This window comes from Oncorhynchus mykiss, unplaced genomic scaffold (assembly GCF_013265735.2).
Source record: "Oncorhynchus mykiss isolate Arlee unplaced genomic scaffold, USDA_OmykA_1.1 un_scaffold_396, whole genome shotgun sequence".
Lineage (NCBI taxonomy): Eukaryota > Metazoa > Chordata > Actinopteri > Salmoniformes > Salmonidae > Oncorhynchus > Oncorhynchus mykiss.
In genome coordinates this window covers 1-113,066 of record NW_023493843.1, presented here as the reverse complement: position 1 = coordinate 113,066, position 113,066 = coordinate 1, and the positions used below count along the sequence as shown (strand labels likewise).

The following is a 113,066-nucleotide window of genomic DNA, read 5'->3' as shown; positions in this document are numbered from 1 at the left end:
AAATTGCGCGATTCTTGCAATTCTCTTTCAGCCTCTCATCAACTAGCTGTTTTTGCAGAATATTAAAAATACGATAGTTATTCACTACTCATATTAACTAGGTGTCATTTACGTTACCTTAAGTCATTTATTTTTCAACTGGATTTTACAAAGGTGCATGACATGCAGGCGCTAAAAAATTGTCAGGAGGGGGTTTCAAACCATGCCTATAGGGGAGTCTGCGACCTGAATGACTTAATGGTTATTTTCAATGCAATCAAGTTTTTCTTTTTCTTTTAGGGTTTAACAAGGTTTCTCACCTGTTACCTGTGGCTTGACTTTAGATGTGGCCAGTTCGATTACCCTGCAGCCTAAGAGTGTCTTCAGAATATGGCCAATTTGACATGAATTTAAAAATGCCTCAGATAGGACCAAAAAAGTGTCTGGAGCTTCCCGTCAGGGTAAGAGTGACAACAGGTTTCCACATGTCAAAATGGGGGAAATCTTAGCAAATGGCTTCATGGTTATTCATGAGAATCGTGTTGTTGTATTGTTGAGTGTATCATGGGATCTCACCTGAAATCTGTGGCTTGACTACAAACCTGTAACCTATGCTACTGTGGCCTATAGAGCTAGAAGGCTGGATAACCAGGTGTGTAAAGGTGTGAAGTGGGACAGATGGCCTGCAGTCCTATCCCAAATGGACAACTAATCCCTATGTACTTGCGGAGATCTGAGAGGATGCGATTGGTATAAGAAACACGACTAAACTTCAACCTCCGGAGGGGTCAAAAAAATGCATTTTCGTTGTCGGCAGGATTTGAACCTGCGCAGGAAGATTCTAATGGATTTCTAGTCCATCGCCTTAACCACTCGGCCACGACAACGTTGACAGAAGACAACAGGCTTGTTAGGAGTGAATGGGCCAACAGGCATAGCCTACAGAAAGTGAAATTTAACAACTGAAAGATAATGCAGTAACTCATTATAATGCAATAACACAAAATGTTCCCCTCATTCATTTGTTATTAAGTCCAGCTGTTTTCTTATTTAACCTTGATCTTTGCTCAGCTCCAGAAGGTCTGCATTTGAGAGTGTTTATTATGAATTGTTATTTCACTGTGTGAAGTTGTTATTTCATCATTCTTATTATTACTGCTGAGCAGCATGACTCCTGAGAGGCACTAAAAAACTGTCAGAAGTGGGATTTGAACCCACGCCTCCATGGGAGACTGCGACCTGAACGCAGCGCCTTAGACCGCTCGGCCATCCTGACTACAGCACAGTAACTGGGTATCGGGTTAAAGTGTATGCGGTAAAAGTAGAAATATGAACAACGCTCTAAAATCACCACAGAGACCAGAACAACTATGCACGATACTGACTTGCACTTTCAATAGTCATTTGTTTTTATAAATTAAAAAGTCCAGTCATTGATTTAACCTCAATATGGCCTTCAATGGGAAAGAGTAGTAAATCGTCATTGAATGAGCGCTAAACTGGCATCAGAATATGGCCATTCTGATATAAATGATAAAATTCCTCAGATAAGACTGAAAAAGTGTCTGGAAATATCAGCAACCATCAGGGTAAGAGTGACAACAGGTCCACATGGGGGAAATCCTTACAAATGGCTTAATGAGTAATTTCAACGCAATCGTGTTATTATTTATTTTTAGGGTTTAACAAGGCAGCTCACCTGTGACTTGACATTAGATGCGGCGACTTTGATTACCCTGCAGACGATATTTTTGTTCTTCCCGCCAATACAATCCACTAACAACGACCGACGAGTTCTGCGTTCCGAGATTATTTTTGTTATTTGCCTGTTTGGGGCCCGCCTGTGAAATTGCGCGATTCTTGCAATTCTCTTTCAGCTTCTCATCAACTAGCTGTTTTTGCAGAATATTAAAAATACAATAGTTATTCACTACTCATATTAACTAGGTGTCATTTACGTTACCTTAAGTCATTTATTTTTCAACTGGATTTTACAAAGGTGCATGACATGCAGGCGCTAAAAAGTTGTCAGGAGGGGGTTTCAAACCATGCCTATAGGGGAGTCTTCGACCTGAATGACTTAATGGTTATTTTCAATGCAATCAAGTTTTTTCTTTTTCTTTTAGGGTTTAACAAGGTTTCTCACCTGTTACCTGTGGCTTGACTTTAGATGTGACCAGTTCGATTACCCTGCAGACTATAAGAGTGTCTTCAGAATATGGCCAATTTGACATGAATTTAAAAATGCCTCAGATAGGACCAAAAAAGTGTCTGGAGCTTCCCGTCAGGGTAAGAGTGACAACAGGTTTCCACATGTCAAAATGGGGGAAATCTTAGCAAATGGCTTCATGGTTATTCATGAGAATCGTGTTGTTGTATTGTTGAGTGTATCATGGGATCTCACCTGAAATCTGTGGCTTGACTACAAACCTGTAACCTATGCTACTGTGGCCTATAGAGCTAGAAGGCTGGATAACCAGGTGTGTAAAGGTGTGAAGTGGGACAGATGGCCTGCAGTCCTATCCCAAATGGACAACTAATCCCTATGTACTTGCGGAGATCTGAGAGGATGCGATTGGTATAAGAAACACGACTAAACTTCAACCTCCGGAGGGGTCAAAAAAATGCATTTTCGTTGTCGGCAGGATTTGAACCTGCGCAGGAAGATCCTAATGGATTTCTAGTCCATCGCCTTAACCAGTCGGCCACGACAACGTTGACAGAAGAAAACAAGCTTGTTAGGAGTGAATGGGCCAACAGGCATAGCCTACAGAAAGTGAAATTTAACAACTGAAAGATAATGCAGTAACTCATTATAATGCAATAACACAAAATGTTCCCCTCATTCATTTGTTATTAAGTCCAGCTGTTTTCTTATTTAACCTTGATCTTTGCTCAGCTCCAGAAGGTCTGCATTTGAGAGTGTTTATTATGAATTGTTATTTCACTGTGTGAAGTTGTTATTTCATCATTCTTATTATTACTGCTGAGCAGCATGCGGCACTAAAAAACTGTCAGAAGTGGGATTTGAACCCACGCCTCCATGGGAGACTGCGACCTGAACGCAGCGCCTTAGACCGCTCAGCCATCCTGACTACAGCACAGTAACTGGGTATCGGGTTAAAGTGTATGCGGTAAAAGTAGAAATATGAACAACGCTCTAAAATCACCACAGAGACCAGAACAACTATGCACGATACTGACTTGCACTTTCAATAGTCATTTGTTTTTATAAATTAAAAAGTCCAGTCATTGATTTAACCTCAATATGGCCTTCAATGGGAAAGAGTAGTAAATCGTCATTGAATGAGCGCTAAACTGGCATCAGAATATGGCCATTCTGATATAAATGATAAAATTCCTCAGATAAGACTGAAAAAGTGTCTGGAAATATCAGCAACCATCAGGGTAAGAGTGACAACAGGTCCACATGGGGGAAATCCTTACAAATGGCTTAATGAGTCATTTCAACGCAATCGTGTTATTATTTATTTTCAGGGTTTAACAAGGCAGCTCACCTGTGATTTGACATTAGATGCGGCGACTTTGATTACCCTGCAGACGATATTTTTGTTCTTCCCGCCAATACAATCCACTGACAACGACCGACGAGTTCTGCGTTCCTAGATTATTTTTGTTATTTGCCTGTTTGGGGCCCGCCTGTGAAATTGCGCGATTCTTGCAATTCTCTTTCAGCCTCTCATCAACTAGCTGTTTTTGCAGAATATTACAAATACGATAGTTATTCACTACTCATATTAACTAGGTGTCATTTACGTTACCTTAAGTCATTTATTTTTCAACTGGATTTTACAAAGGTGCATGACATGCAGGCGCTAAAAAGTTGTCAGCTGGGGGTTTCAAACCATGCCTATAGGGGAGTCTGCGACCTGAATGACTTAATGGTTATTTTCAATGCAATTGAGTTTTTCCTTTTTCTTTTAGGGTTTAACAAGGTTTCTCACCTGTTACCTGTGGCTTGACTTTAGATGTGGCCAGTTCGATTACCCTGCAGACTATAAGAGTGTCTTCAGAATATGGCCAATTTGACATGAATTTAAAAATGCCTCAGATAGGACCAAAAAAGTGTCTGGAGCTTCCCGTCAGGGTAAGAGTGACAACAGGTTTCCACATGTCAAAATGGGGGAAATCTTAGCAAATGGCTTCATGGTTATTCATGAGAATCGTGTTGTTGTATTGTTGAGTGTATCATGGGATCTCACCTGAAATCTGTGGCTTGACTACAAACCTGTAACCTATGCTACTGTGGCCTATAGAGCTAGAAGGCTGGATAACCAGGTGTGTAAAGGTGTGAAGTGGGACAGATGGCCTGCAGTCCTATCCCAAATGGACAACTAATCCCTATGTACTTGCGGAGATCTGAGAGGATGCGATTGGTATAAGAAACACGACTAAACTTCAACCTCCGGAGGGGTCAAAAAAATGCATTTTCGTTGTCGGCAGGATTTGAAACTGCGCAGGAAGATCCTAATGGATTTCTAGTCCATCGCCTTAACCACTCGGCCACGACAACGTTGACAGAAGAAAACAAGCTTGTTAGGAGTGAATGGGCCAACAGGCATAGCCTACAGAAAGTGAAATTTAACAACTGAAAGATAATGCAGTAACTCATTATAATGCAATAACACAAAATGTTCCCCTCATTCATTTGTTATTAAGTCCAGCTGTTTTCTTATTTAACCTTGATCTTTGCTCAGCTCCAGAAGGTCTGCATTTGAGAGTGTTTATTATGAATTGTTATTTCACTGTGTGAAGTTGTTATTTCATCATTCTTATTATTACTGCTGAGCAGCATGACTCCTGAGAGGCACTAAAATACTGTCAGAAGTGGGATTTGAACCCACGCCTCCATGGGAGACTGCGACCTGAACGCAGCGCCTTAGACCGCTCGGCCATCCTGACTACAGCACAGTAACTGGGTATCGGGTTAAAGTGTATGCGGTAAAAGTAGAAATATGAACAACGCTCTAAAATCACCACAGAGACCAGAACAACTATGCACGATACTGACTTGCACTTTCAATAGTCATTTGTTTTTATAAATTAAAAAGTCCAGTCATTGATTTAACGTCAATATGGCCTTCAATGGGAAAGAGTAGTAAATCGTCATTGAATGAGCGCTAAACTGGCATCAGAATATGGCCATTCTGATATAAATGATAAAATTCCTCAGATAAGACTGAAAAAGTGTCTGGAAATATCAGCAACCATCAGGGTAAGAGTGACAACAGGTCCACATGGGGGAAATCCTTACAAATGGCTTAATGAGTCATTTCAACGCAATCGTGTTATTATTTATTTTCAGGGTTTAACAAGGCAGCTCACCTGTGATTTGACATTAGATGCGGCGACTTTGATTACCCTGCAGACGATATTTTTGTTCTTCCCGCCAATACAATCCACTGACAACGACCGACGAGTTCTGCGTTCCGAGATAATTTTTGTTATTTGCCTGTTTGGGGCCCGCCTGTGAAATTGCGCGATTCTTGCAATTCTCTTTCAGCCTCTCATCAACTAGCTGTTTTTGCAGAATATTAAAAATACGATAGCTATTCACTACTCATATTAACTAGGTGTCATTTACTTTACCTTAAGTCATTTATTTTTCAACTGGATTTTACAAAGGTGCATGACATGCAGGCGCTAAAAAGTTGTCAGGAGGGGGTTTCAAACCATGCCTATAGGGGAGTCTGCGACCTGAATGACTTAATGGTTATATCCAATGCAATCAAGTTTTTTCTTTTTCTTTTAGGGTTTAACAAGGTTTCTCACCTGTTACCTGTGGCTTGACTTTAGATGTGGCCAGTTCGATTACCCTGCAGACTATAAGAGTGTCTTCAGAATATGGCCAATTTGACATGAATTTAAAAATGCCTCAGATAGGACCAAAAAAGTGTCTGGAGCTTCCCGTCAGGGTAAGAGTGACAACAGGTTTCCACATGTCAAAATGGGGGAAATTTTAGCAAATGGCTTAATGGTTATTCATGAGAATCGTGTTGTTGTATTGTTGAGTGTATCATGGGATCTCACCTGAAATCTGTGGCTTGACTACAAACCTGTAACCTATGCTACTGTGGCCTATAGAGCTAGAAGGCTGGATAACCAGGTGTGTAAAGGTGTGAAGTGGGATAGATGGCCTGCAGTTCTATCCCAAATGGACAACTAATCCCTATGTACTTGCGGAGATCTGAGAGGATGCGATTGGTATAAGAAACACGACTAAACTTCAACCTCCGGAGGGGTCAAAAAAATGCATTTTCATTGTCGGCAGGATTTGAACCTACGCAGGAAGATTCTAATGGATTCTAGTCCATCGCCTTAACCACTCGGCCACTACAACGTTGACAGAAGAAAACAGGCTTGTTAGGAGTGAATGGGCCAACAGGCATAGCCTACAGAAAGTGAAATTTAACAACTGAAAGATAATGCAGTAACTCATTATAATGCAATAACACAAAATGTTCCCCTCATTCATTTGTTATTAAGTCCAGCTGTTTTCTTATTTAACCTTGATCTTTGCTCAGCTCCAGAAGGTCTGCATTTGAGAGTGTTTATTATGAATTGTTATTTCACTGTGTGAAGTTGTTATTTCATCATTCTTATTATTACTGCTGAGCAGCATGACTCCTGAGAGGCACTAAAAAACTGTCAGAAGTGGGATTTGAACCCACGCCTCCATGGGAGACTGCGACCTGAACACAGCGCCTTAGACCGCTCGGCCATCCTGACTACAGCACAGTAACTGGGTATCCGGTTAAAGTGTATGCGGTAAAAGTAGAAATATGAACAACGCTCTAAAATCACCACAGAGACCAGAACAACTATGCACGATACTGACTTGTACTTTCAATAGTCATTTGTTTTTATAAATTAAAAAGTCCAGTCATTGATTTAACCTCAATATGGCCTTCAATGGGAAAGAGTAGTAAATCGCCATTGAATGAGCGCTAAAACTGGCATCAGAATATGGCCATTCTGATATAAATGATAAAATTCCTCAGATAAGACTGAAAAAGTGTCTGGAAATATCAGCAACCATCAGGGTAAGAGTGACAACAGGTCCACATGGGGGAAATCCTTACAAATGGCTTAATGGGTCATTTCAACGCAATCGTGTTATTATTTATTTTTAGGGTTTAACAAGGCAGCTCACCTGTGACTTGACATTAGATGCGGCGACTTCGATTACCCTGCAGACGATATTTTTGTTCTTCCCGCCAATACAATCCACTCACAACGACCGACGAGTTCTGCGTTCCGAGATTATTTTTGTTATTTGCCTGTTTGGGGCCCGCCTGTGAAATTGCGCGATTCTTGCAATTCTCTTTCAGCCTCTCATCAACTAGCTGTTTTTGCAGAATATTAAAAATAGGATAGTTATTCACTACTCATATTAACTAGGTGTCATTTATGTTACCTTAAGTCATTTATTTTTCAACTGGATTTTATAAAGGTGCATGACATGCAGGCGCTAAAAAGTTGTCAGGAGGGGGTTTCAAACCATGCCTATAGGGGAGTCTGCGACCTGAATGACCTAATGGTTATTTTCAATGCAATCAAGTTTTTTCTTTTTTTTTTAGGGTTTAACAAGGTTTCTCACCTGTTACCTGTGGCTTGACTTTAGATGTGGCCAGTTCGATTACCCTGCAGACTATAAGAGTGTCTTCAGAATATGGCCAATTTGACATGAATTTAAAAATGCCTCAGATAGGACCAAAAAAGTGTCTGGAGCTTCCCGTCAGGGTAAGAGTGACAACAGGTTTCCACATGTCAAAATGGGGGAAATTTTAGCAAATGGCTTAATGGTTATTCATGAGAATCGTGTTGTTGTATTGTTGAGTGTATCATGGGATCTCACCTGAAATCTGTGGCTTGACTACAAACCTGTAACCTATGCTACTGTGGCCTATAGAGCTAGAAGGCTGGATAACCAGGTGTGTAAAGGTGTGAAGTGGGATAGATGGCCTGCAGTTCTATCCCAAATGGACAACTAATCCCTATGTACTTGCGGAGATCTGAGAGGATGCGATTGGTATAAGAAACACGACTAAACTTCAACCTCCGGAGGGGTCAAAATAATGCATTTTCATTGTCGGCAGGATTTGAACCTACGCAGGAAGATTCTAATGGATTCTAGTCCATCGCCTTAACCACTCGGCCACTACAACGTTGACAGAAGAAAACAGGCTTGTTAGGAGTGAATGGGCCAACAGGCATAGCCTACAGAAAGTGAAATTTAACAACTGAAAGATAATGCAGTAACTCATTATAATGCAATAACACAAAATGTTCCCCTCATTCATTTGTTATTAAGTCCAGCTGTTTTCTTATTTAACCTTGATCTTTGCTCAGCTCCAGAAGGTCTGCATTTGAGAGTGTTTATTATGAATTGTTATTTCACTGTGTGAAGTTGTTATTTCATCATTCTTATTATTACTGCTGAGCAGCATGACTCCTGAGAGGCACTAAAAAACTGTCAGAAGTGGGATTTGAACCCACGCCTCCATGGGAGACTGCGACCTGAACACAGCGCCTTAGACCGCTCGGCCATCCTGACTACAGCACAGTAACTGGGTATCCGGTTAAAGTGTATGCGGTAAAAGTAGAAATATGAACAACGCTCTAAAATCACCACAGAGACCAGAACAACTATGCACGATACTGACTTGTACTTTCAATAGTCATTTGTTTTTATAAATTAAAAAGTCCAGTCATTGATTTAACCTCAATATGGCCTTCAATGGGAAAGAGTAGTAAATCGCCATTGAATGAGCGCTAAAACTGGCATCAGAATATGGCCATTCTGATATAAATGATAAAATTCCTCAGATAAGACTGAAAAAGTGTCTGGAAATATCAGCAACCATCAGGGTAAGAGTGACAACAGGTCCACATGGGGGAAATCCTTACAAATGGCTTAATGGGTCATTTCAACGCAATCGTGTTATTATTTATTTTTAGGGTTTAACAAGGCAGCTCACCTGTGACTTGACATTAGATGCGGCGACTTCGATTACCCTGCAGACGATATTTTTGTTCTTCCCGCCAATACAATCCACTCACAACGACCGACGAGTTCTGCGTTCCGAGATTATTTTTGTTATTTGCCTGTTTGGGGCCCGCCTGTGAAATTGCGCGATTCTTGCAATTCTCTTTCAGCCTCTCATCAACTAGCTGTTTTTGCAGAATATTAAAAATAGGATAGTTATTCACTACTCATATTAACTAGGTGTCATTTATGTTACCTTAAGTCATTTATTTTTCAACTGGATTTTATAAAGGTGCATGACATGCAGGCGCTAAAAAGTTGTCAGGAGGGGGTTTCAAACCATGCCTATAGGGGAGTCTGCGACCTGAATGACCTAATGGTTATTTTCAATGCAATCAAGTTTTTTCTTTTTTTTTTAGGGTTTAACAAGGTTTCTCACCTGTTACCTGTGGCTTGACTTTAGATGTGGCCAGTTCGATTACCCTGCAGACTATAAGAGTGTCTTCAGAATATGGCCAATTTGACATGAATTTAAAAATGCCTCAGATAGGACCAAAAAAGTGTCTGGAGCTTCCCGTCAGGGTAAGAGTGACAACAGGTTTCCACATGTCAAAATGGGGGAAATCTTAGCAAATGGATTAATGGTTATTCATGAGAATCGTGTTGTTGTATTGTTGAGTGTATCATGGGATCTCACCTGAAATCTGTGGCTTGACTACAAACCTGTAACCTATGCTACTGTGGCCTATAGAGCTAGAAGGCTGGATAACCAGGTGTGTAAAGGTGTGAAGTGGGATAGATGGCCTGCAGTCCTATCCCAAATGGACAACTAATCCCTATGTACTTGCTGAGATCTGAGAGGATGCGATTGGTATAAGAAACACGACTAAACTTCAACCTCCGGAGGGGTCAAAAAAATGCATTTTCATTGTCAGCAGGATTTGAACCTACGCAGGAAGATTCTAATGGATTTCTAGTCCATCGCCTTAACCACTCGGCCACGACAACGTTGACAGAAGAAAACAGGCTTGTTAGGAGTGAATGGGCCAACAGGCATAGCCTACAGAAAGTGAAATTTAACAACTGAAAGATAATGCAGTAACTCATTATAATGCAATAACACAAAATGTTCCCCTCATTCATTTGTTATTAAGTCCAGCTGTTTTCTTATTTAACCTTGATCTTTGCTCAGCTCCAGAAGGTCTGCATTTGAGAGTGTTTATTATGAATTGTTATTTCACTGTGTGAAGTTGTTATTTCATCATTCTTATTATTACTGCTGAGCAGCATGACTCCTGAGAGGCACTAAAAAACTGTCAGAAGTGGGATTTGAACCCACGCCTCCATGGGAGACTGCGACCTGAACGCAGCGCCTTAGACCGCTCGGCCATCCTGACTACAGCACAGTAACTGGGTATCGGGTTAAAGTGTATGCGGTAAAAGTAGAAATATGAACAACGCTCTAAAATCGCCACAGAGACCAGAACAACTATGCACGATACTGACTTGCACTTTCAATAGTCATTTGTTTTTACAAATTAAAAAGTCCAGTCATTGATTTAAAACCTGTTTAGGATATGGCAGACATATGCCCCCTTTGGAGAGATTGGGTACCCTTAGTAAACTGAAAAAAAAATCTGTCAACAATTGCTAATATATGCAAATACAAATTATTATTGGATAGAAAACACTCTAAAGATTCTAAAACCGTTGGAATTATGTCTGTAAGTATAGCAGAACTCACAGGGCAGGCATTCTTCCAAACTAGTTTTTGTGGCCATGAAAGTTGGAGCAACTTTGACGTCATGGCCCCCACCCTTCCCAACCAGTTATGATTCTGGGGAGACTTTCTATCTCTTCCGCTAGATGTCCTCTTTCAGTAGAGCTTTGAATCGTTCAAATCCCGCGAGAATTGACCCTATGGGAGTGAAATTAGTGCGTGCCACGAGAAAATAGGCTGTGCGTAGGGGCGCGAATTGGTCCCAGCCATTCCTTTGTTCCAGCACTCAAGAGAGGGGCAGACGATGGCCGATTGAATTGAAGTTTGTTTTGTGTGTCTAAAACATCATAAAGCTTGCTTCTGCACTTAGTTTGACCTGTTTAGTCAACATATAATATGTAATTTTGAAGTTTTGATGCGCAACTTTTCCGGACCAGAGGACGTTTTGGTTGCATTTCAGCTGATGTTATTAGCAGTAGCTAATACAAAGACGCAAGACTTGAAACCAAACGATGTATTTTGTAAGTCTGAAGCCTTCCAGAACATTCTGAACGAAGACCATCGAAGGTAAGGGAATATTTATGCTTAAATCTGTGTTTCTGTTGACTCCAACATTACGTAGAAATGTAGCTTGGAACTGAGCGCCGTCTCAGCATATTGAATAGTGTGCGATTTCTGTAACGTTAAAAATAAATCTAACAAAGCGGTTGCATAAAGAAGCAGTGTATCTTTCTAACTATATGTAGAACATGTATATTTAGTCAAAGTTTATGATGTCTATTTACGTTACCTTGCCGCGCTACCTAGATTTCCTGCGGGCATTTTTGAGTAATTTCTGAACGTGAACTCACTGTAAATGGACATTTATGGATATAAATGGCATATTATTGAAAAAAAAAAATGTACTGTGTAACATGTCATATTACTGTCATCTGATGAAGATTTTCAAAAGGTTAGTGAACGATTTATTTTTTAATCCTGCGTTTGTTGATTGCATGTTTTGGCTATTCAAATGAGCTGTGTCTGGTGGTGGTTTTACATATATATGTGCTATGTTTTCGCCGTAAAACATTTTAGAAATCTGACTTGCTGGCTAGATGAACAAGGTGTTTATCTTTCATTTGAGCTATGGACTTGGACTTGTTAATGTGTGGAGGTTAAATATTTTTAAGAATATTTTTGCGTTCCATGCGCCACCGTTTCAGCTGAACGTGGGAGGGTTGATTCCCAATTGGGAACCAATATCGTAGACAGGTTAACCTCAATATGGCCTTCAATGGGAAAGAGTAGTAAATCGCCATTGAATGAGCGCTAAACTGGCATCAGAATATGGCCATTCTGATATAAATGATAAAATTCCTCAGATAAGACTGAAAAAGTGTCTGGAAATATCAGCAACCATCAGGGTAAGAGTGACAACAGGTCCACATGGGGGTAATCCTTACAAATGGCTTAATGGGTCATTTCAACGCAATCGTGTTATTATTTATTTTTAGGGTTTAACAAGGCAGCTCACCTGCGACTTGACATTAGATGCGGCGACTTCGATTACCCAGCAGACGATATTTTTGTTCTTCCCGCCAATACAATCCACTGACAACGACCGACGAGTTCTGCGTTCCGAGATTATTTTTGTTATTTGCCTGTTTGGGGCCCGCCTGTGAAATTTGCTCGATTCTTGCAATTCTCTTTCAGCCTCTCATCAACTAGCTGTTTTTGCAGAATATTAAAAATACGATAGTTATTCACTACTCATATTAACTAGGTGTCATTTACGTTACCTTAAGTCATTTATTTTTCAACTGGATTTTACAAAGGTGCATGACATGCAGGCGCTAAAAAGTTGTCAGGAGGGGGTTTCAAACCATGCCTATAGGGGAGTCTGCGACCTGAATGACTTAATGGTTATTTTCAATGCAATCGAGTTTTTCTTTTTCTTTTAGGGTTTAACAAGGTTTCTCACCTGTGACCTGTGGCTTGACTTTAGATGTGGCCAGTTCGATTACCCTGCAGACTATAAGAGTGTCTTCAGAATATGGCCAATTTGACATGAATTTAAAAATGCCTCAGATAGGGTCTGCATTTGAGAGTGTTTATTATGAATTGTTATTTCACTGTGTGAACTAAAAAACTGTCAGAAGTGGGATTTGAACCCACGCCTCCATGGGAGACTGCGACCTGAACACAGCGCCTTAGACCGCTCGGCCATCCTGACTACAGCACAGTAACTGGGTATCGGGTTAAAGTGTATGCGTTAAAAGTAGAAATATGAACAACGCTCTAAAATCACCACAGAGACCAGAACAACTATGCACGATACTGACTTGCACTTTCAATAGTCATTTGTTTTTACAAATTAAAAAGTCCAGTCATTGATTTAAAACCTGTTTAGGATATGGCAGACATATGCCCCCTTTGGAGAGATTGGGTACCCTTAGTAAACTGAAAAAAAAATCTGTCAACAATTGCTAATATATGCAAATACAAATTATTATTGGATAGAAAACACTCTAAAGATTCTAAAACCGTTGGAATTATGTCTGTAAGTATAGCAGAACTCACAGGGCAGGCATTCTTCCAAACTAGTTTTTGTGGCCATGAAAGTTGGAGCAACTTTGACGTCATGGCCCCCACCCTTCCCAACCAGTTATGATTCTGGGGAGACTTTCTATCTCTTCCGCTAGATGTCCTCTTTCAGTAGAGCTTTGAATCGTTCAAATCCCGCGAGAATTGACCCTATGGGAGTGAAATTAGTGCGTGCCACGAGAAAATAGGCTGTGCGTAGGGGCGCGAATTGGTCCCAGCCATTCCTTTGTTCCAGCACTCAAGAGAGGGGCAGACGATGGCCGATTGAATTGAAGTTTGTTTTGTGTGTCTAAAACATCATAAAGCTTGCTTCTGCACTTAGTTTGACCTGTTTAGTCAACATATAATATGTAATTTTGAAGTTTTGATGCGCAACTTTTCCGGACCAGAGGACGTTTTGGTTGCATTTCAGCTGATGTTATTAGCAGTAGCTAATACAAAGACGCAAGACTTGAAACCAAACGATGTATTTTGTAAGTCTGAAGCCTTCCAGAACATTCTGAACGAAGACCATCGAAGGTAAGGGAATATTTATGCTTAAATCTGTGTTTCTGTTGACTCCAACATTACGTAGAAATGTAGCTTGGAACTGAGCGCCGTCTCAGCATATTGAATAGTGTGCGATTTCTGTAACGTTAAAAATAAATCTAACAAAGCGGTTGCATAAAGAAGCAGTGTATCTTTCTAACTATATGTAGAACATGTATATTTAGTCAAAGTTTATGATGTCTATTTACGTTACCTTGCCGCGCTACCTAGATTTCCTGCGGGCATTTTTGAGTAATTTCTGAACGTGAACTCACTGTAAATGGACATTTATGGATATAAATGGCATATTATTGAAAAAAAAAAATGTACTGTGTAACATGTCATATTACTGTCATCTGATGAAGATTTTCAAAAGGTTAGTGAACGATTTATTTTTTAATCCTGCGTTTGTTGATTGCATGTTTTGGCTATTCAAATGAGCTGTGTCTGGTGGTGGTTTTACATATATATGTGCTATGTTTTCGCCGTAAAACATTTTAGAAATCTGACTTGCTGGCTAGATGAACAAGGTGTTTATCTTTCATTTGAGCTATGGACTTGGACTTGTTAATGTGTGGAGGTTAAATATTTTTAAGAATATTTTTGCGTTCCATGCGCCACCGTTTCAGCTGAACGTGGGAGGGTTGATTCCCAATTGGGAACCAATATCGTAGACAGGTTAACCTCAATATGGCCTTCAATGGGAAAGAGTAGTAAATCGCCATTGAATGAGCGCTAAACTGGCATCAGAATATGGCCATTCTGATATAAATGATAAAATTCCTCAGATAAGACTGAAAAAGTGTCTGGAAATATCAGCAACCATCAGGGTAAGAGTGACAACAGGTCCACATGGGGGAAATCCTTACAAATGGCTTAATGAGTCATTTCAACGCAATCGTGTTATTATTTATTTTCAGGGTTTAACAAGGCAGCTCACCTGTGATTTGACATTAGATGCGGCGACTTTGATTACCCTGCAGACTATAAGAGTGTCTTCAGAATATGGCCAATTTGACATGAATTTAAAAATGCCTCAGTTAGGACCAAAAAAGTGTCTGGAGCTTCCCGTCAGGGTAAGAGTGACAACAGGTTTCCACATGTCAAAATGGGGGAAATCTTAGCAAATGGCTTCATGGTTATTCATGAGAATCGTGTTGTTGTATTGTTGAGTGTATCATGGGATCTCACCTGAAATCTGTGGCTTGACTACAAACCTGTAACCTATGCTACTGTGGCCTATAGAGCTAGAAGGCTGGATAACCAGGTGTGTAAAGGTGTGAAGTGGGACAGATGGCCTGCAGTCCTATCCCAAATGGACAACTAATCCCTATGTACTTGCGGAGATCTGAGAGGATGCGATTGGTATAAGAAACACGACTAAACTTCAACCTCCGGAGGGGTCAAAAAAATGCATTTTCGTTGTCGGCAGGATTTGAACCTGCGCAGGAAGATCCTAATGGATTTCTAGTCCATCGCCTTAACCACTCGGCCACGACAACGTTGACAGAAGAAAACAAGCTTGTTAGGAGTGAATGAGCCAACAGGCATAGCCTACAGAAAGAGAAATTTAACAACTGAAAGATAATGCAGTAACTCATTATAATGCAATAACACAAAATGTTCCCCTCATTCATTTGTTATTAAGTCCAGCTGTTTTCTTATTTAACCTTGATCTTTGCTCAGCTCCAGAAGGTCTGCATTTGAGAGTGTTTATTATGAATTGTTATTTCACTGTGTGAAGTTGTTATTTCATCATTCTTATTATTACTGCTGAGCAGCATGACTCCTGAGAGGCACTAAAAAACTGTCAGAAGTGGGATTTGAACCCACGCCTCCATGGGAGACTGCGACCTGAACGCAGCGCCTTAGACCGCTCGGCCATCCTGACTACAGCACAGTAACTGGGTATCGGGTTAAAGTGTATGCGGTAAAAGTAGAAATATGAACAACGCTCTAAAATCACCACAGAGACCAGAACAACTATGCACGATACTGACTTGCACTTTCAATAGTCATTTGTTTTTATAAATTAAAAAGTCCAGTCATTGATTTAACCTCAATATGGCCTTCAATGGGAAAGAGTAGTAAATCGTCATTGAATGAGCGCTAAACTGGCATCAGAATATGGCCATTCTGATATAAATGATAAAATTCCTCAGATAAGACTGAAAAAGTGTCTGGAAATATCAGCAACCATCAGGGTAAGAGTGACAACAGGTCCACATGGGGGAAATCCTTACAAATGGCTTAATGAGTCATTTCAACGCAATCGTGTTATTATTTATTTTCAGGGTTTAACAAGGCAGCTCACCTGTGATTTGACATTAGATGCGGCGACTTTGATTACCCTGCAGACGATATTTTTGTTCTTCCCGCCAATACAATCCACTGACAACGACCGACGAGTTCTGCGTTCCGAGATTATTTTTGTTATTTGCCTGTTTGGGGCCCGCCTGTGAAATTGCGCGATTCTTGCAATTCTCTTTCAGCCTCTCATCAACTAGCTGTTTTTGCAGAATATTAAAAATATGATAGTTATTCACTACTCATATTAACTAGGTGTCATTTACGTTACCTTAAGTCATTTATTTTTCAAACTGGATTTTACAAAGGTGCATGACATGCAGGCGCTAAAAAATTGTCAGGAGGGGGTTTCAAACCATGCCTATAGGGGAGTCTGCGACCTGAATGACTTAATGGTTATTTTCAATGCAATCGAGTTTTTTCTTTTTCTTTTAGGGTTTAACAAGGTTTTTCACCTGTTACCTGTGGCTTGACTTTAGATGTGGCCAGTTCGATTACCCTGCAGCCTAAGAGTGTCTTCAGAATATGGCCAATTTGACATGAATTTAAAAATGCCTCAGATAGGACCAAAAAAGTGTCCGGAGCTTCCCGTCAGGGTAAGATTGACAACAGGTTTCCACATGTCAAAATGGGGGAAATCTTAGCAAATGGCTTCATGGTTATTCATGAGAATCGTGTTGTTGTATTGTTGAGTGTATCATGGGATCTCACCTGAAATCTGTGGCTTGACTACAAACCTGTAACCTATGCTACTGTGGCCAAAGAGCTAGAAGGCTGGATAACCAGGTGTGTAAAGGTTTGAAGTGGGATAGATGGCCTGCAGTCCTATCCCAAATGGACAACTAATCCCTATGTACTTGCGGAGATCTGAGAGGATGCGATTGGTATAAGAAACACGACTAAACTTCAACCTCCGGAGGGGTCATAAAAAAGGATTTTCGTTGTCGGCAGGATTTGAACCTGCGCAGGAAGATCCTAATGGATTTCTAGTTCATCGCCTTAACCACTAGGCCACGACAACGTTGACAGAAGAAAACAGGCTTGTTAGGAGTGAATGGGCCAACAGGCATAGCCTACAGAAAGTGAAATTTAACAACTGAAAGATAATGCAGTAACTCATTATAATGCAATAACACAAAATGTTCCCCTCATTCATTTGTTATTAAGTCCAGCTGTTTTCTTATTTAACCTTGATCTTTGCTCAGCTCCAGAAGGTCTGCATTTGAGAGTGTTTATTATGAATTGTTATTTCACTGTGTGAAGTTGTTATTTCATCATTCTAATTATTACTGCTGAGCAGCATGACTCCTGAGAGGCACTAAGAAACTGTCAGAAGTGGGATTTGAACCCACGCCTCCATGGGAGACTGCGACCTGAACGCAGCGCCTTAGACCGCTCGGCCATCCTGACTACAGCACAGTAACCGGGTACCGGGTTAAAGTGTATGCGGTAAAAGTAGAAATATGAACAACGCTCTAAAATCACCACAGAGACCAGAACAACTATGCACGATACTGACTTGCACTTTCAATAGTCATTTGTTTTTATAAATTAAAAAGTCTAGTCATTGATTTAACCTCAATATGGCCTTCAATGGGAAAGAGTAGTAAATCGTCATTGAATGAGCGCTAAACTGGCATCAGAATATGGCCATTCTGATATAAATGATAAAATTCCTCAGATAAGACTGAAAAAGTGTCTGGAAATATCAGCAACCATCAGGGTAAGAGTGACAACAGGTCCACATGGGGGAAATCCTTACAAATGGCTTAATGAGTCATTTCAACGCAATCGTGTTATTATTTATTTTTAGGGTTTAACAAGGCAGCTCACCTGTGACTTGACATTAGATGCGGCGACTTTGATTACCCTGCAGACGATATTTTTGTTCTTCCCGCCAATACAATCCACTGACAACGACCGACGAGTTCTGCGTTCCGAGATTATTTTTGTTATTTGCCTGTTTGGGGCCTGCCTGTGAAATTGCGCGATTCTTGCAATTCTCTTTCAGCCTCTCATCAACTAGCTGTTTTTGCAGAATATTAAAAATATGATAGTTATTCACTACTCATATTAACTAGGTGTCATTTACGTTACCTTAAGTCATTTATTTTTCAAACTGGATTTTACAAAGGTGCATGACATGCAGGCGCTAAAAAAATGTCAGGAGGGGGTTTCAAACCATGCCTATAGGGGAGTCTGCGACCTGAATGACTTAATGGTTATTTTCAATGCAATCGAGTTTTTTCTTTTTCTTTTAGGGTTTAACAAGGTTTTTCACCTGTTACCTGTGGCTTGACTTTAGATGTGGCCAGTTCGATTACCCTGCAGCCTAAGAGTGTCTTCAGAATATGGCCAATTTGACATGAATTTAAAAATGCCTCAGATAGGACCAAAAAAGTGTCTGGAGCTTCCCGTCAGGGTAAGAGTGACAACAGGTTTCCACATGTCAAAATGGGGGAAATCTTAGCAAATGGCTTCATGGTTATTCATGAGAATCGTGTTGTTGTATTGTTGAGTGTATCATGGGATCTCACCTGAAATCTGTGGCTTGACTACAAACCTGTAACCTATGCTACTGTGGCCTATAGAGCTAGAAGGCTGGATAACCAGGTGTGTAAAGGTGTGAAGTGGGACAGATGGCCTGCAGTCCTATCCCAAATGGACAACTAATCCCTATGTACTTGCGGAGATCTGAGAGGATGCGATTGGTATAAGAAACACGACTAAACTTCAACCTCCGGAGGGGTCAAAAAAATGCATTTTCGTTGTCGGCAGGATTTGAACCTGCGCAGGAAGATCCTAATGGATTTCTAGTCCATCGCCTTAACCACTCGGCCACGACAACGTTGACAGAAGAAAACAAGCTTGTTAGGAGTGAATGGGCCAACAGGCATAGCCTACAGAAAGAGAAATTTAACAACTGAAAGATAATGCAGTAACTCATTATAATGCAATAACACAAAATGTTCCCCTCATTCATTTGTTATTAAGTCCAGCTGTTTTCTTATTTAACCTTGATCTTTGCTCAGCTCCAGAAGGTCTGCATTTGAGAGTGTTTATTATGAATTGTTATTTCACTGTGTGAAGTTGTTATTTCATCATTCTTATTATTACTGCTGAGCAGCATGACTCCTGAGAGGCACTAAAAAACTGTCAGAAGTGGGATTTGAACCCACGCCTCCATGGGAGACTGCGACCTGAACGCAGCGCCTTAGACCGCCCGGCCATCCTGACTACAGCACAGTAACTGGGTATCGGGTTAAAGTGTATGCGGTAAAAGTAGAAATATGAACAACGCTCTAAAATCACCACAGAGACCAGAACAACTATGCACGATACTGACTTGCACTTTCAATAGTCATTTGTTTTTATAAATTAAAAAGTCCAGTCATTGATTTAACCTCAATATGGCCTTCAATGGGAAAGAGTAGTAAATCGTCATTGAATGAGCGCTAAACTGGCATCAGAATATGGCCATTCTGATATAAATGATAAAATTCCTCAGATAAGACTGAAAAAGTGTCTGGAAATATCAGCAACCATCAGGGTAAGAGTGACAACAGGTCCACATGGGGGAAATCCTTACAAATGGCTTAATGAGTCATTTCAACGCAATCGTGTTATTATTTATTTTCAGGGTTTAACAAGGCAGCTCACCTGTGATTTGACATTAGATGCGGCGACTTTGATTACCCTGCAGACGATATTTTTGTTCTTCCCGCCAATACAATCCACTGACAACGACCGACGAGTTCTGCGTTCCGAGATTATTTTTGTTATTTGCCTGTTTGGGGCCCGCCTGTGAAATTGCGCGATTCTTGCAATTCTCTTTCAGCCTCTCATCAACTAGCTGTTTTTGCAGAATATTAAAAATATGATAGTTATTCACTACTCATATTAACTAGGTGTCATTTACGTTACCTTAAGTCATTTATTTTTCAAACTGGATTTTACAAAGGTGCATGACATGCAGGCGCTAAAAAATTGTCAGGAGGGGGTTTCAAACCATGCCTATAGGGGAGTCTGCGACCTGAATGACTTAATGGTTATTTTCAATGCAATCGAGTTTTTTCTTTTTCTTTTAGGGTTTAACAAGGTTTTTCACCTGTTACCTGTGGCTTGACTTTAGATGTGGCCAGTTCGATTACCCTGCAGCCTAAGAGTGTCTTCAGAATATGGCCAATTTGACATGAATTTAAAAATGCCTCAGATAGGACCAAAAAAGTGTCTGGAGCTTCCCGTCAGGGTAAGAGTGACAACAGGTTTCCACATGTCAAAATGGGGGAAATCTTAGCAAATGGCTTCATGGTTATTCATGAGAATCGTGTTGTTGTATTGTTGAGTGTATCATGGGATCTCACCTGAAATCTGTGGCTTGACTACAAACCTGTAACCTATGCTACTGTGGCCTATAGAGCTAGAAGGCTGGATAACCAGGTGTGTAAAGGTGTGAAGTGGGACAGATGGCCTGCAGTCCTATCCCAAATGGACAACTAATCCCTATGTACTTGCGGAGATCTGAGAGGATGCGATTGGTATAAGAAACACGACTAAACTTCAACCTCCGGAGGGGTCAAAAAAATGCATTTTCGTTGTCGGCAGGATTTGAACCTGCGCAGGAAGATCCTAATGGATTTCTAGTCCATCGCCTTAACCACTCGGCCACGACAACGTTGACAGAAGAAAACAAGCTTGTTAGGAGTGAATGGGCCAACAGGCATAGCCTACAGAAAGAGAAATTTAACAACTGAAAGATAATGCAGTAACTCATTATAATGCAATAACACAAAATGTTCCCCTCATTCATTTGTTATTAAGTCCAGCTGTTTTCTTATTTAACCTTGATCTTTGCTCAGCTCCAGAAGGTCTGCATTTGAGAGTGTTTATTATGAATTGTTATTTCACTGTGTGAAGTTGTTATTTCATCATTCTTATTATTACTGCTGAGCAGCATGACTCCTGAGAGGCACTAAAAAACTGTCAGAAGTGGGATTTGAACCCACGCCTCCATGGGAGACTGCGACCAGAACGCAGCACCTTAGACCGCCCGGCCATCCTGACTACAGCACAGTAACTGGGTATCGGGTTAAAGTGTATGCGGTAAAAGTAGAAATATGAACAACGCTCTAAAATCACCACAGAGACCAGAACAACTATGCACGATACTGACTTGCACTTTCAATAGTCATTTGTTTTTATAAATTAAAAAGTCCAGTCATTGATTTAACCTCAATATGGCCTTCAATGGGAAAGAGTAGTAAATCGTCATTGAATGAGCGCTAAACTGGCATCAGAATATGGCCATTCTGATATAAATGATAAAATTCCTCAGATAAGACTGAAAAAGTGTCTGGAAATATCAGCAACCATCAGGGTAAGAGTGACAACAGGTCCACATGGGGGAAATCCTTACAAATGGCTTAATGAGTCATTTCAACGCAATCGTGTTATTATTTATTTTCAGGGTTTAACAAGGCAGCTCACCTGTGATTTGACATTAGATGCGGCGACTTTGATTACCCTGCAGACGATATTTTTGTTCTTCCCGCCAATACAATCCACTGACAACGACCGACGAGTTCTGCGTTCCGAGATTATTTTTGTTATTTGCCTGTTTGGGGCCCGCCTGTGAAATTGCGCGATTCTTGCAATTCTCTTTCAGCCTCTCATCAACTAGCTGTTTTTGCAGAATATTAAAAATATGATAGTTATTCACTACTCATATTAACTAGGTGTCATTTACGTTACCTTAAGTCATTTATTTTTCAAACTGGATTTTACAAAGGTGCATGACATGCAGGCGCTAAAAAATTGTCAGGAGGGGGTTTCAAACCATGCCTATAGGGGAGTCTGCGACCTGAATGACTTAATGGTTATTTTCAATGCAATCGAGTTTTTTCTTTTTCTTTTAGGGTTTAACAAGGTTTTTCACCTGTTACCTGTGGCTTGACTTTAGATGTGGCCAGTTCGATTACCCTGCAGCCTAAGAGTGTCTTCAGAATATGGCCAATTTGACATGAATTTAAAAATGCCTCAGATAGGACCAAAAAAGTGTCCGGAGCTTCCCGTCAGGGTAAGAGTGACAACATGTTTCCACATGTCAAAATGGGGGAAATCTTAGCAAATGGCTTCATGGTTATTCATGAGAATCGTGTTGTTGTATTGTTGAGTGTATCATGGGATCTCACCTGAAATCTGTGGCTTGACTACAAACCTGTAACCTATGCTACTGTGGCCAAAGAGCTAGAAGGCTGGATAACCAGGTGTGTAAAGGTTTGAAGTGGGATAGATGGCCTGCAGTCCTATCCCAAATGGACAACTAATCCCTATGTACTTGCGGAGATCTGAGAGGATGCGATTGGTAGAAGAAACACGACTAAACTTCAACCTCCGGAGGGGTCAAAAAAAAGCATTTTCGTTGTCGGCAGGATTTGAACCTGCGCAGGAAGATCCTAATGGATTTCTAGTCCATCGCCTTAACCACTCGGCCACGACAACGTCAACAGAAGAAAACAAGCTTGTTAGGAGTGAATGGGCCAACAGGCATAGCCTACAGAAAGTGAAATTTAACAACTGAAAGATAATGCAGTAACTCATTATAATGCAATAACACAAAATGTTCCCCTCATTCATTTGTTATTAAGTCCAGCTGTTTTCTTATTTAACCTTGATCTTTGCTCAGCTCCAGAAGGTCTGCATTTGAGAGTGTTTATTATGAATTGTTATTTCACTGTGTGAAGTTGTTATTTCATCATTCTTATTATTACTGCTGAGCAGCATGACTCCTGAGAGGCACTAAGAAACTGTCAGAAGTGGGATTTGAACCCACGCCTCCATGGGAGACTGCGAACTGAACACAGCGCCTTAGACCGCTCGGCCATCCTGACTACAGCACAGTAACCGGGTACCGGGTTAAAGTGTATGCGGTAAAAGTAGAAATATGAACAACGCTCTAAAATCACCACAGAGACCAGAACAACTATGCACGATACTGACTTGCACTTTCAATAGTCATTTGTTTTTATAAATTAAAAAGTCCAGTCATTGATTTAACCTCAATATGGCCTTCAATGGGAAAGAGTAGTAAATCGCCATTGAATGAGCGCTAAACTGGCATCAGAATATGGCCATTCTGATATAAATGATAAAATTCCTCAGATAAGACTGAAAAAGTGTCTGGAAATATCAGCAACCATCAGGGTAAGAGTGACAACAGGTTCACATGGGGAAATCCTTACAAATGGCTTAATGGGTCATTTCAACGCAATCGTGTTATTATTTATTTTTAGGGTTTAACAAGGCAGCTCACCTGTGACTTGACATTAGATGCGGCGACTTCGATTACCCTGCAGACGATATTTTTGTTCTTCCCGCCAATACAATCCACTGACAACGACCGACGAGTTCTGCGTTCCAAGATTATTTTTGTTATTTGCCTGTTTGGGGCCACCTGTGAAATTGCGCGATTCTTGCAATTCTCTTTCAGCCTCTCATCAACTAGCTGTTTTTGCAGAATATTAAAAATACGATAGTTATTCACTACTCATATTAACTAGGTGTCATTTACGTTACCTTAAGTCATTTATTTTTCAACTGGATTTTACAAAGGTGCATGACATGCAGGCGCTAAAATGTTGTCAGGAGGGGGTTTCAAACCATGCCTATAGGGGAGTCTGCGACCTGAATGACTTAATGGTTATTTTCAATGCAATTGAGTTTTTTCTTTTTCTTTTAGGGTTTAACAAGGTTTCTCACCTGTTACCTGTGGCTTGACTTTAGATGTGGCCAGTTCAATTACCCTGCAGACTATAAGAGTGTCTTCAGAATATGGCCAATTTGACATGAATTTAAAAATGCCTCAGATAGGACCAAAAAAGTGTCTGGAGCTTCCCGTCAGGGTAAGAGTGACAACAGGTTTCCACATGTCAAAATGGGGGAAATCTTAGCAAACGGCTTCATGGTTATTCGTGAGAATCGTGTTGTTGTATTGTTGAGTGTATCATGGGATCTCACCTGAAATATGTGGCTTGACTACAAACCTGTAACCTATGCTACTGTGGCCTATAGAGCTAGAAGGCTGGATAACCAGGTGTGTAAAGGTGTGAAGTGGGATAGATGGCCTGCGGTCCTATCCCAAATGGACAACTAATCCCTATGTACTTGCGGAGATCTGAGAGGATGCGATTGGTATAAGAAACACGACTAAACTTCAACCTCCGGAGGGGTCAAAAAAATGCATTTTCATTGTCGGCAGGATTTGAACCTGCACAGGAAGATCCTATTGGATTTCTAGTCCATTGCCTTAACCACTCGGCCACGACAACATTGACAGATGAAACATTCTTGTTAGGAGTGAATGGGCCAACAGGCATAGCCTACAGAAAGTGAAATTTAACAACTGAAAGATAATGCAGTAACTCATTATAATGCAATAACATAAAATGTTCCCCTCATTCATTTGTTATTAAGTCCAGCTGTTTTCTTATTTAACCTTGATCTTTGCTCAGCTCCAGAAGGTCTGCATTTGAGAGTGTTTATTATGAATTGTTATTTCACTGTGTGAAGTTGTTATTTCATCATTCTTATTATTACTGCTGAGCAGCATGACTCCTGAGAGGCACTAAAAAACTGTCAGAAGTGGGATTTGAACCCACGCCTCCATGGGAGACTGCGACTGCGACCACAGCGCCTTAGACCGCTCAGCCATCCTGACTACAGCACAGTAACTGGGTATCGGGTTAAAGTGTATGCGGTAAAAGTAGAAATATGAACAAAGCTCTAAAATCACCACAGAGACCAGAACAACTATGCACGATACTGACTTGCACTTTCAATAGTCATTTGTTTTTATAAATTAAAAAGTCCAGTCATTGATTTAACCTCAATATGGCCTTCAATGGGAAAGAGTAGTAAATCGCCATTGAATGAGCGCTAAACTGGCATCAGAATATGGCCATTCTGATATAAATGATAAAATTCCTCAGATAAGACTGAAAAAGTGTCTGGAAATATCAGCAACCATCAGGGTAAGAGTGACAACAGGTCCACAATCCTTACAAATGGCTTAATGGGTCATTTCAACGCAATCGTGTTATTATTTATTTTTAGGGTTTAACAAGGCAGCTCACCTGTGACTTGACATTAGATGCGGCGACTTCGATTACCCTGCAGACGATATTTTTGTTCTTCTCGCCAATACAATCCACTGACAACGACCGACGAGTTCTGCGTTCCGAGATTATTTTTGTTATTTGCCTGTTTGGGGCCCGCCTGTGAAATTGCGCGATTCTTGCAATTCTCTTTCAGCCTCTCATCAACTAGCTGTTTTTGCAGAATATTAAAAATACGATAGTTATTCACTACTCAAATTAACTAGGTGTCATTTACTTTACCTTAAGTCATTTATTTTTCAACTGGATTTTACAAAGGTGCATGACATGCAGGCGCTAAAAAGTTGTCAGGAGGGGGTTTCAAACCATGCCTATAGGGGAGTCTGCGACCTGAATGACTTAATGGTTATATCCAATGCAATCAAGTTTTTTCTTTTTCTTTTAGGGTTTAACAAGGTTTCTCACCTGTTACCTGTGGCTTGACTTTAGATGTGGCCAGTTCGATTACCCTGCAGACTATAAGAGTGTCTTCAGAATATGGCCAATTTGACATGAATTTAAAAATGCCTCAGATAGGACCAAAAAAGTGTCTGGAGCTTCCCGTCAGGGTAAGAGTGACAACAGGTTTCCACATGTCAAAATGGGGGAAATCTTAGCAAATGGCTTAATGGTTATTCATGAGAATCGTGTTGTTGTATTGTTGAGTGTATCATGGGATCTCACCTGAAATCTGTGGCTTGACTACAAACCTGTAACCTATGCTACTGTGACTGCGACCTGAACGCAGCGCCTTAGAACGCTCGGCCATCCTGACTACAGCACAGTAACTGGGTATCGGGTTAAAGTGTATGCGGTAAAAGTAGAAATATGAACAACGCTCTAAAATCACCACAGAGACCAGAACAACTATGCACGATACTGACTTGCACTTTCAATAGTCATTTGTTTTTATAAATTAAAAAGTCCAGTCATTGATTTAACCTCAATATGGCCTTCAATGGGAAAGAGTAGTAAATCGTCATTGAATGAGCGCTAAACTGGCATCAGAATATGGCCATTCTGATATAAATGATAAAATTCCTCAGATAAGACTGAAAAAGTGTCTGGAAATATCAGCAACCATCAGGGTAAGAGTGACAACAGGTCCACATGGGGGAAATCCTTACAAATGGCTTAATGGGTCATTTCAACGCAATCGTGTTATTATTTATTTTTAGGGTTTAACAAGGCAGCTCACCTGTGACTTGACATTAGATGCGGCGACTTCGATTACCCTGCAGACGATATTTTTGTTCTTCCCGCCAATACAATCCACTGACAACGACCGACGAGTTCTGCGTTCCGAGATTATTTTTGTTATTTGCCTGTTTGGGGCCCGCCTGTGAAATTGCGCGATTCTTGCAATTCTCTTTCAGCCTCTCATCAACTAGCTGTTTTTGCAGAATATTAAAAATACGATAGTTATTCACTACTCATATTAACTAGGTGTCATTTACTTTACCTTAAGTCATTTATTTTTCAACTGGATTTTACAAAGGTGCATGACATGCAGGCGCTAAAAAGTTGTCAGGAGGGGGTTTCAAACCATGCCTATAGGGGAGCTGTGACCTGAATGACTTAATGGTTATTTTCAATGCAATCAAGTTTTTTCTTTTTCTTTTAGGGTTTAACAAGGTTTCTCACCTGTTACCTGTGGCTTGACTTTAGATGTGGCCAGTTCGATTACCCTGCAGACTATAAGAGTGTCTTCAGAATATGGCCAATTTGACATGAATTTAAAAATGCCTCAGATAGGACCAAAAAAGTGTCTGGAGCTTCCCGTCAGGGTAAGAGTGACAACAGGTTTCCACATGTCAAAATGGGGGAAATCTTAGCAAATGGCTTAATGGTTATTCATGAGAATCGTGTTGTTGTATTGTTGAGTGTATCATGGGATCTCACCTGAAATCTGTGGCTTGACTACAAACCTGTAACCTATGCTACTGTGGCCTAAAGAGCTAGAAGGCTGGATAACCAGGTGTGTAAAGGTGTGAAGTGGGATAGATGGCCTGCAGTCCTATCCCAAATGGACAACTAATCCCTATGTACTTGCGGAGATCTGAGAGGATGCGATTGGTATAAGAAACACGACTAAACTTCAACCTCCGGAGGGGTCAAAAAAATGCATTTTCATTGTCGGCAGGATTTGAACCTACACAGGAAGATCCTAATGGATTTCTAGTCCATCGCCTTAACCACTCGGCCACGACAACGTTGACAGAAGAAAACAGGCTTGTTAGGAGTGAATGGGCCAACAGGCATAGCCTACAGAAAGTGAAATTTAACAACTGAAAGATAATGCAGTAACTCATTATAATGCAATAACACAAAATGTTCCCCTCATTCATTTGTTATTAAGTCCAGCTGTTTTCTTATTTAACCTTGATCTTTGCTCAGCTCCAGTAGGTCTGCATTTGAGAGTGTTTATTATGAATTGTTATTTCACTGTGTGAAGTTGTTATTTCATCATTCTTATTATTACTGCTGAGCAGCATGACTCCTGAGAGGCACTAAAAAACTGTCAGAAGTGGGTTTTGAACCCACGCCTCCATGGGAGACTGCGACCTGAACGCAGCGCCTTAGACCGCTCGGCCATCCTGACTACAGCACAGTAACTGGGTATCGGGTTAAAGTGTATGCGGTAAAAGTAGAAATATGAACAACGCTCTAAAATCACCACAGAGACCAGAACAACTATGCACGATACTGACTTGCACTTTCAATAGTCATTTGTTTTTATAAATTAAAAAGTCCAGTCATTGATTTAACCTCAATATGGCCTTCAATGGGAAAGAGTAGTAAATCGCCATTGAATGAGCGCTAAACTGGCATCAGAATATGGCCATTCTGATATAAATGATAAAATTCCTCAGATAAGACTGAAAAAGTGTCTGGAAATATCAGCAACCATCAGGGTAAGAGTGACAACAGGTCCACATGGGGGAAATCCTTACAAATGGCTTAATGGGTCATTTCAACGCAATCGTGTTATTATTTATTTTTAGGGTTTAACAAGGCAGCTCACCTGTGACTTGACATTAGATGCGGCGACTTCGATTACCCTGCAGACGATATTTTTGTTCTTCCCGCCAATACAATCCACTGACAACGACCGACGAGTTCTGCGTTCCGAGATTATTTTTGTTATTTGCCTGTTTGGGGCCCGCCTGTGAAATTGCGCGATTCTTGCAATTCTCTTTCATCCTCTCATCAACTAGCTGTTTTTGCAGAATAGTAAAAATACGATAGTTATTCACTACTCATATTAACTAGGTGTCATTTACGTTACCTTAAGTCATTTATTTTTCAACTGGATTTTACAAAGGTGCATGACATGCAGGCGCTAAAAAGTTGTCAGGAGGGGGTTTCAAACCATGCCTATAGGGGAGTCTGCGACCTGAATGACTTAATGGTTATTTTCAATGCAATCAAGTTTTTTATTTTTCTTTTAGGGTTTAACAAGGTTTCTCACCTGTTACCTGTGGCTTGACTTTAGATGTGGCCAGTTCGATTACCCTGCAGACTATAAGAGTGTCTTCAGAATATGGCCAATTTGACATGAATTTAAAAATGCCTCAGATAGGACCAAAAAAGTGTCTGGATCTTCCCGTCAGGGTAAGAGTGACAACAGGTTTCCACATGTCAAAATGGGGGAAATCTTAGCAAATGGCTTCATGGTTATTCATGAGAATCGTGTTGTTGTATTGTTGAGTGTATCATGGGATCTCACCTGAAATCTGTGGCTTGACTACAAACCTGTAACCTATGCAACTGTGGCCTATAGAGCTAGAAGGCTGGATAACCAGGTGTGTAAAGGTGTGAAGTGGGATAGATGGCCTGCAGTCCTACCCCAAATGGACAACTAATCCCTATGTACTTGCGGAGATCTGAGAGGATGCGATTGGTATAAGAAACACGACTAAACCTCAACCTCCGGAGGGGTCAAAAAATGCATTTTCTTTGTAGGCAGGATTTGAACTTACACAGGAAGATCCTAATGGATTTCTAGTCCATCACCTTAACCACTCGGCCACGACAACATTGACTGAAGGAAACAGGCTTGTTAGGAGTGAATGGGCCAACAGGCATAGCCTACAGAAAGTGAAATTTAACAACTGAAAGATAATGCAGTAACTCATTATAATGCAATAACACAAAATGTTCCCCTCATTCATTTGTTATTAAGTCCAGCTGTTTTCTTATTTAACCTTGATCTTTGCTCAGCTCCAGTAGGTCTGCATTTGAGAGTGTTTATTATGAATTGTTATTTCACTGTGTGAAGTTGTTATTTCATCATTCTTATTATTACTGCTGAGCAGCATGACTCCTGAGAGGCACTAAAAAACTGTCAGAAGTGGGATTTGAACCCACGCCTCCATGGGAGACTGCGACCTGAACGCAGCGCCTAGACCGCTCGGCCATCCTGACTACAGCACAGTAACTGGGTATCGGTTTAAAGTGTATGCGGTAAAAGTAGAAATATGAACAACGCTCTAAAATCACCACAGAGACCAGAACAACTATGCACGATACTGACTTGCACTTTCAATAGTCATTTGTTTTTATAAATTAAAAAGTCCAGTCATTGATTTAACCTCAATATGGATTCAATGGGAAAGAGTAGTAAATCGCCATTGAATGAGCGCTAAACTGGCATCAGAATATGGCCATTCTGATATAAATGATAAAATTCCTCAGATAAGACTGAAAAAGTGTCTGGAAATATCAGCAACCATCAGGGTAAGAGTGACAACAGGTACACATGGGGGAAATCCTTACAAATGGCTTAATGGGTCATTTCAACACAATCGTGTTATTATTTATTTTTAGGGTTTAACAAGGCAGCTCACCTGTGACTTGACATTAGATGCGGCGACTTCGATTACCCTGCAGACGATATTTATGTTCTTCCCGCCAATACAATCCACTGACAACGACCGACGAGTTCTGCGTTCCGAGATTATTTTTGTTATTTGCCTGTTTGGGGCCCGCCTGTGAAATTGCGCGATTCTTGCAATTCTCTTTCATCCTCTCATCAACTAGCTGTTTTTGCAGAATAGTAAAAATACGATAGTTATTCACTACTCATATTAACTAGGTGTCATTTACGTTACCTTAAGTCATTTATTTTTCAACTGGATTTTACAAAGGTGCATGACATGCAGGCGCTAAAAAGTTGTCAGGAGGGGGTTTCAAACCATGCCTATAGGGGAGTCTGCGACCTGAATGACTTAATGGTTATTTTCAATGCAATCAAGTTTTTTATTTTTCTTTTAGGGTTTAACAAGGTTTCTCACCTGTTACCTGTGGCTTGACTTTAGATGTGGCCAGTTCGATTACCCTGCAGACTATAAGAGTGTCTTCAGAATATGGCCAATTTGACATGAATTTAAAAATGCCTCAGATAGGACCAAAAAAGTGTCTGGATCTTCCCGTCAGGGTAAGAGTGACAACAGGTTTCCACATGTCAAAATGGGGGAAATCTTAGCAAATGGCTTCATGGTTATTCATGAGAATCGTGTTGTTGTATTGTTGAGTGTATCATGGGATCTCACCTGAAATCTGTGGCTTGACTACAAACCTGTAACCTATGCTACTGTGGCCTATAGAGCTAGAAGGCTGGATAACCAGGTGTGTAAAGGTGTGAAGTGGGATAGATGGCCTGCAGTCCTATCCCAAATGGACAACTAATCCCTATGTACTTGCGGAGATCTGAGAGGATGCGATTGGTATAAGAAACACGACTAAACTTCAACCTCCGGAGGGGTCAAAAAAATGCATTTTCATTGTCGGCAGGATTTGAACCTACGCAGGAAGATCCTAATGGATTTCTAGTCCATCGCCTTAACCACTCGACCACGACAACGTTGACAGAAGAAAACAGGCTTGTTAGGAGTGAATGGGCCAACAGGCATAGCCTACAGAAAGTGAAATTTAACAACTGAAAGATAATGCAGTAACTCATTATAATGCAATAACACAAAATGTTCCCCTCATTCATTTGTTATTAAGTCCAGCTGTTTTCTTATTTAACCTTGATCTTTGCTCAGCTCCAGAAGTTCTGCATTTGAGAGTGTTTATTATGAATTGCTATTTCACTGTGTGAAGTTGTTATTTCATCATTCATATTATTACTGCTGAGCAGCATGACTCCTGAGAGGCACTAAAAAACTGTCAGAAGTGGGATTTGAACCCACGTCTCCATGGGAGACTGCGACCTGAACGCAGCGCCTTAGACCGCTCGGCCATCCTGACTACAGCACAGTAACTGGGTATCGGGTTAAAGTGTATGCGGTAAAAGTAGAAATATGAACAACGCTCTAAAATCACCACAGAGACCAGAACAACTATGCACGATACTGACTTGCACTTTCAATAGTCATTTGTTTTTATAAATTAAAAAGTCCAGTCATTGATTTAACCTCAATATGGCCTTCAATGGGAAAGAGTAGTAAATCGTCATTGAATGAGCGCTAAACTGGCATCAGAATATGGCCATTCTGATATAAATGATACAATTCCTCAGATAAGACTGAAAAAGTGTCTGGAAATATCAGCAACCATCAGGGTAAAAGTGACAACAGGTCCAAATGGGGGAAATCCTTACAAATGGCTTAATGGGTCATTTCAACGCAATCGTGTTATTATTTATTTTTAGGGTTTAACAAGGCAGCTCACCTGTGACTTGACATTAGATGCGGCGACTTCGATTACCCTGCAGACAATATTTATGTTCTTCCTGCCAATACAATCCACTGACAACGACCGACGAGTTCTGCGTTCCGAGATTATTTTTGTTATTTGCCTGTTTGGGGCCCGCCTGTGAAATTGCGCGATTCTTGCAATTCTCTTTCATCCTCTCATCAACTAGCTGTTTTTGCAGAATATTAAAAATATGATAGTTATTCACTACTCATATTAACTAGGTGTCATTTACGTTACCTTAAGTCATTTATTTTTCAACTGGATTTTACAAAGGTGCATGACATGCAGGCGCTAAAAAGTTGTCAGGAGGGGGTTTCAAACCATGCCTATAGGGTAGTCTGCGACCTGAATGACTTAATGGTTATTTTCAATGCAATCAAGTTTTTTCTTTTTCTTTTAGGGTTTAACAAGGTTTCTCACCTGTTACCTGTGGCTTGACTTTAGATGTGGCCAGTTTGATTACCCTGCAGACTATAAGAGTGTCTTCAGAATATGGCCAATTTGACATGAATTTAAAAATGCCTCAGATAGGACCAAAAAAGTGTCTGGAGCTTCCCGTCAGGGTAAGAGTGACAACAGGTTTCCACATGTCAAAATGGGGGAAATCTTAGCAAATGGCTTAATGGTTATTCATGAGAATCGTGTTGTTGTATTGTTGAGTGTATCATGGGATCTCACCTGAAATCTGTGGCTTGACTACAAACCTGTAACCTATGCTACTGTGGCCTATAGAGCTAGAAGGCTGGATAACCAGGTGTGTAAAGGTGTGAAGTGGGATAGATGGCCTGCAGTCCTATCCCAAATGGACAACTAATCCCTATGTACTTGCGGAGATCTGAGAGGATGCGATTGGTATAAGAAACACGACTAAACTTCAACCTCCGGAGGGGTCAAAAAAATGCATTTTCATTGTCGGCAGGATTTGAACCTACGCAGGAAGATCCTAATGGATTTCTAGTCCATCGCCTTAACCACTCGGCCACGACAACATTGACAGAAGAAAACAGGCTTGTTAGGAGTGAATGGGCCAACAGGCATAGCCTACAGAAAGTGAAATTTAACAACTGAAAGATAATGCAGTAACTCATTATAATGCAATAACACAAAATGTTCCCCTCATTCATTTGTTATTAAGTCCAGCTGTTTTCTTATTTAACCTTGATCTTTGCTCAGCTCCAGTAGGTCTGCATTTGAGAGTGTTTATTATGAATTGTTATTTCACTGTGTGAAGTTGTTATTTCATCATTCTTATTATTACTGCTGAGCAGCATGACTCCTGAGAGGCACTAAAAAACTGTCAGAAGTGGGTTTTGAACCCACGCCTCCATGGGAGACTGCGACCTGAACGCAGCGCCTTAGACCGCTCGGCCATCCTGACTACAGCACAGTAACTGGGTATCGGGTTAAAGTGTATGCAGTAAAAGTAGAAATATGAACAACGCTCTAAAATCACCACAGAGACCAGAACAACTATGCACGATACTGACTTGCACTTTCAATAGTCATTTGTTTTTATAAATTAAAAAGTCCAGTCATTGATTTAACCTCAATATGGCCTTCAATGGGAAAGAGTAGTAAATCGCCATTGAATGAGCGCTAAACTGGCATCAGAATATAGCCATTCTGATATAAATGATAAAATTCCTCAGATAAGACTGAAAAAGTGTCTGGAAATATCAGCAACCATCAGGGTAAGAGTGACAACAGGTCCACATGGGGGAAATCCTTACAAATGGCTTAATGGGTCATTTCAACGCAATCGTGTTATTATTTATTTTTAGGGTTTAACAAGGCAGCTCACCTGTGACTTGACATTAGATGCGGCGACTTCGATTACCCTGCAGACGATATTTTTGTTCTTCCCGCCAATACAATCCACTGACAACGACCGACGAGTTCTGCGTTCCGAGATTATTTTTGTTATTTGCCTGTTTGGGGCCCGCCTGTGAAATTGCGCGATTCTTGCAATTCTCTTTCAGCCTCTCATCAACTAGCTGTTTTTGCAGAATATTAAAAATACGATAGTTATTCACTACTCAAATTAACTAGGTGTCATTTACTTTACCTTAAGTCATTTATTTTTCAACTGGATTTTACAAAGGTGCATGACATGCAGGCGCTAAAAAGTTGTCAGGAGGGGGTTTCAAACCATGCCTATAGGGGAGCTGCGACCTGAATGACTTAATGGTTATTTTCAATGCAATCAAGTTTTTTCTTTTTCTTTTAGGGTTTAACAAGGTTTCTCACCTGTTACCTGTGGCTTGACTTTAGATGTGGCCAGTTCGATTACCCTGCAGCCTAAGAGTGTCTTCAGAATATGGCCAATTTGACATGATTTTAAAAATGCCTCAGTTAGGACCAAAAAAGTGTCTGGAGCTTCCCGTCAAGGTAAGAGTGACAACAGGTTTCCACATGTCAAAATGGGGGAAATCTTAGCAAATGGCTTCATGGTTATTCATGAGAATCGTGTTGTTGTATTGTTGAGTGTATCATGGGATCTCACCTGAAATCTGTGGCTTGACTACAAACCTGTAACCTATGCTACTGTGGCCTATAGAGCTAGAAGGCTGGATAACCAGGTGTGTAAAGGTGTGAAGTGGGACAGATGGCCTGCAGTCCTATCCCAAATGGACAACTAATCCCTATGTACTTGCGGAGATCTGAGAGGATGCGATTGGTATAAGAAACACGACTAAACTTCAACCTCCGGAGGGGTCAAAAAAATGCATTTTTGTTGTCGGCAGGATTTGAACCTGCGCAGGAAGATCCTAATGGATTTCTAGTCCATCACCTTAACCACTCGGCCACGACAACGTTGACAGAAGAAAACAAGCTTGTTAGGAGTGAATGGGCCAACAGGCATAGCCTACAGAAAGTGAAATTTAACAACTGAAAGATAATGCAGTAACTCATTATAATGCAATAACACAAAATGTTCCCCTCATTCATTTGTTATTAAGTCCAGCTGTTTTCTTATTTAACCTTGATCTTTGATCAGCTCCAGAAGGTCTGCATTTGAGAGTGTTTATTATGAATTGTTATTTCACTGTGTGAAGTTGTTATTTCATCATTCTTATTATTACTGCTGAGCAGCATGACTCCTGAGAGGCACTAAAAAACTGTCAGAAGTGGGATTTGAACCCACGCCTCCATGGGAGACTGCGAACTGAACGCAGCGCCTTAGACCGCTCGGCCATCCTGACTACAGCACAGTAACTGGGTATCGGGTTAAAGTGTATGCGGTAAAAGTAGAAATATGAACAACGCTCTAAAATCACCACAGAGACCAGAACAACTATGCACGATACTGACTTGCACTTTCAATAGTCATTTGTTTTTATAAATTAAAAAGTCCAGTCATTGATTTAACCTCAATATGGCCTTCAATGGGAAAGAGTAGTAAATCGTCATTGAATGAGCGCTAAACTGGCATCAGAATATGGCCATTCTGATATAAATGATACAATTGCTCAGATAAGACTGAAAAAGTGTCTGGAAATATCAGCAACCATCAGGGTAAGAGTGACAACAGGTCCACATTGGGGAAATCCTTACAAATGGCTTAATGAGTCATTTCAACGCAATCGTGTTATTATTTATTTTTAGGGTTTAACAAGGCAGCTCACCTGTGACTTGACATTAGATGCGGCGACTTTGATTACCCTGCAGACAATATATTTGTTCTTCCCGCCAATACAATCCACTGACAACGACCGATGAGTTCTGCGTTCCGAGATTATTTTTGTTATTTGCCTGTTTGGGGCCCGCCTGTGAAATTGCGCGATTCTTGCAATTCTCTTTCAGCCTCTCATCAACTAGCTGTTTTTGCAGAATATTAAAAATACGATAGTTATTCACTACTCATATTAACTAGGTGTCATTTACGTTACCTTAAGTCATTTATTTTTCAACTGGATTTTACAAAGGTGCATGACATGCAGGCGCTAAAAAATTGTCAGGAGGGGGTTTCAAACCATGCCTATAGGGGAGTCTGCGACCTGAATGACTTAATGGTTATTTTCAATGCAATCAAGTTTTTTCTTTTTCTTTTAGGGTTTAACAAGGTTTCTCACCTGTTACCTGTAGCTTGACTTTAGATGTGGCCAGTTCGATTACCCTGCAGACTATAAGAGTGTCTTCAGAATATGGCCAATTTGACATGAATTTAAAAATGCCTCAGATAGGACCAAAAAAGTGTCTGGAGCTTCCCGTCAGGGTAAGAGTGACAACAGGTTTCCACATGTCAAAATGGGGGAAATCTTAGCAAATGGCTTCATGGTTATTCATGAGAATCGTGTTGTTGTATTGTTGAGTGTATCATGGGATCTCACCTGAAATCTGTGGCTTGACTACAAACCTGTAACCTATGCTACTGTGGCCTATAGAGCTAGAAGGCTGGATAACCAGGTGTGTAAAGGTGTGAAGTGGGACAGATGGCCTGCAGTCCTATCCCAAATGGACAACTAATCCCTATGTACTTGCGGAGATCTGAGAGGATGCGATTGGTATAAGAAACACGACTAAACTTCAACCTCCGGAGGGGTCAAAAAAATGGATTTTCGTTGTCGGCAGGATTTGAACCTGCGCTGGAAGATCCTAATGGATTTCTAGTCCATCGCCTTAACCACTCGGCCACGACAACGTTGACAGAGGAAAACAAGCTTGTTAGGAGTGAATGGGCCAACAGGCATAGCCTACAGAAAGTGAAATTTAACAACTGAAAGATAATGCAGTAACTCATTATAATGCAATAACACAAAATGTTCCCCTCATTCATTTGTTATTAAGTCCAGCTGTTTTCTTATTTAACCTTGATCTTTGCTGAGCTCCAGAAGGTCTGCATTTGAGAGTGTTTATTATGAATTGTTATTTCACTGTGTGAAGTTGTTATTTCATCATTCTTATTATTACTGCTGAGCAGCATGACTCCTGAGAGGCACTAAAAAACTGTCAGAAGTGGGATTTGAACCCACGCCTCCATGGGAGACTGCGAACTGAACACAGCGCCTTAGACCGCTCGGCCATCCTGACTACAGCACAGTAACTGGGTATCGGGTTAAAGTGTATGCGGTAAAAGTAGAAATATGAACAACGCTCTAAAATCACCACAGAGACCAGAACAACTATGCACGATACTGACTTGCACTTTCAATAGTCATTTGTTTTTATAAATTAAAAAGTCCAGTCATTGATTTAACCTCAATATGGCCTTCAATGGGAAAGAGTAGTAAATCGTCATTGAATGAGCGCTAAACTGGCATCAGAATATGGCCATTCTGATATAAATGATACAATTGCTCAGATAAGACTGAAAAAGTGTCTGGAAATATCAGCACCATCAGGGTAAGAGTGACAACAGGTCCACATTGGGGAAATCCTTACAAATGGCTTAATGAGTCATTTCAACGCAATCGTGTTATTATTTATTTTTAGGGTTTAACAAGGCAGCTCACCTGTGACTTGACATTAGATGCGGCGACTTTGATTACCCTGCAGACAATATTTTTGTTCTTCCCGCCAATACAATCCACTGACAACGACCGACGAGTTCTGCGTTCCGAGATTATTTTTGTTATTTGCCTGTTTGGGGCCCGCCTGTGAAATTGCGCGATTCTTGCAATTCTCTTTCAGCCTCTCATCAACTAGCTGTTTTTGCAGAATATTAAAAATACGATAGTTATTCACTACTCATATTAACTAGGTGTCATTTACGTTACCTTAAGTCATTTATTTTTCAACTGGATTTTACAAACGTGCATGACATGCAGGCGCTAAAAAATTGTCAGGAGGGGGTTTCAAACCATGCCTATAGGGGAGTCTGCGACCTGAATGACTTAATGGTTATTTTCAATGCAATCAAGTTTTTCTTTTTCTTTTAGGGTTTAACAAGGTTTCTCACCTGTTACCTGTGGCTTGACTTTAGATGTGGCCAGTTCGATTACCCTGCAGCCTAAGAGTGTCTTCAGAATATGGCCAATTTGACATGAATTTAAAAATGCCTCAGATAGGACCAAAAAAGTGTCTGGAGCTTCCCGTCAGGGTAAGAGTGACAACAGGTTTCCACATGTCAAAATGGGGGAAATCTTAGCAAATGGCTTCATGGTTATTCATGAGAATCGTGTTGTTGTATTGTTGAGTGTATCATGGAATCTCACCTGAAATCTGTGGCTTGACTACAAACCTGTAACCTATGCTACTGTGGCCTATAGAGCTAGAAGGCTGGATAACCAGGTGTGTAAAGGTGTGAAGTGGGAAAGATGGCCTGCAGTCCTATCCCAAATGGACAACTAATCCCTATGTACTTGCGGAGATCTGAGAGGATGCGATTGGTATAAGAAACACGACTAAACTTCAACCTCCGGAGGGGTAAAAAAAATGCATTTTCTTTGTCGGCAGGATTTGAACCTGCGCAGGAAGATCCTATTGGATTTCTAGTCCATCGCCTTAACCACTCGGCCACGACAACGTTGACAGAAGAAAACAGGCTTGTTAGGAGTGAATGGGCCAACAGGCATAGCCTACAGAAAGTGAAATTTAACAACTGAAAGATAATGCAGTAACTCATTATAATGCAATAACACAAAATGTTCTCCTCATTCATTTGTTATTAAGTCCAGCTGTTTTCTTATTTAACCTTGATCTTTGCTCAGCTCCAGAAGGTCTGCATTTGAGAGTGTTTATTATGAATTGTTATTTCACTGTGTGAAGTTGTTATTTCATCATTCTTATTATTACTGCTGAGCAGCATGACTCCTGAGAGGCACTAAAAAACTGTCAGAAGTGGGATTTGAACCCACGCCTCCAAGGGAAACTGCGACCTGAACGCAGCGCCTTAGGCCGCTCGGCCATCCTGACTACCCCACAGTAACTGGGTATCGGGTTAAAGTGTATGCGGTAAAAGTAGAAATATGAACAACGCTCTAAAATCACCACAGAGACCAGAACAACTATGCACGATACTGACTTGCACTTTCAATAGTCATTTGTTTTTATAAATTAAAAAGTCCAGTCATTGATTTAACCTCAATATGGCCTTCAATGGGAAAGAGTAGTAAATCGTCATTGAATGAGTGCTAAACTGGCATCAGAATATGGCCATTCTGATATAAATGATAAAATTCCTCAGATAAGACTGAAAAAGTGTCTGGAAATATCAGCAACCATCAGGGTAAGAGTGACAACAGGTCCACATGGGGGAAATCCTTACAAATGGCTTAATGGGTCATTTCAACGCAATCGTGTTATTATTTATTTTTAGGGTTTAACAAGGCAGCTCACCTGTGACTTGACATTAGATGCGGCGACTTCGATTACCCTGCAGACGATATTTTTGTTCTTCCCGCCAATAAAATCCACTGACAACGACCGACGAGTTCTGCGTTCCGAGGTTATTTTTGTTATTTGCCTGTTTGGGGCCCGCCTGTGAAATTGCGCGATTCTTGCAATTCTCTTTCAGCCTCTCATCAACTAGCTGTTTTTGCAGAATATTAAAAATACGATAGTTATTCACTACTCATATTAACTAGGTGTCATTTACGTTACCTTAAGTCATTTATTTTTCAACTGGATTTTACAAAGGTGCATGACATGCAGGCGCTAAAAAGTTGTCAGGAGGGGGTTTCAAACCATGCCTATAGGGGAGTCTGCGACCTGAATGACTTAATGGTTATTTTCAATGCAATCAAGTTTTTTATTTTTATTTTAGGGTTTAACAAGGTTTCTCACCTGTTACCTGTGGCTTGACTTTAGATGTGGCCAGTTCGATTACCCTGCAGCCTAAGAGTGTCTTCAGAATATGGCCAATTTGACATGAATTTAAAAATGCCTCAGTTAGGACCAAAAAAGTGTCTGGAGCTTCCCGTCAGGGTAAGAGTGACAACAGGTTTCCACATGTCAAAATGGGGGAAATCTTAGCAAATGGCTTCATGGTTATTCATGAGCATCGTGTTGTTGTATTGTTGAGTGTATCATGGGATCTCATCTGAAATCTGTGGCTTGACTACAAACCTGTAACCTATGCTACTGTGGCCTATAGAGCTAGAAGGCTGGATAACCAGGTGTGTAAAGGTGTGAAGTGGGACAGATGGCCTACAGTCCTATCCCAAATGGACAACTAATCCCTATGTACTTGCGGAGATCTGAGAGGATGAGATTGGTATAAGAAACACGACTAAACTTCAACCTCCGGAGGGGTCAAAAAAAAGCATTTTCGTTGTCGGCAGGATTTGAACCTGCGCAGGAACATCCTAATGGATTTCTAGTCCGTTGCCTTAACCACTCGGCCACGACAACGTTGACAGAAGAAAACAGGCTTGTTAGGAGTGAATGGGCCAACAGGCATAGCCTACAGAAAGTGAAATTTAACAACTGAAAGATAATGCAGTAACTCATTATAATGCAATAACACAAAATGTTCCCCTCATTCATTTGTTATTAAGTCCAGCTGTTTTCTTATTTAACCTTGATCTTTGCTCAGCTCCAGAAGGTCTGCATTTGAGAGTGTTTATTATGAATTGTTATTTCACTGTGTGAAGTTGTTATTTCATCATTCTTATTATTACTGATGAGCAGCATGACTCCTGAGAGGCACTAAAAAACTGTCAGAAGTGGGATTTGAACCCACGCCTCCATGGGAGACTGCGACCTGAACGCAGCGCCTTAGACAGCTCAGCCATCCTGACTACAGCACAGTAACTGGGTATCGGGTTAAAGTGTATGCGGTAAAAGTAGAAATATGAACAACGCTCTAAAATCACCACAGAGACCAGAACAACTATGCACGATACTGACTTGCACTTTCAATAGTCATTTGTTTTTATAAATTAAAAAGTCCAGTCATTGATTTAACCTCAATATGGCCTTCAATGGGAAAGAGTAGTAAATCGTCATTGAATGAGCGCTAAACTGGCATCAGAATATGGCCATTCTGATATAAATGATAAAATTCCTCAGATAAGACTGAAAAAGTGTCTGGAAATATCAGCAACCATCAGGGTAAGAGTGACAACAGGTCCACATGGGGGAAATCCTTACAAATGGCTTAATGAGTCATTTCAACGCAATCGTGTTATTATTTATTTTCAGGGTTTAACAAGGCAGCTCACCTGTGATTTGACATTAGATGCGGCGACTTTGATTACCCTGCAGACGATATTTTTGTTCTTCCCGCCAATACAATCCACTGACAACGACCGACGAGTTCTGCGTTCCGAGATTATTTTTGTTATTTGCCTGTTTGGGGCCCGCCTGTGAAATTGCGCGATTCTTGCAATTCTCTTTCAGCCTCTCATCAACTAGCTGTTTTTGCAGAATATTAAAAATACGATAGTTATTCACTACTCATATTAACTAGGTGTCATTTACGTTACCTTAAGTCATTTATTTTTCAACTGGATTTTACAAAGGTGCATGACATGCAGGCGCTAAAAAGTTGTCAGGAGGGGGTTTCAAACCATGCCTATAGGGGAGTCTGCGACCTGAATGACTTAATGGTTATTTTCAATGCAATCAAGTTTTTTCTTTTTCTTTTAGGGTTTAACAAGGTTTCTCACCTGTTACCTGTGGCTTGACTTTAGATGTGGCCAGTTCGATTACCCTGCAGACTATAAGAGTGTCTTCAGAATATGGCCAATTTGACATGAATTTAAAAATGCCTCAGATAGGACCAAAAAAGTGTCTGGAGCTTCCCGTCAGGGTAAGAGTGACAACAGGTTTCCACATGTCAAAATGGGGGAAATCTTAGCAAATGGCTTCATGGTTATTCATGAGAATCGTGTTGTTGTATTGTTGAGTGTATCATGGGATCTCACCTGAAATCTGTGGCTTGACTACAAACCTGTAACCTATGCTACTGTGGCCTATAGAGCTAGAAGGCTGGATAACCAGGTGTGTAAAGGTGTGAAGTGGGACAGATGGCCTGCAGTCCTATCCCAAATGGACAACTAATCCCTATGTACTTGCGGAGATCTGAGAGGATGCGATTGGTATAAGAAACACGACTAAACTTCAACCTCCGGAGGGGTCAAAAAAATACATTTTCGTGGTCAGCAGGATTTGAAACTGCGCAGGAAGATCCTAATGGATTTCTAGTCCATCGCCTTAACCACTCGGCCACGATAACGTTGACAGAAGAAAACAAGCTTGTTAGGAGTGAATGGGCCAACAGGCATAGCCTACAGAAAGTGAAATTTAACAACTGAAAGATAATGCAGTAACTCATTATAATGCAATAACACAAAATGTTCCCCTCATTCATTTATTATTAAGTCCAGCTGTTTTCTTATTTAACATTGATCTTTGCTCAGCTCCAGAAGGTCTGCATTTGAGAGTGTTTATTATGAATTGTTATTTCACTGTGTGAAGTTGTTATTTCATCATTCTTATTATTACTGCTGAGCAGCATGACTCCTGAGAGGCACTAAAACACTGTCAGAAGTGGGATTTGAACCCACGCCTCCATGGGAGACTGCGACCTGAACGCAGCGCCTTAGACCGCTCGGCCATCCTGACTACAGCACAGTAACCGGGTACCGGGTTAAAGTGTATGCGGTAAAAGTAGAAATATGAACAACGCTCTAAAATCACCACAGAGACCAGAACAACTATGCACGATACTGACTTGCACTTTCAATAGTCATTTGTTTTTATAAATGAAAAAGTCCAGTCATTGATTTAACCTCAATATGGCCTTCAATGGGAAAGAGTAGTAAATCGTCATTGAATGAGCGCTAAACTGGCATCAGAATATGGCCATTCTGATATAAATGATAAAATTCCTCAGATAAGACTGAAAAAGTGTCTGGAAATATCAGCAACCATCAGGGTAAGAGTGACAACAGGTCCAGATGGGGGAAATCCTTACAAATGGCTTAATGAGTCATTTCAACACAATCGTGTTATTATTTATTTTTAGGGTTTAACAAGGCAGCTCACCTGTGACTTGACATTAGATGCGGCGACTTTGATTACCCTGCAGACGATATTTTTGTTCTTCCCGCCAATACAATCCACTGACAACGACCGACGAGTTCTGCGTTCCGAGATTATTTTTGTTATTTGCCTGTTTGGGGCCTGCCTGTGAAATTGCGCGATTCTTGCAATTCTCTTTCAGCCTCTCATCAACTAGCTGTTTTTGCAGAATATAAAAAATATGATAGTTATTCACTACTCATATTAACTAGGTGTCATTTACGTTACCTTAAGTCATTTATTTTTCAAACTGGATTTTACAAAGGTGCATGACATGCAGGCGCTAAAAAATTGTCAGGAGGGGGTTTCAAACCATGCCTATAGGGGAGTCTGCGACCTGAATGACTTAATGGTTATTTTCAATGCAATCAAGTTTTTTCTTTTTCTTTTAGGGTTTAACAAGGTTTTTCACCTGTTACCTGTGGCTTGACTTTAGATGTGGCCAGTTCGATTACCCTGCAGCCTAAGAGCGTCTTCAGAATATGGCCAATTTGACATGAATTTAAAAATGCCTCAGATAGGACCAAAAAAGTGTCCGGAGCTTCCCGTCAGGGTAAGAGTGACAACAGGTTTCCACATGTCAAAATGGGGGAAATCTTAGCAAATGGCTTCATGGTTATTCATGAGAATCGTGTTGTTGTATTGTTGAGTGTATCATGGGATCTCACCTGAAATCTGTGGCTTGACTACAAACCTGTAACCTATGCTACTGTGGCATATAGAGCTAGAAGGCTGGATAACCAGGTGTGTAAAGGTTTGAAGTGGGATAGATGGCCTGCAGTCCTATCCCAAATGGACAACTAATCCCTATGTACTTGCGGAGATCTGAGAGGATGCGATTGGTATAAGAAACACGACTAAACTTCAACCTCCGGAGGGGTCAAAAAAAAGCATTTTCGTTGTCGGCAGGATTTGAACATGCGCAGGAAGATCCTAATGAATTTCTAGTCCATCGCCTTAACCTCTCGGCCACGACAACGTTGACAGAAGAAAACAGGCTTGTTAGGAGTGAATGGGCCAACAGGCATAGCCTACAGAAAGTGAAATTTAACAACAAGATAATGCAGTAACTCATTATAATTTGAACCCACGCCTCCATGGGAGACTGCGACCTGAACGCAGCGCCTTAGACCGCTCGGCCATCCTGACTACAGCACAGTAACTGGGTATAGGTTTAAAGTGTATGCGGTAAAAGTAGAAGTATGAACAAAGCTCTAAAATCACCACAGAGACCAGAACAACTATGCACGATACTGACTTGCACTTTCAATAGTCATTTGTTTTTATAAATTAAAAAGTCCAGTCATTGATTTAACCTCAATATGGCCTTCAATGGGAAAGAGTAGTAAATCGCCATTGAATGAGCGCTAAACTGGCATCAGAATATGGCCATTCTGATATAAATGATAAAATTCCTCAGATAAGACTGAAAAAGTGTCTGGAAATATCAGCAACCATCAGGGTAAGAGTGACAACAGGTCCACATGGGGGAAATCCTTACAAATGGCTTAATGGGTCATTTCAACGCAATCGTGTTATTATTTATTTTTAGGGTTTAACAAGGCAGCTCACCTGTGACTTGACATTAGATGCGGCGACTTCGATTACCCTGCAGACGATATTCTTGTTCTTCCCGCCAATACAATCCACTGACAACGACCGACGAGTTCTGCGTTCCGAGATTATTTTTGTTATTTGCCTGTTTGGGGCCCGCCTGTGAAATTGCGCGATTCTTGCAATTCTCTTTCAGCCTCTCATCAACTAGCTGTTTTTGCAGAATATTAAAAATACGATAGTTATTCACTACTCATATTAACTAGGTGTCATTTACTTTACCTTAAGTCATTTATTTTTCAACTGGATTTTACAAAGGTGCATGACATGCAGGCGCTAAAAAGTTGTCAGGAGGGGGTTTCAAACCATGCCTATAGGGGAGTCTGCGACCTGAATGACTTAATGGTTATTTTCAATGCAATCGAGTTTTTTCTTTTTCTTTTAGGGTTTAACAAGGTTTTTCACCTGTTACCTGTGGCTTGACTTTAGATGTGGCCAGTTCGATTACCCTGCAGCCTAAGAGCGTCTTCAGAATATGGCCAATTTGACATGAATTTAAAAATGCCTCAGATAGGACCAAAAAAGTGTCCGGAGCTTCCCGTCAGGGTAAGAGTGACAACAGGTTTCCACATGTCAAAATGGGGGAAATCTTAGCAAATGGCTTCATGGTTATTCATGAGAATCGTGTTGTTGTATTGTTGAGTGTATCATTGGATCTCACCTGAAATCTGTGGCTTGACTACAAACCTGTAACCTATGCTACTGTGGCCAAAGAGCTAGAAGGCTGGATAACCAGGTGTGTAAAGGTTTGAAGTGGGATAGATGGCCTGCAGTCCTATCCCAAATGGACAACTAATCCCTATGTACTTGCGGAGATCTGAGAGGATGCGATTGGTATAAGAAACACGACTAAACTTCAACCTCCGGAGGGGTCAAAAAAAAGCATTTTTGTTGTCGGCAGGATTTGAACATGCGCAGGAAGATCCTAATGAATTTCTAGTCCATCGCCTTAACCTCTCGGCCACGACAACGTTGACAGAAGAAAACAGGCTTGTTAGGAGTGAATGGGCCAACAGGCATAGCCTACAGAAAGTGAAATTTAACAACAAGATAATGCAGTAACTCATTATAATTTGAACCCACGCCTCCATGGGAGACTGCGACCTGAACGCAGCGCCTTAGACCGCTCGGCCATCCTGACTACAGCACAGTAACTGGGTATAGGTTTAAAGTGTATGCGGTAAAAGTAGAAGTATGAACAAAGCTCTAAAATCACCACAGAGACCAGAACAACTATGCACGATACTGACTTGCACTTTCAATAGTCATTTGTTTTTATAAATTAAAAAGTCCAGTCATTGATTTAACCTCAATATGGCCTTCAATGGGAAAGAGTAGTAAATCGCCATTGAATGAGCGCTAAACTGGCATCAGAATATGGCCATTCTGATATAAATGATAAAATTCCTCAGATAAGACTGAAAAAGTGTCTGGAAATATCAGCAACCATCAGGGTAAGAGTGACAACAGGTCCACATGGGGGAAATCCTTACAAATGGCTTAATGGGTCATTTCAACGCAATCGTGTTATTATTTATTTTTAGGGTTTAACAAGGCAGCTCACCTGTGACTTGACATTAGATGCGGCGACTTCGATTACCCTGCAGACGATATTTTTGTTCTTCCCGCCAATACAATCCACTCACAACGACCGACGAGTTCTGCGTTCCGAGATTATTTTTGTTATTTGCCTGTTTGGAGCCCGCCTGTGAAATTGCGCGATTCTTGCAATTCTCTTTCAGCCTCTCATCAACTAGCTGTTTTTGCAGAATATTAAAAATACGATAGTTATTCACTACTCATATTAACTAGGTGTCATTTACGTTACCTTAAGTCATTAATTTTTCAACTGGATTTTACAAAGGTGCATGACATGCAGGCGCTAAAAAGTTGTCAGGAGGGGGTTTCAAACCATGCCTATAGGGGAGTCTGCGACCTGAATGACTTAATGGTTATTTTCAATGCAATCGAGTTTTTTCTTTTTCTTTTAGGGTTTAACAAGGTTTCTCACCTGTTACCTGTGGCTTGACTTTAGATGTGGCCAGTTCGATTACCCTGCAGACTATAAGAGTGTCTTCAGAATATGGCCAATTTGACATGAATTTAAAAATGCCTCAGATAGGACCAAAAAAGTGTCTGGAGCTTCCCGTCAGGGTAAGAGTGACAACAGGTTTCCACATGTCAAAATGGGGGAAATCTTAGCAAATGGCTTCATGGTTATTCATGAGAATCGTGTTGTTGTATTGTTGAGTGTATCATGGGATCTCTCCTGAAATCTGTGGCTTGACTACAAACCTGTAACCTATGCTACTGTGGCCTATAGAGCTAGAAGGCTGGATAACCAGGTGTGTAAAGGTGTGAAGTGGGACAGATGGCCTGCAGTCCTATCCCAAATGGACAACTAATCCCTATGTACTTGCGGAGATCTGAGAGGATGCGATTGGTATAAGAAACACGACTAAACTTCAACCTCCGGAGGGGTCAAAAAAATACATTTTCGTTGTCGGCAGGATTTGAACCTGCGCAGGAAGATCCTAATGGATTTTTAGTCCATTGCCTTAACCACTCGGCCACGATAACATTGACAGAAGAAAACAGGCTTGTTAGGAGTGAATGGGCCAACAGGCATAGCCTACAGAAAGTGAAATTTAACAACTGAAAGATAATGCAGTAACTCATTATAATGCAATAACACAAAATGTTCCCCTCATTCATTTGTTATTAAGTCCAGCTGTTTTCTTATTTAACATTGATCTTTGCTCAGCTCCAGAAGGTCTGCATTTGAGAGTGTTTATTATGAATTGTTATTTCACTGTGTGAAGTTGTTATTTCATCATTCTTATTATTACTGCTGAGCAGCATGACTCCTGAGAGGCACTAAAACACTGTCAGAAGTGGGATTTGAACCCACGCCTCCATGGGAGACTGCGACCTGAACGCAGCGCCTTAGACCGCTCGGCCATCCTGACTACAGCACAGTAACCGGGTACCGGGTTAAAGTGTATGCGGTAAAAGTAGAAATATGAACAACGCTCTAAAATCACCACAGCGACCAGAACAACAATGCACGATACTGACTTGCACTTTCAATAGTCATTTGTTTTTATAAATTAAAAAGTCCAGTCATTGATTTAACCTCAATATGGCCTTCAATGGGAAAGAGTAGTAAATCGTCATTGAATGAGCGCTAAACTGGCATCAGAATATGGCCATTCTGATATAAATGATAAAATTCCTCAGATAAGACTGAAAAAGTGTCTGGAAATATCAGCAACCATCAGGGTAAGAGTGACAACAGGTCCACATGGGGGAAATCCTTACAAATGGCTTAATGGGTCATTTCAACGCAATCGTGTTATTATTAATTTTTAGGGTTTAACAAGGCAGCTCACCTGTGACTTGACATTAGATGCGGCAACTTCGATTACCCTGCAGACGATATTTTTGTTCTTCCCGCCAATACAATCCACTGACAACGACCGACGAGTTCTGCGTTCCGAGATTATTTTTGTTATTTGCCTGTTTGGGGCCCGCCTGTGAAATTGCGCGATTCTTGCAATTCTCTTTCAGCCTCTCATCAACTAGCTGTTTTTGCAGAATATTAAAAATACGATAGTTATTCACTACTCATATTAACTAGGTGTCATTTACGTTTCCTCAAGTCATTTATTTTTCAACTGGATTTTACAAAGGTGCATGACATGCAGGCGCTAAAAAATTGTCAGGAGGGGGTTTCAAACCATGCCTATAGGGGAGTCTGCGACCTGAATGACTTAATGGTTATTTTCAATGCAATCAAGTTTTTTCTTTTTCTTTTAGGGTTTAACAAGGTTTCTCACCTGTTACCTGTGGCTTGACTTTAGATGTGGCCAGTTCGATTACCCTGCAGACTATAAGAGTGTCTTCAGAATATGGCCAATTTGACATGAATTTAAAAATGCCTCAGATAGGACCAAAAAAGTGTCTGGATCTTCCCGTCAGGGTAAGAGTGACAACAGGTTTCCACATGTCAAAATGGGGGAAATCTTAGCAAATGGCTTAATGGTTATTCATGAGAATCGTGTTGTTGTATTGTTGAGTGTATCATGGGATCTCACCTGAAATCTGTGGCTTGACTACAAACCTGTAACCTATGCTACTGTGGCCTATAGAGCTAGAAGGCTGGATAACCAGGTGTGTAAAGGTGTGAAGTGGGATAGATGGCCTGCAGTCCTATCCCAAATGGACAACTAATCCCTATGTACTTGCGGAGATCTGAGAGGATGCGATTGGTATAAGAAACACGACTAAACTTCAACCTCCGGAGGGGTCAAAAAAATGCATTTTCATTGTCGGCAGGATTTGAACCTACGCAGGAAGATCCTAATGGATTTCTAGTCCATCGCCTTAACCACTCGACCACGACAACGTTGACAGAAGAAAACAGGCTTGTTAGGAGTGAATGGGCCAACAGGCATAGCCTACAGAAAGTGAAATTTAACAACTGAAAGATAATGCAGTAACTCATTATAATGCAATAACACAAAATGTTCCCCTCATTCATTTGTTATTAAGTCCAGCTGTTTTCTTATTTAACCTTGATCTTTGCTCAGCTCCAGAAGTTCTGCATTTGAGAGTGTTTATTATGAATTGCTATTTCACTGTGTGAAGTTGTTATTTCATCATTCATATTATTACTGCTGAGCAGCATGACTCCTGAGAGGCACTAAAAAACTGTCAGAAGTGGGATTTGAACCCACGCCTCCATGGGAGACTGCGACCTGAACGCAGCGCCTTAGACCGCTCGGCCATCCTGACTACAGCACAGTAACTGGGTATCGGGTTAAAGTGTATGCGGTAAAAGTAGAAATATGAACAACGCTCTAAAATCACCACAGAGACCAGAACAACTATGCACGATACTGACTTGCACTTTCAATAGTCATTTGTTTTTATAAATTAAAAAGTCCAGTCATTGATTTAACCTCAATATGGCCTTCAATGGGAAAGAGTAGTAAATCGTCATTGAATGAGCGCTGGCATCAGAATATGGCCATTCTGATATAAATGATAAAATTCCTCAGATAAGACTGAAAAAGTGTCTGGAAATATCAGCAACCATCAGGGTAAGAGTGACAACAGGTCCACATGGGGGAAATCCTTACAAATGGCTTAATGGGTCATTTCAACGCAATCGTGTTATTATTTATTAACAAGGCAGCTCACCTGTAACTTCAAATCAAATCAAATCAAATGTTATTTGTCACATACACATGGTTAGCAGATGTTAATGCGAGTGTAGCGAAATGCTTGTGCTTCTAGTTCCGACAATGCAGTAATAACCAACAAGTAATCTAACTAACAATTCCAAAACTACTGTCTTGTACACAGTGTAAGGGGATACAGAATATGTACATAAGGATATATGAATGAGTGATGGTACAGAGCAGCATAGACAAGATACAGTAGATGGTTTCGAGTACAGTATATACATATGAGATGAGTATGTAAACAAAGTGGCATAGTTAATTAAAGTGGCTAGTGATACATGTATTACATAAGGATACAGTCGATGATATAGAGTACAGTATATACGTATGCATATGAGATGAATAATGTAGGGTATGTAACATTATATAAGGTAGCATTGTTTAAAGTGGCTAGTGATATATTTACATCATTTCCCATCAATTCCCATTATTAAAGTGGCTGGAGTTGAGTCAGTGTCAGTGTGTTGGCAGCAGCCACTCAATGTTAGTGGTGGCTGTTTAACAGTCTGATGGCCTTGAGATATAAGCTGTTTTTCAGTCTCTAAGGTCCCAGCTTTGATGCACCTGTACTGACCTCGCCTTCTGGATGATAGCGGGGTGAACAGGCAGTGGCTCGGGTGGTTGATGTCTTTGATGATCTTTATGGCCTTCCTGTGACATCGGGTGGTGTAGGTGTCCTTGAGGGCAGGTAGTTTGCCCCCGGTGATGCGTTGTGCAGACCTCACTACCCTCTGGAGAGCCTTACGGTTGAGGGCGGAGCAGTTGCCGTACCAGGCGGTGATACAGCCCGCCAGGATGCTCTCGATTGTGCATCTGTAGAAGTTTGTGAGTGCTTTTGGTGACAAGCCGAATTTCTTCAGCCTCCTGAGGTTGAAGAGGCGCTGCTGCGCCTTCTTCACAATGCTGTCTGTGTGAGTGGACCAATTCAGTTTGTCTGTGATGTGTATGCCGAGGAACTTAAAACTTGCTACCCTCTCCACTACTGTTCCATCGATGTGGATAGGGGGGTGTTCCCTCTGCTGTTTCCTGAAGTCCACAATCATCTCCTTAGTTTTGTTGACGTTGAGTGTGAGGTTATTTTCCTGACACCACACTCCGAGGGCCCTCACCTCCTCCCTGTAGGCCGTCTCGTCGTTGTTGGTAATCAAGCCTACCACTGTTGTGTCGTCCGCAAACTTGATGATTGAGTTGGAGGCGTGCGTGGCCACGCAGTCGTGGGTGAACAGGGAGTACAGGAGAGGGCTCAGAACGCACCCTTGTGGGGCCCCAGTGTTGAGGATCAGCGGGGAGGAGATGTTGTTGCCTACCCTCACCACCTGGGGGCGGCCCGTCAGGAAGTCCAGTACCCAGTTGCACAGGGCGGGGTCGAGACCCAGGGTCTCGAGCTTGATGACGAGCTTGGAGGGTACTATGGTGTTGAATGCCGAGCTGTAGTCAATGAACAGCATTCTCACATAGGTACAGTGCCTTGCGAAAGTATTCGGCCCCCTTGAACTTCGCGACCTATTGCCACATTTCAGGCTTCAAACATAAAGATATAAAACTGTATTTTTTTGTGACGAATCAACAACAAGTGGGACACAATCATGAAGTGGAACGACATTTATTGGATATTTCAAACTGTTTTAATAATTATCCTGTTACATCTACCCCCCCCTTTTTTGAAAATTCTGTTAAAAATCGCGCAACTTTTCAGCGTCCTGCTACTCATGCCAGGAATATAGTATATGCATATGATTAGTATGTGTGGATAGAAAACACTCTGAAGTTTATAAAACTGGTTAAATCACGGCTGTGACTATAACAGAGCGTGTGTTTCATTGAAAAACGCAAGAAAAACTGCTCTCTGAAAGCAAAAAATAATTTCCATAAGTCACTTCCACCAGTTGTTAAAGGAGAACAGAATTTAATGGGAATTTGCCTGCACCGTCTACAAATTCCGCACGATGGCGCCATTGTACTAATTTTCAATCGAATTAATTGTTGGAAAATCCATCTGTCTGACCCCAAGTTTTCCAGTCTTCACCCGGATGCAGTTCAGGGAGAGATCAGATTGCATTGTTTTTGAAGTGAGGACCTATTGAAGAGACATCGCCCTGTAATCGTTTTGATAGATTATAAACGTTTACTAATACCTAAAGTTGGATTACAAAAGGATTTCGAAGTGTTTTGTGAAAGTTTATCGTCGACTTTTTTAATTTAAAAAAATTACGCAGCGTTTAAAAACGATGAATTTTTCTGAATGACACTACTTCTATACAAAGCTATTTTGGGTATATATGGACCGATTTAAACGAAAAAAAGACCCAATAGTGATGTTTATGGGGCATATAGGAGTGCCAAGAAAGAAGCTCGTCTAAGGTAATGAATGTTTTATATTTTATTTCTGCGTTTTGGGTAGCGCCGTCTATCGCAAAATCTGTTGTTTACGTGTCGAGCTGGCATTTTGGGGGGTGCATGCTATCAGATAATAGCTTCTGATGCTTTCGCCGAAAAGCATTTTAAAAATCTGACTTGCTGGCTAGGTTCACAACGAGTGTAGCTTTAATTTAATACCCTGCTTGTGAATTTTGATCAAGGTTTGAGTTTTAACGAGTACATTTAGCATTTAGCGTAGTGCATTTGCATTTCCAGGTGCCTACTTGGGACATGTGCGTCTCAAGTAGATTCAAGATTAACAAATCAAAAACTGAAAAATTGGGCGTGCAAAATTATTCAGCCCCTTTACTTTCAGTGCAGCAAACTCTCTCCAGAAGTTCAGTGAGGATCTCTGAATGATCCAATGTTGACCTAAATGACTAATGATGATAAATACAATCCACCTGTGTGTAATCAAGTCTCCGTATAAATGCACCTGCACTGTGATAGTCTCAGAGGTCCGTTAAAAGCGCAGAGAGCATCACGAAGAACAAGGAACACACCAGGCAGGTCCGAGATACTGTTGTGAAGAAGTTTAAAGCCGGATTTGGATACAAAAAGATTTCCCAAGCTTTAAACATCCCAAGGAGCACTGTTCAAGCAATAATATTGAAATGGAAGGAGTATCAGACCACTGCAAATCTACCAAGACCTGGCCGTCCCTCTAAACTTTCAGCTCATACAAGGAGAAGACTGATCAGAGATGCAGCCAAGAGGCCCATGATCACTCTGGATGAACTGCAGAGATCTACAGCTGAGGTGGGAGACTCTGTCCATAGGACAACAATCAGTCGTATATTACACAAATCTGGCCTTTATGGAAGAGTGGCAAGAAGAAAGCCATTTCTTAAAGATATCCATAAAAAGTGTTGTATAAAGTTTGCCACAAGCCACCTGGGAGACACACCAAACATGTGGAAGAAGGTGCTCTGGTCAGATGAAACCAAAATTGAACTTTTTGGCATAAAAGCAACACAGCTGAACACACCATCCCCACTGTCAAACATGGTGGTGGCAGCATCATGGTTTGGGCCTGCTTTTCTTCAGCAGGGACAGGGAAGATGGTTAAAATTGATGGGAAGATGGATGGAGCCAAATACAGGACCATTCTGGAAGAAAACCTGATGGAGTCTGCAAAAGACCTGAGACTGGGACGGAGATTTGTCTTCCAACAAGACAATGATCCAAAACATAAAGCAAAATCTACAATGGAATGGTTCAAAAATAAACATTTCCAGGTGTTAGAATGGCCAAGTCAAAGTCCAGACCTGAATCCAATCGAGAATCTGTGGAAAGAACTGAAAACTGCTGTTCACAAATGCTCTCCATCCAACCTCACTGAGCTCGAGCTGTTTTGCAAGGAGGAATGGGAAAAGATTTCAGTCTCTCGATGTGCAAAACTGATAGAGACATACCCCAAGCGACTTACAGCTGTAATCGCAGCAAAAGGTGGCGCTACAAAGTATTAACTTAAGGGGGCTGAATAATTTTGCACGCCCAATTTTTCAGTTTTTGATTTGTTAAAAAGGTTTGAAATATCCAATAAATGTCGTTCCACTTCATGATTGTGTCCCACTTGTTGTTGATTCTTCACAAAAAAATACAGTTTTATATCTTTATGTTTGAAGCCTGAAATGTGGCAAAAGGCCGCAAAGTTCAAGGGGGCCGAATACTTTCGCAAGGCACTGTATTCCTCTTGTCCAGATGGGTTAGGGCAGTGTGCAGTGTGGTTGAGATTGCATCGTCTGTGGACCTATTTGGGCGGTAAGCAAATTGGAGTGGGTCTAGGGTGTCAGGTAGGGTGGAGGTGATATGGTCCTTGACTAGTCTCTCAAAGCACTTCATGATGACGGAAGTGAGTGCTACGGGGCGGTAGTCGTTTAGCTCAGTTACCTTAGCTTTCTTGGGAACAGGAACAATGGTGGCCCTCTTGAAGCATGTGGGAACAGCAGACTGGTATAGGGATTGATTGAATATGTCCGTAAACACACCGACCAGCTGGTCTGCGCATGCTCTGAGGGCGCGGCTGGGGATGCCGTCTGGGCCTGCAGCCTTGCGAGGGTTAACACGTTTAAATGTCTTACTCACCTCGGCTGCAGTGAAGGAGAGACCGCATGTTTTCGTTGCAGGCCGTGTCAGTGGCACTGTATTGTCCTCAAAGCGGGCAAAAAAGTTATTTAGTCTGCCTGGGAGCAGGACATCCTGGTCCGTGACTGGGCTGGATTTCTTCCTGTAGTCCGTGATTGACTGTAGACCCTGCCACATGCCTCTTGTGTCTGAGCCGTTGAATTGAGATTCTACTTTGTCTCTGTACTGACGCTTAGCTTGTTTGATAGCCTTGCGGAGGGAATAGCTGCGCTGTTTGTATTCGGTCATGTTACCAGACACCTTGCCCTGATTAAAAGCAGTGGTTCGCGCTTTCAGTTTCACGCGAATGCTGCCATCAATCCACGGTTTCTGGTTAGGGAATGTTTTAATCGTTGCTATGGGAACGACATCTTCAACGCACGTTCTAATGAACTCGCACACCGAATCAGCGTATTCGTCAATGTTGTTGTCTGACGCAATACGAAACATGTCCCAGTCCACGTGATGGAAGCAGTTGGTCGGACCAGCGTTGGACAGACATCAGTGTGGGAGCCTCTTGTTTTAGTTTCTGTCTGTAGGCAGGGATCAACAAAATGGAGTCGTGGTCAGCTTTTCCGAAAAGGGGGGCGGGGCAGGGCCTTATATGCGTCGCGGAAGTTAGAGTAACAATGATCCAAGGTCTTTCCACCCCTGGTTGCGCAATCGATATGCTGATAAAATTTAGGGAGTCTTGTTTTCAGATTAGCCTTGTTAAAATCCCCAGCTACAATGAATGCAGCCTCCGGATAAATGGTTTCCAGTTTGCAAAGAGTCAAATAAAGTTCATTCAGAGCCATCGATGTGTCTGCTTGGGGGGGGATATATACGGCTGTGATTATAATCGAAGAGAATTCTCTTGGTAGATAATGCGGTCTACATTTGATTGTGAGGAATTCTAAATCAGGTGAACAGAAGGATTTGAGTTCCTGTATGTTTCTTTCATCACACCATGTCACGTTAGCCATAAGGCATACGCCCCCGCCCCTCTTCTTACCAGAAAGATGTTTGTTTCTGTCTGCGCGATGCGTGGAGAAACCCGTTGGCTGCACCGCCTCGGATAGCGTCTCTCCAGTGAGCCACGTTTCCGTGAAGCAAAGAACGTTACAGTCTCTGATGTCCCTCTGGAATGCTACCCTTGCTCGGATTTCATCAACCTTGTTGTCAAGAGACTGGACATTGGCAAGAAGAATGCTAGGGAGTGGTGCACGGTGTGCCCGTCTCCGGAGTCTGACCAGAAGACCGCCTCGTTTCCCTCTTTTTCGGAGTCGTTTTTTTGGGTCGCTGCATGGGATCCGCTCCGTTGTCCTGTTTGTAAGGCAGAACACAGGATCCGCGTCACGAAAAACATATTCTTGGTCGTACTGATGGTGAGTTGACGCTGATCTTATATTCAGTAGTTCTTCTCGACTGTATGTAATGAAACCTAAAATGACCTGGGGTACTAATGTAAGAAATAACACGTAAAAAAACAAAAAACTGCATAGTTTCATAGGAACGCGAAGCGAGGCGGCCATCTCTGTCGGCGCCGGAAGTAATTGACATTAGATGCGGCGACTTCGATTACCCTGCAGACGATATTTTTGTTCTTCCCGCCAATACAATCCACTGACAACGACCGACGAGTTGTGCGTTCCGAGATTATTTTTGTTATTTGCCTGTTTGTGGCCCGCCTGTGAAATTGCGTGATTCTTGCAACTCTTTAAGCCTCTCATCAACTAGCCGTTTTTCCAGAATATTAAAAATACGACAGTTATTCACTACTCATATTAACTAGTTGTCATTTACATTACCTTAAGTCATTTATTTTTCAACTGGATTTTACAAAGGTACATGACATGCAGGCGCTAAAAAGTTGTCAGGAGTGGGTTTCAAACCATGCCTATAGGGGAGTCTGCGACCTGAATGACTTAATGGTTATTTTCAACACAATCGTGTTTTTTTCTTTTAGGGTTTATCAAGGTTTCTCACCTGTTACCTGTGGCTTGACTTTAGATGTGGCCAGTTCGATTACCCTGCAGACTATAAGAGTGTCTTCAGAATATGGCCAATTTGACATGAATTTAAAAATGCCTCAGATAGGACCAAAAAAGTGTCTGGAGCTTCCCGTCAGGGTAAGAGTGACAACAGGTTTCCACATGTCAAAATGGGGGAAATCTTAGCAAATGGCTTAATGGTTATTCATGAGAATCGTGTTGTTGTATTGTTGAGTGTATCATGGGATCTCACCTGAAATCTGCGGCTTGACTACAAACCTGTAACCTATGCTACTGTGGCCTATAGAGCTAGAAGGCTGGATAACCAGGTGTGTAAAGGTGTGAAGTGGGATAGATGGCCTGCAGTCCTATCCCAAATGGACAACTAATTCCTATGTACTTGCAGAGATCTGAGAGGATGCGATTGGTATAAGAAACACGACTAAACTTCAACCTCCGGAGGGGTCAAAAAAATGCATTTTTGTTGTCGGCAGGATTTGAACCTGCGCAGGAAGATCCTAATGGATTTCTAGTCCATCGCCTTAACCACTCGGCCACGACAACGTTGACAGAAGAAAACAGGCTTGTTAGGAGTGAATGGGCCAGTAGGCATAGCTTACAGCAACACATTTTTTATTATTTCGCCGAAAAGCATTTTTTAAATCTGACATGTTGGCTGGATTCACAACGAGTGTATCTTTAATTGAGTACCCTTCATGTGTGATTTAATGAAAGTTTGAGTTTTATCGCGTTTTATTTGCGCTCTGCATTTCCCCAGGCTATTGGCCACAAGAGACGCTAGCGTCTCTATATCCCTAAGAGGGTATTAAGGAAAAAATAAAAGTTTAGTATAAGATATGCAAGGAAAAAGGGAGGAAGGATGAAAAGAGAAGAAAATGAGTTGAGAGCTAGATTGGATGAAGAAATGGGGAAGTGTGACAGGGAACCTAATTATAATATAGAAACGGTTTTAGATTTAAAAGCAAAATTGAGTAAATATGAAATAGATAAGTGTACGGGTGCAATTATAAGAAGTAGGGCAAAGTATGTTTTGGAGGGGGAGAAATGTACTTCATTTTTCTTGGTTTAGAGAAGAATAAACAGAGGAGAACATATTAGAGAGATTGAAAATGTAAAAGGTGAAGTTGTCAATGATTATGTAGAGATATTAGAAACAGTGCAGAATTTTTATAAGGATTTATTTAAGAAAGGGGAGGTGGATGAGGGGTGTGTAAAGGAGATATTGGATAGTGTGGATGTGCAAATTGATGTAGAGGATAAACAAATGTGTGATGGGAAGATAACAGTGAATGAAGTTAAAGATGCGATTAAGGGGTTACAAGTAAATAAGAGTCCTGGTGTGGATGGAATAATTGCAGAATTTTATAAAATATGAAAGTTTATCAATATATGAAGGATAATAGTGTTTCAGAATCTATGGTGACAGGGCTGATAACGATTTTATATAAAAATAAGGGGAGCAACTTGAAACTGGAGAATTATAGGCCAATTAGTTTTTTACATTCGGATTATAAGATTTTAGCTAAGATACTGGCAAATAGAAAGAAGCAAGTTTTAAATGATATTATAGCACCTACACAGAATTATAGTGTGCCTGGTAGAGATATTGCTGATACAATTAGAGATGTAATAAATAAAATAGTTAAGCATAGATTTAAATAAAGCTTTTGATAGGGTGGAACATGATTTTATGTTTAGGGTAATGGATGAATATGGTTTTGGTAATAGAATAATAGGATGGATAAAATTATATAAGAAGGCAAAAAGTAGGGTAACGTGTAATGGGGTTTTAACTGATTCTTTTATTCTTGAGAAATCTGTGAGACAAGGGTGCCCTTTATCAGCTTTATTATTTGTTTAGTCGGTAGAACCTTTAGCAGCATTTCTTAAAAAAGATCATCTTATAAATTGTGTACAGACTCCAAGGTTTTAGTTTGATTCATCAAGACGCAGATGATACCACTATAACAGTTAGAGATGAGGGAAGTGTATAAAGGGTGATGGAGTGTTTTAAAGTATATGGACAAGCATCCGGTTAACATGGAGAAGTCAGTAGTAATGTGTAAGATTAATGAGGGGAATTTTACTTTTAAGGTGGTAAGATTATTTTAAGGTGTTATGAGTGTTTTTAGGGGTGAAGGAAATGGAAGCTAGGGATGTGACATGGAGTGGTGTAATAAATAAAGTTAGGAAGGTGGTAAATATGTAGAGGGGGAGGTCTTTGAAGTTAAAAGGGATTTTAGTTGATTTTTTAATGGGATGGGAAGGGGGTGAAAATAGCTTTAAAACTTTGACTGCAGGTTATGAGGAGGGGGGGAGGGGGGGGGGGTTAAAGTTGGTAGATTTAAGTGTAAGGAAAACAGCAATTAGAGTAAAAATGGTACGGAAATATTTATTTGGTGAATTGGATTATGGGAGGAAAATGTTTTTTTAAGAGTATTTGCAGGAGGTTGGGAGGTTTGGGGACAATGGTTTATTGAGGAGTATGAAGAAGGAAATGTTAGGTAATATACCTTTGTTTTATAGAGAAGTGTTTGAGGCTCGGGGGCAGTTTTTACCAAATATTTATTATGAATGTACCATTTTAGAAAATATTTTAAATCAGCCTATATATTTAAATCCAAAGATAAGTGTAATAATATATTGTTTTGTAAATATGGGATGAGGCAGATATGTTATGTCACCTGAGGTAATTCCTGGGTTCCTTCCATTTCAGGCAATATATGATAATGTGGTTGAAGTAGATGAAGAGATAGTGGGGCAAAAAAGTATTTAGTCATCCACTAATTGTGCAAGTTCTCCCACTTAGGTACACTTCAACTATGACAGACAAAATAAGAAAAAAAAAAAATCGTAGGATTTTTAATGAATTTATTTGCAAATTATGGTGGAAAATAAGTATTTGGTCACCTACAAACAAGCAAGATTTCTGGCTCTCACAGACCTGTAACTTCTTTAAGAGGCTCCTCTGTCCTCCACTCGTTACCTGTATTAAATGGCACCTGTTTGAACTTGTTATCAGTATAAAAGACACCTGTCCACAACCTCAAACAGTCACACTCCAAACTCCACTATGGCCAAGACCAAAGAGCTGTCAAAGGACACCAGAAACAAAATTGTAGACCTGCACCAGGCTGGGAAGACTGAATCTGCAATAGGTAAGCAGCTCGGTTTGAAGAAATCAACTGTGGGAGCAATTATTAGGAAATGGAAGACATACAAGACCACTGATGATCTCCCTCGATCTGGGGCTCCACGCAAGATCTCACCCCGTGGGGTCAAAATGATCACAAGATCGGTGAGCAAAAATCCCACGTGGGGGCCTAGTGAATGACCTGCAGAGAGCTGGGACCAAAGTAACAAAGCCTACCATCAGTAACACACTACGCCGCCAGGGACTCAAATCCTGCAAATGCTAGAGAGCATTTGGATGATCCAGAAGAAGATATGACATTCTCCCTATGGTCAGATGAAACCAAAATATAACTTTTTGGTAAAAACTCAACTCGTCGTGTTTGGAGGAAAAAGAATGCCGAGTTGCATCCAAAGAACACCATACCTACTGTGAAGCATGGGGGTGGAAACATCATGCTTTGGGGCTGATTTTCTGCAAAGGGACCAGGACGACTGATCCGTGTAAAGGAAAGAATGAATGGGGCCATGTATCGTGAGATTGAGTGAAAACCTCCATCAGCAAGGGTATTAAAGATGAAACGTGGCTGGGTCTTTCAGCATGACAATGATCCCAAACACCGCCCGGGCAACGAAAGAGTGGCTTCGTAAGAAGCATTTCAAGGTCCTGGAGTGGCCTAGCCAGTCTCCAGATCTCAACCCCATAGAAAATCTTGAAAGTCTGTGTTGCCCAGCAACAGCCACAAAACATCACTGCTCTAGAGGAGATCTGTATGGAGAAATGGGCCAAAATACCAGCAACTGTGTTTGAAAACCTTGTGAAGACTTACAGAAAACGTTTGACCTTTGTTATATACCCTTTGTTGGCAATGAGAAAGTATTGAGGTAAGTATTTGGTCAGTAACAAAAGTTTATTTTCCACCATAATTTGTAAATAAAATCATTAAAAATCCTACAATGTGATTTTCTGGATTTCTTTTCCTCATTTTGTCTGTCATAGTTGAAGTGTACCTATGATGCAAATTACAGAACTCAAATTTAAGTGGGAGAACTTGCACAATTGGTGGCTGACTAAATACTTTTTTGCCCCACTGTAAGTAAAACTACTGCGGAGAATATGTACAAGAAAATATGATGTATTCCTGGGGAGTGGGTGATTTTAATAAAAAGAGGTGGTCAAAAGAGCGAGGGGTTTACCGGTTTTATATTCTGAAAGTTATGGGGAGAAACATGATTTAAATCAGGTTTAAAACTTTAGATGGTTTATAAGTGGGTGTAGGGTGTTCGCAAACATGTGAAATCAATATGGAAGAATGTAAATGTAAAATAAATCTATAGAATGTGAAGACAATGATTTTAAAATAAAACAAGATTTTTACAAATGTGGTTTGCATCAAATTTATAGGGATATTAAAAAGAGAATGTGATTTGTGGTACGAGGGTGGAAAATTTGATGCACTTTTGTTGAATGTAGTAGGTAGTATTTTAGAGAAAGATAGAGATAATATATAGATACAGTGGAGGAAACTGTGGGTGAGTACTTTAATTGAAATTCTATCAAATGGAAAACTTGTAATTAATTGGTTTTAGTTTATAATCGTTTCACTTTTTTTTTTTCTTTCTGATTTTGTTAAAGGGTGAATTGTTAATCTTTTGTTGTAAATAGTGTTTTGTATATAATAAAAAAGATGTTAAAATGTGCCCGATCTCGGAAGCTAAGCAGGGTCGGTCGGGCCTGGTTAGTACTTGGATGGGAGACCGCCTGGGAATACCAGGTGCTGTAAGCGTTTTGCTCCAGCAGAGGGTTCTCTTGTGTCATGCGTTGAGCAACTGCCTTTTATTTATCACCCTAATGTTGTGTCTTTTTATTGGACTAAATGCAGTTTGTTAGTGCATTCAGCATTTGTTTTTAGGCTAGGAGACTGTCAATGTCTAGTCCATTAGGGTCCTGTAAAATCCCTTCAATGTTTTGCGTAATTTTTTCCTGTATATATGAATTACAAATCAATCATGTTTAGTCTGTTGTATAGTTACAATGTGTAATCATTGATATCCCAGGAGCAGTAAACACTGAAGTGTATAATTGTAATACATACATGCAGACACCGCATCGTTTGATATGACTGAAAGTGTCTGTCATACCTGGACCACACCTTTATTTGCCAAGGAAGAGTACATGGTCAGTGAATATATTCAATGTACGGGCTACAATATGGGAATCTCATACGTGGTAATAACTAAAATACATGTGTAGATAGGTCTTGCATCCTTGGCACAAACGGTATATTCTACTCTAGGCGTCATGAATGCCATTCAGACTTGAGGTTCATTGATTGGTATGAATATTAGTTCAGAACTACTTTTTAGGGTCCATACCCAGAGCGGCAACAGTTATTTTTAATCCGACTCCAGCAAGTAAATAGCTAGCCATGTTACTTCAGCTGCATTGCAAGGCAAGCTTACAATTGTGCAGTCAATGCTTTAGCCAGCTAGATTCTTTACATCCACTGTTTCACAAGACATCCTGGTTTGTTGGTTCTCAGGAGTCCCTGAAAGACAAATTCATTCTCCTAACACTTCTTAGTCTGAACTTGCTAAATAGAGATTTTCGTAATTTAACTTTGACAAAAAAATATATATAGCCGCATCTCTACATTATCACATTCCTCTCAAATTGTACATTTGCTTGACTCGTTAAGACAACTTCCATCTGTTTTGTCAGCAATCTTCGTTGAGCGCCACAAAGCAAGGGTGGCTGGTGTCAAAATTAGTATTTGGTCATCAAAGCCTTGGGACCCAAATGCATAATGATTGCGCCAACTCCCCCTTGTGGTGGTCTGGAGCAATGAAGCCGTCCCACGGTGCAAGCTCACAACTTTTAAAGGAGTGTCTTCAGTCCCCGCTGTTCCGTACGGTGTGTGTTGAAATCTTATCCTGATGCGGAATAGATTGCAGCGTATTCATGGCTCTACCTTCGTAGTTCGGGCTTGGAGATTGTGAAGAGATGTCTTATGGGGAATGCATGGGTGTCCGAGCTGTGCGCTAGTAGTTTTAGAAAACAGACACCTCGGTACATTCAGCTTGTCAACACTTCTTACACAAACAAGTAGCGATGAAGTCAAGCTCTTCCCATTTGAGCCATGAGAGATTGACATGCATATCATTAAAGAAGAAATGTCCATATTTGGATGTTAGGAGTGAATGGGCCAACAGGCATAGCCTACAGAAAGTGAAATTTAACAACTGAAAGATAATGCAGTAACTCATTATAATGCAATAACACAAAATGTTCCCCTCATTCATTTGTTATTAAGTCCAGCTGTTTTCTTATTTAACCTTGATCTTCTTTCAGCTCCAGAAGGTCTGCATTTGAGAGTGTTTATTATGAATTGTTATTTCACTGTGTGAAGTTGTTATTTCATCATTCTTATTATTACTGCTGAGCAGCATGACTCCTGAGAGGCACTAAAAAACTGTCAGAAGTGGGTTTTGAACCCACGCCTCCATGGGAGACTGCGACCTGAACATAGCGCCTTAGACCGCTCGGCCATCCTGACTACAGCACAGTAACTGGGTATCGGGTTAAAGTGTATGCGGTAAAAGTAGAAATATGAACAACGCTCTAAAATCACCACAGAGACCAGAACAACTATGCACGATACTGACTTGCACTTTCAATAGTCATTTGTTTTTATAAATTAAAAAGTCCAGTCATTGATTTAACCTCAATATGGCCTTCAATGGGAAAGAGTAGTAAATCGCCATTGAATGAGCGCTAAACTGGCATCAGAATATGGCCATTCTGATATAAATGATAAAATTCCTCAGATAAGACTGAAAAAGTGTCTGGAAATATCAGCAACCATCAGGGTAAGAGTGACAACAGGTCCACATGGGGGAAATCCTTACAAATGGCTTAATGGGTCATTTCAACGCAATCGTGTTATTATTTATTTTTAGGGTTTAACAAGGCAGCTCACCTGTGACTTGACATTAGATGCGGCGACTTCGATTACCCTGCAGACGATATTTTTGTTCTTCCCGCCAATACAATCCACTGACAACGACCGACGAGTTCTGCGTTTCGAGATTATTTTTGTTATTTGCCAGTTTGGGGCCCGCCTGTGAAATTGCGCAATTCTTGCAATTCTCTTTCAGCCTCTCATCAACTAGCTGTTTTTGCAGAATATTAAAAATACGATAGTTATTCACTACTCATATTAACTAGGTGTCATTTACGTTACCTTAAGTCATTTATTTTTCAACTGGATTTTACAAAGGTGCATGACATGCAGGCGCTAAAAAGTTGTCAGGAGGGGGTTTCAAACCATGCCTATAGGGGAGTCTGCGACCTGAATGACTTAATGGTTATTTTCAATGCAATCAAGTTTTTTCTTTTTCTTTTAGGGTTTAACAAGGTTTCTCACCTGTTACCTGTGGCTTGACTTTAGATGTGGCCAGTTCGATTACCCTGCAGACTATAAGAGTGTCTTCAGAATATGGCCAATTTGACATGAATTTAAAAATGCCTCAGATAGGACCAAAAAAGTGTCTGGAGCTTCCCGTCAGGGTAAGAGTGACAACAGGTTTCCACATGTCAAAATGGGGGAAATCTTAGCAAATGGCTTCATGGTTATTCATGAGAATCGTGTTGTTGTATTGTTGAGTGTATCATGGGATCTCTCCTGAAATCTGTGGCTTGACTACAAACCTGTAACCTATGCTACTGTGGCCTATAGAGCTAGAAGGCTGGATAACCAGGTGTGTAAAGGTGTGAAGTGGGATAGATGGCCTGCAGTCCTATCCCAAATGGACAACTAATCCCTATGTACTTGCGGAGATCTGAGAGGATGCGATTGGTATAAGAAACACGACTAAACTTCAACCTCCGGAGGGGTCAAAAAAATGCATTTTCGTTGTCAGCAGGATTTGAACCTGCGCAGGAAGATCCTAATGGATTTCTAGTCCATCGCCTTAACCACTCGGCCACGACAACGTTGACAGAAGAAAACAGGCTTGTTAGGAGTGAATGGGCCAACAGGCATAGCCTACAGAAAGTTAAATTTAACAACTGAAAGATAATGCAGTAACTCATTATAATGCAATAACACAAAATGTTCCCCTCATTCATTTGTTATTAAGTCCAGCTGTTTTCTTATTTAACCTTGATCTTTGCTCAGCTCCAGAAGGTCTGCATTTGAGAGTGTTTATTATGAATTGTTATTTCACTGTGTGAAGTTGTTATTTCATCATTCTTATTATTACTGCTGAGCAGCATGACTCCTGAGAGGCACTAAAAAACTGTCAGAAGTTGGATTTGAACCCACGCCTCCATGGGAGACTGCGAACTGAACGCAGCGCCTTAGACCGCTCGGCCAGCCTGACTACAGCACAGTAACTGGGTATCGGGTTAAAGTGTATGCGGTAAAAGTAGAAATATGAACAACGCTCTAAAATCACAACAGAGACCAGAACAACTATGCACGATACTGACTTGCACTTTCAATAGTCATTTGTTTTTATAAATTAAAAAGTCCAGTCATTGATTTAACCTCAATATGGCCTTCAATGGGAAAGAGTAGTAAATCGTCATTGAATGAGCGCTAAACTGGCATCAGAATATGGCCATTCTGATATAAATGATAAAATTCCTCAGATAAGACTGAAAAAGTGTCTGGAAATATCAGCAACCATCAGGGTAAGAGTGACAACAGGTCCACAATCCTTACAAATGGCTTAATGGGTCATTTCAACGCAATCGTGTTATTATTTATTTTTAGGGTTTAACAAGGCAGCTCACCTGTGACTTGACATTAGATGCGCAACTTCGATTACCCTGCAGACGATATTTTTGTTCTTCCCGCCAATACAATCCACTGACAACGACCGACGAGTTCTGCGTTCCGAGATTATTTTTGTTATTTGTCTGTTTGGGGGCCGCCTGTGAAATTGCGCGATTCTTGCAATTCTCTTTCAGCCTCTCATCAACTAGCTGTTTTTGTAGAATATTAAAAAAACGATAGTTATTCACTACTCATATTAACTAGGTGTCATTTACGTTACCTTAAGTCATTTATTTTTCAACTGGATTTTACAAAGGTGCATGACATGCAGGCGCTAAAAAGTTGTCAGGAGGGGGTTTCAAACCATGCCTATAGGGGAGTATGCGACCTGAATGACTTAATGGTTATTTTCAATGCAATCAAGTTTTTTCTTTTTCTTTTAGGGTTTAACAAGGTTTCTCACCTGTTACCTGTGGCTTGACTTTAGATGTGGCCAGTTCGATTACCCTGCAGACTATAAGAGTGTCTTCAGAATATGGCCAATTTGACATGAATTTAAAAATGCCTCAGATAGGACCAAAAAAGTGTCTGGAGCTTCCCGTCAGGGTAAGAGTGACAACAGGTTTCCACATGTCAAAATGGGGGAAATCTTAGCAAATGGCTTCATGGTTATTCATGAGAATCGTGTTGTTGTATTGTTGAGTGTATCATGGGATCTCTCCTGAAATCTGTGGCTTGACTACAAACCTGTAACCTATGCTACTGTGGCCTATAGAGCTAGAAGGCTGGATAACCAGGTGTGTAAAGGTGTGAAGTGGGATAGATGGCCTGCAGTCCTATCCCAAATGGACAACTAATCCCTATGTACTTGCGGAGATCTGAGAGGATGCGATTGGTATAAGAAACACGACTAAACTTCAACCTCCGGAGGGGTCAAAAAAATGCATTTTTGTTGTCGGCAGGATTTGAACCTGCGCAGGAAGATCCTAATGGATTTCTAGTCCATTGCCTTAACCACTCGGCCACGACAACATTGACAGACGAAAACATTCTTGTTAGGAGTGAATGGGCCAACAGGCATAGCCTACAGAAAGTGAAATTTAACAACTGAAAGATAATGCAGTAACTCATTATAATGCAATAACATAAAATGTTCCCCTCAATCATTTGTTATTAAGTCCAGCTGTTTTCTTATTTAACCTTGATCTTTGCTCAGCTCCAGAAGGTCTGCATTTGAGAGTGTTTATAATGAATTGTTATTTCACTGTGTGAAGTTGTTATTTCATCATTCTTATTATTACTGCTGAGCAGCATGACTCCTGAGAGGCACTAAAAAACTGTCAGAAGTGGGATTTGAACCCACGCCTCCATGGGAGACTGCGAACTGAACGCAGCGCCTTAGAAAGCTCAGCATTCCTGACTACAGCACAGTAACTGGGTATCGGGTTAAAGTGTATGCGGTAAAAGTAGAAATATGAACAACGCTCTAAAATCACCACAGAGACCAGAACAACTATGCACGATACTGACTTGCACTTTCAATAGTCATTTGTTTTTATAAATTAAAAAGTCCAGTCATTGATTTAACCTCAATATGGCCTTCAATGGGAAAGAGTAGTAAATCGTCATTGAATGAGCGCTAAACTGGCATCAGAATATGGCCATTCTGATATAAATGATAAAATTCCTCAGATAAGACTGAAAAAGTGTCTGGAAATATCAGCAACCATCAGGGTAAGAGTGACAACAGGTCCACAATCCTTACAAATGGCTTAATGGGTCATTTCAACGCAATCGTGTTATTATTTATTTTTAGGGTTTAACAAGGCAGCTCACCTGTGACTTGACATTAGATTCGCAACTTCGATTACCCTGCAGACGATATTTTTGTTCTTCCCGCCAATACAATCCACTGACAACGACCGACGAGTTCTGCGTTCCGAGATTATTTTTGTTATTTGTCTGTTTGGGGCCCGCCTGTGAAATTGCGCGATTCTTGCAATTCTCTTTCAGCCTCTCATCAACTAGCTGTTTTTGTAGAATATTAAAAATACGATAGTTATTCACTACTCATATTAACTAGGTGTCATTTACGTTACCTTAAGTCATTTATTTTTCAACTGGATTTTACAAAGGTGCATGACATGCAGGCGCTAAAAAGTTGTCAGGAGGGGGTTTCAAACCATGCCTATAGGGGAGTATGCGACCTGAATGACTTAATGGTTATTTTCAATGCAATCAAGTTTTTTCTTTTTCTTTTAGGGTTTAACAAGGTTTCTCACCTGTTACCTGTGGCTTGACTTTAGATGTGGCCAGTTCGATTACCCTGCAGACTATAAGAGTGTCTTCAGAATATGGCCAATTTGACATGAATTTAAAAATGCCTCAGATAGGACCAAAAAAGTGTCTGGAGCTTCCCGTCAGGGTAAGAGTGACAACAGGTTTCCACATGTCAAAATGGGGGAAATCTTAGCAAATGGCTTCATGGTTATTCATGAGAATCGTGTTGTTGTATTGTTGAGTGTATCATGGGATCTCTCCTGAAATCTTTGGCTTGACTACAAACCTGTAACCTATGCTACTGTGGCCTATAGAGCTAGAAGGCTGGATAACCAGGTGTGTAAAGGTGTGAAGTGGGATAGATGGCCTGCAGTCCTATCCCAAATGGACAACTAATCCCTATGTACTTGCGGAGATCTGAGAGGATGCGATTGGTATAAGAAACACGACTAAACTTCAACCTCCGGAGGGGTCAAAAAAATGCATTTTCGTTGTCGGCAGGATTTGAACCTGCGCAGGAAGATCCTAATGGATTTCTAGTCCATCGCCTTAACCACTCGGCCACGACAACGTTGACAGAAGAAAACAGGCTTGTTAGGAGTGAATGGGCCAACAGGCATAGCCTACAGAAAGTGAAATTTAACAACTGAAAGATAATGCAGTAACTCATTATAATGCAATAACACAAAATGTTCCCCTCATTCATTTGTTATTAAGTCCAGCTGTTTTCTTATTTAACCTTGATCTTTGCTCAGCTCCAGAAGGTCTGCATTTGAGAGTGTTTATTATGAATTGTTATTTCACTGTGTGAAGTTGTTATTTCATCATTCTTATTATTACTGCTGAGCAGCATGACTCCTGAGAGGCACTAAAAAACTGTCAGAAGTGGGATTTGAACCCACGCCTCCATGGGAGACTGCGAACTGAACGCAGCGCCTTAGACCGCTCGGCCATCCTGACTACAGCACAGTAACTGGGTATCGGGTTAAAGTGTATGCGGTAAAAGTAGAAATATGAACAACGCTCTAAAATCACAACAGAGACCAGAACAACTATGCACGATACTGACTTGCACTTTCAATAGTCATTTGTTTTTATAAATTAAAAAGTCCAGTCATTGATTTAACCTCAATATGGCCTTCAATGGGAAAGAGTAGTAAATCGTCATTGAATGAGCGCTAAACTGGCATCAGAATATGGCCATTCTGATATAAATGATACAATTCCTCAGATAAGACTGAAAAAGTGTCTGGAAATATCAGCAACCATCAGGGTAAGAGTGACAACAGGTCCACATGGGGGAAATCCTTACAAATGGCTTAATGAGTCATTTCAACGCAATCGTGTTATTATTTATTTTTAGGGTTTAACAAGGCAGCTCACCTGTGACTTGACATTAGATGCGGCGACTTTGATTACCCTGCAGACAATATTTTTGTTCTTCCCGCCAATACAATCCACTGACAACGACCGACGAGTTCTGCGTTCCGAGATTATTTTTGTTATTTGCCTGTTTGGGGCCCGCCTGTGAAATTGCGCGATTCTTGCAATTCTCTTTCAGCCTCTCATCAACTAGCTGTTTTTGCAGAATATTAAAAATACGATAGTTATTCACTACTCATATTAACTAGGTGTCATTTACGTTACCTTAAGTCATTTATTTTTCAACTGGATTTTACAAAGGTGCATGACATGCAGGCGCTAAAAAATTGTCAGGAGGGGGTTTCAAACCATGCCTATAGGGGAGTCTGCGACCTGAATGACTTAATGGTTATTTTCAATGCAATCGAGTTTTTTCTTTTCTTTTAGGGTTTAACAAGGTTTCTCACCTGTTACCTGTGGCTTGACTTTAGATGTGGCCAGTTCGATTACCCTGCAGCCTAAGAGTGTCTTCAGAATATGGCCAATTTGACATGAATTTAAAAATGCCTCAGTTAGGACCAAAAAAGTGTCTGGAGCTTCCCGTCAGGGTAAGAGTGACAACAGGTTTCCACATGTCAAAATGGGGGAAATCTTAGCAAATGGCTTCATGGTTATTCATGAGAATCGTGTTGTTGTATTGTTGAGTGTATCATGGGATCTCACCTGAAATCTGTGGCTTGACTACAAACCTGTAACCTATGCTACTGTGGCCTATAGAGCTAGAAGGCTGGATAACCAGGTGTGTAAAGGTGTGAAGTGGGACAGATGGCCTGCAGTCCTATCCCAAATGGACAACTAATCCCTATGTACTTGCGGAGATCTGAGAGGATGCGATTGGTATAAGAAACACGACTAAACTTCAACCTCCGGAGGGGTCAAAAAAATGCATTTTCGTTGTCGGCAGGATTTGAACCTGCGCAGGAAGATCCTAATGGATTTCTAGTCCATCGCCTTAACCACTCGGCCACGACAACGTTGACAGAAGAAAACAGGCTTGTTAGGAGTGAATGGGCCAACAGGCATAGCCTACAGAAAGTGAAATTTAACAACTGAAAGATAATGCAGTAACTCATTATAATGCAATAACACAAAATGTTCCCCTCATTCATTTGTTATTAAGTCCAGCTGTTTTCTTATTTAACCTTGATCTTTGCTCAGCTCCAGAAGGTCTGCATTTGAGAGTGTTTATTATGAATTGTTATTTCACTGTGTGAAGTTGTTATTTCATCATTCTTATTATTACTGCTGAGCAGCATGACTCCTGAGAGGCACTAAAAAACTGTCAGAAGTGGGATTTGAACCCACGCCTCCATGGGAGACTGCGAACTGAACGCAGCGCCTTAGACCGCTCGGCCATCCTGACTACAGCACAGTAACTGGGTATCGGGTTAAAGTGTATGCGGTAAAAGTAGAAATATGAACAACGCTCTACAATCACAACAGAGACCAGAACAACTATGCACGATACTGACTTGCACTTTCAATAGTCATTTGTTTTTATAAATTAAAAAGTCCAGTCATTGATTTAACCTCAATATGGCCTTCAATGGGAAAGAGTAGTAAATCGTCATTGAATGAGCGCTAAACTGGCATCAGAATATGGCCATTCTGATATAAATGATACAATTCCTCAGATAAGACTGAAAAAGTGTCTGGAAATATCAGCAACCATCAGGGTAAGAGTGACAACAGGTCCACATTGGGGAAATCCTTACAAATGGCTTAATGAGTCATTTCAACGCAATCGTGTTATTATTTATTTTTAGGGTTTAACAAGGCAGCTCACCTGTGACTTGACATTAGATGCGGCGACTTTGATTACCCTGCAGACAATATTTTTGTTCTTCCCGCCAATACAATCCACTGACAACGACCGACGAGTTCTGCGTTCCGAGATTATTTTTGTTATTTGCCTGTTTGGGGCCCGCCTGTGAAATTGCGCGATTCTTGCAATTCTCTTTCAGCCTCTCATCAACTAGCTGTTTTTGCAGAATATTAAAAATACGATAGTTATTCACTACTCATATTAACTAGGTGTCATTTACGTTACCTTAAGTCATTTATTTTTCAACTGGATTTTACAAAGGTGCATGACATGCAGTCGCTAAAAAATTGTCAGGAGGGGGTTTCAAACCATGCCTATAGGGGAGTCTGCGACCTGAATGACTTAATGGTTATTTTCAATGCAATCGAGTTTTTCTTTTTCTTTTAGGGTTTAACAAGGTTTCTCACCTGTTACCTGTGGCTTGACTTTAGATGTGGCCAGTTCGATTACCCTGCAGCCTAAGAGTGTCTTCAGAATATGGCAAATTTGACATGAATTTAAAAATGCCTCAGATAGGACCAAAAAAGTGTCTGGAGCTTCCCGTCAGGGTAAGAGTGACAACAGGTTTCCACATGTCAAAATGGGGGAAATCTTAGCAAATGGCTTCATGGTTATTCATGAGAATCGTGTTGTTGTATTGTTGAGTGTATCATGGGATCTCACCTGAAATCTGTGGCTTGACTACAAACCTGTAACCTATGCTACTGTGGCCTATAGAGCTAGAAGGCTGGATAACCAGGTGTGTAAAGGTGTGAAGTGGGACAGATGGCCTGCAGTCCTATCCCAAATGGACAACTAATCCCTATGTACTTGCGGAGATCTGAGAGGATGTGATTGGTATAAGAAACACGACTAAACTTCAACCTCCGGAGGGGTCAAAAAAATGCATTTTCGTTGTCGGCAGGATTTGAACCTGCGCAGTAAGATCCTAATGGATTTCTAGTCCATCGCCTTAACCACTCGGCCACGACAACGTTGACAGAAGAAAACAAGCTTGTTAGGAGTGAATGGGCCAACAGGCATAGCCTACAGAAAGTGAAATTTAACAACTGAAAGATAATGCAGTAACTCATTATAATGCAATAACACAAAATGTTCCCCTCATTCATTTGTTATTAAGTCCAGCTGTTTTCTTATTTAACCTTGATCTTTGCTCAGCTCCAGAAGGTCTGCATTTGAGAGTGTTTATTATGAATTGTTATTTCACTGTGTGAAGTTGTTATTTCATCATTCTTATTATTACTGCTGAGCAGCATGACTCCTGAGAGGCACTAAAAAACTGTCAGAAGTGGGATTTGAACCCACGCCTCCATGGGAGACTGCGAACTGAACGCAGCACCTTAGACCGCTCGGCCATCCTGACTACAGCACAGTAACTGGGTATCAGGTTAAAGTGTATGCGGTAAAAGTAGAAATATGAACAACGCTCTAAAATCACAACAGAGACCAGAACAACTATGCACGATACTGACTTGCACTTTCAATAGTCATTTGTTTTTATAAATTAAAAAGTCCAGTCATTGATTTAACCTCAATATGGCCTTCAATGGGAAAGAGTAGTAAATCGTCATTGAATGAGCGCTAAACTGGCATCAGAATATGGCCATTCTGATATAAATGATACAATTCCTCAGATAAGACTGAAAAAGTGTCTGGAAATATCAGCAACCATCAGGGTAAGAGTGACAACAGGTCCACATTGGGGAAATCCTTACAAATGGCTTAATGAGTCATTTCAACGCAATCGTGTTATTATTTATTTTTAGGGTTTAACAAGGCAGCTCACCTGTGACTTGACATTAGATGCGGCGACTTTGATTACCCTGCAGACAATATTTTTGTTCTTCCCGCCAATACAATCCACTGACAACGACCGACGAGTTCTGCGTTCCGAGATTATTTTTGTTATTTGCCTGTTTGGGGCCCGCCTGTGAAATTGCGCTATTCTTGCAATTCTCTTTCAGCCTCTCATCAACTAGCTGTTTTTGCAGAATATTAAAAATACGATAGTTATTCACTACTCATATTAACTAGGTGTCATTTACGTTACCTTAAGTCATTTATTTTTCAACTGGATTTTACAAAGGTGCATGACATGCAGTCGCTAAAAAATTGTCAGGAGGGGGTTTCAAACCATGCCTATAGGGGAGTCTGCGACCTGAATGACTTAATGGTTATTTTCAATGCAATCGAGTTTTTCTTTTTCTTTTAGGGTTTAACAAGGTTTCTCACCTGTTACCTGTGGCTTGACTTTAGATGTGGCCAGTTCGATTACCCTGCAGCCTAAGAGTGTCTTCAGAATATGGCCAATTTGACATGAATTTAAAAATGCCTCAGATAGGACCAAAAAAGTGTCTGGAGCTTCCCGTCAGGGTAAGAGTGACAACAGGTTTCCACATGTCAAAATGGGGGAAATCTTAGCAAATGGCTTCATGGTTATTCATGAGAATCGTGTTGTTGTATTGTTGAGTGTATCATGGGATCTCACCTGAAATCTGTGGCTTGACTACAAACCTGTAACCTATGCTACTGTGGCCTATAGAGCTAGAAGGCTGGATAACCAGGTGTGTAAAGGTGTGAAGTGGGACAGATGGCCTGCAGTCCTATCCCAAATGGACAACTAATCCCTGTGTACTTGCGGAGATCTGAGAGGATGCGATTGGTATAAGAAACACGACTAAACTTCAACCTCCGGAGGGGTCAAAAAAATGCATTTTCGTTGTCGGCAGGATTTGAACCTGCACAGGAAGATCCTAATGGATTTCTAGTCCATCGCCTTAACCACTCGGCCACGATAACGTTGACAGAAGAAAACAAGCTTGTTAGGAGTGAATGGGCCAACAGGCATAGCCTACAGAAAGTGAAATTTAACAACTGAAAGATAATGCAGTAACTCATTATAATGCAATAACACAAAATGTTCCCCTCATTCATTTGTTATTAAGTCCAGCTGTTTTCTTATTTAACCTTGATCTTTGCTCAGCTCCAGAAGGTCTGCATTTGAGAGTGTTTATTATGAATTGTTATTTCACTGTGTGAAGTTGTTATTTCATCATTCTTATTATTACTGCTGAGCAGCATGACTCCTGAGAGGCACTAAAAAACTGTCAGAAGTGGAATTTGAACCCACGCCTCCATGGGAGACTGCGAACTGAACGCAGCACCTTAGACCGCTCGGCCATCCTGACTACAGCACAGTAACTGGGTATCAGGTTAAAGTGTATGCGGTAAAAGTAGAAATATGAACAACGCTCTAAAATCACAACAGAGACCAGAACAACTATGCACGATACTGACTTGCACTTTCAATAGTCATTTGTTTTTATAAATTAAAAAGTCCAGTCATTGATTTAACCTCAATATGGCCTTCAATGGGAAAGAGTAGTAAATCGTCATTGAATGAGCGCTAAACTGGCATCAGAATATGGCCATTCTGATATAAATGATACAATTCCTCAGATAAGACTGAAAAAGTGTCTGGAAATATCAGCAACCATCAGGGTAAGAGTGACAACAGGTCCACATTGGGGAAATCCTTACAAATGGCTTAATGAGTCATTTCAACGCAATCGTGTTATTATTTATTTTTAGGGTTTAACAAGGCAGCTCACCTGTGACTTGACATTAGATGCGGCGACTTTGATTACCCTGCAGACGATATTTTTGTTCTTCCCGCCAATACAATCCACTAACAACAACAGACGAGTTCTGCGTTCCGAGATTATTTTTGTTATTTGCCTGTTTGGGGCCCGCCTGTGAAATTGCGCGATTCTTGCAATTCTCTTTCAGCCTCTCATCAACTAGCTGTTTTTGCAGAATATAAAAAATACGATAGTTATTCACTACTCATATTAACTAGGTGTCATTTACGTTACCTTAAGTCATTTATTTTTCAACTGGATTTTACAAAGGTGCATGACATGCAGGTGCTAAAAAGTTGTCAGGAGGGGGTTTCAAACCATGCCTATAGGGGAGTCTGCGACCTGAATGACTTAATGGTTATTTTCAATGCAATCGAGTTTTTTCTTTTTCTTTTAGGGTTTAACAAGGTTTCTCACCTGTTACCTGTGGCTTGACTTTAGATGTGGCCAGTTCGATTACCCTGCAGCCTAAGAGTGTCTTCAGAATATGGCCAATTTGACATGAATTTAAAAATGCCTCAGTTAGGACCAAAAAAGTGTCTGGAGCTTCCCGTCAGGGTAAGAGTGACAACAGGTTTCCACATGTCAAAATGGGGGAAATCTTAGCAAATGGCTTCATGGTTATTCATGAGAATCGTGTTGTTGTATTGTTGAGTGTATCATGGGATCTCACCTGAAATCTGTGGCTTGACTACAAACCTGTAACCTATGCTACTGTGGCCTATAGAGCTAGAAGGCTGGATAACCAGGTGTGTAAAGGTGTGAAGTGGGACAGATGGCCTGCAGTCCTATCCCAAATGGACAACTAATCCCTATGTACTTGCGGAGATCTGAGAGGATGCGATTGGTATAAGAAACACGACTAAACTTCAACCTCCGGAGGGGTCAAAAAAATGCATTTTCGTTGTCGGCAGGATTTGAACCTGCGCAGGAAGATCCTAATGGGTTTCTAGTCCATCGCCTTAACCACTCGGCCACGACAACGTTGACAGAAGAAAACAAGCTTGTTAGGAGTGAATGGGCCAACAGGCATAGCCTACAGAAAGTGAAATTTAACAACTGAAAGATAATGCAGTAACTCATTATAATGCAATAACACAAAATGTTCCCCTCATTCATTTGTTATTAAGTCCAGCTGTTTTCTTATTTAACCTTGATCTTTGCTCAGCTCCAGAAGGTCTGCATTTGAGAGTGTTTATTATGAATTGTTATTTCACTGTGTGAAGTTGTTATTTCATCATTCTTATTATTACTGCTGAGCAGCATGACTCCTGAGAGGCACTAAAAAACTGTCAGAAGTTGGATTTGAACCCACGCCTCCATGGGAGACTGGGACCTGAACGCAGCGCCTTAGACCGCTCGGCCATCCTGACTACAGCACAGTAACTGGGTATCGGGTTAAAGTGTATGCGGTAAAAGTAGAAATATGAACAACGCTCTAAAATCACCACAGAGACCAGAACAACTATGCACGATACTGACTTGCACTTTCAATAGTCATTTGTTTTTATAAATTAAAAAGTCCAGTCATTGATTTAACCTCAATATGGCCTTCAATGGGAAAGAGTAGTAAATCGTCAGTGAATGAGCGCTAAACTGGCATCAGAATATGGCCATTCTGATATAAATGATACAATTCCTCAGATAAGACTGAAAAAGTGTCTGGAAATATCAGCAACCATCAGGGTAAGAGTGACAACAGGTCCACATGGGGGAAATCCTTACAAATGGCTTAATGAGTCATTTCAACGCAATCGTGTTATTATTTATTTTTAGGGTTTAACAAGGCAGCTCACCTGTGACTTGACATTAGATGCGGCGACTTTGATTACCCTGCAGACAATATTTTTGTTCTTCCCGCCAATACAATCCACTAACAACGACCGACGAGTTCTGCGTTCCGAGATTATTTTTGTTATTTGCCTGTTTGGGGCCCGCCTGTGAAATTGCGCGATTCTTGCAATTCTCTTTCAGCCTCTCATCAACTAGCTGTTTTTGCAGAATATTAAAAATACGATAGTTATTCACTACTCATATTAACTAGGTGTCATTTACGTTACCTTAAGTCATTTATTTTTCAACTGGATTTTACAAAGGTGCATGACATGCAGGTGCTAAAAAGTTGTCAGGAGGGGGTTTCAAACCATGCCTATAGGGGAGTCTGCGACCTGAATGACTTAATGGTTATTTTCAATGCAATCGAGTTTTTTCTTTTTCTTTTAGGGTTTAACAAGGTTTCTCACCTGTTACCTGTGGCTTGACTTTAGATGTGGCCAGTTCGATTACCCTGCAGCCTAAGAGTGTCTTCAGAATATGGCCAATTTGACATGAATTTAAAAATGCCTCAGTTAGGACCAAAAAAGTGTCTGGAGCTTCCCGTCAGGGTAAGAGTGACAACAGGTTTCCACATGTCAAAATGGGGGAAATCTTAGCAAATGGCTTCATGGTTATTCATGAGAATCGTGTTGTTGTATTGTTGAGTGTATCATGGGATCTCACCTGAAATCTGTGGCTTGACTACAAACCTGTAACCTATGCTACTGTGGCCTATAGAGCTAGAAGGCTGGATAACCAGGTGTGTAAAGGTGTGAAGTGGGACAGATGGCCTGCAGTCCTATCCCAAATGGACAACTAATCCCTATGTACTTGCGGAGATCTGAGAGGATGCGATTGGTATAAGAAACACGACTAAACTTCAACCTCCGGAGGGGTCAAAAAAATGCATTTTCGTTGTCGGCAGGATTTGAACCTGCGCAGGAAGATCCTAATGGGTTTCTAGTCCATCGCCTTAACCACTCGGCCACGACAACGTTGACAGAAGAAAACAAGCTTGTTAGGAGTGAATGGGCCAACAGGCATAGCCTACAGAAAGTGAAATTTAACAACTGAAAGATAATGCAGTAACTCATTATAATGCAATAACACAAAATGTTCCCCTCATTCATTTGTTATTAAGTCCAGCTGTTTTCTTATTTAACCTTGATCTTTGCTCAGCTCCAGAAGGTCTGCATTTGAGAGTGTTTATTATGAATTGTTATTTCACTGTGTGAAGTTGTTATTTCATCATTCTTATTATTACTGCTGAGCAGCATGACTCCTGAGAGGCACTAAAAAACTGTCAGAAGTTGGATTTGAACCCACGCCTCCATGGGAGACTGGGACCTGAACGCAGCGCCTTAGACCGCTCGGCCATCCTGACTACAGCACAGTAACTGGGTATCGGGTTAAAGTGTATGCGGTAAAAGTAGAAATATGAACAACGCTCTAAAATCACCACAGAGACCAGAACAACTATGCACGATACTGACTTGCACTTTCAATAGTCATTTGTTTTTATAAATTAAAAAGTCCAGTCATTGATTTAACCTCAATATGGCCTTCAATGGGAAAGAGTAGTAAATCGTCAGTGAATGAGCGCTAAACTGGCATCAGAATATGGCCATTCTGATATAAATGATACAATTCCTCAGATAAGACTGAAAAAGTGTCTGGAAATATCAGCAACCATCAGGGTAAGAGTGACAACAGGTCCACATGGGGGAAATCCTTACAAATGGCTTAATGAGTCATTTCAACGCAATCGTGTTATTATTTATTTTTAGGGTTTAACAAGGCAGCTCACCTGTGACTTGACATTAGATGCGGCGACTTTGATTACCCTGCAGACAATATTTTTGTTCTTCCCGCCAATACAATCCACTAACAACGACCGACGAGTTCTGCGTTCCGAGATTATTTTTGTTATTTGCCTGTTTGGGGCCCGCCTGTGAAATTGCGCGATTCTTGCAATTCTCTTTCAGCCTCTCATCAACTAGCTGTTTTTGCAGAATATTAAAAATACGATAGTTATTCACTACTCATATTAACTAGGTGTCATTTACGTTACCTTAAGTCATTTATTTTTCAACTGGATTTTACAAAGGTGCATGACATGCAGGTGCTAAAAAGTTGTCAGGAGGGGGTTTCAAACCATGCCTATAGGGGAGTCTGCGACCTGAATGACTTAATGGTTATTTTCAATGCAATCGAGTTTTTTCTTTTTCTTTTAGGGTTTAACAAGGTTTCTCACCTGTTACCTGTGGCTTGACTTTAGATGTGGCCAGTTCGATTACCCTGCAGCCTAAGAGTGTCTTCAGAATATGGCCAATTTGACATGAATTTAAAAATGCCTCAGTTAGGACCAAAAAAGTGTCTGGAGCTTCCCGTCAGGGTAAGAGTGACAACAGGTTTCCACATGTCAAAATGGGGGAAATCTTAGCAAATGGCTTCATGGTTATTCATGAGAATCGTGTTGTTGTATTGTTGAGTGTATCATGGGATCTCACCTGAAATCTGTGGCTTGACTACAAACCTGTAACCTATGCTACTGTGGCCTATAGAGCTAGAAGGCTGGATAACCAGGTGTGTAAAGGTGTGAAGTGGGACAGATGGCCTGCAGTCCTATCCCAAATGGACAACTAATCCCTATGTACTTGCGGAGATCTGAGAGGATGCGATTGGTATAAGAAACACGACTAAACTTCAACCTCCGGAGGGGTCAAAAAAATGCATTTTCGTTGTCGGCAGGATTTGAACCTGCGCAGGAAGATCCTAATGGGTTTCTAGTCCATCGCCTTAACCACTCGGCCACGACAACGTTGACAGAAGAAAACAAGCTTGTTAGGAGTGAATGGGCCAACAGGCATAGCCTACAGAAAGTGAAATTTAACAACTGAAAGATAATGCAGTAACTCATTATAATGCAATAACACAAAATGTTCCCCTCATTCATTTGTTATTAAGTCCAGCTGTTTTCTTATTTAACCTTGATCTTTGCTCAGCTCCAGAAGGTCTGCATTTGAGAGTGTTTATTATGAATTGTTATTTCACTGTGTGAAGTTGTTATTTCATCATTCTTATTATTACTGCTGAGCAGCATGACTCCTGAGAGGCACTAAAAAACTGTCAGAAGTTGGATTTGAACCCACGCCTCCATGGGAGACTGGGACCTGAACGCAGCGCCTTAGACCGCTCGGCCATCCTGACTACAGCACAGTAACTGGGTATCGGGTTAAAGTGTATGCGGTAAAAGTAGAAATATGAACAACGCTCTAAAATCACCACAGAGACCAGAACAACTATGCACGATACTGACTTGCACTTTCAATAGTCATTTGTTTTTATAAATTAAAAAGTCCAGTCATTGATTTAACCTCAATATGGCCTTCAATGGGAAAGAGTAGTAAATCGTCAGTGAATGAGCGCTAAACTGGCATCAGAATATGGCCATTCTGATATAAATGATACAATTCCTCAGATAAGACTGAAAAAGTGTCTGGAAATATCAGCAACCATCAGGGTAAGAGTGACAACAGGTCCACATGGGGGAAATCCTTACAAATGGCTTAATGAGTCATTTCAACGCAATCGTGTTATTATTTATTTTTAGGGTTTAACAAGGCAGCTCACCTGTGACTTGACATTAGATGCGGCGACTTTGATTACCCTGCAGACGATATTTTTGTTCTTCCCGCCAATACAATCCACTAACAACGACCGACGAGTTCTGCGTTCCGAGATTATTTTTGTTATTTGCCTGTTTGGGGCCCGCCTGTGAAATTGCGCGATTCTTGCAATTCTCTTTCAGCCTCTCATCAACTAGCTGTTTTTGCAGAATATTAAAAATACGATAGTTATTCACTACTCATATTAACTAGGTGTCATTTACGTTACCTTAAGTCATTTATTTTTCAACTGGATTTTACAAAGGTGCATGACATGCAGGCGCTAAAAAGTTGTCAGGAGGGGTTTTCAAACCATGCCTATAGGGGAGTCTGCGACCTGAATGACTTAATGGTTATTTTCAATGCAATCAAGTTTTTTCTTTTTCTTTTAGGGTTTAACAAGGTTTCTCACCTGTTACCTGTGGCTTGACTTTAGATGTGGCCAGTTCGATTACCCTGCAGACTATAAGAGTGTCTTCAGAATATGGCCAATTTGACATGAATTTAAAAATGCCTCAGATAGGACCAAAAAAGTGTCTGGAGCTTCCCGTCAGGGTAAGAGTGACAACAGGTTTCCACATGTCAAAATGGGGGAAATCTTAGCAAATGGCTTCATGGTTATTCATGAGAATCGTGTTGTTGTATTGTTGAGTGTATCATGGGATCTCACCTGAAATCTGTGGCTTGACTACAAACCTGTAACCTATGCTACTGTGGCCTATAGAGCTAGAAGGCTGGATAACGAGGTGTGTAAAGGTGTGAAGTGGGACAGATGGCCTGCAGTCCTATCCCAAATGGACAACTAATCCCTATGTACTTGCGGAGATCTGAGAGGATGCGATTGGTATAAGAAACACGACTAAACTTCAACATCCGGAGGGGTCAAAAAAATGCATTTTCGTTGTCGGCAGGATTTGAACCTACGCAGGAAGATCCTAATGGATTTCAAGTCCATCGCCTTAACCACTCGGCCACGACAACGTTGACAGAAGAAAACAGGCTTGTTAGGAGTGAATGGGCCAACAGGCATAGCCTACAGAAAGTGAAATTTAACAACTGAAAGATAATGCAGTAACTCATTATAATGCAATAACACAAAATGTTCCCCTCATTCATTTGTTATTAAGTCCAGCTGTTTTCTTATTTAACCTTGATCTTTGCTCAGCTCCAGTAGGTCTGCATTTGAGAGTGTTTATTATGAATTGTTATTTCACTGTGTGAAGTTGTTATTTCATCATTCTTATTATTACTGCTGAGCAGCATGACTCCTGAGAGGCACTAAAAAACTGTCAGAAGTGGGATTTGAACCCACGCCTCCATGGGAGACTGCGACCTGAACGCAGCGCCTTAGACCGCTCGGCCATCCTGACTACAGCACAGTAACTGGGTATCGGGTTAAAGTGTATGCGGTAAAAGTAGAAATATGAACAACGCTCTAAAATCACCACAGAGACCAGAACAACTATGCACGATACTGACTTGCACGTTCAGTAGTCATTTGTTTTTATAAATTAAAAAGTCCAGTCATTGATTTAACCTCAATATGGCCTTCAATGGGAAAGAGTAGTAAATCGTCATTGAATGAACGCTAAACTGGCATCAGAATATGGCCATTCTGATATAAATGATAAAATTCCTCAGATAAGACTGAAAAAGTGTCTGGAAATATCAGCAACCATCAGGGTAAGAGTGACAACAGGTCCACATGGGGGAAATCCTTACAAATGGCTTAATGGGTCATTTCAACGCAATCGTGTTATTATTCATTTTTAGGGTTTAACAAGGCAGCTAACCTGTGACTTGACATTAGATGCGGCGACTTCGATTACCCTGCAGACGATATTTTTCTTCTTCCCGCCAATACAATCCACTGACAACGACCGACGAGTTCTGCGTTCCGAGATTATTTTTGTTATTTGCCTGTTTGGGGCCCGCCTGTGAAATTGCGCGATTCTTGCAATTCTCTTTCAGCCTCTCATCAACTAGCTGTTTTTGCAGAATATTAAAAATAGGATAGTTATTCACTACTCATATTAACTAGGTGTCATTTACGTTACCTTAAGTCATTTATTTTTCAACTGGATTTTACAAAGGTGCATGACATGCAGGCGCTAAAAAGTTGTCAGGAGGGGGTTTCAAACCATGCTTATACAGAAAGTGAAATTTAACAACTGAAAGATATTGCAGTAACTCATTATAATGCAATAACACAAAATGTTCCCCTCATTCATTTGTTATTAAGTCCAGCTGTTTTCTTATTTGACCTTGATCTTTGCTCAGCTCCAGAAGGTCTGCATTTGAGAGTGTTTATTATGAATTGTTATTTCACTGTGTGAAGTTGTTATTTCATCATTCTTATTATTACTGCTGAGCAGCATGACTCCTGAGAGGCACTAAAAAACTGTCAGAAGTGGGATTTGAACCCACGCCTCCATAGGAGACTGCGACCTGAACGCAGCGCCTTAGACCGCTCGGCCATCCTGACTACAGCACAGTAACTGGGTATCGGGTTAAAGTGTATGCGGTAAAAGTAGAAATATGAACAACGCTCTAAAATCACCACAGAGACCAGAACAACTATGCACGATACTGACTTGCACTTTCAATAGTCATTTGTTTTTATAAATTAAAAAGTCCAGTCATTGATTTAACCTCAATATGGCCTTCAATGGGAAAGAGTAGTAAATCGTCATTGAATGAGCGCTAAACTGGCATCAGAATATGGCCATTCTGATATAAATGATAAAATTCCTCAGATAAGACTGAAAAAGTGTCTGGAAATATCAGCAACCATCAGGGTAAGAGTGACAACAGGTCCACATGGGGGAAATCCTTACAAATGGCTTAATGAGTCATTTCAACGCAATCGTGTTATTATTTATTTTTAGGGTTTAACAAGGCAGCTCACCTGTGACTTGACATTAGATGTGGCGACTTTGATTACCCTGCAGACAATATTTTTGTTCTTCCCGCCAATACAATCCACTGACAACGACCGACGAGTTCTGCGTTCCGAGATTATTTTTGTTATTTGCCTGTTTGGGGCCCGCCTGTGAAATTGCGCGATTCTTGCAATTCTCTTTCAGCCTCTCATCAACTAGCTGTTTTTGCAGAATATTAAAAATACGATAGTTATTCACTACTCATATTAACTAGGTGTCATTTACGTTACCTTAAGTCATTTATTTTTCAACTGGATTTTACAAAGGTGCATGACATGCAGGCGCTAAAAAGTTGTCAGGAGGGGGTTTCAAACCATGCCTATAGGGGAGTCTGCGACCTGAATGACTTAATGGTTATTTTCAATGCAATCGAGTTTTTTCTTTTTCTTTTAGGGTTTAACAAGGTTTTTCACCTGTTACCTGTGGCTTGACTTTAGATGTGGCCAGTTCGATTACCCTGCAGCCTAAGAGTGTCTTCAGAATATGGCCAATTTGACATGAATTTAAAAATGCCTCAGATAGGACGAAAAAAGTGTCCGGAGCTTCCCGTCAGGGTAAGAGTGACAACAGGTTTCCACATGTCAAAATGGGGGAAATCTTAGCAAATGGCTTCATGGTTATTCATGAGAATCGTGTTGTTGTATTGTTGAGTGTATCATGGGATCTCACCTGAAATCTGTGGCTTGACTACAAACCTGTAACCTATGCTACTGTGGCCTATAGAGCTAGAAGGCTGGATAACCAGGTGTGTAAAGGTGTGAAGTGGGACAGATGGCCTGCAGTCCTATCCCAAATGGACAACTAATCCCTATGTACTTGCGGAGATCTGAGAGGATGCGATTGGTATAAGAAACACGACTAAACTTCAACCTCCGGAGGGGTCAAAAAAATGCATTTTCGTTGTCGGCAGGATTTGAACCTGCACAGGAAGATCCTAATGGATTTCTAGTCCATCGCCTTAACCACTCGGCCACGACAACATTGACAGAAGAAAACAAGCTTGTTAGGAGTGAATGGGCCAACAGGCATAGCCTACAGAAAGTGAAATTTAACAACTGAAAGATAATGCAGTAACTCATTATAATGCAATAACACAAAATGTTCCCCTCATTCATTTGTTATTAAGTCCAGCTGTTTTCTTATTTAACCTTGATCTTTGCTCAGCTCCAGAAGGTCTGCATTTGAGAGTGTTTATTATGAATTGTTATTTCACTGTGTGAAGTTGTTATTTCATCATTCTTATTATTACTGCTGAGCAGCATGACTCCTGAGAGGCACTAAAAAACTCTCAGAAGTGGGATTTGAACCCACGCCTCCATGGGAGACTGCGACCTGAACGCAGCGCCTTAGACCGCTCGGCCATCCTGACTACAGCACAGTAACTGGGTATCGGGTTAAAGTGTATGCGGTAAAAGTAGAAATATGAACAACGCTCTAAAATCACCACAGAGACCAGAACAACTATGCACGATACTGACTTGCACGTTCAGTAGTCATTTGTTTTTATAAATTAAAAAGTCCAGTCATTGATTTAACCTCAATATGGCCTTCAATGGGAAAGAGTAGTAAATCGTCATTGAATGAACGCTAAACTGGCATCAGAATATGGCCATTCTGATATAAATGATAAAATTCCTCAGATAAGACTGAAAAAGTGTCTGGAAATATCAGCAACCATCAGGGTAAGAGTGACAACAGGTCCACATGGGGGAAATCCTTACAAATGGCTTAATGGGTCATTTCAACGCAATCGTGTTATTATTCATTTTTAGGGTTTAACAAGGCAGCTAACCTGTGACTTGACATTAGATGCGGCGACTTCGATTACCCTGCAGACGATATTTTTCTTCTTCCCGCCAATACAATCCACTGACAACGACCGACGAGTTCTGCGTTCCGAGATTATTTTTGTTATTTGCCTGTTTGGGGCCCGCCTGTGAAATTGCGCGATTCTTGCAATTCTCTTTCAGCCTCTCATCAACTAGCTGTTTTTGCAGAATATTAAAAATACGATAGTTATTCACTACTCATATTAACTAGGTGTCATTTACGTTACCTTAAGTCATTTATTTTTCAACTGGATTTTACAAAGGTGCATGACATGCAGGCGCTAAAAAGTTGTCAGGAGGGGGTTTCAAACCATGCCTATAGGGGAGTCTGCGACCTGAATGACTTAATGGTTATTTTCAATGCAATCGAGTTTTTTCTTTTTCTTTTAGGGTTTAACAAGGTTTTTCACCTGTTACCTGTGGCTTGACTTTAGATGTGGCCAGTTCGATTACCCTGCAGCCTAAGAGTGTCTTCAGAATATGGCCAATTTGACATGAATTTAAAAATGCCTCAGATAGGACGAAAAAAGTGTCCGGAGCTTCCCGTCAGGGTAAGAGTGACAACAGGTTTCCACATGTCAAAATGGGGGAAATCTTAGCAAATGGCTTCATGGTTATTCATGAGAATCGTGTTGTTGTATTGTTGAGTGTATCATGGGATCTCACCTGAAATCTGTGGCTTGACTACAAACCTGTAACCTATGCTACTGTGGCCTATAGAGCTAGAAGGCTGGATAACCAGGTGTGTAAAGGTGTGAAGTGGGACAGATGGCCTGCAGTCCTATCCCAAATGGACAACTAATCCCTATGTACTTGCGGAGATCTGAGAGGATGCGATTGGTATAAGAAACACGACTAAACTTCAACCTCCGGAGGGGTCAAAAAAATGCATTTTCGTTGTCGGCAGGATTTGAACCTGCACAGGAAGATCCTAATGGATTTCTAGTCCATCGCCTTAACCACTCGGCCACGACAACATTGACAGAAGAAAACAAGCTTGTTAGGAGTGAATGGGCCAACAGGCATAGCCTACAGAAAGTGAAATTTAACAACTGAAAGATAATGCAGTAACTCATTATAATGCAATAACACAAAATGTTCCCCTCATTCATTTGTTATTAAGTCCAGCTGTTTTCTTATTTAACCTTGATCTTTGCTCAGCTCCAGAAGGTCTGCATTTGAGAGTGTTTATTATGAATTGTTATTTCACTGTGTGAAGTTGTTATTTCATCATTCTTATTATTACTGCTGAGCAGCATGACTCCTGAGAGGCACTAAAAAACTGTCAGAAGTGGGATTTGAACCCACGCCTCCATGGAAGACTGCGACATGAACGCAGCGCCTTAGACCGCTCGGCCATCCTGACTACAGCACAGTAACTGGGTATCAGGTTAAAGTGTATGCGGTAAAAGTAGAAATATGAACAACGCTCTAAAATCACCACAGAGACCAGAACAACTATGCACAATACTGACTTGCACTTTCAATAGTCATTTGTTTTTATAAATTAAAAAGTCCAGTCATTGATTTAACCTCAATATGGCCTTCAATGGGAAAGAGTAGTAAATCGCCATTGAATGAGCGCTAAACTGGCATCAGAATATGGCCATTCTGATATAAATGATAAAATTCCTCAGATAAGACTGAAAAAGTGTCTGGAAATATCAGCAACCATCAGGGTAAGAGTGACAACAGGTCCACAATCCTTACAAATGGCTTAATGGGTCATTTCAACGCAATCGTGTTATTATTTATTTTTAGGGTTTAACAAGGCAGCTCACCTGTGTCTTGACATTAGATGCGGCGACTTTGATTACCCTGCAGACGATATTTTTGTTCTTCCCGCCAATACAATCCACTGACAACGACCGACGAGTTCTGCGTTCCGAGATTATTTTTGTTATTTGCCTGTTTGGGGCCCGCCTGTGAAATTGCGCGATTCTTGCAATTCTCTTTCAGCCTCTCATCAACTAGCTGTTTTTGCAGAATATTAAAAATACGATAGTTATTCACTACTCATATTAACTAGGTGTCATTTACGTTACCTTAAGTCATTTATTTTTCAACTGGATTTTACAAAGGTGCATGACATGCAGGCGCTAAAAAATTGTCAGGAGGGGGTTTCAAACCATGCCTATAGGGGAGTCTGCGACCTGAATGACTTAATGGTTATTTTCAATGCAATCAAGTTTTTCTTTTTCTTTTAGGGTTTAACAAGGTTTCTCACCTGTTACCTGTGGCTTGACTTTAGATGTGGCCAGTTCGATTACCCTGCAGCCTAAGAGTGTCTTCAGAATATGGCCAATTTGACATGAATTTAAAAATGCCTCAGATAGGACCAAAAAAGTGTCTGGAGCTTCCCGTCAGGGTAAGAGTGACAACAGGTTTCCACATGTCAAAATGGGGGAAATCTTAGCAAATGGCTTCATGGTTATTCATGAGAATCGTGTTGTTGTATTGTTGAGTGTATCATGGGATCTCACCTGAAATCTGTGGCTTGACTACAAACCTGTAACCTATGCTACTGTGGCCTATAGAGCTAGAAGGCTGGATAACCAGGTGTGTAAAGGTGTGAAGTGGGACAGATGGCCTGCAGTCCTATCCCAAATGGACAACTAATCCCTATGTACTTGCGGAGATCTGAGAGGATGCGATTGGTATAAGAAACACGACTAAACTTCAACCTCCGGAGGGGTCAAAAAAATGCATTTTCGTTGTCGGCAGGATTTGAACCTGCGCAGGAAGATCCTAATGGATTTCTAGTCCATCGCCTTAACCACTCGGCCACGACAACGTTGACAGAAGAAAACAAGCTTGTTAGGAGTGAATGGGCCAACAGGCATAGCCTACAGAAAGTGAAATTTAACAACTGAAAGATAATGCAGTAACTCATTATAATGCAATAACACAAAATGTTCCCCTCATTCATTTGTTATTAAGTCCAGCTGTTTTCTTATTTAACCTTGATCTTTGCTCAGCTCCAGAAGGTCTGCATTTGAGAGTGTTTATTATGAATTGTTATTTCACTGTGTGAAGTTGTTATTTCATCATTCTTATTATTACTGCTGAGCAGCATGCGGCACTAAAAAACTGTCAGAAGTGGGATTTGAACCCACGCCTCCATGGGAGACTGCGACCTGAACGCAGCGCCTTAGACCGCTCGGCCATCCTGACTACAGCACAGTAACTGGGTATCGGGTTAAAGTGTATGCGGTAAAAGTAGAAATATGAACAACGCTCTAAAATCACCACAGAGACCAGAACAACTATGCACGATACTGACTTGCACTTTCAATAGTCATTTGTTTTTATAAATTAAAAAGTCCAGTCATTGATTTAACCTCAATATGGCCTTCAATGGGAAAGAGTAGTAAATCGTCATTGAATGAGCGCTAAACTGGCATCAGAATATGGCCATTCTGATATAAATGATAAAATTCCTCAGATAAGACTGAAAAAGTGTCTGGAAATATCAGCAACCATCAGGGTAAGAGTGACAACAGGTCCACATGGGGGAAATCCTTACAAATGGCTTAATGAGTCATTTCAACGCAATCGTGTTATTATTTATTTTCAGGGTTTAACAAGGCAGCTCACCTGTGATTTGACATTAGATGCGGCGACTTTGATTACCCTGCAGATGATATTTTTGTTCTTCCCGCCAATACAATCCACTGACAACGACCGACGAGTTCTGCGTTCCTAGATTATTTTTGTTATTTGCCTGTTTGGGGCCCGCCTGTGAAATTGCGCGATTCTTGCAATTCTCTTTCAGCCTCTCATCAACTAGCTGTTTTTGCAGAATATTACAAATACGATAGTTATTCACTACTCATATTAACTAGGTGTCATTTACGTTACCTTAAGTCATTTATTTTTCAACTGGATTTTACAAAGGTGCATGACATGCAGGCGCTAAAAAGTTGTCAGGAGGGGGTTTCAAACCATGCCTATAGGGGAGTCTGCGACCTGAATGACTTAATGGTTATTTTCAATGCAATTGAGTTTTTTCTTTTTCTTTTAGGGTTTAACAAGGTTTCTCACCTGTTACCTGTGGCTTGACTTTAGATGTGGCCAGTTCGATTACCCTGCAGACTATAAGAGTGTCTTCAGAATATGGCCAATTTGACATGAATTTAAAAATGCCTCAGATAGGACCAAAAAAGTGTCTGGAGCTTCCCGTCAGGGTAAGAGTGACAACAGGTTTCCACATGTCAAAATGGGGGAAATCTTAGCAAATGGCTTAATGGTTATTCATGAGAATCGTGTTGTTGTATTGTTGAGTGTATCATGGGATCTCACCTGAAATCTGTGGCTTGACTACAAACCTGTAACCTATGCTACTGTGGCCTATAGAGCTAGAAGGCTGGATAACCAGGTGTGTAAAGGTGTGAAGTGGGATAGATGGCCTGCAGTCCTATCCCAAATGGACAACTAATCCCTATGTACTTGCGGAGATCTGAGAGGATGCGATTGGTATAAGAAACACGACTAAACTTCAACCTCCGGAGGGGTCAAAAAAATGCATTTTCGTTGTCGGCAGGATTTGAACCTACGCAGGAAGATCCTAATGGATTTCTAGTCCATCGCCTTAACCACTCGGCCACGACAACGTTGACAGAAGAAAACAGGCTTTTTAGGAGTGAATGGGCCAACAGGCATAGCCTACAGAAAGTGAAATTTAACAACTGAAAGATAATGCAGTAACTCATTATAATGCAATAACACAAAATGTTCCCCTCATTCATTTGTTATTAAGTCCAGCTGTTTTCTTATTTAACCTTGATCTTTGCTCAGCTCCAGAAGGTCTGCATTTGAGAGTGTTTATTATGAATTGTTATTTCACTGTGTGAAGTTGTTATTTCATCATTCTTATTATTACTGCTGAGCAGCATGACTCCTGAGAGGCACTAAAAAACTTTCAGAAGTGGGATTTGAACCCACGCCTCCATGGGAGACTGCAAACTGAACGCAGCGCCTTAGTCCGCTCGGCCATTCTGTCTACAGCATAGTAACTGGGTATCGGGTTAAAGTGTATGCGGTAAAAGTAGAAATATGAACAACACTCTAAAATCACCACAGAGACCAGAACAACTATGCACGATACTGACTTGCACTTTCAATAGTCATTTGTTTTTATAAATTAAAAAGTCCAGTCATTGATTTAACCTCAATATGGCCTTCAATGGGAAAGAGTAGTAAATCGTCATTGAATGAGCGCTAAACTGGCATCAGAATATGGCCATTCTGATATAAATGATAAAATTCCTCAGATAAGACTGAAAAAGTGTCTGGAAATATCAGCAACCATCAGGGTAAGAGTGACAACAGGTCCACATGGGGGAAATCCTTACAAATGGCTTAATGAGTCATTTCAACGCAATCGTGTTATTATTTATTTTCAGGGTTTAACAAGGCAGCTCACCTGTGATTTGACATTAGATGCGGCGACTTTGATTACCCTGCAGACGATATTTTTGTTCTTCCCGCCAATAAAATCCACTGACAACGACCGACGAGTTCTGCGTTCCGAGATTATTTTTGTTATTTGCCTGTTTGGGGCCCGCCTGTGAAATTGCGCGATTCTTGCAATTCTCTTTCAGCCTCTCATCAACTAGCTGTTTTTGCAGAATATTACAAATACGATAGTTATTCACTACTCATATTAACTAGGTGTCATTTACGTTACCTTAAGTCATTTATTTTTCAACTGGATTTTACAAAGGTGCATGACATGCAGGCGCTAAAAAGTTGTCAGGAGGGGGTTTCAAACCATGCCTATAGGGGAGTCTGCGACCTGAATGACTTAATGGTTATTTTCAATGCAATTGAGTTTTTTCTTTTTCTTTTAGGGTTTAACAAGGTTTCTCACCTGTTACCTGTGGCTTGACTTTAGATGTGGCCAGTTCGATTACCCTGCAGACTATAAGAGTGTCTTCAGAATATGGCCAATTTGACATGAATTTAAAAATGCCTCAGATAGGACCAAAAAAGTGTCCGGAGCTTCCCGTCAGGGTAAGAGTGACAACAGGTTTCCACATGTCAAAATGGGGGAAATCTTAGCAAATGGCTTAATGGTTATTCATGAGAATCGTGTTGTTGTATTGTTGAGTGTATCATGGGATCTCACCTGAAATCTGTGGCTTGACTAAAAACCTGTAACCTATGCTACTGTGGCCTATAGAGCTAGAAGGCTGGATAACCAGGTGTGTAAAGGTGTGAAGTGGGATAGATGGCCTGCAGTCCTATCCCAAATGGACAACTAATCCCTATGTACTTGCGGAGATCTGAGAGGATGCGATTGGTATAAGAAACACGACTAAACTTCAACCTCCGGAGGGGTCAAAAAAATGCATTTTCGTTGTCGGCAGGATTTGAACCTGCGCAGGAAGATCCTAATGGATTTCTAGTCCATCGCCTTAACCACTCGGCCACGACAACGTTGACAGAAGAAAACAAGCTTGTTAGGAGTGAATGGGCCAACAGGCATAGCCTACAGAAAGTGAAATTTAACAACTGAAAGATAATGCAGTAACTCATTATAATGCAATAACACAAAATGTTCCCCTCATTCATTTGTTATTAAGTCCAGCTGTTTTCTTATTTAACCTTGATCTTTGCTCAGCTCCAGAAGGTCTGCATTTGAGAGTGTTTATTATGAATTGTTATTTCACTGTGTGAAGTTGTTATTTCATCATTCTTATTATTACTGCTGAGCAGCATGACTCCTGAGAGGCACTAAAAAACCATCAGAAGTGGGATTGAACCCACGCCTCCATGGGAGACTGCGACCTGAACGCAGTGCCTTAGACCGCTCGGCCATCCTGACTACAGCACAGTAACTGGGTATCGGGTTAAAGTGTATGCGGTAAAAGTAGAAATATGAACAACGCTCTAAAATCACCACAGAGACCAGAACAACTATGCACGATACTGACTTGCACTTTCAATAGTCATTTGTTTTTATAAATTAAAAAGTCCAGTCATTGATTTAACCTCAATATGGCCTTCAATGGGAAAGAGTAGTAAATCGTCATTGAATGAGCGCTAAACTGGCATCAGAATATGGCCATTCTGATATAAATGATACAATTCCTCAGATAAGACTGAAAAAGTGTCTGGAAATATCAGCAACCATCAGGGTAAGAGTGACAACAGGTCCACAATCCTTACAAATGGCTTAATGGGTCATTTCAACGCAATCGTGTTATTATTTATTTTTAGGGTTTAACAAGGCAGCTCACCTGTGTCTTGACATTAGATGCGGCGACTTTGATTACCCTGCAGACGATATTTTTGTTCTTCCCGCCAATACAATCCACTGACAACGACCGACGAGTTCTGCGTTCCGAGATTATTTTTGTTATTTGCCTGTTTGGGGCCCGCCTGTGAAATTGCGCGATTCTTGCAATTCTCTTTCAGCCTCTCATCAACTAGCTGTTTTTGCAGAATATTAAAAATACGATAGTTATTCACTACTCATATTAACTAGGTGTCATTTACGTTACCTTAAGTCATTTATTTTTCAACTGGATTTTACAAAGGTGCATGACATGCAGGCGCTAAAAAATTGTCAGGAGGGGGTTTCGAACCATGCCTATAGGGGAGTCTGCGACCTGAATGACTTAATGGTTATTTTCAATGCAATCAAGTTTTTCTTTTTCTTTTAGGGTTTAACAAGGTTTCTCACCTGTTACCTGTGGCTTGACTTTAGATGTGGCCAGTTCGATTACCCTGCAGCCTAAGAGTGTCTTCAGAATATGGCCAATTTGACATGAATTTAAAAATGCCTCAGATAGGACCAAAAAAGTGTCTGGAGCTTCCCGTCAGGGTAAGAGTGACAACAGGTTTCCACATGTCAAAATGGGGGAAATCTTAGCAAATGGCTTCATGGTTATTCATGAGAATCGTGTTGTTGTATTGTTGAGTGTATCATGGGATCTCACCTGAAATCTGTGGCTTGACTACAAACCTGTAACCTATGCTACTGTGGCCTATAGAGCTAGAAGGCTGGATAACCAGGTGTGTAAAGGTGTGAAGTGGGACAGATGGCCTGCAGTCCTATCCCAAATGGACAACTAATCCCTATGTACTTGCGGAGATCTGAGAGGATGCGATTGGTATAAGAAACACGACTAAACTTCAACCTCCGGAGGGGTCAAAAAAATGCATTTTCGTTGTCGGCAGGATTTGAACCTGCGCAGGAAGATCCTAATGGATTTCTAGTCCATCGCCTTAACCACTCGGCCACGACAACGTTGACAGAAGAAAACAAGCTTGTTAGGAGTGAATGGGCCAACAGGCATAGCCTACAGAAAGTGAAATTTAACAACTGAAAGATAATGCAGTAACTCATTATAATGCAATAACACAAAATGTTCCCCTCATTCATTTGTTATTAAGTCCAGCTGTTTTCTTATTTAACCTTGATCTTTGCTCAGCTCCAGAAGGTCTGCATTTGAGAGTGTTTATTATGAATTGTTATTTCACTGTGTGAAGTTGTTATTTCATCATTCTTATTATTACTGCTGAGCAGCATGCGGCACTAAAAAACTGTCAGAAGTGGGATTTGAACCCACGCCTCCATGGGAGACTGCGACCTGAACGCAGCGCCTTAGACCGCTCGGCCATCCTGACTACAGCACAGTAACTGGGTATCGGGTTAAAGTGTATGCGGTAAAAGTAGAAATATGAACAACGCTCTAAAATCACCACAGAGACCAGAACAACTATGCACGATACTGACTTGCACTTTCAATAGTCATTTGTTTTTATAAATTAAAAAGTCCAGTCATTGATTTAACCTCAATATGGCCTTCAATGGGAAAGAGTAGTAAATCGTCATTGAATGAGCGCTAAACTGGCATCAGAATATGGCCATTCTGATATAAATGATACAATTCCTCAGATAAGACTGAAAAAGTGTCTGGAAATATCAGCAACCATCAGGGTAAGAGTGACAACAGGTCCACATGGGGGAAATCCTTACAAATGGCTTAATGAGTCATTTCAACGCAATCGTGTTATTATTTATTTTCAGGGTTTAACAAGGCAGCTCACCTGTGATTTGACATTAGATGCGGCGACTTTGATTACCCTGCAGATGATATTTTTGTTCTTCCCGCCAATACAATCCACTGACAACGACCGACGAGTTCTGCGTTCCTAGATTATTTTTGTTATTTGCCTGTTTGGGGCCCGCCTGTGAAATTGCGCGATTCTTGCAATTCTCTTTCAGCCTCTCATCAACTAGCTGTTTTTGCAGAATATTACAAATACGATAGTTATTCACTACTCATATTAACTAGGTGTCATTTACGTTACCTTAAGTCATTTATTTTTCAACTGGATTTTACAAAGGTGCATGACATGCAGGCGCTAAAAAGTTGTCAGGAGGGGGTTTCAAACCATGCCTATAGGGGAGTCTGCGACCTGAATGACTTAATGGTTATTTTCAATGCAATTGAGTTTTTTCTTTTTCTTTTAGGGTTTAACAAGGTTTCTCACCTGTTACCTGTGGCTTGACTTTAGATGTGGCCAGTTCGATTACCCTGCAGACTATAAGAGTGTCTTCAGAATATGGCCAATTTGACATGAATTTAAAAATGCCTCAGATAGGACCAAAAAAGTGTCTGGAGCTTCCCGTCAGGGTAAGAGTGACAACAGGTTTCCACATGTCAAAATGGGGGAAATCTTAGCAAATGGCTTAATGGTTATTCATGAGAAACGTGTTGTTGTATTGTTGAGTGTATCATGGGATCTCACCTGAAATCTGTGGCTTGACTACAAACCTGTAACCTATGCTACTGTGGCCTATAGAGCTAGAAGGCTGGATAACCAGGTGTGTAAAGGTGTGAAGTGGGATAGATGGCCTGCAGTCCTATCCCAAATGGACAACTAATCCCTATGTACTTGCGGAGATCTGAGAGGATGCGATTGGTATAAGAAACACGACTAAACTTCAACCTCCGGAGGGGTCAAAAAAATGCATTTTCGTTGTCGGCAGGATTTGAACCTACGCAGGAAGATCCTAATGGATTTCTAGTCCATCGCCTTAACCACTCGGCCACGACAACGTTGACAGAAGAAAACAGGCTTGTTAGGAGTGAATGGGCCAACAGGCATAGCCTACAGAAAGTGAAATTTAACAACTGAAAGATAATGCAGTAACTCATTATAATGCAATAACACAAAATGTTCCCCTCATTCATTTGTTATTAAGTCCAGCTGTTTTCTTATTTAACCTTGATCTTTGCTCAGCTCCAGAAGGTCTGCATTTGAGAGTGTTTATTATGAATTGTTATTTCACTGTGTGAAGTTGTTATTTCATCATTCTTATTATTACTGCTGAGCAGCATGACTCCTGAGAGGCACTAAAAAACTTTCAGAAGTGGGATTTGAACCCACGCCTCCATGGGAGACTGCAAACTGAACGCAGCGCCTTAGACCGCTCGGCCATCCTGACTACAGCACAGTAACTGGGTATCGGGTTAAAGTGTATGCGGTAAAAGTAGAAATATGAACAACACTCTAAAATCACCACAGAGACCAGAACAACTATGCACGATACTGACTTGCACTTTCAATAGTCATTTGTTTTTATAAATTAAAAAGTCCAGTCATTGATTTAACCTCAATATGGCCTTCAATGGGAAAGAGTAGTAAATCGTCATTGAATGAGCGCTAAACTGGCATCAGAATATGGCCATTCTGATATAAATGATAAAATTCCTCAGATAAGACTGAAAAAGTGTCTGGAAATATCAGCAACCATCAGGGTAAGAGTGACAACAGGTCCACATGGGGGAAATCCTTACAAATGGCTTAATGAGTCATTTCAACGCAATCGTGTTATTATTTATTTTCAGGGTTTAACAAGGCAGCTCACCTGTGATTTGACATTAGATGCGGCGACTTTGATTACCCTGCAGACGATATTTTTGTTCTTCCCGCCAATAAAATCCACTGACAACGACCGACGAGTTCTGCGTTCCGAGATTATTTTTGTTATTTGCCTGTTTGGGGCCCGCCTGTGAAATTGCGCGATTCTTGCAATTCTCTTTCAGCCTCTCATCAACTAGCTGTTTTTGCAGAATATTACAAATACGATAGTTATTCACTACTCATATTAACTAGGTGTCATTTACGTTACCTTAAGTCATTTATTTTTCAACTGGATTTTACAAAGGTGCATGACATGCAGGCGCTAAAAAGTTGTCAGGAGGGGGTTTCAAACCATGCCTATAGGGGAGTCTGCGACCTGAATGACTTAATGGTTATTTTCAATGCAACTGAGTTTTTTCTTTTTCTTTTAGGGTTTAACAAGGTTTCTCACCTGTTACCTGTGGCTTGACTTTAGATGTGGCCAGTTCGATTACCCTGCAGACTATAAGAGTGTCTTCAGAATATGGCCAATTTGACATGAATTTAAAAATGCCTCAGATAGGACCAAAAAAGTGTCTGGAGCTTCCCGTCAGGGTAAGAGTGACAACAGGTTTCCACATGTCAAAATGGGGGAAATCTTAGCAAATGGCTTAATGGTTATTCATGAGAATCGTGTTGTTGTATTGTTGAGTGTATCATGGGATCTCACCTGAAATCTGTGGCTTGACTACAAACCTGTAACCTATGCTACTGTGGCCTATAGAGCTAGAAGGCTGGATAACCAGGTGTGTAAAGGTGTGAAGTGGGATAGATGGCCTGCAGTCCTATCCCAAATGGACAACTAATCCCTATGTACTTGCGGAGATCTGAGAGGATGCGATTGGTATAAGAAACACGACTAAACTTCAACCTCCGGAGGGGTCAAAAAAATGCATTTTCGTTGTCGGCAGGATTTGAACCTACGCAGGAAGATCCTAATGGATTTCTAGTCCATCGCCTTAACCACTCGGCCACGACAACGTTGACAGAAGAAAACAGGCTTGTTAGGAGTGAATGGGCCAACAGGCATAGCCTACAGAAAGTGAAATTTAACAACTGAAAGATAATGCAGTAACTCATTATAATGCAATAACACAAAATGTTCCCCTCATTCATTTGTTATTAAGTCCAGCTGTTTTCTTATTTAACCTTGATCTTTGCTCAGCTCCAGAAGGTCTGCATTTGAGAGTGTTTATTATGAATTGTTATTTCACTGTGTGAAGTTGTTATTTCATCATTCTTATTATTACTGCTGAGCAGCATGACTCCTGAGAGGCACTAAAAAACTTTCAGAAGTGGGATTTGAACCCACGCCTCCATGGGAGACTGTAAACTGAACGCAGCGCCTTAGACCGCTCGGCCATCCTGACTACAGCACAGTAACTGGGTATCGGGTTAAAGTGTATGCGGTAAAAGTAGAAATATGAACAACACTCTAAAATCACCACAGAGACCAGAACAACTATGCACGATACTGACTTGCACTTTCAATAGTCATTTGTTTTTATAAATTAAAAAGTCCAGTCATTGATTTAACCTCAATATGGCCTTCAATGGGAAAGAGTAGTAAATCGTCATTGAATGAGCGCTAAACTGGCATCAGAATATGGCCATTCTGATATAAATGATAAAATTCCTCAGATAAGACTGAAAAAGTGTCTGGAAATATCAGCAACCATCAGGGTAAGAGTGACAACAGGTCCACATGGGGGAAATCCTTACAAATGGCTTAATGAGTCATTTCAACGCAATCGTGTTATTATTTATTTTCAGGGTTTAACAAGGCAGCTCACCTGTGATTTGACATTAGATGCGGCGACTTTGATTACCCTGCAGACGATATTTTTGTTCTTCCCGCCAATAAAATCCACTGACAACGACCGACGAGTTCTGCGTTCCGAGATTATTTTTGTTATTTGCCTGTTTGGGGCCCGCCTGTGAAATTGCGCGATTCTTGCAATTCTCTTTCAGCCTCTCATCAACTAGCTGTTTTTGCAGAATATTACAAATACGATAGTTATTCACTACTCATATTAACTAGGTGTCATTTACGTTACCTTAAGTCATTTATTTTTCAACTGGATTTTACAAAGGTGCATGACATGCAGGCGCTAAAAAGTTGTCAGGAGGGGGTTTCAAACCATGCCTATAGGGGAGTCTGCGACCTGAATGACTTAATGGTTATTTTCAATGCAATCAAGTTTTTTCTTTTTCTTTTAGGGTTTAACAAGGTTTCTCACCTGTTACCTGTGGCTTGACTTTAGATGTGGCCAGTTCGATTACCCTGCAGCCTAAGAGTGTCTTCAGAATATGGCCAATTTGACATGAATTTAAAAATGCCTCAGTTAGGACCAAAAAAGTGTCTGGAGCTTCCCGTCAGGGTAAGAGTGACAACAGGTTTCCACATGTCAAAATGGGGGAAATCTTAGCAAATGGCTTAATGGTTATTCATGAGAATCGTGTTGTTGTATTGTTGAGTGTATCATGGGATCTCACCTGAAATCTGTGGCTTGACTACAAACCTGTAACCTATGCTACTGTGGCCTATAGAGCTAGAAGGCTGGATAACCAGGTGTGTAAAGGTGTGAAGTGGGATAGATGGCCTGCAGTCCTATCCCAAATGGACAACTAATCCCTATGTACTTGCGGAGATCTGAGAGGATGCGATTGGTATAAGAAACACGACTAAACTTCAACCTCCGGAGGGGTCAAAAAAATGCATTTTCGTTGTCGGCAGGATTTGAACCTACGCAGGAAGATCCTAATGGATTTCTAGTCCATCGCCTTAACCACTCGGCCACGACAACGTTGACAGAAGAAAACAGGCTTGTTAGGAGTGAATGGGCCAACAGGCATAGCCTACAGAAAGTGAAATTTAACAACTGAAAGATAATGCAGTAACTCATTATAATGCAATAACACAAAATGTTCCCCTCATTCATTTGTTATTAAGTCCAGCTGTTTTCTTATTTAACCTTGATCTTTGCTCAGCTCCAGAAGGTCTGCATTTGAGAGTGTTTATTATGAATTGTTATTTCACTGTGTGAAGTTGTTATTTCATCATTCTTATTATTACTGCTGAGCAGCATGACTCCTGAGAGGCACTAAAAAACTTTCAGAAGTGGGATTTGAACCCACGCCTCCATGGGAGACTGTAAACTGAACGCAGCGCCTTAGACCGCTCGGCCATCCTGACTACAGCACAGTAACTGGGTATCGGGTTAAAGTGTATGCGGTAAAAGTAGAAATATGAACAACACTCTAAAATCACCACAGAGACCAGAACAACTATGCACGATACTGACTTGCACTTTCAATAGTCATTTGTTTTTATAAATTAAAAAGTCCAGTCATTGATTTAACCTCAATATGGCCTTCAATGGGAAAGAGTAGTAAATCGTCATTGAATGAGCGCTAAACTGGCATCAGAATATGGCCATTCTGATATAAATGATAAAATTCCTCAGATAAGACTGAAAAAGTGTCTGGAAATATCAGCAACCATCAGGGTAAGAGTGACAACAGGTCCACATGGGGGAAATCCTTACAAATGGCTTAATGAGTCATTTCAACGCAATCGTGTTATTATTTATTTTCAGGGTTTAACAAGGCAGCTCACCTGTGATTTGACATTAGATGCGGCGACTTTGATTACCCTGCAGACGATATTTTTGTTCTTCCCGCCAATAAAATCCACTGACAACGACCGACGAGTTCTGCGTTCCGAGATTATTTTTGTTATTTGCCTGTTTGGGGCCCGCCTGTGAAATTGCGCGATTCTTGCAATTCTCTTTCAGCCTCTCATCAACTAGCTGTTTTTGCAGAATATTACAAATACGATAGTTATTCACTACTCATATTAACTAGGTGTCATTTACGTTACCTTAAGTCATTTATTTTTCAACTGGATTTTACAAAGGTGCATGACATGCAGGCGCTAAAAAGTTGTCAGGAGGGGGTTTCAAACCATGCCTATAGGGGAGTCTGCGACCTGAATGACTTAATGGTTATTTTCAATGCAATCAAGTTTTTTCTTTTTCTTTTAGGGTTTAACAAGGTTTCTCACCTGTTACCTGTGGCTTGACTTTAGATGTGGCCAGTTCGATTACCCTGCAGCCTAAGAGTGTCTTCAGAATATGGCCAATTTGACATGAATTTAAAAATGCCTCAGTTAGGACCAAAAAAGTGTCTGGAGCTTCCCGTCAGGGTAAGAGTGACAACAGGTTTCCACATGTCAAAATGGGGGAAATCTTAGCAAATGGCTTCATGGTTTTCATGAGAATCGTGTTGTTGTATTGTTGAGTGTATCATGGGATCTCACCTGAAATCTGTGGCTTGACTACAAACCTGTAACCTATGCTACTGTGGCCTATAGAGCTAGAAGGCTGGATAACCAGGTGTGTAAAGGTGTGAAGTGGGACAGATGGCCTGCAGTCCTATCCCAAATGGACAACTAATCCCTATGTACTTGCGGAGATCTGAGAGGATGCGATTGGTATAAGAAACACGACTAAACTTCAACCTCCGGAGGGGTCAAAAAAATGCATTTTCGTTGTCGGCAGGATTTGAACCTGCGCAGGAAGATCCTAATGGATTTCTAGTCCATCGCCTTAACCACTCGGCCACGACAACATTGACAGAAGAAAACAAGCTTGTTAGGAGTGAATGGGCCAACAGGCATAGCCTACAGAAAGTGAAATTTAACAACTGAAAGATAATGCAGTAACTCATTATAATGCAATAACACAAAATGTTCCCCTCATTCATTTGTTATTAAGTCCAGCTGTTTTCTTATTTAACCTTGATCTTTGCTCAGCTCCAGAAGGTCTGCATTTGAGAGTGTTTATTATGAATTGTTATTTCACTGTGTGAAGTTGTTATTTCATCATTCTTATTATTACTGCTGAGCAGCATGACTCCTGAGAGGCACTAAAAAACCGTCAGAAGTGGGATTGAACCCACGCCTCCATGGGAGACTGCGACCTGAACGCAGTGCCTTAGACCGCTCGGCCATCCTGACTACAGCACAGTAACTGGGTATCGGGTTAAAGTGTATGCGGTAAAAGTAGAAATATGAACAACGCTCTAAAATCACCGCAGAGACCAGAACAACTATGCACGATACTGACTTGCACTTTCAATAGTCATTTGTTTTTATAAATTAAAAAGTCCAGTCATTGATTTAACCTCAATATGGCCTTCAATGGGAAAGAGTAGTAAATCGTCATTGAATGAGCGCTAAACTGGCATCAGAATATGGCCATTCTGATATAAATGATAAAATTCCTCAGATAAGACTGAAAAAGTGTCTGGAAATATCAGCAACCATCAGGGTAAGAGTGACAACAGGTCCACATGGGGGAAATCCTTACAAATGGCTTAATGAGTCATTTCAACGCAATCGTGTTATTATTTATTTTCAGGGTTTAACGAGGCAGCTCACCTGTGATTTGACATTAGATGCGGCGACTTTGATTACCCTGCAGACGATATTTTTGTTCTTCCCGCCAATAAAATCCACTGACAACGACCGACGAGTTCTGCGTTCCGAGATTATTTTTGTTATTTGCCTGTTTGGGGCCCGCCTGTGAAATTGCGCGATTCTTGCAATTCTCTTTCAGCCTCTCATCAACTAGCTGTTTTTGCAGAATATTAAAAATACGATAGTTATTCACTAATCATATTAACTAGGTGTCATTTACGTTACCTTAAGTCATTTATTTTTCAACTGGATTTTACAAAGGTGCATGACATGCAGGCGCTAAAAAGTTGTCAGGAGGGGGTTTCAAACCATGCCTATAGGGGAGTCTGCGACCTGAATGACTTAATGGTTATTTTCAATGCAATTGAGTTTTTTCTTTTTCTTTTAGGGTTTAACAAGGTTTCTCACCTGTTACCTGTGGCTTGACTTTAGATGTGGCCAGTTCGATTACCCTGCAGACTATAAGAGTGTCTTCAGAATATGGCCAATTTGACATGAATTTAAAAATGCCTCAGATAGGACCAAAAAAGTGTCTGGAGCTTCCCGTCAGGGTAAGAGTGACAACAGGTTTCCACATGTCAAAATGGGGGAAATCTTAGCAAATGGCTTAATGGTTATTCATGAGAATCGTGTTGTTGTATTGTTGAGTGTATCATGGGATCTCACCTGAAATCTGTGGCTTGACTACAAACCTGTAACCTATGCTACTGTGGCCTATAGAGCTAGAAGGCTGGATAACCAGGTGTGTAAAGGTGTGAAGTGGGATAGATGGCCTGCAGTCCTATCCCAAATGGACAACTAATCCCTATGTACTTGCGGAGATCTGAGAGGATGCGATTGGTATAAGAAACACGACTAAACTTCAACCTCCGGAGGGGTCAAAAAAATGCATTTTCATTGTCGGCAGGATTTGAACCTACGCAGGAAGATCCTAATGGATTTCTAGTCCATCGCCTTAACCACTCGGCCACGACAACATTGACAGAAGAAAACAGGCTTGTTAGGAGTGAATGGGCCAACAGGCATAGCCTACAGAAAGTGAAATTTAACAACTGAAAGATAATGCAGTAACTCATTATAATGCAATAACACAAAATGTTCCCCTCATTCATTTGTTATTAAGTCCAGCTGTTTTCTTATTTAACCTTGATCTTTGCTCAGCTCCAGAAGGTCTGCATTTGAGAGTGTTTATTATGAATTGTTATTTCACTGTGTGAAGTTGTTATTTCATCATTCTTATTATTACTGCTGAGCAGCATGACTCCTGAGAGGCACTAAAAAACTGTCAGAAGTGGGATTTGAACCCACGCCTCCATGGGAGACTGCGACCTGAACGCAGCGCCTTAGACCGCTCGGCCATCCTGACTAGACCACAGTAACTGGGTATCGGGTTAAAGTGTATGCGGTAAAAATAGAAATATGAACAACGCTCTAAAATCACCACAGAGACCAGAACAACTATGCACGATACTGACTTGCACTTTCAATAGTCATTTGTTTTTATAAATTAAAAAGTCCAGTCATTGATTTAACCTCAATATGGCCTTCAATGGGAAAGAGTAGTAAATCGTCATTGAATGAGCGCTAAACGGGCATCAGAATATGGCCATTCTGATAGAAATGATAAAATTCCTCAGATAAGACTGAAAAAGTGTCTGGAAATATCAGCAACCATCAGGGTAAGAGTGACAACAGGTCCACATGGGGGAAATCCTTACAAATGGCTTAATGAGTCATTTCAACGCAATCGTGTTATTATTTATTTTCAGGGTTTAACAAGGCAGCTCACCTGTGATTTGACATTAGATGCGGCGACTTTGATTACCCTGCAGACGATATTTTTGTTCTTCCCGCCAATACAATCCACTGACAACGACCGACGAGTTCTGCGTTCCTAGATTATTTTTGTTATTTGCCTGTTTGGGGCCCGCCTGTGAAATTGCGCGATTCTTGCAATTCTCTTTCAGCCTCTCATCAACTAGCTGTTTTTGCAGAATATTACAAATACGATAGTTATTCACTACTCATATTAACTAGGTGTCATTTACGTTACCTTAAGTCATTTATTTTTCAACTGGATTTTACAAAGGTGCATGACATGCAGGCGCTAAAAAGTTGTCAGGAGGGGGTTTCAAACCATGCCTATAGGGGAGTCTGCGACCTGAATGACTTAATGGTTATTTTCAATGCAATCAAGTTTTTTCTTTTTCTTTTAGGGTTTAACAAGGTTTCTCACCTGTTACCTGTGGCTTGACTTTAGATGTGGCCAGTTCGATTACCCTGCAGCCTAAGAGTGTCTTCAGAATATGGCCAATTTGACATGAATTTAAAAATGCCTCAGTTAGGACCAAAAAAGTGTCTGGAGCTTCCCGTCAGGGTAAGAGTGACAACAGGTTTCCACATGTCAAAATGGGGGAAATCTTAGCAAATGGCTTCATGGTTTTCATGAGAATCGTGTTGTTGTATTGTTGAGTGTATCATGGGATCTCACCTGAAATCTGTGGCTTGACTACAAACCTGTAACCTATGCTACTGTGGCCTATAGAGCTAGAAGGCTGGATAACCAGGTGTGTAAAGGTGTGAAGTGGGACAGATGGCCTGCAGTCCTATCCCAAATGGACAACTAATCCCTATGTACTTGCGGAGATCTGAGAGGATGCGATTGGTATAAGAAACACGACTAAACTTCAACCTCCGGAGGGGTCAAAAAAATGCATTTTCGTTGTCGGCAGGATTTGAACCTGCGCAGGAAGATCCTAATGGATTTCTAGTCCATCGCCTTAACCACTCGGCCACGACAACAGTTGACAGAAGAAAACAAGCTTGTTAGGAGTGAATGGGCCAACAGGCATAGCCTACAGAAACGTGAAATTTAACAACTGAAAGATAATGCAGTAACTCATTATAATGCAATAACACAAAATGTTCCCCTCATTCATTTGTTATTAAGTTCAGCTGTTTTCTTATTTAACCTTGATCTTTGCTCAGCTCCAGAAGGTCTGCATTTGAGAGTGTTTATTATGAATTGTTATTTCACTGTGTGAAGTTGTTATTTCATCATTCTTATTATTACTGCTGAGCAGCATGACTCCTGAGAGGCACTAAAAAACTGTCAGAAGTGGGATTGAACCCACGCCTCCATGGGAGACTGCGACCTGAACGCAGTGCCTTAGACCGCTCGGCCATCCTGACTACAGCACAGTAACTGGGTATCGGGTTAAAGTGTATGCGGTAAAAGTAGAAATATGAACAACGCTCTAAAATCACCGCAGAGACCAGAACAACTATGCACGATACTGACTTGCACTTTCAATAGTCATTTGTTTTTATAAATTAAAAAGTCCAGTCATTGATTTAACCTCAATATGGCCTTCAATGGGAAAGAGTAGTAAATCGTCATTGAATGAGCGCTAAACTGGCATCAGAATATGGCCATTCTGATATAAATGATAAAATTCCTCAGATAAGACTGAAAAAGTGTCTGGAAATATCAGCAACCATCAGGGTAAGAGTGACAACAGGTCCACATGGGGGAAATCCTTACAAATGGCTTAATGAGTCATTTCAACGCAATCGTGTTATTATTTATTTTCAGGGTTTAACGAGGCAGCTCACCTGTGATTTGACATTAGATGCGGCGACTTTGATTACCCTGCAGACGATATTTTTGTTCTTCCCGCCAATAAAATCCACTGACAACGACCGACGAGTTCTGCGTTCCGAGATTATTTTTGTTATTTGCCTGTTTGGGGCCCGCCTGTGAAATTGCGCGATTCTTGCAATTCTCTTTCAGCCTCTCATCAACTAGCTGTTTTTGCAGAATATTACAAATACGATAGTTATTCACTAATCATATTAACTAGGTGTCATTTACGTTACCTTAAGTCATTTATTTTTCAACTGGATTTTACAAAGGTGCATGACATGCAGGCGCTAAAAAGTTGTCAGGAGGGGGTTTCAAACCATGCCTATAGGGGAGTCTGCGACCTGAATGACTTAATGGTTATTTTCAATGCAATTGAGTTTTTTCTTTTTCTTTTAGGGTTTAACAAGGTTTCTCACCTGTTACCTGTGGCTTGACTTTAGATGTGGCCAGTTCGATTACCCTGCAGACTATAAGAGTGTCTTCAGAATATGGCCAATTTGACATGAATTTAAAAATGCCTCAGATAGGACCAAAAAAGTGTCTGGAGCTTCCCGTCAGGGTAAGAGTGACAACAGGTTTCCACATGTCAAAATGGGGGAAATCTTAGCAAATGGCTTAATGGTTATTCATGAGAATCGTGTTGTTGTATTGTTGAGTGTATCATGGGATCTCACCTGAAATCTGTGGCTTGACTACAAACCTGTAACCTATGCTACTGTGGCCTATAGAGCTAGAAGGCTGGATAACCAGGTGTGTAAAGGTGTGAAGTGGGATAGATGGCCTGCAGTCCTATCCCAAATGGACAACTAATCCCTATGTACTTGCGGAGATCTGAGAGGATGCGATTGGTATAAGAAACACGACTAAACTTCAACCTCCGGAGGGGTCAAAAAAATGCATTTTCATTGTCGGCAGGATTTGAACCTACGCAGGAAGATCCTAATGGATTTCTAGTCCATCAGCCTTAACCACTCGGCCACGACAACATTGACAGAAGAAAACAGGCTTGTTAGGAGTGAATGGGCCAACAGGCATAGCCTACAGAAAGTGAAATTTAACAACTGAAAGATAATGCAGTAACTCATTATAATGCAATAACACAAAATGTTCCCCTCATTCATTTGTTATTAAGTCCAGCTGTTTTCTTATTTAACCTTGATCTTTGCTCAGCTCCAGAAGGTCTGCATTTGAGAGTGTTTATTATGAATTGTTATTTCACTGTGTGAAGTTGTTATTTCATCATTCTTATTATTACTGCTGAGCAGCATGACTCCTGAGAGGCACTAAAAAACTGTCAGAAGTGGGATTTGAACCCACGCCTCCATGGGAGACTGCGACCTGAACGCAGCGCCTTAGACCGCTCGGCCATCCTGACTAGACCACAGTAACTGGGTATCGGGTTAAAGTGTATGCGGTAAAAAGTAGAAATATGAACAACGCTCTAAAATCACCACAGAGACCAGAACAACTATGCACGATACTGACTTGCACTTTCAATAGTCATTTGTTTTTATAAATTAAAAAGTCCAGTCATTGATTTAACCTCAATATGGCCTTCAATGGGAAAGAGTAGTAAATCGTCATTGAATGAGCGCTAAACTGGCATCAGAATATGGCCATTCTGATAGAAATGATAAAATTCCTCAGATAAGACTGAAAAAGTGTCTGGAAATATCAGCAACCATCAGGGTAAGAGTGACAACAGGTCCACATGGGGGAAATCCTTACAAATGGCTTAATGAGTCATTTCAACGCAATCGTGTTATTATTTATTTTCAGGGTTTAACAAGGCAGCTCACCTGTGATTTGACATTAGATGCGGCGACTTTGATTACCCTGCAGACGATATTTTTGTTCTTCCCGCCAATACAATCCACTGACAACGACCGACGAGTTCTGCGTTCCTAGATTATTTTTGTTATTTGCCTGTTTGGGGCCCGCCTGTGAAATTGCGCGATTCTTGCAATTCTCTTTCAGCCTCTCATCAACTAGCTGTTTTTGCAGAATATTACAAATACGATAGTTATTCACTACTCATATTAACTAGGTGTCATTTACGTTACCTTAAGTCATTTATTTTTCAACTGGATTTTACAAAGGTGCATGACATGCAGGCGCTAAAAAGTTGTCAGGAGGGGGTTTCAAACCATGCCTATAGGGGAGTCTGCGACCTGAATGACTTAATGGTTATTTTCAATGCAATCAAGTTTTTTCTTTTTCTTTTAGGGTTTAACAAGGTTTCTCACCTGTTACCTGTGGCTTGACTTTAGATGTGGCCAGTTCGATTACCCTGCAGCCTAAGAGTGTCTTCAGAATATGGCCAATTTGACATGAATTTAAAAATGCCTCAGTTAGGACCAAAAAAGTGTCTGGAGCTTCCCGTCAGGGTAAGAGTGACAACAGGTTTCCACATGTCAAAATGGGGGAAATCTTAGCAAATGGCTTCATGGTTTTCATGAGAATCGTGTTGTTGTATTGTTGAGTGTATCATGGGATCTCACCTGAAATCTGTGGCTTGACTACAAACCTGTAACCTATGCTACTGTGGCCTATAGAGCTAGAAGGCTGGATAACCAGGTGTGTAAAGGTGTGAAGTGGGACAGATGGCCTGCAGTCCTATCCCAAATGGACAACTAATCCCTATGTACTTGCGGAGATCTGAGAGGATGCGATTGGTATAAGAAACACGACTAAACTTCAACCTCCGGAGGGGTCAAAAAAATGCATTTTCGTTGTCGGCAGGATTTGAACCTGCGCAGGAAGATCCTAATGGATTTCTAGTCCATCGCCTTAACCACTCGGCCACGACAACGTTGACAGAAGAAAACAAGCTTGTTAGGAGTGAATGGGCCAACAGGCATAGCCTACAGAAACTGAAATTTAACAACTGAAAGATAATGCAGTAACTCATTATAATGCAATAACACAAAATGTTCCCCTCATTCATTTGTTATTAAGTTCAGCTGTTTTCTTATTTAACCTTGATCTTTGCTCAGCTCCAGAAGGTCTGCATTTGAGAGTGTTTATTATGAATTGTTATTTCACTGTGTGAAGTTGTTATTTCATCATTCTTATTATTACTGCTGAGCAGCATGACTCCTGAGAGGCACTAAAAAACTGTCAGAAGTGGGATTTGAACCCACGCCTCCATGGGAGACTGCGACCTGAACGCAGCGCCTTAGACCGCTCGGCCATCCTGACTACACCACAGTAACTGGGTATCGGGTTAAAGTGTATGCGGTAAAAGTAGAAATATGAACAACGCTCTAAAATCACCACAGAGACCAGAACAACTATGCACGATACTGACTTGCACTTTCAATAGTCATTTGTTTTTATAAATTAAAAAGTCCAGTCATTGATTTAACCTCAATATGGCCTTCAATGGGAAAGAGTAGTAAATCGTCATTGAATGAGCGCTAAACTGGCATCAGAATATGGCCATTCTGATATAAATGATAAAATTCCTCAGATAAGGCTGAAAAAGTGTCTGGAAATATCAGCAACCATCAGGGTAAGAGTGACAACAGGTCCACATGGGGGAAATCCTTACAAATGGCTTAATGAGTCATTTCAACGCAATCGTGTTATTATTTATTTTCAGGGTTTAACAAGGCAGCTCACCTGTGATTTGACATTAGATGCGGCGACTTTGATTACCCTGCAGACGATATTTTTGTTCTTCCCGCCAATAAAATCCACTGACAACGACCGACGAGTTCTGCGTTCCGAGATTATTTTTGTTATTTGCCTGTTTGGGGCCCGCCTGTGAAATTGCGCGATTCTTGCAATTCTCTTTCAGCCTCTCATCAACTAGCTGTTTTTGCAGAATATTACAAATACGATAGTTATTCACTACTCATATTAACTAGGTGTCATTTACGTTACCTTAAGTCATTTATTTTTCAACTGGATTTTACAAAGGTGCATGACATGCAGGCGCTAAAAAGTTGTCAGGAGGGGGTTTCAAACCATGCCTATAGGGGAGTCTGCGACCTGAATGACTTAATGGTTATTTTCAATGCAATTGAGTTTTTTCTTTTTCTTTTAGGGTTTAACAAGGTTTCTCACCTGTTACCTGTGGCTTGACTTTAGATGTGGCCAGTTCGATTACCCTGCAGACTATAAGAGTGTCTTCAGAATATGGCCAATTTGACATGAATTTAAAAATGCCTCAGATAGGACCAAAAAAGTGTCTGGAGCTTCCCGTCAGGGTAAGAGTGACAACAGGTTTCCACATGTCAAAATGGGGGAAATCTTAGCAAATGGCTTAATGGTTATTCATGAGAATCGTGTTGTTGTATTGTTGAGTGTATCATGGGATCTCACCTGAAATCTGTGGCTTGACTACAAACCTGTAACCTATGCTACTGTGGCCTATAGAGCTAGAAGGCTGGATAACCAGGTGTGTAAAGGTGTGAAGTGGGATAGATGGCCTGCAGTCCTATCCCAAATGGACAACTAATCCCTATGTACTTGCGGAGATCTGAGAGGATGCGATTGGTATAAGAAACACGACTAAACTTCAACCTCCGGAGGGGTCAAAAAAATGCACTTTCATTGTCGGCAGGATTTGAACCTACGCAGGAAGATCCTAATGGAATTCTAGTCCATCACCTTAACCACTCGGCCACGACAACATTGACAGAAGAAAACAGGCTTGTTAGGAGTGAATGGGCCAACAGGCATAGCCTACAGAAAGTGAAATTTAACAACTGAAAGATAATGCAGTAACTCATTATAATGCAATAACACAAAATGTTCCCCTCATTCATTTGTTATTAAGTCCAGCTGTTTTCTTATTTAACCTTGATCTTTGCTCAGCTCCAGAAGGTCTGCATTTGAGAGTGTTTATTATGAATTGTTATTTCACTGTGTGAAGTTGTTATTTCATCATTCTTATTATTACTGCTGAGCAGCATGACTCCTGAGAGGCACTAAAAAACTGTCAGAAGTGGGATTTGAACCCACGCCTCCATGGGAGACTGCGACCTGAACGCAGCGCCTTAGACCGCTCGGCCATCCTGACTACAGCACAGTAACTGGGTATCGGGTTAAAGTGTATGCGGTAAAAGTAGAAATATGAACAACGCTCTAAAATCACCACAGAGACCAGAACAACTATGCACGATACTGACTTGCACTTTCAATAGTCATTTGTTTTTAAAAATTAAAAAGTCCAGTCATTGATTTAACCTCAATATGGCCTTCAATGGGAAAGAGTAGTAAATCGTCATTGAATGAGCGCTAAACTGGCATCAGAATATGGCCATTCTGATATAAATGATAAAATTCCTCAGATAAGACTGAAAAAGTGTCTGGAAATATCAGCAACCATCAGGGTAAGAGTGACAACAGGTCCACATGGGGGAAATCCTTACAAATGGCTTAATGAGTCATTTCAACGCAATCGTGTTATTATTTATTTTCAGGGTTTAACAAGGCAGCTCACCTGTGACTTGACATTAGATGCGGCGACTTTGATTACCCTGCAGACGATATTTTTGTTCTTCCCGCCAATACAATCCACTGACAACGACCGACGAGTTCTGCGTTCCTAGATTATTTTTGTTATTTGCCTGTTTGGGGCCCGCCTGTGAAATTGCGCGATTCTTGCAATTCTCTTTCAGCCTCTCATCAACTAGCTGTTTTTGCAGAATATTAAAAATATGTTAGTTATTCACTACTCATATTAACTAGGTGTCATTTACGTTACCTTAAGTCATTTATTTTTCAACTGGATTTTACAAAGGTGCATGACATGCAGGCGCTAAAAAGTTGTCAGGAGGGGGTTTCAAACCATGCCTATAGGGGAGTCTGCGACCTGAATGACTTAATGGTTATTTTCAATGCAATCGAGTTTTTCTTTTTCTTTTAGGGTTTAAAAAGGTTTCTCACCTGTGACCTGTGGCTTGACTTTAGATGTGGCCAGTTCGATTACCCTGCAGACTATAAGAGTGTCTTCAGAATATGGCCAATTTGACATGAATTTAAAAATGCCTCAGATAGGGTCTGCATTTGAGAGTGTTTATTATGAATTGTTATTTCACTGTGTGAACTAAAAAACTGTCAGAAGTGGGATTTGAACCCACGCCTCCATGGGAGACTGCGACCTGAACGCAGCGCCTTAGACCGCTCGGCCATCCTGACTACAGCACAGTAACTGGGTATCGGGTTAAAGTGTATGCGTTAAAAGTAGAAATATGAACAACGCTCTAAAATCACCACAGAGACCAGAACAACTATGCACGATACTGACTTGCACTTTCAATAGTCATTTGTTTTTACAAATTAAAAAGTCCAGTCATTGATTTAAAACCTGTTTAGGATATGGCAGACATATGCCCCCTTTGGAGAGATTGGGTACCCCTAGTAAACTGAAAAAAAAATCTGTCAACAATTGCTAATATATGCAAATTATTATTGGATAGAAAACACTCTAAAGATTCTAAAACCGTTGGAATTATGTCTGTAAGTATAGCAGAACTCACAGGGCAGGCATTCTTCCAAACTAGTTTTTGTGGCCATGAAAGTTGGAGCAACTTTGACGTCATGGCCCCCACCCTTCCCAACCAGTTATGATTCTGGGGAGACGTTCTATCTCTTCCGCTAGATGTCCTCTTTCAGTAGAGCTTTGAATCGTTCAAATCCCGCGAGAATTGACCCTATGGGAGTGAAATTAGTGCGTGCCACGAGAAAATAGGCTGTGCGTAGGGGCGCGAATTGGTCCCAGCCATTCCTTTGTTCCAGCACTCAAGAGAGGGGCAGACGATGGCCGATTGAATTGAAGTTTGTTTTGTGTGTCTAAAACATCATAAAGCTTGCTTCTGCACTTAGTTTGACCTGTTTAGTCGACATATAATATGTAATTTTGAAGTTTTGATGCGCAACTTTTCCGGACCAGAGGACGTTTTGGGTGCATTTCAGCTGATGTTATTAGCCTGTTAGATCTCTAGGGGCGCTATTTCATTTTTGGATAAAAAACGTTCCCGTTTTAAGTGCGATATTTTGTCACGAAAAGATGCTCGACTATGCATATTCTTGACAGTTTTGGAAAGAAAACACTCTGAAGTTTCAGAATCTGCAAAGATTTTGTCTGTAAGTGCCCCAGAACTCATTCTACAGGCGAAACCAAGATGATGCATCAACCAGGAATTAGCAGAATTTCTGAAGCTCTGTTTTCCATTGTCTCCTTATATGGCTGTGATTGCGCAAGGAATGAGCCTACACTTTCTGTCGTTCGCCCAAGGTCTTAGCAGCATTGTGACGTATTTGTAGGCATATCATTGGAAGATTGACCATAAGAGACTACATTTTCCAAGTGTCCGCCTGGTGTCCTGCGTGGAATTCGGTGCGCAATTGCCAGCTGCTTGTACTTTACCATTTGATTCAGGGGAGAAAGCATGTGTCCAAGAACGATGTAGCAATGAAGAGATATGTGAAAAACACCTTGATGATTGATTCTAAACAACGTTTGCCATGTTTTCAGTCGATATTATGGAGTTAATTTGGAAAAAAGTTTGCGTTTTGAGGACTGAATTTTCGGGGTTTTTTTGGTAGCCAAATGTGATGTATAAAACGGAGCTATTTCTAATACACAAAGAATCTTTTTGGAAAAACTGAGCATCTGCTATCCAACTGAGAGTATCCTCATTGAAAACATCAGAAGTTCTTCAAAGGTAAATTATTTTATTTGAAGGCTTTTATGTTTTTGTTGAAATGTTGCGTGCTGGATGCTAACGCTAATGCTAACGCTAAATCCTTTGTTTGCTAGCTACTGTTACACAAATTATTGTTTTCCTATGGTTGAGAAGCATATTTTGAAAATCTGAGATGACAGTGTTGTTTACAAAAGGCTAAGCTTGCGAGATGGCATATTTATTTCATTTCATTTGCGATTTTCATGAATAGTTAACGTTGCGTTATGGTAATGAGCTTGAGGCTGTAGTCACGATACCGGATCCGGGTTTGGGAGATCAGAGAGGTTAACTAGGTGTCATTTACGTTACCTTAAGTCATTTATTTTTCAACTGGATTTTACAAAGGTGCATGACATGCAGGCGCTAAAAAGTTGTCAGGAGGGGGTTTCAAACCATGCCTATAGGGGAGTCTGCGACCTGAATGACTTAATGGTTATTTTCAATGCAATCAAGTTTTTCTTTTTCTTTTAGGGTTTAACAAGGTTTCTCACCTGTTACCTATGGCTTGACTTTAGATGTGGCCAGTTCGATTACCCTGCAGACTATAAGAGTGTCTTCAGAATATGGCCAATTTGACATGAATTTAAAAATGCCTCAGATAGGTCCAAAAAAGTGTCTGGA

At 40.8% G+C, this 113,066-nt stretch overlaps 44 non-coding genes across 44 annotated transcripts; all 44 read right to left on the bottom strand.

Moving 5' to 3' along the window:
* Positions 1-1,172: 1,172 nt before the first annotated feature.
* Positions 1,173-1,255, bottom strand: trnal-cag. Its single transcript has one exon. It is a non-coding gene; the product is annotated as a tRNA-Leu (tRNA).
* A 3,564-nt stretch (positions 1,256-4,819) lies between these two features.
* trnal-cag lies at positions 4,820-4,902 on the bottom strand. Its single transcript has one exon. It is a non-coding gene; the product is annotated as a tRNA-Leu (tRNA).
* A 5,401-nt stretch (positions 4,903-10,303) lies between these two features.
* On the bottom strand, positions 10,304-10,386 carry trnal-cag. The gene has a single exon. It is a non-coding gene; the product is annotated as a tRNA-Leu (tRNA).
* A 4,857-nt stretch (positions 10,387-15,243) lies between these two features.
* On the bottom strand, positions 15,244-15,325 carry trnas-aga. The gene has a single exon. It is a non-coding gene; the product is annotated as a tRNA-Ser (tRNA).
* A 306-nt stretch (positions 15,326-15,631) lies between these two features.
* trnal-cag lies at positions 15,632-15,714 on the bottom strand. The gene has a single exon. It is a non-coding gene; the product is annotated as a tRNA-Leu (tRNA).
* A 1,743-nt stretch (positions 15,715-17,457) lies between these two features.
* Positions 17,458-17,540, bottom strand: trnal-cag. The gene has a single exon. It is a non-coding gene; the product is annotated as a tRNA-Leu (tRNA).
* Positions 17,541-18,896: 1,356 nt separating this feature from the next.
* Positions 18,897-18,978, bottom strand: trnas-aga. The gene has a single exon. It is a non-coding gene; the product is annotated as a tRNA-Ser (tRNA).
* A 1,745-nt stretch (positions 18,979-20,723) lies between these two features.
* On the bottom strand, positions 20,724-20,805 carry trnas-aga. Its single transcript has one exon. It is a non-coding gene; the product is annotated as a tRNA-Ser (tRNA).
* A 306-nt stretch (positions 20,806-21,111) lies between these two features.
* Positions 21,112-21,194, bottom strand: trnaq-cug. The gene has a single exon. It is a non-coding gene; the product is annotated as a tRNA-Gln (tRNA).
* A 1,355-nt stretch (positions 21,195-22,549) lies between these two features.
* trnas-aga lies at positions 22,550-22,631 on the bottom strand. Its single transcript has one exon. It is a non-coding gene; the product is annotated as a tRNA-Ser (tRNA).
* Positions 22,632-24,762: 2,131 nt separating this feature from the next.
* trnaa-cgc lies at positions 24,763-24,846 on the bottom strand. The gene has a single exon. It is a non-coding gene; the product is annotated as a tRNA-Ala (tRNA).
* Positions 24,847-34,719: 9,873 nt separating this feature from the next.
* trnas-aga lies at positions 34,720-34,801 on the bottom strand. Its single transcript has one exon. It is a non-coding gene; the product is annotated as a tRNA-Ser (tRNA).
* Positions 34,802-36,547: 1,746 nt separating this feature from the next.
* On the bottom strand, positions 36,548-36,629 carry trnas-aga. Its single transcript has one exon. It is a non-coding gene; the product is annotated as a tRNA-Ser (tRNA).
* A 5,784-nt stretch (positions 36,630-42,413) lies between these two features.
* On the bottom strand, positions 42,414-42,496 carry trnal-cag. Its single transcript has one exon. It is a non-coding gene; the product is annotated as a tRNA-Leu (tRNA).
* Positions 42,497-47,067: 4,571 nt separating this feature from the next.
* trnaf-aaa lies at positions 47,068-47,149 on the bottom strand. The gene has a single exon. It is a non-coding gene; the product is annotated as a tRNA-Phe (tRNA).
* A 306-nt stretch (positions 47,150-47,455) lies between these two features.
* Positions 47,456-47,538, bottom strand: trnal-cag. The gene has a single exon. It is a non-coding gene; the product is annotated as a tRNA-Leu (tRNA).
* Positions 47,539-49,283: 1,745 nt separating this feature from the next.
* On the bottom strand, positions 49,284-49,366 carry trnal-cag. The gene has a single exon. It is a non-coding gene; the product is annotated as a tRNA-Leu (tRNA).
* Positions 49,367-56,818: 7,452 nt separating this feature from the next.
* trnas-aga lies at positions 56,819-56,900 on the bottom strand. Its single transcript has one exon. It is a non-coding gene; the product is annotated as a tRNA-Ser (tRNA).
* A 7,503-nt stretch (positions 56,901-64,403) lies between these two features.
* On the bottom strand, positions 64,404-64,485 carry trnas-aga. Its single transcript has one exon. It is a non-coding gene; the product is annotated as a tRNA-Ser (tRNA).
* A 1,737-nt stretch (positions 64,486-66,222) lies between these two features.
* Positions 66,223-66,304, bottom strand: trnas-aga. Its single transcript has one exon. It is a non-coding gene; the product is annotated as a tRNA-Ser (tRNA).
* Positions 66,305-68,041: 1,737 nt separating this feature from the next.
* trnas-aga lies at positions 68,042-68,123 on the bottom strand. Its single transcript has one exon. It is a non-coding gene; the product is annotated as a tRNA-Ser (tRNA).
* Positions 68,124-69,866: 1,743 nt separating this feature from the next.
* trnas-aga lies at positions 69,867-69,948 on the bottom strand. The gene has a single exon. It is a non-coding gene; the product is annotated as a tRNA-Ser (tRNA).
* A 10,874-nt stretch (positions 69,949-80,822) lies between these two features.
* On the bottom strand, positions 80,823-80,904 carry trnas-uga. The gene has a single exon. It is a non-coding gene; the product is annotated as a tRNA-Ser (tRNA).
* Positions 80,905-81,210: 306 nt separating this feature from the next.
* Positions 81,211-81,293, bottom strand: trnal-cag. The gene has a single exon. It is a non-coding gene; the product is annotated as a tRNA-Leu (tRNA).
* A 1,032-nt stretch (positions 81,294-82,325) lies between these two features.
* trnal-cag lies at positions 82,326-82,408 on the bottom strand. Its single transcript has one exon. It is a non-coding gene; the product is annotated as a tRNA-Leu (tRNA).
* A 1,355-nt stretch (positions 82,409-83,763) lies between these two features.
* On the bottom strand, positions 83,764-83,845 carry trnas-aga. The gene has a single exon. It is a non-coding gene; the product is annotated as a tRNA-Ser (tRNA).
* Positions 83,846-85,589: 1,744 nt separating this feature from the next.
* trnas-aga lies at positions 85,590-85,671 on the bottom strand. The gene has a single exon. It is a non-coding gene; the product is annotated as a tRNA-Ser (tRNA).
* A 1,735-nt stretch (positions 85,672-87,406) lies between these two features.
* On the bottom strand, positions 87,407-87,488 carry trnas-aga. Its single transcript has one exon. It is a non-coding gene; the product is annotated as a tRNA-Ser (tRNA).
* Positions 87,489-87,785: 297 nt separating this feature from the next.
* Positions 87,786-87,868, bottom strand: trnal-cag. Its single transcript has one exon. It is a non-coding gene; the product is annotated as a tRNA-Leu (tRNA).
* Positions 87,869-89,225: 1,357 nt separating this feature from the next.
* trnas-aga lies at positions 89,226-89,307 on the bottom strand. Its single transcript has one exon. It is a non-coding gene; the product is annotated as a tRNA-Ser (tRNA).
* A 1,746-nt stretch (positions 89,308-91,053) lies between these two features.
* On the bottom strand, positions 91,054-91,135 carry trnas-aga. Its single transcript has one exon. It is a non-coding gene; the product is annotated as a tRNA-Ser (tRNA).
* Positions 91,136-92,869: 1,734 nt separating this feature from the next.
* trnas-aga lies at positions 92,870-92,951 on the bottom strand. Its single transcript has one exon. It is a non-coding gene; the product is annotated as a tRNA-Ser (tRNA).
* Positions 92,952-93,248: 297 nt separating this feature from the next.
* On the bottom strand, positions 93,249-93,331 carry trnal-cag. Its single transcript has one exon. It is a non-coding gene; the product is annotated as a tRNA-Leu (tRNA).
* Positions 93,332-94,688: 1,357 nt separating this feature from the next.
* On the bottom strand, positions 94,689-94,770 carry trnas-aga. The gene has a single exon. It is a non-coding gene; the product is annotated as a tRNA-Ser (tRNA).
* A 1,746-nt stretch (positions 94,771-96,516) lies between these two features.
* Positions 96,517-96,598, bottom strand: trnas-aga. The gene has a single exon. It is a non-coding gene; the product is annotated as a tRNA-Ser (tRNA).
* A 1,744-nt stretch (positions 96,599-98,342) lies between these two features.
* Positions 98,343-98,424, bottom strand: trnas-aga. Its single transcript has one exon. It is a non-coding gene; the product is annotated as a tRNA-Ser (tRNA).
* A 1,743-nt stretch (positions 98,425-100,167) lies between these two features.
* On the bottom strand, positions 100,168-100,249 carry trnas-aga. The gene has a single exon. It is a non-coding gene; the product is annotated as a tRNA-Ser (tRNA).
* A 2,133-nt stretch (positions 100,250-102,382) lies between these two features.
* Positions 102,383-102,465, bottom strand: trnal-cag. The gene has a single exon. It is a non-coding gene; the product is annotated as a tRNA-Leu (tRNA).
* Positions 102,466-103,819: 1,354 nt separating this feature from the next.
* Positions 103,820-103,901, bottom strand: trnas-aga. The gene has a single exon. It is a non-coding gene; the product is annotated as a tRNA-Ser (tRNA).
* Positions 103,902-106,037: 2,136 nt separating this feature from the next.
* Positions 106,038-106,120, bottom strand: trnal-cag. The gene has a single exon. It is a non-coding gene; the product is annotated as a tRNA-Leu (tRNA).
* Positions 106,121-107,475: 1,355 nt separating this feature from the next.
* On the bottom strand, positions 107,476-107,557 carry trnas-aga. The gene has a single exon. It is a non-coding gene; the product is annotated as a tRNA-Ser (tRNA).
* A 306-nt stretch (positions 107,558-107,863) lies between these two features.
* Positions 107,864-107,946, bottom strand: trnal-cag. Its single transcript has one exon. It is a non-coding gene; the product is annotated as a tRNA-Leu (tRNA).
* Positions 107,947-109,691: 1,745 nt separating this feature from the next.
* Positions 109,692-109,774, bottom strand: trnal-cag. Its single transcript has one exon. It is a non-coding gene; the product is annotated as a tRNA-Leu (tRNA).
* A 1,038-nt stretch (positions 109,775-110,812) lies between these two features.
* Positions 110,813-110,895, bottom strand: trnal-cag. The gene has a single exon. It is a non-coding gene; the product is annotated as a tRNA-Leu (tRNA).
* Positions 110,896-113,066: the final 2,171 nt, after the last annotated feature.